Below are 121,896 nucleotides of genomic sequence, written 5' to 3'. Positions count from 1 at the left end.
GAGTTCCAGCTATCCACTGAGGTCCTCCTGAATGTATCTGGGGACCCATGGCTTGGAGGAGAGTATGTTTGGCAGTAAGTTCTTATATTTGTAAGGAGTAGATGAGCCCCACCTCAGCAGAGAGCAGACATTGGCATGGCCCTCGAGGTCCACCTCAGAGGGCGTCTGGGTATCCGGATCAAGGCCAAGGACTGCAAAGACAAAAATTCCAAAACCAGCATTGCCTCCATGTGCTGGCCAATTCTCCTCCTCCAGCTGAGCCTTCTCAGTGTGATGATTTGAATGTTTGTTCCCTCCTACACTCATGTATTAATATTAAAAGAAATTTGGTTGCTGCTGTGGCAGCGTTAGGAGGTGGGACCTTCGGGAGGTGAAAGGACCATGAGGACTCTGTCCTTCTGGGTGAGATTAATGCGATTAGAAGAGGGCGAGTTTGGCTTCCTTTTTCCTATTTGCCCTCTGCCTTCTGCCACATGAGGACACAATGTTCCTCTCCTCTGGAGGATGCAGCAAGAAGACCCGCACCAGATGCTGGCACCTGATCTTGGACTTTCCATTCTCCAGAACTGTGAGAAAAAAATGTTTTGTTCTTTACAAATTATCCAGGCTCAGGAATTCTGTCATAGCAGCACAAAACAGACTAAGACACCCAGGGATTAGCATTGAGCCTCGGACCATGCAGGAAATAAGGAGGCGGTGTCTGGGGGCTGTGGTGCAGCAGGCGGGGGACAACCAAGAGACTTCCCAGCCTTGTTGGAAAGTGGATCTGGAGTGATGGACTAAAAGAGGCAGAACTGAGGCCTGGGCTGGAGGACCTGAGAGTGAAACTGGGCCTGCACTGGGGAGGGAGGAGGACCTGAAGCTGCAATGGGAAGCCCTGTGTGGCTGAATCCTAGGACCATGAGGAGAGGCAACATTAGCAACTAGGTCTCTGGCCTCTGCTTTTGGAATCACTTTTGGATTCACTTTTGGACGAGTGGTGCATGAACTCATCCAGACTGATGTGTGACAGGCATCCAGCCTTACCCCTAAAGTATGGAGACTGTAGTGGGTCTGTTGCTGAGAGAGGAACTCCCAGAAACTCTGGGAGAGTCACAGACCTAGAGAAGCGTATGGCTCAAACCTCTTGAGCAAGAAAAGCAGTGTTCACTGCCAGGCACGGTGATGAATGCTTCTGTTTTTTGTCTCATTAAGCACTTGCAACTGTGCCCCCTTTTTTAAAAAAAGGATAACTGAGACACAAGTTGGGAAGTAACCTGCCAAACGTCACCAGCTATTCAGTAGCAAAGCAGGGACTTAAGGCCAGGCTCGCAAGGCTCCTAGTGCTACCGGTAATTGGTAAGACTCAAGGGTTTAAAGAGGCCTCCAAAGAAGGGTAGTAAACTGTGATTGGCCCTAAACTTTATAGTTCTTTGAATTTTTCACAGGTAAAAGGACAGAAGGCCAAGAAGAGCCTTCTGGGTCAGTGGCTTCTGGGAATATTGTGTGGTCAAGCAGGAAGTCTGGGGGAGATGGAATGAGACTTCAGGGTCCACTCTTACCAACTGTTCATTTAGCCTCCATGCAAGGATTTCCTGGTGATGTGAGTGGGGGTTATTCCCTCTGTGTGTCTTGGAGCAGCCATGCTGCTCATGTTTGTGAAATGATGACCAGCGCAGAATCTTGATGTTAGGCACTATGAAGAAACATTAGACATGGGGTCCATCTTTAAGGGAGAATCTTACCCTGGTGATATAGTTTGGATATTTGTCCCATCTAAATCTAATCTTGGGCTGGGTGCAGTGGCTCACGCTTGTAATTCCAGCACTTTGGGAGGCCAAGGCGGGCGGATCACCTGAGGTCATGAGTTCAAGACCAGCCTGGCCAACACAGTGAAACCTCGTCTCTACTAAAAATACAAACATTAGCCAGGCATGGTGGCATGCTCCTGTAGTCCCAGCTACTGGGGAGGCTGAGGCAGGAGAATCACTTGAACCAGGGAGGTGGAGGTTACAGTAAGCTGAGATCACGCCACTGCACTCCAGCCTGGGTGACAGAGCGAGACTCCATCTCAAAATAAATAAATAAATAAATAAATAAATAAATAAATAAATAAATAAAATAAATCTAATGTTGAAATCTGATCCCCAATGTTGGAGGTAGGGCCTGGTGGGAAGTGTCTGGGTCATGTGGGTAGATCCTTTATGAATGACTTGGTGCTAGTCTCGTGGAAGTGAGTGAGTTCTTACTCTTTGTTCTCATGAGAACTGGTGGTGGAAAAGAGCCTGGCACCTCCCACCTCTCTCTCTTCCTCTGTCTTGCACACATTGGCTCTCCTTTGTCTTCTGCCATGAGTGGAAACTTCCTGAGGCCCTCATCAAAAGCAGGTGGTGGTGCCATGTTTCTTGTACAGCCTGTGAAACTGAGAAACAAACAAACCTCTTTTCTTCATAAATTACCCAGCCTCAGGTATTGCTTTATAGCAACACAAACAAACTAAGACATGGCAATGGCGTGGATTGCTTGCAGGGTACCTTGGCTGATGCAGAAAGAAAAAGTCTCTCTAGAGACTCACTGTCAGTGACTCACGGAGCAGAAAGCTGGCCTCAGAGCCTGGACAGAGGGTAGCTGTCGCTGCTTAACTGCTGTTCAGCTCAAGCATATGGCTCTCTGTGGGACCAGCACTGAAGGCTGGGGGATAAGTGAGGCAGGTCTTGTCACACCTTCAGGGTATCTGGATTCACCAAAGTGGCTCTGGTCGGGACCAATGAATAGAGGTGTGTTCCTTAAGATAAAAAGATTCTGGCTTCCTGTTTTCAGGCAATGTCAACGATTGAATTCCCTCTACATTGACCACCCTTGCTGAAGTTGTCTTAATTGACCTAGCAGCCAACTGACCTCATATTCTGGCACAGGCTCTGACTCCTTTTGCAATAGCCTATCTGCCCTGCTCTGATAGTACAAAGAGACCCCCCATCCCAGCCCTCTGGGGCCTCATTAGGGGCTTAGGGGGCAGGTGTGGGTCAGGCGAGCATTCCTGGAGAACACAGTCCTCAGTGGTTCAGGATATGAGCATAGCTCAGAGAGCTGTTAGCATTATCAGCCTGGCCTGGGAGAGGGGGACGCGCACAGGGTGGTGCACAGGGCCCGCAGGGAATTTACAGCGGCGTCCGCGGCGATGGGCTCTCAGTGCCTTGGAAGACCGGTAGAAGCAGGTTCTGTCTCTCCCGGCCTGGCAGGCAGAGGGCCGCGGCGCAGGGCAAAGCTCCAGTGCGCAGGCTCGCGGGCGCAGGTGGGATTGGATAGCGACGAAGGCCGGCAGGGTCGGCGTGGACCCAATTGGCGAGGCTACTGGGGTTGCAGCGGGGCAGTTGGGGCGGCCCCGCAGGCCCAGGTGAGGAAAGGTGGCTGGGGGCCAGGAGGGCAGGGGGCGTGAGGGAGTCCGCCGCGCCGGGCTGTGGGAGGGCGGGCGTGAGGAAGGAAGATGCCGTTGACGTGCAGGGGGCCCAAGGCGTGGGTTGTGGCCCTGGCCCGGGAGACTGCCCGGGTGGGCCTGAGCTGTGAGGTAGTGTCGCTGCAGCCCGAGGGCAGGACCCGATTCTGGCCATGTGATGCCAGCTGCACTGTGACGCGTGTTGGGGCGCTTATGCGTGACGGGACTGGGACAGGAACCCTGTGGCTCTGTGGTAGGGGAAGGCCACCAACTCCCTGAGGAGCAGCCGTGTGGTATTATGATTGGTAAGAAGCCATCATCAGGCGCTAAGACAGCCCAGAACTTCCCAATGACTCAAGAGCCGGTGGAGGTCGAGGGACCTAGAAAGAAAGAACATGAATTCATCAATCCATTCAGCAGCTATTTTGAACGCCTCTTGTGTGCCAGACGCTGCTCTAGAAGCTCAGAATATCAATGAACGCGATAGCCAAGGCCACCATATGCCAAGGCCCTCATATGCTAGCCTTGACTCAAGGAAAACTGTAGGATGGGGTAGGTTTCATTTTTGAAAGTTGTGGAATCAGTACTTATGTTTTGAATGTGTTAGGTTTGAGATGCCTAGTAGGTTTTTCCCAATAGAAGACATAAGCATAGCTGGGAACAATTTTGCAGAGGACTCTAACCACCTACCACCTACAGGTGCCATGAACGTTTAGCACATTTGATTTTTCACATTACCTATTCACCTTCTCTCCATTTATCAGTTACCTGGTAGTTTTTTTTAGTATGGTGAAATATACACACATAAATTATCTAGTAAATATTTGGGTTGAGATATCAAATGTACTTTTTAGAAATTTAAATCTGAAGTCCTGGAGGATGTCGGGCTAGAGTTAACCTTTGGAATCGGCATCATATACTGTACATAGTATTTAAAATACATGGGACTGGTGAAGACATCTAGTTTAATAGTGTACACAAAGAAGAGAGAGGCGAAGCCAAAAAAGGGAGGGAGGTAGTGGTCAACCACGTTAAATGTTACTGTATAAGATGACTTTGGTAATTAGGAGGATTTTAATCATTTTGACAAGAACAACTTTAATGGCGAAGAGGGGCCTTAAGTTTGGGTAGAGTTTTTTTTTCCAGATAGAAGAAAGCAGAATGTTTATATGGCAATGTGATTAAACTCGTAGAAAGGAAAAACTGCTGCAGATGAAAGAGGGGAACATTGTAAAGGGTGGTTGTTGAATACCTGAGAAAGGAGGAGACCCTAAGCAGGTGAGTAGTTGGTTTTGAAATGAGCAGGGACACTTACTCTGTTGTAACTAGAGGGGAAGCTGAGATAACAGGTGCAGATACAGTGGGTGGTGGGAAAAGAGTCTATTGGTACAGGCATCCATCAGCTGAGAGGGAGGGCAGCAGGGGAGAGGAAAGGTGTGGGAACTTGGAGGAGAGATATGTGACAGAGTCCTAGAGAGGGTGAAAGTGAACGTACTAGAGAAATAGAATTGGATTCCCAGGCAGTGCTCAGGGCCCATTTGAGATGTGTAGTCATGCATTTAAAGTGATACAAACCAGTGTGGTTGTATCGTGTTCAACTTTGGAAGGGTGTTGTGAGGATTAAAGAAGGTAATGCATGAAAAACATTTAATAGAGTGTCAGGCATTTAATGAATGTTAACGCTTTTTATTTGAGCCCTCATTTTGTTTTTCTTTTCTGTTTATACATATGTGACTGAGGAGGGCTGGCAATTACCACCCGACAGGCTGTTCTGGGGCATGTTCTCCCATCACAGAGAACTGCAGTTTGCAGCTACTCAGAAGTCTGGTTCCTGTTGTGTTTACATGTACACAGCCTGATAATTGAAGGTGTTTGCTTTTTAGAGCCATTGTCCTGGACTGTTTGGGCTGGGGTTTGTCACAGTGACAGTCCTTAAGTTTTTGTGAAAATCTTTTATGACTGCATTTCATATTGGATCTGATGTACTAGTAATCTATAGAATCTACAAATCTAACATTGGCAGGAAAATTTTCAGTTTAATAGATTTTCATTTCTCCCTGACCACTTGAGCTGTTTTAAAATACAAATAATAATAATGGCTGACAGAAAGCTCTTAAAAGTGCCAAGCACTTTTCTAATCACGTCACATGCCTAATCTTGTTTAATCGTCACCTCAACTCTACAAGGCAGGTACAATTATTATCCTGATTTTTCAGATGCAAAAATAGGCTCCAAGAGGTTAAGTAATTTGCCCAAGGTACCCATACCCTGACCTCCAGTTTCTACTGCAGACAGTAACTTTTTTTTTTAAAACTGCTTGGCCATCACTCATCTGCATTGCAGTGGACTCCAAAGATGTTGGACTCCAAAGCCAGATTGCCTGGTTTCAGAAAACTGCCACTTAGTAGCTATGGGACTTTGGGTAAATAATCTAACTTCTGTGTGCCTTTGTTTCTTTTTTGACAAAATGGAAATAATAATAGTACCTGCCTGATAGGGCTATTATCATTGCAATTGAGAATCACATGAGTTAATATATTTAATATGCCTAATATAGTGCCTGGTTGTTTAAATGCTACTATTATCACCTGCCTGGTAGTACCACCATGGTGCTGTATATACTGATTGGTTTGATCTATCAAAGTAAGATTCCAAATGTCCTGTTATTGTCTAAGCAGAGTTTTAAAATTGCAGCCCACTATATTATTCCCACCTCAGGGATCACTCCTGTTTCCTCTGAGTTTATCTTTCTGAGGGAAACAAATAGATAACGGTTTGCTTCTAGGAGCAGACAACAACTCAGATTTCATTCAGACTCATTTGACCAATAGAGTTCATTTCATTAATCCTGGCGTTACATACCACTTAGCAAAGGGGAATAAGGCTTGGGGAGTAATGTGATTCCATGTTGCTTTTCCCAGATCAGCAGCCCATTTAGAGGAATTTGGTTAGAAATACCAATGGGCTACATAGCCAGTATTTGGCACAGCATAGGGTAGGTGATGTGGGTCAGTGAGCTGGACATAAAAGTGTTCTGAAAAGATCTGTAAAGTCTTTGGAGTTACTGATTAAAAGTAACTGGCAGGCTTGGCATTTGAGACCACTGAAAGTTTTAAATGATCTTTGCGGATATATAACACGTAGAGTAAATGTATGATACAAAGCAGTGGTTCTCAGTGCGTTTGCATCAGAATCACCAGTGGGGAGCTTTATGAAGATTTGCACAATGACAGGCTCCACTTCCACAGATTCTGAATCAGTAAGTCTCGGTAGGGTTCTGGAATCAATCAACTTTTTTAAGAGCTCCCCAAGTGACTGTGATGTGCAGTTAGCATGGGATATCGTTAGTACAAATCAGTGCTTTTAAGCCCTGACTGTGTTTTACAATTACCTTTCTATCAGCTTTTTAAAAAAATACTGATGTTCTGGAGCCGCCCCAGGGATTCTGATTTAATTTGGCCTGGTGAGGTCTGGACATTCGTGTGTTTCTTTAAAAAAATTTCTCAGGTGATTCTAATGTACAGCTAGGTTTGAGAATCACTGGCATGGTCAGCTAGATTTCCCGCCATAGTTTATTTACTCTTGAAAATTTAAACATAGCTTCAGGCAGCATCTTACCACCAGGAAACTGGAAAAATGAGCATTTCTGAATTTCCCTAATGTAAATGTTCAATAAAATAATCAGGTAAAAATGAAAAATGTGAATTGTTGATAGAATTAGCATTTCTTACCCTAAGCTATGAAGATTTGATCAAGTTTCCCCTGGGGATGAGAATTTACATTTCCTGAGGCTTTATATAGAATCTCAATATTTCAGCAACTCTGGGAGGTATATATAATTCCCATTTTGTAGATGAGAATTTTGAGGCTAAGGGAGGTTAAGTAGCTTGCACACTCAGTTGTGTACAGTTCCAAGGTCTAGGTTCCATTTTCTCAGTGATTTTCAACTTTGAGTGCACACTGGGATCACCTGGGGAACTTTAAAATTACCAGTGCTTGGCTGGGTGTGGTGGCTCACGCCTACTGTAGTCCCAGCACTTTGGGAGGCTGAGGCAGGCAGATCACGAGGTCAAGAGATCAAGACGATCCTGGCCAGCATGGTGAAACCCCATCTCTACTAAAAATACAAAAATTAGCTGGGTGTGGTGGCATGCACCTGTAGTTCCAGCTACTTGGGAGGCTGAGGCAGGAGAATCACTGGAATCTGGGAGGTGGGGGTTGTAGTGAGCCAAGATGGCGCCACTGCACTCCAGCCTGGCAACAGAGTGAGACTCTGTTTAAAAAAAAAAAAAAAAAAAAGACTAGTGCTGGTGTTCCATTCTCAGAGATTCAGATTTTGTTGGTCTGGTGTGGCCTGGAATTGGGATTTTGCAAAGCTTTCCAGCTAGTTCTAATGTGCAGCTGAAATTGGGAATCATGCATTACACCATGCAGCTTCCTGGTGGTCTAAATTAATTTTCTCTTACGCCCCTCTGTAGACTGCTGTGACTGGGTTCCTTGCCTTCATACGTTCACTTATAGATATCTTAGTGTCTTTTCTTTCCACTCCTTCCTCACTTTTAATAAATATGTAAAGATTGCCAGACACTGTTCTTGGTGCCAGAATGACACAGTGATGACAGGACAGACCAAGTTGCCAGCCTCACAGTACTTATATTGGGGGAGATAGACAATAAACATGTGAGAAGATACATATGGACTTACATAGGTAAGCAAACTTTAAGGTAATAAAAAGTGCTTTTGGGAAAAATAAAGCAGGATGATGAGTAGAGATCCCAGCAGCAATGCATGAGATTCCATTTGCTCCACATCCTCACCAGAATCACTTTGTATTGGATTGTGTGTGTGTGCTTGATTTTCGCGTTTCTAAGAGGTATGTAGCAGTATTTCGTTATGGTTTTCCTTTGCATTTTTGTGTTGGCCAGTTGTATTAATCATCTTTTCATATATTTATTTGCCATCTATGTTTCTTCTTTGGTGAAGTATCTGTTCACATCTTTTGACTGTTTAAAATTGGGTCGTCCTCTTTTTGAGTTATAAGGGTCTATGTATTTAGGATATAAGTCCTTCCTCAGATGTGTGTTTTGCAAATATCTTCTCCCAGACTGGGACTTGACTTTGCATTTTCTTAATGCTGTTTTCTGAAGAGCAGAAGCTTTTTGATTTTTTTGAAGTCAAGTTATCAATTATTTCTTTTGTGGCTTGTGCTTAGTGTCTTAAGAAATCTTTGTGTAATCCAGTGTCACAAAAGTTTTCCCCGAAGCTTTCATCCAGAAGTTTTAAAGGTTTAGAGTTTGCATTTAGGTCTGTCATCTATTTTGAGTTGATTTTTGTACGTAATAGGAGTATGGGGTGAAGTTCATAATTCTGTATGTGGATGTCTCATTTTGCCAACACACTTGTTGAAAGCACTATCTTATCCCCATTATATTATCTTGGCACCTTTCCCCTCCTAAATCAATTGTTGCTATGTGTGAATTATTCCTAATCTCTCTGTTCTTTCCTGCTGAGGTATATGTCTATTCTTATACCAGCACCACATTGGATCCTAGTCAGTGAAATAAAGGTCCTAGTCAGTGAAATAAAGGAAGGAAAAGATATAAATGTACACAGATTAAAAAGGAAGAAATAAAATTATCTTTATTTGCAGACAACATGATTGTTTATGTAGGAGCCCGAGGAATCTACAAAAAAGCAACTAGAAATAACATGACTTTGGCAAAGACACAGGATGTGAGGCCAATATACAAAAATCAATTGTATTTAGCACTGGCAATGAACAATTGGAAATTAAAACTTAAAAATACAATAGTATCAAAAACATGAAGAACTGAGGGATAAATCTAATGATGTTCTGTAATATTTGAATACTAAAAACTATAAAACATTGAAGAGAGAAAGAAAACCAAATAAATGGAGAAATAAATCTATTCTACTTGATAATATTTTGTTAAGGGTTTTTTTGTATATATATTCATGAGAGATATTGGTGTATAAAGATACTGGTCTGTAATATTCTTGATTTTGGTATCAAGGTTAATGGTGGTCTCATAAATTAGTTTCGAGTGTTCTCTTTTCTGTTTTCTGGAACATTTTGTATAGGATTGTTATTCTTCCTTAAAGGTTTGGTAGAGTTCAACAGAGAGGTATCTGGGCCTAGAGTTTCCCTGTGTTAGTTTTATACCATGGACTCAAGTTTTTAAAACTATATATGGCTATTCAGATTTTATATGCTACTCAGTTCTTTTTGAGTGAACTTTAGTACTTTGTGTCTTTCAAGGAATTAGTTCTTTTCATCTGTGTTATCAACTTTGGCATACAGTTGTTTGCAATACTTTCTTATTATTCTTTTAATGGCACTAACATTAGGATCTGTAGTGAAGTCCTCTTTTTCACTTAATTTCTGATTTTGGTTATTTGTGTATCTCATCTTCTCTGCCTCCCTCCTTCTCTCCCTCCTTTATCTCTTCCTCTCCCTCTTTCCTTCCCACCCCTTCCTTTCTTTCAATAGTCAATTCTAGAGCTGCACTGTTCAATAGTTATCCCTAGTCACATCTGTCTATTTAAATGTAAATTAATTTCAATAAAATTACATTAAAAATTGAGTTCCTCAGTCACACTGGCCACATTTTAAGTGATCAGTAGTCACAAGTTGCTTCCACATTGGAGGGTGCTGCTATATAGAATGTTTTCATCATTATAGAAAGTTCTACTGGACATTGAGGGTCTAGAGGTTAGTAGTTTTTTAAAAAATCTTTTCACGGACCTCTTTTGGGTTTCATTGATTTTTCTCTGTTATTTTTTTATTTTCCATTTCATTGATTTTTTTTTCTCTTTATTATTGCCCTCTTTTTGCTTGCCTTGGATTTAATTTCTTTTTTAATTTCTTAAGGTAGGAACTTAGATTACTCATTTGAGGCCTCTATTGTTTCCCAATATAAATATTTAATGCTATAAATTTCTCTGTCAGCACTGTTTTAGCTGCATCCACTAATTTTGATGTTGTATTTTTACCTTCATTCAATTCAGAATATTGTATAATTTCCTTTGTCACTTCTTTGAATTGGGGTTATTTAGAAATATATTGTTTAATTTCCAAATATTTGAGAATTTTAAAGATTTATTTCTGTTGATTTCTATTTTAATTCCATTTTTAAAAGCATATTTTGTATTTCAGTTTAATGTTTTGTGGTTTGTTTTTAGGCCCAGAATATGGACTATCCTTGTGAATGTTCCATGTCCACTTTAATACGGGTATTTTGTTGTTGGTTGGGATGCCCTATAAAAGTTAGGTCAAATTGCTTCATGGTGTTGTTCAGATTTTCTGTGTCCTTATTATCTGTCTACTTGTCTCCAATGTTGTTGTAGATTTTTCTGTTTTTTTTTTCATTTCAGTTTTTATCACTTTGGAAGCTATGTTGTTGGATACACACACATTTAGAATTCCTATGTATTATGTAATGCCCCTTTTTATTTCTGGAAATGTTTATCATTTATTAAAGTCTATGTCGTTGATGTTAATATGGCCATTCTACCTTTCTTTTGATTAATGTTTACGTGGGTTATCTTTTTTCCATTTTTTTTAGTTTATCAATGTCTTCATATGTAAGGTGGGTTTCTTGTAGACAGTATATAATTGGATCTCACTTTTTTAATCCAGTCAGACAATCCCTGACTTTTAATTTGGATGGCCAGACCATTTACAATTAATATAATTATTGATATGATTAGATCTTAATCTATCATCTTGCCAGGTTTGCACTTGCCTTACCTGCTCTTTAATCTATTCCCTTCTTTTCCCATACCCTTTTGGCTTAAATGAGGCTTTCTTTAATTACTCAATTTTTTACTCCATTTTATCTCCACTCTGCCCTTATGTTGCTTCTGCTTTTTCTCCTCCATGCTTCTTCTCCTTCTTTTTATTCTTTTTCTTAGTGGTTACTCTAGACTATGTAAGTTTGTCACAGTCTACCTTCAAATAATATATCATTTCACATATAGTATAATATATATACCATACAACAGTACGCTTCCATTATTTCCCACCCATACTTTGTGTTATGATTGCCATACATTTTACGTCTACATATCTTATAAACTCTACCATATAATTGTCATTATTTTTGCTTTAGACAGTTATCTTTTAAAATTCTTGTTCTCTTTGCTCTTAAAAATCTTATTTTATAGACTACTTTTAGAACAGTTTTAGATTTATAAAAAAATTGAGTATATAGTACAGAAAGTTACCCTATACCCCCTCAGCCCCACGGTTTTCCCTGTTATTAATATGTTGCATTTGTTTGGTACATTTGTTATAGTTAGTAAGCCAATATCTATAGATTAGTATTAACTGAAGTCTCTAGTTTACATTAAGGTTCACTAGTTATATTGTACATTTCTATGGGTTTTGACAAATATATGTCATGTATCCACAATTATAGTATCATACTAAATAGTTTCATTGCCCTAAAAGTCTTCTGTGCTTCATCTATTCATTATTTCAGCTCAATCCCTGAACTCCTGCTAACCACTGATCTTTTTGCTGTCTCAAAAGCTTTTTTCCTACAGTGTCATATAGTTGGAATTATATAGTATGCAGCCTTTCAAATTGGCTTCTTTTCTTCAGAAACATTGATTTAAGCTTTCTCCACATCTCATCATAGCTTGATAGCTTATTGTTTATCATTATATAGATAGATATTCCTTGAAAGGGCCATATGTGCAAAATAACCTCCAAATACAGAAGGAGCCAAGAAATCAAAGAATGAGGCAGGCATATCTAGTTTATTGGCAGAGGGTGATTTTTAGGGGGAACTTATGGACAGAAATGTGTTCTTGGGCAGAAATGTGTTCTTGTAAGACAGGTAGATGTTCACACCATTAGTCCCCAGACTCAGGGCTTATATACCATAGGGAAAGAGTATATACATGCTCCATAGACAATTAAAGACAACCTTCCAGAGCAGAGGGTGCTGGGGGCAGGGTTCGGGGATAAAGCTCCCCAGAGTTTCTATGTTTTGTGTTCGGCTACCAGGGCAGGTAGGGAAATGCCATCAGGTGGCAGCAGGGTTAGGCAGGTCTGGTTTCAGACTCTCCTTGGGCAGGGCTTGCTGAGGCCACTGGGGGGACTGGGGGTTGGTTCTCCAGCCAATGGGGTTATGTTCGATAGGGGACCTTGGCCACCTCTACTGTATTATATAGTTTGCCAGGGAAGTCAGGGATAGCCAGTAGCAAGAGGCCTGACTCATCTCCCATGCAGTTGGCAAGCCCACATATCCTGCAATGCCCCGCCCAGACCTTGCCCCTGCTCTGTTGGTGGCATTTCTTGTACTCCTGCACTTGCTTGTATCTGCAACAGCTCCTGCTCCTTCCTCAGACTCCACTCCAGAAAATTTGTGCCCAGTCAAAATCACTACCAATTTCATCTAGGAGCTTTCTTCACCCCACAACACTTCCGCAGTTCTGCTAGTTGTCTTCCTCAAGGGCCCCAGTGAGATATAGTCAGGGATGGCTTCCCTGTGCTTGAGCTGGAGACTGGGAGTGCATACAAGGCACTTCCTGCTGCTACTTCATATTTTGTGTGACTCTCTAAATCCTTTCCATCTCTAGGTAAGGTTAAATTCTCTTGTGATCTGGATTTTCAGATTCCCAGTAGGGATGTGTGTTTGGAGGTTGGTTTTCTCCCTCTTACACTTTGGGAACTCACAGTTTTTCTCCTGTTTCACAGAATTTGCAGTGGCTTGCCTATTTTGCCAAATTTTTAGATGAGGTTGTTTGTTTTCTCATTGTTGAGCTTTAAGAGTTCTTTGTTTATTTTTTATTAGAAATTTTCTATCAGATATGTGCTTTCTCAAACATTTTCTCCTGGTCTGTAGCTTGTCTTTGTAGTCTCTTAACAGTGTATTTTGCAGAAAAGAAGTTTTTAATTTTAATAAAGTCCAACTTATCAACTTTGTTTCCTGGATTATCCTTTTGGTGTTGTATTTAAAATCTCATTGCCAAAACCAAGGTCACATAGATTTTCTCTTTTATTATTGTTGTGTGGTTGAATTTTATACCCCAAGAGAATATTTTGAAGTCCTAACCCCAGATACCTGTGAGCCCAACCTTACTTAGAAATAGGATCTTTGCAGATGTTAAACAAGTTAAGCTGCGGTCCTAATGCAATGACTGGTATCCCTGTAAAACAAGGGAAATTTGGACACAGACAGAGGGAGAAATTCATGTAACAGCAGAGGCTGAAATTGGAGTGGGATGTCTATAACCAGGGAACATCAAGGATTACTGAAACCACCAAAAGTTAGGAAGAGACAAGGAAACATCCTTCCCTGGGGCCTAAGAGAGGGCATGGCCTTGCTGCCACCCTCAGACTTCTGCCCCCAGTACTGTGAGAGAATACATTTCTGCGTTTTTAAGCCATCCAATTTGCGGCACTTTATTATGGCACCCATAGGAAATGAATACATATTTTGATACTAGGAAATCTTTTTCTGTTGGAATAAGTACCTAAAAATCATGGAAGTGGCTTTGGAATTGTGTATAGACTGGAATAATTTTTAGGTGCATAATATAAAAAGCCTAGACTGCTTTGAAAAGACTATTGATAGAAATACAGATATTAAAGGTGATTCTGGTGAAGGCTCAGTAGAGAGGGGAATTTTAGAAAAAGCATCTCTCATAGATTCTTTGCATCTTAGAGAATACATATATTGTCATGAACAGAATGTTACTAGAAATGTGAACTTTAAAGGTGCTTCTTGTGAGGCCTTAAAAAGGAAGTGGTGAATATATTATCAGACACTGGAGGAAAAGTGATCCTTATTACAGAGTGGCAGAAATTTGGCTGAACTGTGTTTTACCTGTGGGTGGAAAGCAGAACTTGTAGGCAATGAGCTGAGGAGATTTCTAAGTGGGAAAGATGGGGCCATGGTTTCTCCTTGCTGCTTATAGTGAAATGCAAAAGGAAAGAGATAACTTGAGGAAGGAATTGTTAAGCAAAGGAACCAGCACTTGATGGGTCTGAAAGTTCTCAGCCAATCCAGGAAACATACTCCCGAAACAGGACTAAGGGTGTGGCTGAACAACCATTCACTAAAAAGATTACATGTGTGACTCATGGATCCAGACAGCCCTCTCAGGCCCTGGAAACCTAATGAAAATTTCCCTGCCATGTTTTGGACTTGTTTGAGACCTGTGACCCATTTTTTCCTTCCAGTTTCTCCCTTTTGGAAGGGGACTGTCTGTCCTATGCCTGTTGTATTTTGGAAGCAGATAACTTGTTTTGTGGATTTCAGTGTCTATAGGAGAGAAATTTTGCCTCAGGATGGACCATACCCAGGATCTCACACATACTTGATTTAGATGATTTAGGAGATGAGATTTGGGACATTACAGTTGATATTTAGAGGCAATTTTGACTTAGAGTTGATGCTGTAATGGGTCGAGGCTCCTGGAGATGTTGAAATGGGATGAATGTATTTTGCACACAGTAAGGATGTGACTTTTGGGGGATTGGAGAGAAGACTGTTGTGGTTTAAACTGTGTGAGACAGTTGAATCGTGCTGTCCAAGGATTTCTGGCAATCACCAAAAGACAGGAAGAGACAAGGAAGTATACTCCCCTAGAGCCTTCAGATAGAGTGCAGCCCTGCTGACACCTTGATTTAAGGCTTCTAATTTCCAGATTTGTTTTCCCTTCTTTTAAGCCACCCAATTTGTGGTACCGTGTTACAGCAGCCCTTGGGCACCAATACAGTTATCTTCTAGAATTTTGAGAGTAAAAACTCTCAAAATTGTGTTTTACATTTAGGTCTGTGATTCATTTTGAGTTTTTTTTTTTGTGAAAGGTGTAAGGTCTGTTCCATTATCATTTGTTGAAAAAGAATATTCTTTCTTCGTTGAATTTTCTTTGATTCTTTACTAAAGATCAGTTGACTACATTTGTGTGGATATATTTATATGGATATTCTATTCTGTTCCACTGATCTATTTGTCTATTCTTTCAACAGTACCTTGTGGTCTTGATTATTGTAGCTTTATAGTAAGTCTTGAAATCTTGTATTATCTGTCTTCCAACTTTGTTCTTCTTTAGTATTTTGATGATTATTTTGGGTTTTCTGCCTTTTCATATAGACTTCAGAATGAATTTGTTGATATCCATGAAACAATTTGCTGGTATTTTTGTTGGAATTACATTGGCTTTATAAACCATATTGGGAAGAATTGAGGTCTTAAAAATATTGAGTGTTTCTATCCATGAACATGAAATATCTCTCCATTTGTTTAGATATTTGCTTTCCTTTGTCAAAGTTTGGTAGAGTTTCTCATATAGATCCTGTATATATTTTGTTATATTTATACCTATATATTTCAGTTTTGGGGAGCAGCTAATGTAAATGATACTGTGTTTTAAATTTCTGATTCCAATTGTTAATTGCTGGTTTATAGAAAAGGAATTGACTTTTGCATATTAACTTTGTATTCTGCAGCCTTGCTATAATTGCTTATTAAGTTCCAGGAGCTTTTATTTATTGATTTATTTCGAGATGGAGTCTCGCTCTGTTGCCCAGGCTGGAGTGCGGTGGTGCGATCTCAGGTCACAGCAACCTCTGCCTCCCGGGTTCAAGAGAATCTCCTGCCTCAGCCTCTCGAGTAGCTGAGATTACAGGCGCACAGCACCATGCCCAGCTAATTTTTTGTAGTTTTAGTAGAGATAGCGCTTCACCATCTTGGTCAGGCTGGTCTCAAACTCCTGACCTCAAGTGATCTGCATGCCTCAGCCTCCCAAGGTGCTGGGATTACAGGTGTGAGCCACTGCGCCCAGCTAAGTTCCAGGTCTTCGGTGTTTTAAGGAGAAAGTTTATGGACTTAAATAATTTTGTATCTGCAAAAGATCCATATTGCCCATAACCCTTTTCTAAATCTTTTGTTTTATAGATTAAGTGGCTAATTGTTTTTGTTTATTCTTTGAGATATTTTATATAGACATTCATGTCATCTGAGAAGTAAGGCAGTTTTATTTTTTCCTTTCCAACTGTATGCCTTTTCTTATTGAATTAGTCAGAAGTTGTATATGATGTTGAATAGGAGTGGTGAAAAAGAACATCCTTGCCTTGTTACCTATCTTAGAGGAAAGCCTGTAGTTTCTTCCTGTAGATTTTTTTTGTAGATATTTTTTATCAAGTTGAGAAAGTTTGCCTCTAGTCCTAGTTTTCCAAGAATTTTTTTTTAAATCAAGGATGGAATTTGGATTTTGTCAAATGCTTTTTTGCATCTATTGATATGATTATATGAATTGTCAAGAATCAGTGAGTACTTTGCCAGATGTCCATTAAACTATGAGCTCCTTGGAGGCAGAAGTTATTGCATCATCCCTGGATCCACATCTCTGATACAGTGACTAGCACATTGTAGACACTCAAAGCCTGCTGAATTGATTTAGTGTTTTACTTTTCACAGTCAAGAGATCACACACCTGAAAGACATATTTGTGACATATTCAGTAAGTGGAAGGTGTGGTTGCCAGGCAACCATACCCCAGCCTGGGTTGTTTGGTGACTGGATAAGGTATGGGGCTGGTGGTCTCCGAACCATCCTAATCACTTTCTTAGAACTACCTGATTGAGGCTAAGGGCATGCCACTTTCTGTTTATTTTTCTGTTTGTCCTTTTCTTCTGTTTGTTCTTGAATTAGTCACTGTGCAACTTTAGCCACTCACTTCTAAGTAGCATAGAGTCCCCCAAAACATGAGTACCATTTGCTATTCTTTAGGAACAGCTTTATTACCAGAAGTGGGTGGCTCAGGCATCCCTGCCTTATCACAGGGAAGTATTTTCCACCTATTACTTCATATCTGACTGTGAGGACCACAAAGGAGTGAGAAGGTGGGGAAGGTGAGCTAAGAGAGGGAAGAATTTCAAATGAGGAGAACTTGCTGCTGCTGCTGCTGCTGCTTCCTCTTTTTTTTTTTTCCAGGCTGCAGAAACTCAGGGTTCAAACCATTAAATGATGAGAAAGCTAGAAGGTTGGTTTTCTCTTCTCATTATTAACTTATCACGGAGAAGATGTCTACAGAGGATAGAGGAGCAGGAACATGCCTTTTCTTTTTTCTCTGTTCGTGGCAGGGCTTCTAAAAGGAGCCTGACTATAGCTCTCAGTTCAGACAAGAATATTATAACCATCACTAATGGTCTTCAGTGTTTTAAGGAGAAAGTTTATGGACTTAAAAAATTTTGTACCTTCTAAAGATCCATATTGCCCATAGCCCTTTTCTAAATCTTTTATAGATTAAGTGACTAAAGATTAAGGACAAGGTTGGCCTTTAGGCATATGTGGGCCTATGGATATAATCTGAGTAAGTCAGGAAGTTCTCTCTCTGACTTCATTTTCTTAGTGCAGATGCCTTCCTTGTCCTTTAGGTGGCATATTGTTTTTTCTGGAATCCGTTGCGAAACTGTTCTTATCTACTTAATGGGAACTCATTTGAAGTCTGAGTCTTGAGGGAATAGGCAGAACAGGCATGTTGGAAGGAAAGTATGAGTCTCAGGTGAGTCTCAGGTGGGAGGGACAACTGTGTATTATAATTTTACTTGGAGTTTTCTCTGGTTTGATGATCTTTTATTGAGCTGTAATTTTAGTCCTTACTTACATAAGCCCATTGACTGCACATTATGAGACATTAGTCTGGAATTCCTCTTTTCATGATAGCAGAACAAGTTAAATTTTGTTGGACATATATATTTTTATATTAAGAACATATTAGCTTGTTACTTTAAAAAAAATGTAGTGCAAATATGGTCAGATGTAGGTAAGCCTTGTATGCAAAATTATTTGCAGTTAAAAATATTGCAACATTACACAGTTTGTTTTTCCTTCTTTTGCAGAAATGGCTGTTCTGTGATTACCCTGGGATGATGTTCAGGTAATGCTGTATAGTTTTTTCTCTCCTAGGAAGTGGAAGGCAGGAACTTAGAAAGTGAGATATAACTAAGAAGGGTCTGTTAATGAGGATGACAACGTATTCTCCCATGCTAGCCTTTGTCAGAGCTCTCTAAGACTACTCCCAGGTTCAGTGATTGGATAGAAGGATTCATAGGGTTCAGCAGGTAGTCACATTCATGGCTAAGATATGGTAGACTGAAAAGGTACAAAGCAAAATCAACAAAGGGAAATCAGATACAAGCTCCCCAGAATATTCTCCTTGTGGAGTCACATAGGATGCATTAACTTTCTGAATAACAAGGTATGGAAACTTGTGTGAAGTGTTGTCTATCAGGGAAGCTTATCTGAGCTTAAGAGTTTAGGGTCTTTTATCAAGGGTTAGTCATGAGCACAGACTGTCAGTGCGACTGATAGCAGTCACTGAAATTCCAGATACCTAGAAGCAAAGCAGATGTTTTAGGAGAAATGAGCTACTTTTCTCATTTAGAAAAAATTTTATATTAATGTAGACACTGATTTTACCAGCCAAGTTCTCAGACACCAGCCAAGGGCCAGGCTTGTATGCAGGCATTCCTAAGGAGACTCATCTTGGACCTGGTAGGTGAAGTCATGAATTTTTGTCTGCACACATATGTAATGTGTATACATTCCTGACTTACATGATCTCAGTTATGGAAATGGTTCAGCTGCACCCAGTAAATAAGTAGTTCTTTGGAGTATGGAAGCCAAGGTCCACGAATGAAACCGTGCCCCAAAGAGTTAACCAGTGGCAAAGAGAAATTCTTGAATTTATAGGATTGGTTGATAAAAATAAAAAACAAAAACAACTTTCTGAAACACTGAAATTCTCTCTGCTTTTAAGATAACAAAACTGGCTGAAATCAGTTGGAACCAATACAGCAAACTAGAGTCTACACAGAATGAGCTTGCTGATGCCACAGCCCAAATTTCCACTGCGTTTCGTACTAACTCCCCCTGAATTTACATATGTGACCCATGAGATAACATGAAGAGATACTGCACTTGCCCAAAGCCTTTTCAGACCCCCCTTTCCTTCTGCCAATCTCCTACTATCCCCAAATTATCTCTCTAAACATTTTCTAACCAAAATACTGCCTTAAAAACAGTACAGGAAGACAGATTTGAGCTAGACTCCTGTCTCCTTGTTGGTTGACCTACAAAAAAGTCTTTTCTCAAAAACCCAGTGCCGTAGTGTTGGCTTCTAACACATTGAACAGTGAACTCTTTTGCTTGGTAACAGTGATTGGAGGTACAAGAATTGTGTCTTTTGAAATAAAGCACCCTCTTGTAATTACTGATACACTTCCAAAAGAGAGGGAGAGGAATGTAGGCAGGAGGGAAGAAAAGAAGTTTAAACAGACAGATGGACAAACAGATGGACCTGAGCTTCAGGAGGTTGGAGGGAATATGCCAAAGCAATTTATATCGTGAATGAAACAAGCAGTAGAAGGTTGTTTGCCTTGCACCTTAATAGCAGAGGCATCCAGGTAACAGAGTCATTTCGGAAAGATGTCTTAAGTCATTCATTACATTTACTTGAACCATTCTAATAATTGATAAAGTATTTGCTCAGAATATAGCTCGTGGCAACTGTATCATCAGTCCCTGGGTTTCAAGGGTGAAGCATTGTTGACATAGGGTTCCAGTGCCTTTGAAACCTTAAGTCTTCCATTGTTCCAATGGATGCTCACAGTAATCCTTAATGAGCTTGCTGCTAACACAGATGGTGACAGTTTGTTCTCATGTCTATGATGGGTGGGTAGCAACTATTTTTTAATGTTTAAACTTGCATTAATAATGATATTATCTTTATACAAGTGTTTCTATATTTTATTTTAATTGAAGTACATAATCTTTTTGTGGCTTTTTAAAAATCAACCTTATTGAGGTATAATTATGTATAAAGCTTTTAACCTTGCAAGTAAAGACGGTTTTATTTCTTCCTTCCCAATATGAATTCTTTTATTTTATTTTTCTTGTTTTGCCTGATTGCATTGGGCAGAACTGTCAGTGGCTCTGGAGGTAGCACTTTAGCACTTCACTTCTCCCTGCTTCCCTCTGAGCCCCCAGACCTCACACTCACATACTACAGGGAATGATTGATTAAGAAACCATGGAATGACATTTCTTAATGGTTATGTTTATAATCAGAAAAAGCAATAACACCATTCCTTATAAAAAACTAAGAACCATTATTAAAAGGCATAAAACATGCCAAATAATTACTAGTAGTCTAAGAGCTTGTACTGAGAATTTAGTCACAGGAAATACAGATTTCAGAGGAAGGAACTCTTATCCCTGGGGTGCCTACAGGTTGAGACTTCTTTCATTCCCTTCTCTTCAGGCTAGTATAGGTCTCAGGGAGTAGTGTGTGATAGAACTTTCACAAGAATTAGAAGTAACCCCAGCCCTGGTGCTGAGCATGTCATTTTACATTGTGTATTTTGGCATCTTGCACCCAACCCAAAGTCCACTGTGAAGAAATAATCTTTGTTAGCACCTGCTTCAGTTTTGAGAAAGTTTGAGATAGACTGAAAATAGTGTCCCAGCTGAGAATTTGAGAATATGTACAGTATTCAGTGACTCTCCAATTATGTCACCCTGCCACCTGAGGAAAGGTGTTTTGCTTTTGTTTCCTGAGCAAACCAAACACTTGTAGTTTTTCTTTTTTTTATGATTAGATGGGATCACTTTGTTTCATATTGGAGCTTTTGTTCCTCTATCCTCAGTGCTCTATCACAGAATAAGTAATACTTTTTTAAGGATTTCCCTTTTATCAGGGCTAATTCTCTATTTTCTGTACTATTGCACCTTCCCCAGGAGTTGGAGAGAAACCTTTATCTTACGGACCTGACCACTGGTCCCTCAATATCTTTCACAATCTTTCCCTCAGGGACCGAGTGCCTATCACTCAAGTGATATCTTTGTGACTTCTCAGAGTTCTTAATGTGGACATGCAGATTAGTTACCTGGTGATACGTACACATTCTTTATGGAGTTAACTAGTTAGTACCTCAAACATTTCTTGCCATGTCTCCAATGTGTTAGTCTAGTGGCTGGAGATTCAAAAGTGAAAATGTTACAGTTTCTGTCCTCAAGATGCTTATGGTCCAACCCGAGGAGATGAGTCCAGAAATCATTATAAAACATGGAGCTTACAGGGGAAGCGCTTGCAGGGGCTTACTTAGCCAAGCTTGAGGGGAGGTGGGAAATATGGTAAAAGCTTGCACTATATTTTCTGAAAAGTTTTCTTCTGCAAATGAAGATTTTTTTTTGTCATATTGTTTACTTTTCTAGGCTACCTAAAATTTCAGCACACGTGTGTTGATGTTGACTTGTATGATCTTATTACTGATTTACTACAGTAGCTGCAACTCAAAATTGAATTAAATGTTAATCACTTTAATATTGCTTTGTTTTGCCTATTTTAAGATATACTAGAAAACATGCCAGGAAAGGGAAATTTATCCAGTTTAATTCTTGTGTTTCTGTAGGGTTATCTGTGACTCACTGCACTGTTGTTTATTAAAATACTAGGATTAGGCATGCAGATGATCAAAGCTGTTCTGATGGAAGGTTTGAACAACTGACTGTTGGTATGGTTTGATATGAATTTTAGTCTATTCATCTGTGCACTAGAGAGGTCTTACTAATATGTGTGTGTATTTATATAAAGAGGATAAGTCATTGGGGTAAAGGACCATTCACATATTTATTTGTGGAATGCAAGGTATAGCATGTTTAAACCCTAGTATTTGAATTAGTAAGAGTGTCTCCAGTTATCAAGGGGTGTCTTGAAATTACTTGATAAAATTTGAAACAAAATTTATTTTGTCTTTAATTAAAATTGACTATTTTGTGTCTTTTCAATAACATAGTTGGTAGGCAGAAGCTTAGGTGTCATTCTCAGAGGTTCTTAGTTAATTCTGAGGTCCTTAAGATCTCATGTCTGCTTCCAGGGAAGGCTCCTCACTGAAATCTATTACCTCACTACCAGTCATGAGACCACTGCCGTCCTTTTGTTTTTGTTTTTAATTGAGACAGAGTCTTGCTCTGTTGTGAAGGCTGGAGTACAGTGGCACAATCATAGCTTATTGCAGCCTCCATCTCGCAGGCTCAAGTGATCCTCTTGAGTATCTACTGCTTAGCCACCCAAGTAGCTGGGACTACAGGTGAGTGCCACCACACCTGGCTATCTTTTTCTTTTTTTTAATTTTTGGTAGAGATGAGGTCTCACTGGGTTGCTCAGGCTGGCCTCAAACTCTTGAGCTCAAGTGATCTTCCCACTTCGGCCTCCCAAAGTGCTGGGATTATGGGTGTGAGCCACTGTGCCTAGCCCTCCTCCTATTTAAAAAAGATATTCTTCCCCTTGTCAAAGTAGAGTTTTTTAAAAATTAAAAATGTGACTCATACAAATTTGAAATGAAACTAGGTTAAACATTTTACTCAGTGTATTAATTAGTGAAGAAACCAGGAAGATGGCAAAAGTAGTTCAAAGAACAGTTTGAGGATCTAGGTTTTTCACTGGCGTTTTGAACCAATGTTAGAGTAAGAATGCTAGATTAGATTAAGAAAACCTGTTTAATGCCAGACAGAAATAAATTATAATCTTTAGTGTTACCTTATCAGACAGAAATTATTTGTATCACTGCTGGACAAAAATCTATAGGTTACCTTGTAATTGCATTAAGTCTAGGACTTTTAATCAGTAGTAAACAATGAACTGAATAAATTAGTACAATTTCCCCACATAAGTAATCTTTGGGATGGCCTGTCATTCTTTTATGACATTGAAGTGACATTCCACTTATCTTTTTGCCTTACTTTCACATTTTAATTTAATTTAATTTTTTTTTGCCACAGGGTCTGGCTCTGTTACCCAGGCTGGACTGCAGTGGCATGATCTTGGCTCACTGTATCCTCCTCCCAGGCTCAAGCCATTCTCCTACCTCAGCTTTTCAAGTAGCTGGGACCACAGGTGTGTGCCACCACGCCCATCTAATTTTTGTAGAGACAGGGTTTCACCCAATTGCCCCAGCTGGTCTCAAATTCCTGAGCTCAAGCGATCCTCCTGCCTCGGCCTCCCAAAGTGCTAGGATTATAGGCATGAGCCACCACATCTAGCCTTAAATAATTTTTTAACACCTATATCTCAAAGTTTTTAAAATAAATCTGTTTCACACATTAACTTTAGATTCAGATTATAATAATACCATTTTATTTGCAGATAGTTAATGGAAAGGTCTTCGGACAAAAAGTCTCCTTGGTTTTAACCAATGGGAGCAATGTAACATGGCCTTACAGGCCCCTTATGGCAAGAGTTAGAAAAGAAAAGATATTTATTCTGTGTGAGAACTTTTTATAGATTGAATGAACAAGAACTTCTTGAAGACGGGCTCTGTAATTAATTATTATTTATTCAATACTGAATTCTCAGCACCTAATTTAGCCTAGGTGTGGCATTTAAATAATTGAGTTTCCATTGAGTGACATTGATTGAATTTGTGTGTGTGTGTGTCTGTGTGTGTTTATATAAAGAGATCCATCATTGGAGTGGAGGGGCCATTCACATATTTATTTGTGGAATGCAAGGTATAGCATATTTAAGCTCTGGTATTTGAATAAATAAGCATATCTCCAGTTCTCAAGGAATATCCTGACATTATTTGATAAAATTTCAAATGAAATTTATTTTGTCTTTAATTAAAATTGCACTGTTTTAAATATTTTGAATTGATGAGTAATAATATGTCAAAGCTGTGACAGCTCCAGTTGTCTAACAGAAAAATCTTTGGCTTTGTGTGTTTTACCAGGTGAAGAAAAATTGTTTGCTGGCCCCCAGGATACTAATTAGACCTTTGGCCTGACTCACAGGACACTAAGGCTCCTTTTCTGAAGAAGCCTTTTACCAGTCTCATTTAGGGGATGGGAACAACATGTCTTCACCTAGGGACTTTAGAGCAGAGTCTGGTAGGTGCATCATCTACTTTTGTGGGTATGGGATCAGGAGGAGCTACAGCAGTGCCTCTCAGACTGTAGATTTGCATAGAGACCACCAGTGGATTATTATCCTGCATATTCTGATCCCCTGGGTCTTGGTGGGGTGGGGTAGGGGGGCAAGACTCTGCATTTCTAGTAAGCCATCACACTTAGAGTAACAACAATTAAACTCTAGTGTTTTACTTTACCCTTTTCAAATGGCATTTTTTTTTCCTGATTATAAATGTAATATAGGTTTATTGTGAAGAATTTGGGAAGTACAAAAAAGCACCAAAACACAAAGAAAACAAGAAGACAATAAAAACAACCTGTAATCTGCCACAAAGCTGTTTGTTTCCATAATTTTGTTAGATGTGAGCTCAGGGCATATACATTTCTAAGGTTTTTGATACATCTACTAATGCAGTGTTTTAGTTAAATGTCAGCTGTCTCCCAGCTGACCCATATTGCCATTGTCTTGCTTAAAACATTAGTAGCTTGCCATCATTTTTCAGTATGTCTTTTATGCCTTTTCTCATTCCTTCCACCTTCAGCCCAGCTTCTATTCCCTCTTCTACCCGCCCTCCTTGTCATTATTATTGCTCCCTCCCTAGAAGTGTTTTTCCAATCCTTATCGGGTATAATTGACAAAAATTGTGTATATGTAAGGTGTGCAACTTGATGTTTTGATTTGTCTATATACTGTGAAATTATTACCACAATTAAGCTAATATATCCACCACCTCACAGTTACCATTTTCTTTCTTTGTGTGTGTATTACAAACATAAGATCTACCCTCTTAGCAAATGTCATTACAATACAGTATTGTATGTATTATGCTATACATCAGATCTTCAGAACATATTCATCTTGTGTAACTGATACTTGATACCATCTGACCAACAACTCCCCATTTCCTCCTTCCCCTATCCCCTGGCAACCACCATTCTGCTATCTGCTTTTGTGAGCCTGGATTTCATCTGTAAGTCAGATTATGCAATATTTGTGTAAGGTGAGGGATAGGAGTCTAAGTTTATTCTGCATAGGAATATGCAGTTTTTTCCAGGACCATTTATAGAAGATACTATCTTGTCCCCAATATATGTTCTTCGTGCCTTGTCATAAAACAGTTGGCTATAAACACATGGAATTATTTCTGGGTTCTCTATTCTATTCCACTGGTATATGTGTCTGTTTTCATGCCAGTATCATGATTTTGTGGTTACTATAGATTTGTAGTATATTTTGAAGTCAGGTAGTGTAATACCCCAAGATTTGTTCTTGTTTTTTTTGTTGTTGTTTGTTTGTTTTTATTTTGTTTTTGTTTTTCTTGGCTCAGAATTGCTTTGGCTATTTGGAGTATTTTTTGTACTTCCATATGAATTTTAGGATTTTAAAATTTCTCTGAAGAATGTCATTGGTATTTTGATAGGAATTGCATTGAGCTCTCAGATTCTTTGGTTATATTGTCATTTTAAAAATATTTATTCTTTCATTCCATGAACATGGGATGTCTTTCCATTGGTTTGTGTCGTCTTCAATTTGTTTCATCAATTTTTTATAGTTTTTATTGTAGAGATCTTTAATCTCTGGTTAAATTTATTCCTAGGTATTTTTTTTTGTAGTTATTGTAAATGAGATTGCTTACTTGATTTCTTTTTCAGGTAGTTATTGTTGTATAGAAATGCTACTGATTTTTGCATGTTGATTTTGTATCCTGCAACTTTACTTAATTTGTTTATCAGTTCTAAGAGTTTTTTGGTGGATTCTTCAGGTTTTTGCATTTGTAAGAGCATGTCATCTGCAAACAGGGACAAATTTGACTTCCTCCTTTTCAATTTGGATGCCTTTTATTTGTTTCTCTTGCCTAATTGCTCTGGCAAGGACTTCCTATATGGTATAATTTGGATGTTTATCTCTTCTAATCATTTTGAAAGGTAATCCCCAACCTGGTGGGAGATGTTGGATCATAGGGGCAGATCCTTCGTGAATGGCTTGGTGTTATCCCCCTGGTGATGAGTGAGTGCTCGCTCAGCTCATGTGAGATCTGGTTGTTCAAAGGAGTCTGGAACCTCCCCTTCTCTCTTGCTTTGTCTCTCACCATGTGATATGCTGGCTCCTCATTCACTTTTTGCCATGACTATAAGCCTCCTGAGGTTAGATACTAGAAGCAGATACCAGCACCATGCTTCCTGTACAGCCTGCAGAACCACAAGCCAGAACAAACCTCTTTTCTTTATAAATTACCCAGCCTTAGACATTCCTATATAGTGATGCTAACAGACTAACACACAGTATTATGGGTTTTTAAAAAAAAATTTAAAAAATAACATCTGCCTGATTCCCTCACTGATTAATGAATATAATAAAGTAACATGTTCATTTATATATCTGTATGAGAGCCGTGATTTTCTTTTTCTGAAAACTATCCTTTAACAGTTGCAAACTTTTATGAAAAAGCTAATTTTAATGCTAAATCAGTTATGTTAGAATATGGGAAAACATGGAAAGCTACCCAAACTTTTTTGTAGACTATTTTTTTCCAACTTTTATTTTAGGCTTGGGGGTACATAGGAAGGTTTGTTACATGGGCAAATTGCTTGTTGCTGTGGTTTGGTGAACAAATGATTTCATCACCCGGGTAGTGATTCACTTAAGATAATGGCCTCCAGCTGCATCCATGTTGCAGCAAAGGACATGATTTCATTCTGTTTTGTTGTTGTTGTTGTTGTTGTTGTTGTTGTTTGTTTGAGACAGAGTCTCACTCTGTCAGCCAGATTGGAGTGCAGTGGCGTGATCTCGGCTCACTGCAACCTCCATCTCCCAGGCTCAAGCAATTCTTCTACTTCAGCCTCCCGAGTAGCTGGGATTACAGGCGTGTGCCACCATGCCCAGCTAATTTTTGTATTTTTAGTAGAGACAGGGTTTCATCATGTTGGCCAGGCTGGTCTCAAACTCCTGACCTCAGGTAATTCATCTGCCTTGGCCTCCCAAACTGCTGGGATTACAGGCATGAGCCACTGCACCTGGCCATGATTTCATTCTTTTTATGGTTGTGTAATATTCCATGGTGTTTTTGTACCACATTTTCTTTATCCATTCCACTGTTGACAGGCATGTAGGTTGATTCCATGTCTTTGCTATTGTGAAAAGTTCTGTGATGAACATAATGTGCATATGTCTTTATGATGGAACAATTTATATCCCTTCATATACCCAGTAATGTGATTACTGAATCAAATGGTAGTTCTGTTTTAAGTTCTTTGAGAAATCTCCAAACTGCTTTCCACAGTGGTTGAACTTACATTCCCATCAGCAGTGTATAAGTGTTCCCTTTTCTCTGTGACCTCACAAACAATTTTGTTTTTTTTTATTTTTTTTTTTTTACTTTTTAATGATAGCCATTCTGGCTTGTGTAAGATGGTATCTTATTGTGGTTTTGATTTGCATTTCTCTGATGATTAGTGATATTGAGCATTTTTTCATGCTTCTTGGCTATGTGTACGTCTCTTTTGAAAAGTGTCTGTTTATGTCCTTTGCCCGTTTTTTAATGGGGTTGTTTGATTCTTGCTTGTTCATTTATAAGTTCATTATAAGTTCTGGATATTAGACCTTGTGTTCTGCCAGGTTTTGGTATCAGAACGATGCTGGCCTTATGGAATGACTTAGGGAGGAGTCTCTCTTCCTAATTATTTGGAATAGTTTCAGTAGGATTGGTACCACCTCTTGTTTATACATCTGGTAGAATTTGACTGTGAATCCTTCTGGCCTGGGCTCTTTCTGATTGGTAGGTTTTTTTAAATTACTGATTTAGTTCCTGATTTAGTATCTATTCCATAGCCTAGAAATCATTGAGTAATTTTGAGTTTCTTGTCTCATTATTTAAGAAACATTTTGTAAGGCTGTAGCTGCCATAGACAGTGATTCTTCTGATGGCTCTGGGCAAAGCAAATTGAAAACCTTTTGGAAATAACTCACCATTCTAGATGCCATTAAGAACATTTGTGATTTACAGGAGGAGGTCAAAATGTCAACATTAACGGGAGTTTTGGAGAAATTGATTTTAACCCTCATGGATGACTTTGAGGGATTTAAGACTTCAGTGCAGGAAGTACTATCCTAAGTTTTAGGCATCCGCTGGGGGTCTTGGAACTAGGCATTCCCTGTGAGTAAGCGGGAACTGCTTTACCATTTCACATATAGTTGTAGGAACATAAGATACTTCCATTTCCTCCCATTTGCCTTTCATGCTATTATTGATACTAATTTTATTGTGAGTGTTGCATACCCTACAATAGGTTATTATTTTGCCTTAAAATTGAGTTGTCTTTTAAAGAAATTAGAACATGTGAAAGAGTATGTTTTATGTGCTCATGTATTTTCCAGTTTTGCCACTCTTCATTCCTTTGGATAGGTCTACATTTTCATATTTTATCCTTTTCCTTCTGCCTGAAAAACTTCCTTTAACTTTTTGTTGTTGTTTAGTGCAGGCTGGATATTATCTTAGTTTTTATTGGTCTACAGAAGTCTTATTTTTTGAAGTATATATTTTCAGGGTATAGAATTCTATATTGACATTCTATAAGAATTCTATATTCTTTCAATACTTTAAAATGTCTCACCATTATCTTCTAGCATGCATGATTTCTGATGAGAAATCCATCACTCTTATCTTGGTTTTTCTATAGTTAATGTGTCTGTTTTCTCTGGCATTTTTTCTTTTCAGTAATTTGAATATGACATACGTGAATGTGATTTTTCTATAAGCTCATATATTACACTTGTATTTTATTGACCTTCTTTGGTCTGTTGGTTTATAGTTTTCATCTAGTTTGGTAACATTTCAGCTATTATTTCTTCATATTTGTTTTGGCATTCCAGTTACAGGAATTTTAGTTCACTTGATGTTGTCCCAGTTTGCTGAGCCTGTTCAGTCTCTTTTTTTCGCTACTGTGCACTTCATTTTGGATATACTCTTGCTGTATGTTGACAGACACTGATTGTTTTCCTTCTCTTCTGCCTTATCTGCTGTTAATTTCTTTTAGTTCATACATTGTCTCTAGAACTTTCAGTAGGTCTTATTTTTACATGATTTATATCTCTTTTTATTGTATCATGTTTTTCTTTATTTCCTTGAGCACCTTTTAAAAACTTATAATAGTTAAAAGTTCTTTTTTCTGAATTTTATCATCTGTCATTTCTAAGTACATTTCTGTTGATTGATTGATTTGGCTATGGGTTATACTTTTCTATTCCTTTGCATACCTGTTAATTGTTTACTACACATTGTGAATTATATGATTTTGGTGCTGGATTTTTTCTTTTTCTTTTCTTTTTTTTTTTTTTTTCTTAGAGTCTCACTCTGTCTCGCAGGCTGGAGTGCGGTGGTGCGATCTTGGCTCACTGCAACCTTCCGCCTCCTGGGTTCAAGTGATTCTCCTGCCTCAGCCTCCTGAGTAGCTGGGATTGCAGGTGCGCGCCACCACGCCCAGCTAATTTTTGCATTTTTAGTAGAGATCGGGTTTCACCATGTTTGTCAGGTTGATCTTGAACTCCTGACCTCGTGATCCACCTGCCTTGGCCTCCCAAAGTGCTGGGATTACAGGCGTGAGCCACCACACCCGGCCTTGATTTCTCTTTAAAGAATGTTGTGTTTTTCTGCCTTGTAGTTATGTTACTTGAAGTTTAACCTGATCCTGTCTGAGGCTTGCTCTTCACCTTTTTTATAGGTGGCCCTAAGGAGCTTCTGTTCCAAGGATAGTTTTACTACTAAGAGGTATCTCTTCTGTGCCCTATCCTCAATGCCCCCTGTATTACAGGGTCTCCTCATTCTGGCTTATATGAACTGTTCCTAGGAGTTGTGTGGCTTGCTACTTTCCGGTGGTCCTTCCTGAGTGTCAGAGATTGTCCTCTTTCATATAAGCATATCCATATTCTGCAAAGGACATGAGAGGGTTTCTTTGCAGCTACTTAGACTTCTCTTGTTCTGTATAGCTCCCTCCTCCCTGGTGCTCTGCCCTACAAATTCTGGCTGCCTCAAGCCTCTCCTAACTTTCATCTTTTTCTTCTCAACTTGGAGAAGAATCATTGGACTCTTTGATTCCTTTCCTGAGCTATAGCCTGCAAACTCCTGGAGGCCATAATCTGGGGCAACCAGAAGGCTCACCCCCTTCTCTCTGGGATCACAGTCTGTTGTTTAAGGTCTGAAAATTATTGTTTTATATATTTTGTCCTATTTTCTGGTTGGTTGTGGTTAAGTCCTATTACAGTAAATCTCTCATAAGCATAAATGAAAGTCAATTGTAGGTTGTTTTACTTTTCATTTTTTGTTTGTCAGGTGAGGCTGGACTTTTTAAAAATACATTATTGGCCTGTAAGTTGCCTTCTATGAGTTGCCTGTTTATAATTCTTATAGACTTTTTTTCTGTTAATTTTTTTTTCTAGCACTTGAAGCTCCTTCCTAGGTTTGCAGAATTTCAAAACCGTTTGCATGAGAGATTTTTGTTCATTGAAAGTCTGATAAAATCCCATCTGGAAATCTGTTTGGGCCCAGATGCTTTTTCCTCTTGGGAGTGATATTTTTGATTATTGGTTTGGCTTTTTAAATGGTTATTACACTATTTAGGCTTTCTATATCTTCTGGAGTAAATTTTCATAACTTATAATTCTCTTATAAAAGTTTCCATTTCATCAGATTTCCCTAAAGTTTCTCATAGTATTTGCTTATTACGTTTAAAAATGAGAATTGCATCTGTAGCTGTGCCCTTTCTCATTTTCACACTTGATCTTAGCCAAAAGGCCGAGAAGTGATCCTTTTTCATTTTTAATATTATTTGTGCACTTACTCTCCATTGATTTGTAGTGAAAGAGGGTTGTGTATTTTTAAGTTTTTTTTTTTTCAAAGAACTAGTTTATTGGATTTTGCTGATTATTCTTTAGGCTTATTTTCTGTTATTATATTTTTCTTTATGATTTTCTCCTTTGTAGTTTCTCTGGGTTTCCTCGGTTTTTCTTTGTCTTCTATGATTGAATACAAAACTCGTTTATATCAGCTTTTTTTCTGCCTTTTTTATAAACACATTTAAACCTATACATTTTCCCTCTATCTAAATACTCATTTAGCTACTTCACATTAGTTTTGATATGCCATCCCTTCATTGATATTTCTTAATGTTTTAATTTATAAAATTAATTCATGTGTTATAAAGGTTCATAATTTCTATTAGATTTCCTTTTTAACACACATTCAGGAACACACTTTTTCATTTCCATAGTACTTGTCTACTATATTTTTATTGATTTTGTAATATGCCGTGCCACAGAATTTCTAAATTATAATATTTAAGGCTCCCATGGTATGAGAAACAGGACTCTGAGTGCTTAATACTGAGATCAGAGAAAATTTTCTCTCTTGGCTTCTTATCTGAAAGAGTCTGTGCAGTAAAATTAACACAGTAAATTAGGAATAATCATATAAGAAACCCAGAGTTTCCTTGGGATGATTCATATTACATTATTCAACAAAGCCAAAAACAATTTTCTATGTAATTTAACATATTGCTAACTTATGAATTATAAATAACACAAGAAGTTAAAGTGTGACTTTTGTAACACAGTATTCTTTATTCAAGAAATAGACTCTGAAACACAGAAGACTGTATTCTGTAGATCCCAATGCATAGATTCTGCAGGTTGTAAATATCTAGGATTTACTTGAGAGTACTTTCTTGAATAATATGGCAATGAGGAACAAGGGAACTGCTCAAAAGTCAACTCCCTGAGGATAATCCTAGAAGAAGGATCAGCTTTGCTATGTTGATTTTTTCAAAGCAGTGGGGAAAGAGATGATTACCATAGGAGATAAAGATGGGGTGTTTGGAAAACAGGAAAAGTAGATGAAAATTCCTCTCGTGTAGCTTGTTTTTTCTCATTAAGGCTCCATTTTTCCTTCTGTGTAGTGTTTTCTATTTGATCAGTTTTTCCCCCCGCCTTTGTTCAGCAAAAGATTATGAGGGAAATGACTCTGAAGCAGAAGACTTGAATTTCAGGGAGACTGTGCCTTCATCAAGTCAGAAAAACACACCTAGATCAAAGGTAAGACTAAAAGGAGAGGGATCTCTACTAATTTTGGCTAATACCTAAATTGCTGACTGTGGTCTCTGGGAAATGGGTATCTATTTGGTTCTCACCAAAATGATTTCTTAATTCTTTGTCACTGTAGTGTTGACAATGACCAAAATGGGGATTTGAAAGAGTGGAACTTTTTGCAAAGTTTCTAATGAATTGCATTTTCTAATGCTACTCTGGAAATTTTACAGGCACTAGTTTTGTGTTACTAATGAAGATACAAAATAAATGTCACATGAAGTATGAAGCACCTTTAGATGTATTGATTGTGGACTTTTTCATTGTTTGAGACAGCATGATTGCGTGTCTCCGAACTGTGGAAAGTAGAGGGCTGTGACAAGTCTGTGACAAAACCTCTTACTTCAACACATTACCCCATTTGTGGAGATAGTGCTAGGGTTAGAGCACAAAAAAAGGAAAATGCATTTTAGTCTGGTGGGTGCTTTGCATTTTTTTTCTCTTACCTAGTCAACTGGAGCTTTGGAACTGCCATGATGATGCTGGCCTTGTGCTCATTTCCTGTAAGTTACAGGAGTAATACAGATAAAGTCAGTACATAGACCTAAAACTGCTTCTACCACTTCCCCCGTTCAATTGCCACCTCCACCTCAGGTGGGCAGGAGTGCAACTTTTAAGAATAGCATTGTAACTTGGTTATTATCTCCTGTCCATTCTCTGCTGTACTTAAGTTGGCCACATCAAGGCTACCATCACATCTTTGGCTGGGAATCTCTGGCTGTTAGTGCCGTGTTGGGCTCTCCACTCACTCTTGATTCTTTTCTCTGATCAGAATAGTTTTCTCTTTGAAGCAGAGACGATTTGAAAGGGAGCACCTTCACAGAATGGCCCAAGTATATCCTTTATATGGTCTTATGGTCTTATTTGACTTCTTCTAGAACTGAGCACATTTTGTGATTTTGTTTATGTTTTTACTTTGGGTTTTTTTTTTTGTTTTTTTTTTGCTAAGTTATAGCTTGGCCTATTTAGGATCAATTCTGATATGCTTTAAAGTTTCCTTTCAGAAAAAAGGATCTTAGAACATTCCTGGATGGTTTTTAGAGTGTTGGGAAAATTACCTGATTTTATTAGAACTTGCTTTTCTTATATTTCATGAAACAATTTGATACTGTAGCCATTTTTATGTCCTTTCAGATATAATGCTGTCCCCTAGAAATTGTCTAGACTCATAGACTTGAAGTTGGTTAGATTTGGAGCATAAATAATTTATTTTTGAGACAGGCTAATTTATTTTTTGGATTTTTGGTAGAGACAGGGTTTTACCATGTTGGCCAGGCTGGTCTTGAGCTCCTGGCCTCAAGTGATCCCCCGTCTTGGCCTCCCAAAGTGCTGGGATTATAGGCATAAGCCACTACGCCTGGCCTGTTAAAGACATTTTTATGCCAGCACTCATTTTAGAGGTGAAAGCTGAAGCAATTTGTCTATGATCATATAACTCTTGAATCACAGACTAGAAACCAGGCTCCTATCTGTGTTAGTGTTTTCACTTTGTCCTCATAAATCCTTGCTGCATGGAGTACAGAAAAGCTAACTTAGGCTCCTCAGAAAACATTTTCTAACATTTAAAAAATTTGATATTAATTTGATTCTGTGAGCAATCTCCAAAAGTCCTGCCATCTTGATAATTTATCATATCTCTCCTTGTTAGTTCTTGGTATTGTTAGCAAAGTCACATTTCACTCAATCAGACATATGTTAGTCAGCCTTAAATTTGAATTGCAGCCATCTGGAACAGTTTGCTTCTTTAAAAAATAAATATAATCAATTTGATTTTGAACCATGACTTGAAACATGTCTCAGGTTTAAATTGTGTTAGGACTTCCAGATGTCACTTTTTCTAAGTAAATGAATTATATTCAAATGACTTTTAAGCATGTCTCATAGGACGGAAGTGGGATCATGTTGTGTAATAGCATGTGTCCCACTTCTTTTCCTCCATCCCACTGGAGCCACACTTTCTACATTTCAATTTTAATTATCCTGAAATTAATTTTTAGGGATTTACCAATCAGTGCTGATTTCAAAACTAGTCCAACTCTGTGAAGCTCACTTCATTTCATGTATTGTAGCTACATAGTTTAATGAGAAGGAATCTTAGGTGGACGTTTTCCTGTGATTTTAAAGTAAAAATTAAATATACACCAAGCAAACACTAACAAACTCATTAGTCAAAGAAGAAATCATAATGGAAGTTTAAAGTATTTAGAATGGAATGTACACAAAAATACTAGATGTAAAAACATGTGGTTTGTGGATTGAGCAGTGTGTAGCAAATAAAAGGTCTAATCTATGACATTACATTTACAATTGTGCCACTTAAAGTGTTTAGGAGTAAATCTAAGAAAAGGTATACATTGTCTTTATTGAGAATATTTTATAATGTTTTTTGCTGGATAGCTATATCATATTAGTGGATAATGATACTTACTATATAAATATATCACTTATTTCCAATTTAAATTAAAAAATTCATATTACTTAATTTCAATAATAGTCCTAAAGTTATTTCTGTGTGTGAATGAGATTTGATCAGCTGATTCAAAAGATGTTCTCGAGAAAATAGAAGGCCAAGTATGGCAAGACAGTATTAGACAAGGAAGGAAGGAAAGATGTATATGGTGGCTGGGGCACTGGCACTGCGAGTTATCAAGACTGAAGTCTCTCCAGTGCTAAATTGGGCAGTGGAATGTGGAGAAATACTTAGAATTAGTAGATTAGATGGTGCAAGTACTAAAGTAAAGATAGATATAGTGGCAGGAATTTTATATTCACAGTAAACAAAACATGGTAAACACTTATAAGAAAATTTCTTCTGGGCTGAAGTAATAAATCTATTTTTTCTCAAATGAAGCTTTTTAAAAATTTAGTTTTGAAAAATCACTTGAGCAATTCAATATAAATAACTTCTCTTTACATAGTACTCTACACTGTTTTGACAGATTGGAAAATATTTAATAGGGAGATATACAATTAAGTGATTTTCTAGGAGCAGACATTATACTCTGTGATTGTGGTTATAATTCCATTATTGCAAATCTTTTTGCTCTTCTTAAGTAGCTATCGAAATCACATTTCTTTTAAACCATATTTTTCTAAAACCAGGGCTATAATTTCTTTCCTTTCTTATGTCTGTAGGTTTTTGAAAATAAAGTTAACTCAGAGAAGGTAAAACTTTGTCTTCGGAATTTCCCACATAATGATTATGAGGATGTTTTTGAAGAGCCTTCAGAAAGGTATAACTAATATGCTTATTTAGTGAGTTTTCTGTTTATGCTACTTATATTCATAGCTAGCCCTCTGCATGGAGACAGTGAATAATGGCCCTCAAATGTTTAATTTTTCAAGATATAGCTTTTTATAAACTTGATTTAGCTTTCTTAGGAATATGTTTATGATCTCTTAAATATGGTAATTAACATAAGATAAAAGTATTCTTGAAGGATTCGATTTCTCTATCTTCTCAATAGTTACATGGCGTCAAAGCTTTTGCAAATATGCTTGGAGCTTTTGAAGTGGTCAGTGTACTTGAGGTAGCATGAAGCTCACGGTACAGCACTAAATTTTATTAGAAATGTAATCTATTTTCAGAAAGAAAATTATATGGTATAAACAATAGGATTGTTAGTATGGTGAATTTCTGATAGTATATATTTTAAAAATTTAAAGTACCTGAAGAACAGTAAATTTCCATTACGAAAACAAAGAAACATGTTTTCATGCTTACAAAATGTTCAAATTTAGGTGTTATAAGCAAAAGCATCAAATGAGGAAACATTTTGTTAAGCCATATTTTCTTAGAGGTTTATCAGTAATATTAGCTACCCTCGCTGGAATAGCACTGTATAAGAATATGTATATTCTTTATATTATGTGTTTTTGTATGTGTATTGTATGAAATTTATATGTACAACTTTCAGAAGTGCATTAAACAAATAATAGTAATTCCAAAGACATTTTGAGATTCTATGATATGCTAAGCACTGTACACAAATACAAACTACTATATATTTTTTGCTCTTTAGTTCACAGTTTAATTAGGGAAACAGACATATAAAAGACAAATTGATGTACAATGTAGTAAATATTATTTTAGAGTAAAAATCCAAAGATTGTGGGTACAGAAGATTGACTATGCATGACGGAGGTTTCCCACAAGCTTCTTTGAAGAAAAGATATTTTGGTTGAATTTAGGATTTAATTAAATAGAAACCTAGCAGGTGAAAAAGAGAAGAACATTTCAGGCAAGAAGAAGAAGTTTGAGCGAGGGTAAGGAGTTGTGAAAATATCTTACTAATGGGGAGAAATATTAGGTGCCAAGAGTCGTAGGGTGTGTGTGAGGTGGAATGCCAGGAAGCTGGAGAAGTTGAGAGGTGGAGCCCAAAATACAGCGTGGGCTGGAGTGGGAAGTAATGCCATATATGTGGAGCTGAGTATACATTTTATTCAGTCTGTTAAAATGAAAAGGATGCACATGGAGGGTCTTTTTTTTTTTTATTCATGCAACTATCTATTTATCCAACTAGAAGGAGGAATGCTGGTGGCAAGGTGAGGATAGCTGGAAGTGGCAGTCAGTGGAGATTAATTAAATGTTTACAGTAATCCAAGAAAAAAATGAGAAGGAGAAAAGAGTAAGGAACCCGAAATTCCTTACAGAAGTAAAAGAAAAAGGCATTTATTTTGCTAAGGTTAAAGCATACAGTGCATGTAGGAAATCAGTGGAGATGGTGATGAAAAAGTAGACAGAGGCCACCTGGCCATTATCCTAAACTTAGGTGTCTGATAAGGGGCCTTGATTTATCCTGATATTGGTGGGCAGGTGTAATTAAGTTTGTATTTTAGGAAGAATTTTCTCTAAACATTGAAGATTAGATGCAGAAGTCAAATTAGGAGGATTTTGCTAGGTAGGGTTGCAAATGAAAGTGCAGCAAGAGCCAAGTTAATAGTATTAGCAAGTCAGTTGAGTATGGAGATGTTGCAAAGGAAACAGAAAGTGGGTATGGGCTAGTATTTGAAAAATCTGTTAACAATTAGTAGCTAGACAGAGTTTAAAGCATTTCCTATTTTTAAGATACAGAAAATTGAGTATTCTTATGACATGAAAGAATTTGTACATAGGGAGAGATTCATGATATGTTAAACAAAATAAGTTATAGAAAAGTACCTTAGAGGAGGCAGAAGGAATCAGGTTAGAACACAGAAGGATGAATTTTGAACAGGCAGAAAGCAAGGAATAAGAAAGACATTGATCCATCTAAGTAAATGTTTTAAAAGATAAGAAATTGAAAGAATTTCTATTTTCTGGCTTGCATTTTCTAGAAGAAGTTACATTTGTACTAAGTCAGAGAGAGTATTAAGATAAGGACTATAACAAGATGGTGGCTTGGAATTAGCTGCCATGGAAGAGTGGTACAGGAAGCCAACCAGGGACATGCTGGTGTTTTCCAAACGGCTCTCTGCCGATATTAGAAAGCCCAGTGACCTGAGTACTTCCCTCCCACAGCCTAGGTAAAGGAGGGGAGAAGGTAAATAAGCGGATGGATCTGAGGCGACTAGTTTGCAAGGTAAAAGTAGTGGGAGGAGATGGAGTTTGTGGTCAGACATTGGGATTTGGGAATTATCTCACAAGTGGACCAGTTTCAGGTGATGACAATGGGAGTGGGTGGCTGAATTGAAATGGAAGTGAATGTCAAATAATCAATAAAGATGATTAGAAAGTATTTCTCAAATGTATATATTCTTTGAAACCATGGGCAAATATATACATTTCTTTTCTAGTGGCAGTGATCCCAGCGTGTGGACAGCCAGAGGCCCCTTCAGAAGAGACAGGTGGAGCAGTGAGGATGAGGAGCCTGCAGGGCCCTCACAGGCTCTCTCCCCTCTACTTTCTGGTATGACATCATCCTATTTGTAGTAGCAAGTTGAGGCTCTATTTTAGAGATATGCACAAAGATATTTCTAATACAAATGAAGGAAAGAGCTAGGGAAAACTTCAAAAAATAGGAAAATATGGTTTTCTAGGATTTTCTTTTAAAAATAAAAAAATGCAATTAAAAAAAAGCTCCACACCCCATATTCAAAATGGCTAATTTCTATCCTTTCTTCAAGTATTTTAAAGTATTAAATATGTCAGTTTAGTAAAATCCATTTTTTTAAAGCTAGGTATTTTATAGATTTGAAAAATAACAACCTGCTTCCTTATTTCCTTTTTAAAAATTTGTTGCACAATATATGCTTTGTAAGTAAAATAATAACACTTTTGGATTACAAATTATCACATGTTTATAGTGGGAAAAAAGAAAATAACAAATATGTATAATAAATTATAACACTGAAGAATATTTCAGAACTTTTTGTGTATACGTATTTACATGTATATATAATATAAACATAATTAGAACTATGAATATATACTTAACATATATGTGTATGTGTGTATATATATATATATATATATAAAATTTGTGCTTGTAAACTTGGGGGATCACAGGCACACCTCAAAAACCTTGGAGTTGGAGAGGATCTTAGAGGTGATCCATAACCAACATCCCATCAAATGTTGGAAACATCTTCTCTAATGACTTTATTTGAAAAATATCAAACCCAATTAAGAAAATATTGCATTATGCAATTATTAAAATGCAGATCTCATACAAAAATAGTTTATAAGAATATGCTTTTATAAAATGAGGCATAATTTTTAATTAATTAAAACATGCTTAATTAAACTGAGGCATACAGTAAAATTCACCCTTTTAGCATACGTTTCTATGAGGTTTGACCAAGGTTTACCACCACAATCAAGGTATAGTACATTTCTATCTCCCCCCAAATTTCTCTTGTATTTTTTTGTACTTAACCCTTAACCCTACCACCAGTGCCTCGCAACCAGTAATCTATTTTCATTCTCTTTACTTTTGTCTTTTTCAAGGTATTATATAAATGGAATAATAAATATGTAGCATTTTGAGTCCAATTTCTTTCACTTAGCATAATTCTTTTGATATTCATCTGTGTCATTGCATTTATCAGTATTTAATTTCTTTTTTATTGAATAGTATTCCATTCACCAGTTGAAGGACACTGGGTTGTTTCCAGATTTTGGCAATTATGGATAAAAGTACTACAGATATTCACAAACTTTGTGTAAACATAAGTTTCCATTACTTTAAGGTAAATATCTAGGAGTGGGATTGCTGGGTCATAAATGTATAACAGACAAACTGTATTCCAAAGAAGCTGTACTAACGTTATTGGTTGCTTTTTACTTTTTTTTCTCCTACTCTTTTTACTCTTTGTATTTCAGTTAGGTAATTTCTGTCAACCTGTCTTCAAGTTTACTGATTCCTTTCTTGGTTGTGTCGAGTCTACTAATGAACCCATTGAAGGCTTACAGTGTTTTTTATGTACGACATTTCCATTTGACACTTTCTTACAGATTCCGTCTCTGTTGTTAATGGGTTTTGTTTGCATTTTTCATAGAGCTTAACATGTTAATGATAGTTATTTAAAATTCCCTGTTGGATAACTCTGACAGATGGGTTGTTGCTGATATTTTTTTCTGTGATTGCTTTGCTTTTTGACACTGGCTTCTGTTGTTGCAGCTGCTGCAGCTTCATTATGTGTCTTTATATCTGATTGAGTGTTGGTACTGGGTGTAGAAAAAAAGAGACTAAAGTAAATATAATTTATGCCTAGAAATAGTCATTCCTATTCCTCTGGTAGGCCATTTACGACATGAGCTGGGTTTCGGTTTTGTGTTGCTCTCATTACCTATAGTGAACCATTGGCTTAGAATTCCTTAGGATTTAGCTTGTGCGCAGGGTGGCAGCTGGGGTGCTAAGGAGTTTTTATTTTTGGCCTCTTCCTGTTTTGTCCTCAGCTTTAGGCCTTCCTTGTGTGCCTGTGCTTTAGAAGGGCTCTCTCTCCTTCTCCTGCCCATCTTCCAGTAGTAGACTGGTGCTTGCTTGCCTGGGGAGGGAGGGCCAAGTCATTCTTTGTTGTCCTATTCCATTCTCAGCCTTGGGCAGGTCCTCTGTCCCTGGCCCTCAGTGACAGGCTTGGTCAGTGATACTACCCCTTCTCATGGCATCCAGATTCTGCCTGACACCTTTGGCAAGTCTACAGTGGAGAAGGTTTCCTCCCCTTCACTTAGAGTAGTGGTAGGAGTTTTGTAATAATAATGGCATCAAATCCTGGGCTTAGGACTGTTTTCTGCACCTTCTCTAGGAATAGATGGGTTTTGTTTGCTCTGTTCCCAACTGCAGTGGATCTACACTTATACACAGCAGGCATTGCTGCTCCTCCTCCTGCAGTGTAAGGCTTTTGTTCTGGGAGAAATAGGTATAAGTGGGGCTTTACGCATTTTCGACCATGACAGTAGCTCCCCTCCTCCAAGCCTACCCTTCTGAGGGAATGGTTCTTTCCGTTTCCTGCTCTGCTCTCAGTCTTTCTTATGAGCACCTGTTGGAGGTCTGTGAATTTGAGTCTGTGAATGTGTGCAGGTTCTTTTTGTGTCTGTGGCTTTATGCTGTTCTGTACTGTCACACTGGCCCACATCCAGCTATCAGCAGTGCATTACATTTTATGTCTGAATACTTCTTTCCCACTTGTATAGTGCCTGGTATCTCTTTCTCCCTTGAACTACCACAGGGAGCCAGTGTTCATGTCCTGTCACTCCTTAGGAGAGTCTGTCTTTCCTTAGATTTCAGACTACTTGGTTGCCCTGCAACCTCAGCTCTCTGATGGGTTCAATAAAATTTTGATTTAGTGTTTTTTTTTTCAACTTGTGTATATTGTTAGGGTATGAGTGATGCTCATACTAGCTTTCTGTATTTAGGCAGAAGTGGAATTTTGAATATAAATATATTTTTAAAATAAAAATAAGAACACATTCCTTTGCAAACAGGTAATACCACGTCTTAGCTGTTAGAGTAAGGCCAGTTCCTAGAGAAAAGTAGATAGACACTGCTTTTTTCTTTCTTAGTACCCTCCTTTTCGGTTTCAGTTTAGGACTATGGTTAGGCTCCTCTTAGGGTCTGTTACTGAGGTCTATGCTCACAAAGGATTAATGCCTAGAAAATATAAAAAACTGCATATTAGTAAGTAAAAGATAAACAAATAGAAAAATGGGCAAAACACATTAACAAACATTTCACAGAAGAGAAAATCTGAAAAAGTGGTCCAACCTAATTTTGAATCAGGGAAGTGAAAATTAAATCATAGTGAAATAATAATTTACACTGACTAGATGGTTTCCATTTTTAAAAATGTGATAATAGTTGATATTGGTGAGTATGTGGCTTGATGGAAACCATTTTGGAAAATAATTTGGTATTTTTTTAGTGTGCACATGCCGTATGTCCTAGCAATTCCCTTCCTGGTTATTTAGCTTAGAGAAACTCTTTCCCTTTTGTACCAGAAGACATATGCAAGAATGTCCATACTAGGCTTGTTTGTAATAGACTTCAACTGTAAACAACTCAGATATCTGTCAACACCAGCACATATGAATTAGATATTGTATTTTGTTTAATGTGAAGATGAATAAACCCAGATGCAGTCTTAGCAAAAAAGTCAAGATTTAAAACAAAATAATGTAATCTATATAAATTTGTGAAATATGCAAAACAGCATAAAGGGTAAACAAAACAAACAAAAGGAATGATAGTACAATTCAGAATAGTGATTATTCCCTGAGGGAGGAGGACAAGGAATGAGGTCTGGGAAGGGGACACAGGAGCATCAGGGGCTAATGTTCTGTTTTAAATTGGGTATGTATTGTTCTTTTTCTTAAAGATATTTTACTTAACTATTATTTTATACCTATTTAACATTTAATAAAATATTTTAAAAGCCAAAATTTTAAAAAATTATAAAGTTAATGTATGCTAATATTTTAATGAAAATCAATATAGAATGATACAGAGAAAAAATTAATAATTTCCTCCCATCATCTTGAATCCTGATTCAGAAGCAACCAATATAATAGTTTATCTAAGAATACACAAAGATATAAAAACAGATTTTCTGTTTAAAGTTTAAATAAAAATTGATGTGTGCTCTACAACTCTACAATTACTCTGCAACCGTAGTTTTTAAAATTTAAACTATATTATTACATAGGTTAAGACATATTCTAACATAGGATTAATAGTTGTCTAATATTTCATTGTATGGAAATACCATAATATATTCACCCATTCTCCAACTGACTTTTTCTGCAATATATATATTTACACGTATTTCCTAAGTACTGGTACTTTGATTTTGGTTAGATTCCCTAAGGTAAGATAGTTAAGTCAAAGTTTATGTTTGTTTTATATTTTAATGGACAATACCAGATTCCTTTCCAAAAGCTTAGCCACCATGCCCGGCTAATTTTTGTATTTTTAGTAGAGTCTGGGTTTCGCCATGTTGGCCAGGCTGGTCTCGAACTCCTGACATTGTGATCCACGCCCCGCTTGGCCTCCCAAAGTGCTGGGATTACAGGCGTGAGCCACCATGCCCAGCCAGGATCGGCCCAGGATCAAGTATCTTAATATATGTTTATTAACTTCTTCTTGGATTTGCATATTTATAAACTTTGTTCATTGTTTTTCTTTTCTTATTAATTTGTAGGAACTCTTCACATGTTGGAAATCTTAACATGTTGTCTGTCTGACAAATGTGCTATAAATTGTAACCCTCAATTCTATACCTTAAGAAGGGAGACTTTCATGAACATTCTTAATTTCTAAAATGTTTAAAAAGGTCTTCTTTACAGGAAAAACATACAAATATTCTCCTAAATTTTCTTCAGAATTTTTATTCATTTATTTTGCTTAGATCATGAATCTATCTGCAGTTTATTGCTAAATATTATAGGAGTATAGAAAACTATATTTTCTTTCATATGACTGGACAGTTATACCAGCACTATTGACTAAGTAAACCACATTTCCCAAATGAATTTATATATACTTTTATCACATACTAAGTTTCCAAAAGTGTTTGATCCTTTTGTATTCTCTAAATTTTTTTACTAATTGACTTGTTTGTTCCTGTGGACGTATATTATTCTGTTTTGATTCTACTCATTCTAAATATATCTGGAAAGGAAAAATCCTCCCTCTAATTTTTTAAAAAATACATTTTTGTAGCTATTTGGGCAAGTTTTTGCTACGTCAGTGATTTTAAATTATTTTGTTCATTCCTGCGTAAACTTGTTTGAAATTTAGATAGAATGACATGCCAGTTATATTCATTTAGGTAGGATTGGCACTGTTGTGATTTTAAGTTCTTCCCTCCACATATAGAATGAGGGGAGTCAGGAGATCATCCACGGTGCATCTGAGCACAGTATAGCTGCTGCCCCGTGTTCACCTTCCAGATTTGACATGAGAACCTCGCTTGTGCCCTGTTTTAGCTGGAAACATTCAGGGAACAGAATTCTGGGAAAAGTGGTCCAGCCTAGCCCTGTCAACATATTTTAAAGCTATCACAGTCCACCCTGTATCAGCCTGGCACCTATATACACCGTTTTAGTTACTTAATATCCAAATAAAGACAACCTTATGCTTGCATCTACAGTGATAAAACTAATCTGTGTACAACTGTACAACTGAAAACATTCTCTCCCCTTCTCCAAAAGTGCCTCTTTTTTGTCTTGAGTGATATTCTTTCTTTTCCAACTGATTCACATTCCCTTTAATATTTTTAAAAGAAAACAAAAATATATATATATAATATGCATATCAATAAAGAAAAGAATTCACAATATTTAATCCCTGTTTATGCAGCTGGTCACGTGGTTGTATCTGGTTTTGATCACTGCCGTCTTACACCTGTGTGGTATTCTCTTTCAGCTCAGCAAACATCCCATTTGGTTGTGGTTCCTTGTCTGATAGGGTGACCCAAACATTCATTCCTCAAGATCTAAGTCATTAGTAGTTCTGCCTAGATTGGGTGGTTGTAGTTTTCCGTTTACTTAATCACCTTGACACACCCTAGAGGATCACCTGCATTGCAAGCATATTCCTCCTTACTCCATTGGATAGCAGCAGCCCAGTTTCCCCTTAATACTTAGAATCCAGCACAGTAGGCAGTGTAGTAATCCCCCTTTCCCTGATGATTCAGTAGCATATGAGGAGCCCAAAATGGCCTGGTGGCATTCTCAAATTCCAGTTCAACGGATTTGTTGTTGTTTCTCCTGATGGAAGCATTCCTCACTCTGTTTAGGTCTGCATTGATTTCTTTCATCAGTGTTTGTTTTGCAGTCTTAACATATAGATTGTATATATGTTTTGTTAGATTTATATCTACTATTTCATATGTTTTGGTGCTATTGTAAATGAGACTTATGAAAAATATTTTAACTTCTATTGTTCATTAATAGTAGATAGAAATATGATTGATTTTTGTGTATTACCAATGTGTCCTTCAACCTTCCTAAATGCTCATTAATTCTAGGGCCTTTTAAATATATTTTTTGGAACTTTTTTATGTAGATACTCATGTTGGTGAATAAACACAGTTTTATTTTTCTACCTTTCCAATGTATATGCCTTTCATTTCTTTTCTTTCTTCTTTTTTTTTTTTTTTGACTTATTGACTTATTGCATTAGCTAGGACCTTTGGTTCAATGTTGAAAGAGAGTGGACATCCTTTCCAGATTCTCCATTTTAGGGAGAAAGCATTCTGTTTTTCATCATAAAGTATAATGTTAGCTGTAGTATTTTTGTGAATGCCATTTATCAGATTAAGGGAGCCTTCCTCTTATTCTAGTTTCCCGGAGTTATTATGAATGGACTCTTACTTTTGTTAAATGCTTTTTCTGCATCTACTGAGATGATCATATAGTTTTTCTTTTTTTTGCCTGTTGATATATCATGAGTTACTTTGGTTGATTTCCAAATACCTTACCTGCTTTGCATTCCTGGGATAAGCCCAACTTTGTCATGGTGTAATATTGTTTTTATGTTTTACGATTTGATTTGCTAGTATTTTCCTGAAGACTTTTTTTGTGTTTATGTTCGTGACAGATATTGATCTGTAATTTTCTTTTTTGTGTGATATCTATTACTGGTTTTAGTATCAGAGTAATGCTTCCCTTATAAAATTATTTGGGAAGGGTTTTCTCCTCTTCAATATTCTGGAAAAGTTTGTATAAAATTGATAGTATTGCTTCCTTAAATGTTTGCTAAAATTCACCAGTGAGGCCAACTGGACCTAGAATTTGTGAAGTTTCTAAATACATATTTGTGTTGGTTTTTAGTTTTGTTTTTTTTTTTTGGTGAGGGGGGCTTTTATAACAAAATATCCAAGAATGGATCTTACGGTTCTGTGGGCTATCAGTCCAACACCAAGATGTCAGCAAAGTTGATTTCTTCTGAAGCCTCTCTCCTTGACTTGCAGATGGTCGTCTTTCCTGTGTCTTCACATGGTCTTCCCACTGTGTATATCTGTGTCTTAATCTCTTCTTATAAGGATACCAGTTATATTACATTAAGGGCTATTCTAATGACTTCATTTTAACTTAATCACCTCTTTATAGACCCTATCTCCAAATACGGCCACATTTAGAGTTACTGGGAGTTAGGACTTAGTACATATGTATTTTTTGGGGGGTGACACAATTCAGCCCATAACAATATTCAATTTATTTAATTGATATAGGACTATTTAGGTGTCTCTCTTTTTTTTAATGAGTTTTGGCAGTTTGTATTTTTCAGTGAATTTGTCCCATTCATGTAAATTGTCTAACTTATGGGACTAGAGTTGTTTGTAATATTCCCTCATTAACTTTTTAATGTCTTATCTTAATTGATCACCTCTCTTTTTTTTCATTTCATAAAATGTGTCCTTGTTCTGTGTTTCTTGATCAGTTTGGCTAGAGACTGTATCAATTCTATTGACATTTTCCAAGAACTAGCTTTTAGTTTCCCTTACTTTCTCATTGTTTTCAATTTCATTGATTTCTGCTCTTTATTATTTCCTTTTTCCTTCTTGCTTTGGATTTTATTTTATCTTTTCTTAATTTATTAAGGTGGAAACTTAGATTATTGATATATTTCTTTTTCATAAATACAACTGGCCCTCCATATCTGTAGATTCTGCATCTACAAATTCAACCAACTATGGATCAAAGATATTTTAGAACAAAGATAACAATACAACAACAAAAAATTACAAATTTTAAAAATATAGTATAACAACTATTTACATGGCATTTATGTTGTATTAGGTATTATAAGTAATCTAGACATGATTTAAAGTATTTGAGAGAGAGGATGTGCTTAGATTGTATGCAAATACTATGCTATTTTGTGTAAAGGACTTGAGCATCTGAGGATTTTGGTATCCGTGGGAGGTCCTGGAACCAATCCCTTGCAAATACAGAGGGACAACAGTAGTACAAGCATTTAATACAACAAATCTTCCTATAAGTACTGCTTTAGTTGCATCCCACACATTTTGAGCTTTTTTTATTTTCATTCAATTTATAATGTTTTCCCATTCTAAGCAGCAAAAGGTGGAACAATTTAAACAACAATCTAATGTAGCAGTGGATTATAGTATGAAGTATAAAATCATCATCCATGAGTTCATACTGATATAAATAAATGATTAAATATGTTAATAAATGGGGAAGAAGAGACAAATCTCCCATGCAGAAGAATTCCTGATAAATTATGTTGATATTCAATTTTAAAGGAAGTGGATCATAATTTCCCACCTCTTAAGTGTGGGTTGCACATATTGACTTTCTTTCAAAGAGTACGGTATGGCCAGAGGAGTACAAAGAATAACTGCATAGTAGAGAAACCTAATAAACACTACTGCAGCCATGTGATCAAGGTCACCATCAACTGTCATACATCATGTTAATAGAATATACCCTTGATACTATGGATAAATATGGCATTCTACCTCTGTGATCTTATTCCTGAAAACCCATAACCCCAGTCTTAATCATGAGAAAAAAATTAGACAAATTTCAATAGTAAGGCATTGAAGAATACACCTGGCCAGTACTCTTCAAACCTAACAAGGTCATCAAAAACAAGGAAAATCTGAGAAGCCATCATAGCCAAAAGTTGCCCAAGGAGACTTGACAACTAAATGTAATGTTTTATCCTAGATGGGCTCCTGAAACAGTAAAAAGATATTAAGGAAATCTAAGAAAACCAAAATACAGTATGGACTTTAGTTAAAAAAAATATATCAATATTGGTTCAATACTAATGAATATACCATCCAAATGTAAAACATTAATAAGAAGTGAAACTTTGGCAGGGGATATATGGGAATTCTAAGTGCTCATTTTTTTTCATATAAAACTTTGCTTAAAAATACAATCTTTTGTTAAATACAAATTTAACAAAATGTCTTCCTATTTCTCTTGTGACTTCCCCTTTGATCTGTGGGTTACTTAGAGGTATTTTCTCCAAATTATTTTTATGGTTGTAAACCTTATGTAACATAAAATTTACTATCTTAACCATTTTAAGTGTATATTTCAGTATTATTAATTATATTTTTTAAAATTTGTTTGTACCTTTGGAATCATTGCCAGATCCAATGTCTTGAAGTTATTGCCATGATTTCTTGTAAGAGTTTTATAGTTTTAGCTTTTACATTTAGGTAATGGATCCATTTTGAGTTAATTTTTGTATATGGCATTAGGTAAAGATCCAATTTTATTATTTTGCATGTGGATATCCAGCTTCCCAGCACCGTTTGTTGTAAAGACTGTGTTTTTCCCATTAAATGGCCTTGACAATTTTTTTTGAAAATCATTGGGTTTTATTTCTGGACTCTTTCTTCTATTCCTTTGGCCTATATGTCTGTCTATGCCCGTACCAGACTGTTTTGATTACTGTAGTATTGTAGTAAGTTTTGAAATCAAGAAGCGTGAGTCTTTTTTTCCCCATATTTTTCAGGATTGTTTTAGCTATTTGTGGTCCTTCGAAATCCCTATGAATTTTAGGACGAGTTTGTCTATTTCTGCAGAAGGAGTCATTGGGATTTTGATAAGGATTGCATTGAATATGTAGATCATTTTGGGTAGTACTGATATCTTAATGATATTAAATCTCCCAAACCATGAACATGAGATATATTTGTTTAATTCTTTTTTCAGCAATGTTTTGTAGGTCTCTTTATACAAATCTTTCCCTTCCCCTTCTTGGCTAAGTTAATTTCAAAGTATTTCATTTCTTTTTATATGTTACTGTAAATGAAATTGTTTTCTTAATTTCATTTTCAGATTGTTCATGTGAGTATATATAAATGCAACTGACTTTTGTGTGTGACTTTGTATCCTGCTACTTTACTGAATTTTTTTAACTCTGTGTGTGTGTGTGTGTGTATGTGTGTGTGTAAAATCCAGTAATCTTTAGGATTTTCTACATAAATATCATATCATTTGCAAACAGAGATGTTTACTTTTTGCTTTCCCCAATTTGGATGGCTTTTATTTCTTTTTTTTTCCTAATTTCTCTGACTAGGACTTCCAATACTATGTCAAATAGAAGTGGCAAAAGTGGCATCCATGCCTTGTTTCTGATCTTAGGGGAAAAGCTTTTACTCTTTCAACATTGAGTATGTTTGCTGTGGGTTTTCCATATATAACTTTTATTATGTTTAGGTATCTTTCTTATGTTCCTAGTTTGTTGAATTTTTTTCTCCAAAAAAATAGGCCAGGCATGGTGGCTCATGCCTGTAATCTCAGCACTTTGGGAGGCCAAGGCAGGCAGATCACCTGAGGTTGGGGAGTTCACGACCACCCTAGGCAACATGTCTCTACTAAAGAAAAAGTACAAAAATTAGCCAGACGTGGTAGCAGGTGCCTGTAATCTCAGCTACTTGGGAGGCTGAGGCAGAGCAGGAGAGTCACTTGAACCCAGGAGGCAGAGGTTGCAGTAAGCTGGGATCACACCATTGTACTTCAACCTGCGCAACAGTGAAACTCTGTCTCAAAGAAAAAAAAAAAGAATATATTCTTGAAAGGATGTTGAATTTTGTCAAATACTCTTTCTGCATCAACTGAGATAAGCATGCCTTTTTTTCTGTTAGCATATTGTATTACCTTGATTTTTATATGTTAAGTCATCTTTGCATTCTGGTAATAAATCCCACATAGTCATGGTGTATGATCTTTTTAATATGCCGCTAAATATTTGCTTTGCTACTATTTTGTTGAGGATTTTTACACCAATGTTTAAGATGGATATTGGCCTTTAATTTTCTTTTCATGTAGGATAATTGTCTGTCTTTGATATTGGGATAATGCTAGCCTCATAGAATAAGTTAGGGAGTGTTCCCTACTCTTTAATCTTTTTAAACAGTTTGAGAAGTATTGGTGTTAGTTCTCCTTTAAATGTTTGGTAGAATTTACCAGTGAAGCCATTGGATCCAGGGCTTACTTTTTTGGGATAGTTTTGATAACTTATTCAATCACCTTACTAGTTATAGGTCTGTTCAGATTTTCTATTTCTTTATGGTTTGGTTTTGGTAAGTTTTGTGTTTCTATAAATTTGTCTATTTCATTGAGGTTATCCAGTTTTTTTTGCATACAATTGCTCATAGTACTCCCTTATAATCTTTTTTATTTCTTTAGAATTGGTAGTAATGTCCTCATTTTTATTTCTGATTTTAGTAATTTGAGTCTTTTTTCATCTTAGTTTATCTAATTAAAGGTTCATCACATTATTTTGTTGATATTTTTGAAGAACTTGCTTTTGGTTTTATTGATTTTTCTCTTTTTTATATTTTATATTTTGATCTCTGCTCTAATCTTTACTATTTCCCTCCTTTTGTTAGCTTTAGGTTTAGTTTGTTCTTCTTTTTGTAAATCCTTATGTTGTAAAGCTAGTTTGTTTATTAGAGGCCTTGTTTTTTTCATGTAAGTATTTATAGCTATAAATTTCCCCCTTAACCCTGCTTTTGCTGTGTCCCATAGTTTTGATATGCTGTGTTATGTTTTCACTCATTTCTAAATGTTTCTAATTTCCCTTGTAATTTCTTCTTTGATCCATTGGTGTTTTAAAATTATGTTGTTTAATTTTCACAAATTTGTAAGTTTATCAGTTTTTCTTATGTTTGATTTCTAACTTTATCTCTTGTATTTGGAGAAGATACTTTTTGTGATATCAGTCGTTTAAAATTGACTGATACTTAGTTTATAGCCTAACACATGCAAAATATTCCATGTGTTCTTGGATATGTGGTCTGTTGTTGCACAGAGGATTCTGTATGTATCTGTTAGATACACTTCGTTTATTATATTGTTCAAGTCCTCCCTTTTCTTTCTTCTGTCTGATTGTTCTATCCACTAATGAAAATGGGATATTGAAGTCTTCAATTATTATTGTAAAACTGTTTCTCTCTTCATTTCTGCCAATTTTTGCTTTGTGTATTTTGATTGTTACTAGGTGTGTAAATGTTTATCACTGTTACATGCTCTTGCTGTATTGAACCTTTTATGATATATAATGTCCTTTTTTGTCATTTTTAACTTTTTAAAATTAAAATCGATTTTATCTGATATTAATATAGCTATTCATGCTCTGTTTTTGTTCCCGTTTGCATGGAATATTACTTTTAACCTATTCGTGTCTTTGGATCTAAAGTGAGTCCTCTGTAGACAGTGTATAGTTGGATCATGTTTTTATTTTTTAATCCATTCTGCCAATCTTTCTTTCAATTGGAGAGTTTAATTCATTTACATCTAAAGTAATTACTGATAAGGAGAGACTTCTGTTATTTTGCTATTTTAAAAAAGTATTTCTTGTAGCTTTTTTGTTCCTTATTATTATTTTTTTTTTTTGCCTTACTGTCTCCTTTTGTATTTAGTTGCCTTTTGTCATGAAATATTTAAATTCTTTAAAAATTTCCTTTATGTATTTTTAAGCTATTTTCTTTGGGGTTACCGTGGGCATTATATTTAACATCCTAAACTTATCACTCTAATTTGAATTTATGCCAGCCTAATTCAGTAAAATACAAAAAAATCTGTGCTCCTTTAACAGTTTTGACTCCATCTTTTTCATTTGTTATCACAAAATTACATTTTTATATATTATGTGTTCCAAAACATAAAATAATGTTTTTATTGCTTTAGTTTCTTATGTAGAAAATGAAATGTGGATTTACAATCTAAAGTTATGATAATTTTTTTATTTTTAGACTAATAAATTTAGGAAAAATTTCTCTCTTAAATCATGTAGAAAAGAAAAAGTGAAGTTACACATTATTGTTACAAGAATACTAGCTTTTATAATTAGTTATGTATTTACTTTACTGAAATCTTAATTTCTTTATGTTGATTTTTCCTTTGATTACATTAAAGTTGTCACTCAATTGTCTTCTGGCTTATATTGTTTTTGATGAGCCTTTGGATCTGAGGCTTGGTGTCTTTCATTCATTTTGGAAAAAATTCTCAGTTATTATCTTTTCAAATATTTCTTCTACCCAATTCTCCTTTTCTTCTATTTTGGGATTCCATTTACAGGTATAATATATTAGTCTGTTTGATACTGGCTTGTAGTTCTTGGATGGTCTCCTCTTCTCTGTGTCTGCCCCTCATCTACCTTTTTTCTCTATGTTCTAATTTGGATAATTCCTCTTGATCTATTTTGTAATTCATGAATTCTTTCCTTGCCTCTGTAAAATCTACTGATGAGCTTATCAATAACATGCTTAATTTCTTACAATATTTTTTTACTTTAAGCATTTCCACTTTATTCTTTTTATGGCTTCCATCTCTCCATTGAAATTCTCCATTTGTTCATGTATGTTGTTTACTTTTCCCACTGCCTTTTCACACATTGATTATCACTATTTTAAATTCATCACTTGGCAGTTTTAACGTATGTTATATCTCTGTCTGGCTCTGTTGATTGTTTTGTCTCTTGGCAACTTTTTTCTCTTTTTCTTACTTCTGTGTGTACTCGATAATTTTTTGGTCGAAAACTGGATATTGTATAGTCTGGAGATAGAAGTAAAAATGTCTTATCCGTGGTTTCACTCTTCATAGTTTCAGTTACCTGCAGTCAACCACAGACTAAAAATGTTAAGTAGACAATTCCAGATATAAACAATAAGTTTTAAATTGCACGCTGTTCTGAGTAGTGTGATGAAACCTCACACTGTCCTGCTCTGTCCTGCCTGGGAGTGAATCATTGCTTTGTCCAGCATATTCATGCCCTATATGCTACCTGCCTATTAGTCAACTAGTAGTCATCTTGGTTATCAGATCTACTGTTTTGGCCTCAGAGTGCTTGTGTTCAAGTAACCCTTATTTTACTTAGTAATGGCCCCAAAGAGTAGTGATGCTAGCAATTTGGATATGCCAAAGGGAAGCTGTAAAGTGCTTTCTTTACATGAAAAGGTGAAAGTTCTTGACTTAATAAGGAAAGAAAAAAATCATATGCTAAAGTTGCTTAGACCTATGGTAAGAATGAATCTTCTATCCACGTTTTGCTGTTGCACATCAGAGTGCCAAAGTTATGGCCACATTGCATGATACGTGCTTACTTAAGATGGAAAAGGCATTAAAATTGTGGGTGGAAGACATGAACAAAAATATGCTTCAGTTGGTGATGATCAGGCTCAGTACTATCCAGAGTTTCAGGCATCCACTGGGGGTCTTGGAACATATCCCCTGCAGATAAGGAGGAGCTATTGTAGTAATTCTTACCTAAGTTCTAGACACTGAGGTAAATAGGGATGGATATGACTCTTTTGTTGGTAGGCGTTCAGTGTGCGGAGTTGCATCAGTTTACTCAGTAATGCAGCAGGGCTTGGGTTTGATGTTGCTATGGTTACCCTTAGTGCACCACCAGCTTCAAATTCGTCCAGTGTTACCTTACATGTAGAGGATTTGCCTCAGTGTTTACTCCACCCTCTGCTTTAGCTCTTCCCATTGTACATGCACCTCGGAGAAGGTCTTCTCCATGATCTTGTCTAATTCCCAGCAGTAGAGAGCTCTTACTTAGGATTACCTTGCTGGCCAACCTGGTTGGGGGTGACATTCTCTGATGTCCTTGTTCAGCCTCAGTCTTAGGAAGGCCTCAGGTGATACCTCCTTTGTTATTTTGTCCATTCTGCAGGGGTAGGGAATATCTTATGGCCTGGTCCGGGATGCCCTTCTCTCTTCCCTACCCCCAAAGTTAATGAGTCTTCATTTGTGCCTTGAGGATGACAGAGTTTCATGCCTTTTCCCAGCTTTGTATGCTTTTGGTCCATTAGGGAAATAGGGAAAAGCATTCTGGGCATGCTTTGTGCCATTCCCGTGGATGCTGTTTTTCCCCTTCCCAAGCGTGCCCCATGAAAGAGGATTTCTCAAGTTCCTCACCCTGTCTGCAGCTTTTCTCCTGAGCCTCTGATGAGGTCCTCACATGCATTATCTTTTCACTGTTTGTTTTTTAAACCTTTCTTGTCTTCATTAATGTATGTATACATGCCTTTGTCCTATGGCAATAAGTCGATTTTCAACTGTCTGCTTTGTTTCTTGCAGAATTCGATTTAATTATAAATTATTGCTATAATTATGTACTTTTGAATTTTACTTTTATTTTCTTAGGCTTATAAACTATTTTTTTTTACCTAATTCTATTGTTTTCTTATCTCCTTGTGAACTCTTATTTAAAATAATTTATTTTCTTTTTCTTTCAACATGTTGCATACACAGTTCATTTTCCTTTTTAAGCCTATCTTCCATTTTAGAATAGATTTTAAAAATTATTCTGCATGCTATATTATATTATGTATTTTTTTCTGTGTTTCACGTTTTATTCCATTTTGTTATGAACATGTATAGCTTTTTCTATCTCTTCGGTTTTGTTGATTGAGCAGGAACGAATTCTTCCTGATTTCCATTTTTATTTGGATCTCATTATCTTCCCTTGTAAACTATATTTTGGAGGGCTGCATTTTTTATTTTGCCTGAGGACAATAATAAGTGTGCTGAAGGGGTAGGGGCCAAGGAGCAGGATACTCAAAGGGCATGGTGTGGCTGAAATGTTAAGCAGATAGCACGGATGCCCTTACTCAATATCAGTCACACCCTTCTCCTAGTTTACCTTCCTGTATGGCCCAGGCAGAAACATGAAAAATTACATTTTCAAGACTTCCTGGTAGCTTATTTGGGCTTTGCCAATCATATGCACTTAGCCAAGATGTAAATGTGTAGAGAGGCATCCATTTTATTGCTATGCATCATAGCATGCTTGGCGTTCCTGGTCCTCATTATAGGTAAGGTGATGTGTTACTAGAGCCAACAGTTGTGGTAGTGACTTTCTCATTTCTCCATTGTTGTTCAAGTGGTGTCATCCAGGAGCCAGTGGCTAGAAAAAATGGTCTCCAACTTTCTCAGTTTCCTAATTGTGGCAAAGACAGAACTTTTCTTGGCAGACCATTATGCAGTGTTGTTCTTGGATCATAATGAGAGAGGCATCTGCTCTTCAAGCCCATGCAATGGTGATACAAGCACCAAATAGCTAGATCAAATCCCTTTCTGTAAACTGGCTGAAATGATTCCCATGATCCACAGCTGAAACCACACCTTTATACTTTGACTGGAATTCTTGGATCAGGCTACAAGAAAAAGAGACCAAATTCAGAATGATGTTAATGATAAAGGTATATATTTTCTACCATAATGGAAGTCCAGAGATAGGAAGGATTCCAGGTTCAATATGATCAGTTGCTAATGTCATCAAGAACATAGGTTCTTTATGTTTTTCACATTTGCTATACTCCTTCCTTTTATGGCCATAAGAGGGCAGACTATGATAATTAGGTCCTTATGCTTCTTTGTTTATGTCTGTACAGAGGGATGAGGGTAGAAGAGAGGTTTGCTTCTCTTTTTTACAAGACCAGCCTATTTCTATGGTTGGCGCAAATCACCTACCTATTTCTGAATTGTTCACTGGAAGGATCTTACTGTGGAATGATCACAAATGGCTTTAACTAACCAGAGGGGTAGAATCAGTGTTGAGGAGTCAACCCCAGTGTTTGTTACAGTCATTCTACATTTTCATTTTTTTTCTCTCTTCATTCTCCCAGCTTTTGTACTAGCAAAGGTGGAACACAATGGGAAGGTCTAAGGGTTTTTCTGTTGGGGATCAAAGATGATCAAAATGGCTTCTACTCTTGTGGGAATTTTATCTCCCCTTCTAGCCTGCTCAGACCTCCTCTCATACTAAGGTTAGGGATATTTGTGAGAAATTTTAGGATTACTGTGCCTGTCTATCCCAACCAAGAGCCCTCACTTCCAACCCTACAAGAGCCTCTGGATATAGTGGAGTACCAAGGTAAGATGTGCTTCCCAGGAATGTGCAGATTCTTAGAAATTTCCACCTCTTTCTTTTGCTGTGTTGTTTTATATATATCTTTTTGCTGGTATTAACTTGATTATTCACATTATTTGGCTTTGCAAAAAGATTATGAGAACTTGTTTTACTTGAACATCTTACCTCAAAATTTTGAAGCTTTTAAAATATTCTTTTACTGTTGACTTCTAGATCTATTGCATTTTGGCCAGTGGACTTGATGTATAAAATTTCAGATATTTGGAACCTTGACTGTCAACATGACCTAAAAGATGATAATTAAAAATAAAAAGATTGTATATGTGCTATTAAATATTAATAGAATGTTCTCCCCAATTATTAGTTACAAGTGTCCCTATGTATCCATTATTCAGTCTTATTAATTATATTGCATAGATCCTCTCCATCCTTGGTGTGTGTGCACGTGTGTGTGTTCATGTTCAATCTGTTTCAGAGTAATGAAACAGGACGTGAACTCTCCACATCCCCACATCTCAGACTCTAGGAACTTCCAAACACTTGGTCCCAGGGAGGGCAAAAGTTCTCTCTTTTTCCTAATCCAAGCCTTGTACGTTCTTGCCTTGGCATAACTGTCAATCCATATACCCAATTCACATTATAAAACTGAACACTTCTCAATCCACAGCATCCGTTATGTTTATAGCACTCCAAGGACAGTGGATTTTGTATAATTTCAAGGTATAAATAGCCATGATTTTTCGAAAGGAAGCCTCTTTCAAAGTAGTAGACTCTTCACCCGTGGAAAAATAAACTTCTGTTTACCCTTAAATGGCTGTGCCTTTAAGAGAAACAGAAACAAAAATAAAATCTCCCTTCACATATATACCAGTAACTTACATATGTGAATTTTTCTCTTCCTTAGATACACACAAAATTGTTTCTGAAGGAGAACTAGATCAGTTGGCTCAGATTCAGCCATTAATATTCAATTTTCATGAGCAGACAGCCATCAAGGATTGTTTGAAAATGCTTGAGAAAAAAACAGCAGCATATGATATCATGCAGGAATTTATGGTAAATATTTTCTTAATAAAGTCTATATGTGATTTCTTTTTTTATATCATTGCCAGAGGGTTTCTTTTCTTTTCTTTCTTTATTTGGTTTTAGTACATTGTTTTTACTTTTAAATATTATATATATTTTAAAGTAATAGATGTACATGGTTAAAAGAAAAAAAGCCAAATAGCATAGAAGGATATAAAATATAAAGTCTCTCTCTTTCTTTCAAGACTTTCTAGGGCCCCTTTACACTATTCATTTTGTCATTTTGTCATGCAAACTTTTAAAAAAATTTGTTGGAATGCACTTTACATCCTTAAATTTGTTTTCCTCCTAGATACAATTTCCAAATATATTATCAGCATGTATAGCAGTATCTCATTTTTTTAAGTGTTGCATGGTAATTATATGGATAAGTACCTTAATTTAATATTTAATTTCTGAAATTAAGGTACTTATCCATATAATTAACTACCATGGAACACTTGGACATTTAGGTTGTTCTAGTCTTTGCTATTATGAACAGCAATCATCTCTCTTCAAATACTGTATGCATATATTTAAATATTTTTAGAACAAATTCCTAGAAAGACAATATTAATATTTTGGGCTATCAATTATTTGGATCTTTTCTCATCTCTTAAATGACAAATTATTTCTTATTGATTATTTAATTGGTATTTATTTGAGAACAAAAGAATATCTTTCCATATGTTTTTAAGCCTTTTATATTTTCAGTGAACTGCTAGTTTCAATTCTTTGCCCCATTTTCTATTTTTTGTTTTCTTATTGGTTACTAACTCTTTTTTTTTTTTTTTTGAGACGAGTCTTGCTCTTGTCCCCCAGGCTGGGGTGCAATGGTGCGATCTTGGCTCACTACAACCTCCGCCTCCTGGGTTCAAGCAATTCTCCTGCCTCAGCCTCCTGAGTAGCTGGAATTACAGGCGCCTGCCACCACACCTGGCTAATTTTTGTATTTTTAGTAGAGACAAGGTTTCACCATGTTGGCCAGGCTGGTCTTGGACTCCTGACCTAAGGTGATCTGCCCACCTCGGCCTCCCAAAGTGCTGGGATTACAGGCGTGAGCCACCGCGCCTGGCCGATTACTAACTCTTTAAGGAAAAAAATTATGCCTTTGTGTGTCTTACACGTAGTATTTTTTCTGCTGCTGTTTGTGTTACACACAGGTGCACATGCACGTGCACACATGCCTATTTACCATGAAGAAATAGCTGACTTTTAGTGGTCAAATATGGCAGTCTTTTCTTTGGGGGCTTCTGGGTTTGGGGCTTTATGTGCTCTTTAGGAATGCTTCTTTTACTCTAGGATTGTAATAATTCATGTTTTTTTCTAGTACGTTTATGATTTTTTAAGCATTTAAATCTTTGATGCAGCTAGAATTTAATTTGGTATAAGATGTTTGAGAGGGACTCAGCATTATATAGCTATCCAGTTGTCCCAAGACTGTCCTGGAACTTCTCTTGAGTGGTGTAAAATGCCACTTTTATCATATACTAGAGCCTTACATATATTTTAATTTATTCTTGGACTTTTTCTACTGATTTTCTTATTCCTTTATTGGTATTGTTCTGTTCATTAGCATAGCTTCATATTATCTTTTAACATCTAATGAGACTCATCTGCCATCATTATTCATTCATAAATGAATTTTTTCTCATTCTTCCTACAGATATTTTTCCAGATTTATTTTAGAATTGATTTTCAGAAAGACTTGATCATTTGATTGTACTACTTAAAAGCTTCACAGGCTCCTTGTTCCTCATGGTAGTGGTTGCTAGGTTGGCTACACAAGAGTTACCCCAGAGCTTTGAAAATGTATAGATTCTCAGGCTTTCTCCACAAATATGCTAATAAAGTATGACTAGCTACCTCCTAATTTCATTTATATATGAAACAAGATCATTTATAGTTTTAGTCTGTTGTTGGACTAGATCATGTGCTCTGTGCTTTTATTACCATATTAGTCACAATTTCCCAAAGAGACACGTATGCCTCCATTATTTCCACCCCTTCACCTTCTCTCCTCTTTCCTTCTAAGTACACACTGTTTTTCATATGCTAACTTTCAATGACTCACTAAGGCCCAGTTCAAGGGCTATTTCCCCTTGAGGAGCTTTTCGTCTTGACTTTTAGGTGCAATCTAGTGCTGTCATTTATACTAGTGTCTCCGTACTTTGGTCACGTGGTATTTGATTATGTGTCCTCTAACTACTGTGTTCACTCCTTAAGGATGAGGCCATTATCCAATTCATCTCTGTATTCCAGTATCTGAAACAGGGCCAGGTACCTACTAAATGCTTAATAAGTGTTTGTTGAATTCACACTTGATAAAGAAATTTTTTGAAAGGAAGGATTCTTAGCATCCTAACTATAATTTCTTCAAAGGGGAAGGATAAATTGTGAGACTGTTTGTATATATTTTGTGTTTATATGTTTTTGTTGTTGTTATTTTGTTATTTTTATTTATAAAATGATAGATCTGTGGGTAGGTTCTGAGAAGTGAATAGCCTGTATTTCCTTTTTTTTTTGAAAGAAGAACAAAATGAAGTTCAAGTGGAAAGTATCTCCAGAAAGTTTAACATTTTCTTATTAACCAACTCATTGATTGGCATGTGAAACTTGAGATATTTTATATAGCACTTTTTAAATGGGGATCTAGCTTCACTTATCATACAACACATTAAATAGCAGGTCATGTCATATAGGGGTTTAAGGATCATGAGCATTAAACAAAGGTATATTTTTTTCTTTTTTATTGGTTATAGTAAACACACTATTTATTTATTTATTTATTTATTTTTAACCTTGTAAAGGCTTTAGAACTTAAGAATCTGCCTGGTGAGTTCAACTCTGGGAATCAACCAAGCAACAGAGAAAAAAACAGATACCGAGATATTCTTCCATGTAAGCTAAAAATGGTTTTGATTATTTTCCTGTTTACATTTAGAAAAAGTGCAAAGGGCACTGTATGGCTTTTTGTATGAGACATTTTGGCCTGTGACCATGATAAAGAGTTCTGGTACATAGCACTGGGTGATCTGGGCATATTCTAAGATATGTGCAAGATATGAGAGTCAGGTCCTCTGTTTTCTGGTACATCCTTCAGCCACTGTCACAGGGTCCTTTACAGCAGTCCTTCAGCCTTGTTCTCATATATTGCTGCTTCTCAGAGCATGAGCCTTCCAAAACATAAAATCCAATAATCTGAGTCATACACCACTTTTAGTACCCGAAGCCTTAACCACCTTCTCTGGCTATTTTGTTTAGACACACGAAAAAAGAGCTATTTGCATCCTTCGTCCTGGACAATAAAGCTATTAATCCGCTCTCCAACAGGAGGCTGCCTTTTCATTGCCTCCACATTGTCTCCAATGTTAATTGCCTTAACATTGCTTCCCTGTGTTGATTGGGAGGGTACTGGCACCTTCTGTCCTCCCCACTCAGTTACTCTTAGGAGTTACCCATCTCAGGCCATTCAAAGAGCAGAATCAAAACACAACAATGTAATTTTAATCTTAGGCAGGGTATCTTATTCCATAACTCATATTCCTTTCAAAGTCAAAGTTTTTCAAAACTAAATTTACTATTTTACTTCCTCCAACTTGACCCTCTTCTTATATTCTATATCTTATGTAATCACCAAGTTCAAACCAGAAAACAGGGAGTCAGTTGATTCTACCTCCATAATACCTCCGGGGTCCTCCCCCATCCCTAAGTTCCCACTGCTGCTGACTTAGACTGAGCCCATTTTACCTCTCAGCTGGTTACTGTCTTCTTTCTGCTTCCCTTTCTGATCATTCACAAAAGCTACTGAGATTTTCTTAAAATTCAAGTCAGAACATGTAGCTCTTATTTTAAAGCTCTTTCTTGGCTCTTTGTTACTATCATGGCACAGTTGTTTAACATGGCATATGAATTTCACCTGTTTGCCTCTCTAGCCTTAGCTCTCCCACAAAACTTCTTTTGGTATCTAGAATTCATAATTCTTGTTTTTTGTTTGTTGGTTTTTATGCCTCTTAACCTGCAGTTCTTGAAAGAACTACTGATCCCTTCTTTGCTGAGGCAGTTCCTGCTGTCTTTCTTTTTTCTTTTTTTTTTTTTTTTGAGACGGAGTCCCTCTTTGTCGCCCAGGCTGGAGTGCAGTGGCGCAGTCTCGGCTCACTGCAAGCTCCGCCTCCTGGGTTCACGCCATTCTCCTGCCTCAGCCTCCCGAGTAGCTGGGACTACAGGCGCCCACCACCGTGACCGGCTAATTTTTTGTATTTTTAGTAGAGACGGGGTTTCACCGTGGTCTCGATCTCCTGACCTCATGATCCGCCCGCCTCGGCCTCCAAAAGTGCTGGGATTACAGGCGTGAGCCACCGCGCCCAGCCCTGCTGTTTTTCTTAACCAGCTCCAATAGACTTTTCTTATTTTCCTCAAAGCTAGGTTTGGTGTTTTTCCAGTAGTCTCATAGCATCTTGTAACCACTCTCCCCTTCTACCAAACCATATTTTAATTATTTTTCACTTTTGTTTCTCCTACTAGACTTGAGATAGTTATTATAAAAACCAGAGTGGAACACAGTGACTACTGTCACTAGATAAATACCTTCATAGTTGGTTTATTAAAATTGAAACTAACTTTATGATTATAAAAAACAAATACATTTCCAACATGGTTAAAATAATCTATTCTGTTATCTTCTGTGGGGAGAGTGTGGAGAAGTGCATTGATGAATACTTCTGAAATCAGAGTAATGAACCATGATTAGACATTTTAATAAATAATGCTAATAATTTGTTGCTTCTCCAAAATGTCAAAGGTCCAAATTTTATAATTTCTATTCCTGCATGTGCAGTTTTCCCTCAAGGAGACTAAAAGCAAACATGCCTTAAAAATTAGCCTCTTGGGATTGTAAGAAGCTCATTTTACAATAGAGGGTACATATAATATTTGATCTGACTTGAAGTTTTTATTCTGGATATCGAAAGAGTTACAACTAAGAAATTCAAAGATAATAAAAATAATGTTAAATCATTAAAGTAAGGGAAGTTATGTTAAACTTTTGGCTTTTCATAAAAGAAAAGAAACTATAGTTCAACCATATTCTATTTAAAGGCCCATTGGTACATCTACCTCATAACACAGTGTAATCTAATCTGAAACTCAGCCAACTTAAGTGGCCATCATAGAAAGCTCTTTGGTTTTTTTAATCACACATTTCTTGGCTTTATAGAAAAGGTTCCTGAAGACTCATATCAAGAAAGCTAAAGAAGTAATTTATTTGTCGTCTTCAAATGCTGAGAACACTAAATAGATGAATTCACACACCTTTGAACACTGCAAATATAGGGAGCCTTCACTTTGCATGGCCCCAATATGCTCAAATATCAGTTACTGTGTTTAGCTAAATAACACCAGTCCCACAACAATACAATTCACATTTTAGTTACCACAATATATTCACTGCAAGTAATTGCCTAAAGTAGTAAGCATCTTTGCTAGCACTTTAGTCCACAAGTCCCTATGTAAATAACAGATGTGCATCATGACCAATGACTAATAAATGTTACTTCTTTTGAAATATGTCAGTGATAGGTAACTGTGAGCCTCTTATTCAGTTCACACACAGCAAAGCATGTGATTGTGTTGTCTCCTTGTCTCTCAATGGTAAACCCCTATGACCTTTTACCAAAATATATAATCAAGAGAGAGATTTGGCTGAGAGAGATGAAACTGCAATAAAGAAACAAAAAGTGATAATGTTGGAAATGAAATTTGAATGGAGTTATAGAAGAACTAGCTGACCAGGGACATGCTGACACTGCTACTGCTCAAAAGACTCTAGAGCTGCAGGCTAAAGCACCTGTGGAAGGGGAACTTACCGACATGAATGACTTTGGGAGGCCGAGGCGGGCAGATCACGAGGTCAGCAGATCGAGACCATCCTGGCTAACACAGTGAAACCCTGTCTCTACTAAAAATACAAAAAAATTAGCTGGGCATGGTGGCAGGTGCCTGTAGTCCCAGCTACTCAGGAGGCTGAGGCAGGAGAATGGCGTGAACCCAGGAGACAGAGCTTGCAGTGAGCTGAGCTGAGATAGCACCATTGCACTCCAGCCCGGGCGACAGAACGAGACTCCGTTTCAACAACAACAACAACAAAAAAAAAAAAAAAAAAAAAAAAAAAAAAAGATCCTTTTGCGTGGTTTCAACTTGCGTGGTCATATTTATGGCCCTGTACCATCATGCCAAGCAAGAGTGGCCTTTATTATGTAGTATAGGAATTTTTAGGTATAAAGACAATATCTTCCATTTCTTTACCATTTCACAACTTACAAAGCATTTTGAAGGCTAATAAAAGAGCGAGTCACACAAGTTCTCCAACTCCTGGCCGAATACTTTTTCTGTTACTTGTCTATCAGGGACCTACTCAGAACTAATAAAGGTAGTGACTTAGGTTTCTGTTAGCTTCTCACTTTTCAGAGCATGTTTACATATTTCTCATTGAGTGTTCTGTACGATCATGTGAGAAGAACAGAGAAGATGATAATATCTAAATTTAATGCAAGACAATAAGGAAGGGATAATCTTTCAACAAATCATCTGGACAGTTGCATATTCATGTACCAAAAATGAACTTTGATTCTTACCTCACAACTTATATAAAAATTAACTCAAAATAGATTATAGACCTATCATTAGAATTAAAAACATAAAACTTCTGAAAGAAACCATAGGAGAAAACGTTACTGCCCTTAGGTTTGGCAAATTTTTCCTAAATAGGACACAAAACCCTCAAATTGTAAAAGAAAAAAATAACTTGGACTTCATCAAATTTAAAAAAAAACCCTGCTCTTCAAGGCATATTATTATAAAACCAAAAAGGAAAGCAACAGGCTAGAAGAAAAATACATGCAAAACATTTATCTCACAAAAACTTATATTTATAATCTATAATTACTACAAATCAAGAAGAGGACAAATAACCCAACACTAAATGAGCAAAAAATTAGAGCAGACACTTCTCAAGGAAGATACAAGGTTGGCAAATAAATGCATGAAATGATATTTACCATTATAAATCATTAGGAAAATGCAAATTAAAACCATAATGAGATACCATTTTACATTCACTGCAATGAAATGGAGTTTGTTTCTAATAAAGTTAGACATATACCTACCATATGATTTAGCAGTTCTATTCATATGTTTTACCTAAGAGAAATTAAAGCATATGTCTGCATAAAGACTTATATATTAATGTTCATATCAGCTTTACTTATAATAGCCAAAAACTGGAAACAGTGCAAATGTCCATCAACGGGAGAGTGAATAAACAAATTGTGGTATGTCTACATAATAGAATTCAACTAGGCAATAAAAAATGACTAACAATGCATTGAACAACATGTGTGAATCTTAAAATAATTTTACTCAGTGAAATAAGCCAGTCAGAAGAGTATATACTGTATGTTATGAACCAAATTAAATTCTCCCAAAATTCATATGTTGAAGTTCCAACCCTTTGTACCTCAGAATGTGACCAGATTTGGAGATAGGGCCTTTAAAGTGGTAATTAATATAAAATGAGGCTCTTAGAGTGTGCCCAATCCAATCCATCGGGTGTCCTTATATAAAGAAGAAATTGGAACACACAAGAGACGTCAGGGATCCGAAGACACAGAGAAAAGTCCATGTGAAGACACAGCAAGAAGGCAGCCATTGGCAGGCCAAGGAGAGAGGCCTCAGGAAAAACCAAGCCTGCTGCCACCTTGATGTTTGTCTTAGTTTGTTTGTGTTCCTATAAAGGAATAATTTATAAAGGAAAGGGATTTATTTAGCTCATAGTTCTGCAGACTGGAAGGTTCAAGAGTGGGCATCTGGTAAGAGCTACAGGCTGCTTCCACTCATGGTGGAAAGTGAAGTAAAACCAGCATATGCAGAGATCACATGGTGAGAGAGGAAGCAGGAGAGAAATGGGGAGGTACCAGGCTCTTGCAGAACGAATAGAGTGAGAGCTCACTCATGCCATTAATCTATTAATGAGGGATCTGCCCTTGTGACTCAAACACCTCCCATTAGGCTCCACTTCCAACATTGGGAATCAAGTTTCAACATGAGGTTTAGAAGGGCCAAACATCTAAATCATAGCATTTTGCCCCTGGCCCTTTAAAACTTATGTTCTTACCACATTGCAAAATACAATTATTCCTTCCCAATAGTCCCTAAAAGTCAACTTGTTTCAGCACCAACTTAAAAGTTCAAAGTCACATCTGAGACTCAAAGTAAGTTCTTTCCAGTTGTAAGCCGGTAAAATCAAAAAAGAGGTTATTTACCTCCAAGGTACAATGGTGGTACAGGCATTGGGTAAACATTTCCATTCCAAAAAGGAAAAATTGGTCAAAAGAAAGGGATAATAGGCCCCATGCAAGTCCAAAACACAGCAGGGCATACATTAAATCTTAAAGCTCCAAAATAATCTCCTTTGACTCCATCTCCTGCATATTGGTCACAGTGGTGTGTGGGGTGGGCTCCCAAGGCCTTGAGTAGCCCTTCCCCCCATAGCTTTGCTGGGCGTAGACCACTGGCTGCTTCCATGGGTTGTAATAATGCTGCAGCTTTTTCAGGCTGAGGTGGAATGCTGTGGATAGTTCTGTTATTGTGGGGTTCCAGCACCTTTGTGGCTCCACTAAGAGTTGGCCCGGTGGGGACTCTAAAGAAACTCCAACCCAATATTTCCACTAAAGATTGCCTTGGTAGGGGCTATCTGTGGTGGCTCCACCCCTGCAATAGGCATCTGCCTGCTCTCCCAGGCTTTTTGATATATTATCTGAAATTTAGGTTAAAGCTGCCAAGCCTCCATGTCCCTTGCATTCTGGATGCCTGCAGACTTAACACCACATGAATGCCACGAAGGCTTACCACTTGGCCCCTCAGGAGCAGTGGCCCAAACCCTACCTGGGGCCATTTGACCCATTGCTGGAGCCAGAGCGGCCAGGATGTGGGGAGCAGCATCCTGAGGTGGCCAAGGGTAGTGGTGCTCCAGGTCTGTCCTCAAAAGGCCTTGGGGCCTATTAGGGAAGGGGTGACCCCAAATATTTCTGAAGTGCCTTTGGGCACTTTTTTCAGACACTCCTTCATATTCTTGTCTTTTTCTGAGCCTTCCACACACTTCCAGCCTCCGCTCATCGCCCAGTTCCAAAACTGCTTCCACATTTTCAGGTATCTTTATAGCAACACCCCAATTCTCAGTACCAATTCTCTTAGTCCATTTTGTATTGCTATAAAGGAATACTTGAGGCTGGTTAATTTATAAATAAAAGAGGTTAAGCTCCCAGTTCTGCTGTCTGGAAGGTTCAAGATTGGGCCTTTAGTGAGGGCCTCAGGCTGCTTCCACTCATGGTAGAAGGTGAAGTGGAATCAGGATGCGCAGAGATTACATGGTGAAAGAGGACACAAGAGGGAGAGAGAGAGGTGCCTGGTCCTTTTTAATAATCAGTTTTTGCAGCAGTGAATAGAGTGAGAACTCAGTCAACCCCGAGGAAGGGCATCAATCTATTCATGAATGATTTGTCTCCATGACTCAGAACCTCCCATTAGGCCCCACTTCCAATGTTGGGGATCAGTTTTCAACATAAGGTTTGGAGAGGACAAACATCTAAACCATAACAATACTGGACTTCCAGCCTCCAGAATGTGAAAATAAATTTCAAACCTAGAAAACTAATATACTGTATGCTTCCACATATGTAAAATGTCAGAAAATTTAAACTAATTTGTATTGACAGAACTTATCAGTGGTTGCCTTGGGGAAAGATGAGAGCAAGAAGGATAGATTATAAAGAGGCATGGGGATAGTTTTGCACTGATGGAGATGTTTAATTATCTTTATTGTGGTGGTGGTCTCATGGGTGCACATGTATGACAGTTATACCTCCATAAACTTAAAAAGATGGTTTGTGAGTGCAAAAGTTATATTACACTTTAAAAAAATTTTTCATACACTTCAGCATTATAATGTAGATAGATGGGAAAACAAGCTCTTTCAGGCAGAGATTTAACAAGCTTCTTTCTGTACTTCTTGAGGTTGCTGTATGTTTGTCTCTGTTACTACCACCCACTAATAGTAATAGTAGTAGTAGTAACACTAATATGTTTATTACTATTGCTTATTACTAATTTAAGTCTGTTATAGGTAGTAATATTTAATCCCCACAACAGCCTACCTCTGAGGTGTCAGTATGTTAGTGTCCTTGTTTTACAGAAAGGCTAAAAGAGATTAAGTAATTTTCTCACATTCACACTGCAAATAGCAGAGACAGCTGGGATTCAAACCCAGGCCTAACCACCACTGTATTTATTGTCCATTTTTTTTTTTCTATTTCAAGAAACCTTTTTTTTTTCTCCTTTTGAGATGGAGTCTTGCTGTTGCCCAGGCTGGAGTGCAGCGGCACAGTCTCAGCTCACCTCAACCTCTGCCTCCTGGGTTCAAGCGATTTTCCTGCCTCGGCCTCCCGAGTAGCTGGGATTACAGGCATGTGCCACCACACCCGGCTAATTTTGTATTTTTAGTAGAGATAGGTTTTCTCCATGTTGGTCAGGCTGGTCTCGAACTCCTGACCTCAGGTGATCTGCCCACCTCGGCCTCCCAAAGTGCTGGGATTACATGTGGGAGCCACTGCACCCAGCTGTTTTGTTTCTCTAAGAATCAGAGTCTACTCGGGGGTCAGGGACCCACTTTAGGAGGCAGTCTGTCCGTTCTCAGATCTCTGGCTGCGTGCTGGGAGAACCACTACTCTCTTCAAAGCTGTCAGTCAGACAGGGGCATTTAAGTCTGCAGAGGTTCCTGCTGAATTTTTGTTTGTCTGTGCCCTGCCCCCAGAGGTGGAGCCTACAGAGGCAGGCAGGCCTCCTTGGGCTGTGGTGGGCTCCACCCAGTTCGAGCTTCCTGGCTGCTTTGTTTACCTAAGCAAGTCTGGGCAATGGCGGGCGCCCCTCCCCCAGCCTCACTGCCGCATTTCAGTTTGATCTCAGACTGCTGTGCTAGCAATCAGCGAGACTCCGTGGGCATAGGACCCTCCGAGCCAGGTGCGGGACACAATCTCCTGGTGTGCCGTTTTCCAGGCCCATTGGAAAAGCGCAGTATTAGGGTGGGACTGACCCGATTTTCCAGGCGCCGTCTGTTACCCCTTTCTTTGACTAGGAAAGGGAACTCCCTGACCCCTTGCGCTTCCCGAGTGAGGCAAATGCCTCGCCCTGCTTCGGCTCATGCACAGTGCGCTGCACCGACTGTCCTGCACCCACTGTTTGGCACTCCCTAGTGAGATGAACCCAGTACCTCAGGCACCCCCCCAGTAGGGACAGACTGACACCTCACTCGGCCAGGTACTCCTCTGAGACAAAACTTCCAGAGGAACTATCAGACAGCTGAATTTGTTGTCTCACGAAAATCCGCTGTTCTGCAGCCACCGCTGCTGACACCCGGCCAAGCAGGGTCTGGAGTGGACCTCTAGTAAACTCCAACAGACCTGCAGCTGAGGGGCCTGTCTGGTAGAAGGAAAACTAACAAACAGAAAGGACATCCACACCAAAAACCCATCTGTACATCACCATCATCAAAGACCAAAAGTAGATAAAACCACAAAGATGGGGAAAAAACAGAGCAGAAAAACTGGAAACTCTAAAAAGCAGAGCACCTCTCCTCCTCCAAAGGAATGCAGTTCCTCACCAGCAACAGAACAAAGCTGGACGGAGAATGACTTTGACAAGTTGAGAGAAGAAGGCTTCAGATGATCAAACTACGCCGAGATACGGGAGGAAATTCAAAACAATAGGAAAGAAGTTAAAAACTTTGAAAAAAAATTAGACAAATGGATAACTAGAATAACCAATGGAGAGAAGGGCTTAAAGGAGCTGATGGAGCTGAAAGCCAAGTATCGAGAACTACGCGAAGATTGCAGAAGCCTCGGTAGCCGATGCGATCAACTGGAAGAAAGGGTAACAGTGATGGAAGATGAAATGAATGAAATGAAGCGAGAAGGGAAGTTTAGGGAAAAAAGAATAAAAAGAAACGAACAAAGCCTCCAAGAAATTTGGGACTATGTGAAAAGACCAAACCTACGTCTGATTGGTGTACCTGAAAATGACGAGGAGAATGGAACCAAGTTGGAAAACACTCTGCAAGATATTATCCAGGAGAACTTCCCCAATCTAGCAAGGCAGGCCAACATTCAAATTCAGGAAATACAGAGCATGCCACAAAGATACTCCTTGAGAAGAGCAACTCCAAGACACATAATTGTCAGATTCACCAAAGTTGAAATGAAGGAAAAAATGTTAAGGGCAGCCAGAGAGAAAGGTTGGGTTACCCGCAAAGGGAAGCCCATCAGACTAACAGCTGATCTCTCGGCAGAAACTCTACAAGCCAGAAGAGAGTGGGGGCCGATATTCAACATTCTTAAAGAAAAGAATTTTCAACCCAGAATTTCATATCCAGCCAAACTAAGTTTCATAAGTGAAGGAGAAATAAAATACTTTACAGACAAGCAAATGCTGAGTGATTTTGTCACCACCAGGCCTGCCCTAAAAGAGCTCCTGAAGGAAGCCCTAAACATGGAAAGGAACAACTGGTACCAGCCACTGCAAAAACATGCCAAATTGTAAAGACCATCGAGGCTACGAAGAAACTGCATCAACTAACGAGCAAAATAACCAACTAACATCATAATGACAGGATCAAATTCACACATAACAATATTAACTTAAAATGTAAATGGGCTAAATGCTCCAATTAAAAGACACAGACTGGCAAACTGGATAAGGAGTCAAGACCCATCAGTGTGCTGTATTCAGGAAACCCATCTCACGTGCAGAGACACACATAGACTCAAAATAAAGGGATGGAGGAAGATCTATCAAGCAAATGGAAAACAAAAAAAGGCAGGGGTTGCAATCCTAGTCTCTGATAAAATAGACTTTAAACCAACAAAGATCAGAAGAGACAAAGAAGGCCTTTACATAATGGTAAAGGGATCAACTCAACAAGAAGAGCTAACTATCCTAAATATATATGCACCCAACACAGGAGCACCCAGATTCATAAAGCAAGTCCTGAGTGGCCTACAAAGGGACTTAAACTCCCACAAAATAATAATGGGAGATTTTAACACCCCACTATCAACATTAGACAGATCAACAAGACAGAAAGTTAACAAGGATATACAGGAATTGAACTCAGCTCAGCACAAAGTGGACCTAATAGACATCTACAGAACTCTCCACCCCAAATCAACAGAATATACATTTTTTTCAGCACCACACCACACCTATTCCAAAATTGACCACATAGTTGGAAGTAAAGCTCTCCTCAGCAAATGTAAAAGAACAGAAATTATAACAAACTGTCTCTCAGACCACAGTGCAATCAAACTAGAACTCAGGATTAAGAAACTCACTCAAAACCGCTCAACTACATGGAAACTGAACAACCTGCTCCTGAATGACTACTGGGTACATAACGAAATGAAGGCAGAAATAAAGATGTTCTTTGAAACCAACGAGGACAAAGACACAACATACCAGAATCTCTGGGACACATTCAAAGCAGTGTGTAGAGGGAAATTTATAGCACTAAATGCCCACAAGAGAAAGCAGGAAAGATCCCAAATTGACACCCTAACATCACAATTAAAAGAACTAAAAAAGCAAGAGCAAACACATTCAAAAGCTAGCAGAAGGCTAGAAATAACTAAAATCAGAGCAGAACTGAAGGACATAGAGACACAAAAAACCCTTCAAAAAATTAATGAATCCAGGAGCTGGCTTTTTGAAAAGATCAACAAAATTGATAGACCACTAGCAAGACTAATAAAGAAGAAAAGAGAGAAGAATCAAATAGATGCAATAAAAAATGAAAAAGGGGATATCACCACCAATCCCACAGAAATACAATCTACCATCAGAGAATACTACAAACACCTCTATGCAAATAAACTAGAAAATCTAGAAGAAATGGATAAATTCCTCAACAAATACACCCTCCCAAGACTAAACCAGGAAGAAGTTGAATCTCTGAATAGACCAAAAATAGGCTCTGAAATTGTGGCAATAATCAATAGCTTACCAACCAAAAAGAGTCCAGGACCTGATGGATTCACAGCCGAATTCTACCAGAGCTACAAGGAGGAACTGGTACCATTCCTTCTGAAACTATTCCAATCGATAGAAAAAGAGAGAATCCTCCCTAACACATTTTATGAGGCCAGCATCATCCTGATACCAAAGCCTGGCAGAGACATAACCAAAAAAGAGAATTTCAGACCAATATCCTTGATGAACATTGATGTAAAAACCCTCAATAAAATACTGGCAAACCGAATCCAGCAGCACATCAAAAAGCTTATACACCATGATCAAGTGGGCTTCATCCCTGGAATGCAAGGCTGGTTCAACATACGCAAATCAATAAATGTAATCCAGCATATAAACAGAACCAAAGACAAAAGCCACATGATTATCTCAATAGATGCAGAAAAGGCCTTTGACAAAATTCAACAACCCTTCATGCTAAAAACTCTCAATAAATTAGATATTGATGGGACGTATCTCAAAATAATAAGAGCTATCTATGACCAACCCACAGCCAATATCATACTGAATGGGCAAAAACTGGAAGCATTCCTTTTGAAAACTGGCACAAGACAGGGATGCCCTCTCTCACCGCTCCTATTCAACATAGTGCTGGAAATTCTGGCCAGGGCAATCAGGCAGGAGAAGGAAATAAAGGGTATTCAATTAGGAAAAGAGGAAGTCAAATTGTCCCTGTTTGCAGATGACATGATTGTATATCTAGAAAACCCCATCTTCTCAGCGCAAAATCTCCTTAAGCTGATTAGCAACTTCAGCAAAGTCTCAGGATACAAAATCAATGTACAAAAATCATAAGCATTCTTGTACACCAATCACAGACAAACAGAGAGCCAAATCATGAGTGAACTCCCATTCACAATTGCTTCAAAGAGAAGCAAATACCTAGGAATCCAACTTACAAGGGATGTGAAGGACCTCTTCAAGGAGAACTACAAACCACTGCTCAATGAAATAAAAGAGGATACAAACAAATGGAAGAACATTCCATGCTCATGGGTTGGAAGAATCAATATCGTGAAAATGGCCATACTGCCCAAGGTAATTTATAGATTCAATGCCATCCCCATCAAGCTACCAATGACTTTCTTCACAGAATTGGAAAAAACTACTTCAAAGTTCATATGGAACCAAAAAAGAGCCCGCATCACCAAGTCAATCCTAAGTCAAAAGAACAAAGCTGGAGGCATCACGCTACCTGACTTCAAACTATACTACAAGGCTACAGTAACCAAAACAGCATGGTACTGGTACCACAACAGAGACATAGATCAATGGAACAGAACAGAGCCCTCAGAAATAATGCCGCATATCTACAACTATCTGATCTTTGACAAACCTGACAAAAACAAGCAATGGGGAAAGGATTCCCTATTTAATAAATGGTGCTGGGAAAACTGGCTAGCCATATGTAGAAAGCTGAAACTGGATCCCTTCCTTACACTTTATACAAAAATTCATTCAAGATGGATTAAAGACTTAAATGTTAGACCTAAAACCATTAAAATCCTACAAGAAAACCTAGGCAATACCATTCAGGACATAGGCATGGGCAAGGACTTCATGTCTAAAACACCAAAAGCAATGGCAACAAAAGCCAAAATTGACAAATGGGATCTAATTAAACTAAAGAGCTTCTGCACAGCAAAAGAAACTACCATCAGAGTGAACAGGCAACCTACAGAATGGGAGAAAATTTTTGCAACCTACTCATCTGACAAAGGGCTAATATCCAGAATCTACAATGAACTCAAACAAATTTACAAGAAAAAAACAAACGACCCCATCAAAAAGTGGGCAAAGGACGTGAACAGACACTTCTCAAAAGAAGACATTTATGCAGCCAAAAAACACATGAAAAAATGCTCATCATCACTGGCCATCAGAGAAATGCAAATCAAAACTACAATGAGATACCATCTCACACCAGTTAGAATGGCCATCATTAAAAAGTCAGGAAACAACAGGTGCTGGAGAGAATGTGGAGAAATAGGAACACTTTTACACTGTTAGTGGGACTGTAAACTAGTTCAACCATTGTGGAAGTCCGTGTGGCGATTCCTCAGGGATCTAGAACTAGAAATACCATTTGACCCAGCCATCCCATTACTGGGTATATACCCAAAGGACTATAAATCATGCTGCTATAAAGACACATGCACACGTATGTTTATTGTGGCACTATTCACAATAGCAAAGTGTTGGAACCAACCCAAATGTGCAACAACGATAGACTGGATTAAGAAAATGTGGCACATATACACCATGGAATACTATGCAGCCATAAAAAATGATGAGTTCATGTCCTTTGTAGGGACATGGATGAAACTGGAAAACATCATTCTCAGTAAACTGTCGCAAGGACAAAAAACCAAACACCACATGTTCTCACTCATAGGTGGGAATTGAACAATGAGAACTCATGGACACCGGAAGGGGAACATCACACTCCGGGGACTGTTGTGGGGTTGGGGGTGGGGGGAGGGACAGTATTAGGAGATATACCTAATGCTAAATGACGAGTTAATGGGTGCAGCAAAACAAGATGGCACATGGATGCATATGTAACAAACCTGCACATTGTGCACATGTACCCTAAAACCTAAAGTATAATAATAATAAAAAAATTAACTAGATGGAGAATAAGATCTAAATATAAGAACAAAACTATAAATTTCTAGAAAAAAACACCTGAAAATATATCACCAAAGCATGATCCATAATAGGAAAATTGTATTGGTAGACCATTTTGTTTATTCCCCAGCTGATAGACATTTGGATTATTTCTAGTTTTTACAATTATAAATAATGCTGCTGTGAAAAAAAAAAAAAACAGAATCAGAGTCTACTTGGAGTGCAGTAGCACAATCATAGCTCACTGAAACCTCAAACTCCTGAGCTCAAGCAATCCTCCCACCTCAGCTTCCCAAGTAGCTGGGACTATGGGGATGGGCATGTGCCACCATACCCAGCTAATTTTTTATTCATTTATTTTTTTTTAGAAACAAGGACTCTCGCTTTTGCTTAGGCTGGTCTCAAACTCTTGGCTTCAAGTGATCTTTCTGCCTCACCCTCCCAAGTAGCTGAAATGCCTGGCTCTTGTCATTCTTCTTATAGATATGAAACTATGTTTTGTAGTATTTGTTGCTATTACTTCATTTTCTTTCTCTTTTCCCTTAATTTGAAATCACTGTTCTGATGAATTAATGGTTTGATTGGAGATGGCTATAAGTAGTTGATGCAGTCTCAAACTCTACCTTTATCTTTCTTTTTTTTTTTTATCCTGATAAATGAATATCCTTGTTGGTTTTAGGAATCTTGGGTTTTAGTTCTTTTTTTTCTCGTTTTTTTCCCCTAAGTGTTACTTCACTGTCCTCTTCCTTCCAGTGTTTTAGATGAGAACTGTAATGGCCATCTGACTCCTTTTCTTCATGAGAAATATGTTCTTTTATTTCAAAATCTTTAACTATTTTCCTGGAATTAAATAATGTTACCAGGTGTGCTTCATTTCCATCATTCTTACCTAGACAAATAAACCCTTTAATTGATCTTCCTTTAGCTGTAATTTCTACCCTTCAGTCTACTCTCGTTTTTTTTTTTTTTTAGTTTCTGTGCATTTTAGGGTTGCCTCTTGGTTCTATCTTGTAAAACCTTTTCTCTTGTTACTTCTTCTACCTCTGTTGTTTTGCATGTACTTTCTCTATCTCTCTCTCTCATTTTTCTTCTTTCACTTGGTCTTATAGGAAACTAATTTAAGTTTTTAAAAAACTTTCTTCCTTCAAATCATCTACTAAAATTTTTAGCTTGCTTAATGGTTAATTTCATGTGTCAACTAGGCTAGGCTATGATACTCAGCTATTTGGTCAAATATTAGTCTACATGTTGGTGTGAAGGTATTTTTTAAAGATGTAATTAACATTTAGATTAGCAGACTTTGAGTAAAGCTGATTAGCCTCCATAATGAGAGTGGGCCTCATTCAGTCAGTTGAAGTCATTAAGAAAAAAAGGCTCAAATTTCCAGAGGAAGAAGGAATTCTACCTCCAGACTGCCTTTTCACTCAAGACTACAATGTCAACTTTTCCCTGGGTTTCTAACCTGCTGGCCTGCCCTGCAGGTATTGACTTGCCAGTCCCCACAATCATGAGTCAGTTCTTTAAAATAAATCTTTCTCAGTGTATATATACAGCCCACTGATTCTATTTATCTAGAGAATCTAGAGTAACAGAATTTGGTACTGAGAGCAATTCTAGAGGAACAGAATTTTAAGGATGAGTTTTATGAATTACTTCCCTAATCTGATAAGATCTAAAGGCATTAATGACTTTTCAGTAGTGAATAGAGTATTAATATTTCATAGTGTAATGTGACAGTAGAGATATGCAAAGTATTGCCATTAGGTAATCCTATTCAGACACTTAGAAGAAGCAAGGTTTTGGGTGTCCGTATTTGATACCTTAGAACATTTGTGAGTTCTCATGAGAACAATGAGATTGGCTAGTTACTCCTAATGTAGAGAAGGAAAGGATGATCTTAGGGATTAAATTTCCCAGCTCAAGTGCCGCATAAATAACCCAAAAGTTTCTCTTTCTGTTGTTATATATTTTATAATAACAAAACTGAGTTTATTGAAAACTAAACCCAAAATCTCATCCTGAAAATGGCTGAATTACAGTGCAGATTGAATCCCCACCCTTTTAGGGTGTCTGCTGTTAAAATGAGGGCATTGACTGAGAAGGAATGGGATCTTGAAAATTGGAGTGGAGACATATGTGAAGAGCCTTATAAAGCTGGGTGTATCGAACCCCTTGACCCTGGTGAGTCTTCCTTGCCAGTAAAAGCAGCCATGCCACCCCCATCTGAGGAGATTAATGCTACTTTACCTGAGGAAACTTTTATTACCTCCCCTGAGTTTGTTGCCTTGCAAGACATTGCTGATTCTTCTCAAGACCCACAGCCACCATCCTTCATTGCTTCTAGACCTATTACTAGACTCAAGTCCCAGCAGGCCCTTAAAGGTAAGGTACAAAGTGTGACCCATGGGGAGGTATGTTACACTACAAAAGATCTACATGATTTTTCCAATTTATACTGACAGAAATCTGGAAAATATTTGTGGGGAGGGATTTTAAGGATGTGGGACAATGGTGGAAAGAACTTAGTGTTTGTTCAGGCTGAATTTATTGAAATGGGACCACAAAGAAGAGATTCTGGACTTAATATGTGGCTTAGGGAGTTAGAGCTCTTACAGTTTATTTTGTTGGTTGTATTAAATGGACCAAAAGGTAGCCCAGTCTAAATGAATATAAAATGCCAGAACTGCCTCGATATACTATATATTGTGAAGGAAGGGATCCAAAGGATTAGGGAGATTGGAACATTAGATTGGGTTTATCATTTAAGACCTGCCCACCCACCCCAGGAGGTCCAGAGGATATACTTTTCTCTTAACTGTGAGAAATATATTTATGAGGCGAGTCCCAGCATCCTTGAAGAATACTGTGATTGTTCTTCTCTGTAGCTCAGATATTGCAGTGGAAATTGCTGCCACTGAGTTGGGAAACCTGAATGCAGTGGGTATAACTGGATCCCAGAGAGATAAGGGCCAGGTGGTGGCACTTGATAGCCAAAGGCAAGGTGAGTGTGGTATGGTAATAGACAGCAGAGTCAAAGCAGCAATCAGAACAGTCTGACTTGTAGAGACCAGTGGTGTTGATTAGTTGATCATGGTGTTCCTAGAAGTGAACTAGATGGGACATCTACTAAATTCTTCCTTGATATGTGTAAGCAGAAGAGTTCTAGGTCAAGTGAGCAAAATTCTAACCTGAACCATAGGAACAGAGAATCACAACCAGTCAATAACTTCCCAGACTTGAGCCAGTTTACACACAGAGAACACCTTGAATCAAAGGGAGGACCCTGGCACACTGCCAAAAATGTATACTGTTAATCTTTCAGCCTTCCCTAAAGGGACCTATAGCCTTTTGCCAGGGTGACTGTACATTTGGAAAAAGAAAATAGACCTTTCAGAAACTGCTGGACACTGGATCTGAATTGACACCAATTCCAGGAGACCCAAAACATCACTGCAGTCTACAAATCAAAACAGGGGCTTATGGAGGTCAGATATTCAATGGAGCTTTAGTTCAAGTTCATTTCACAGTGGACTCAGTAGGTCCCTAAAACCATCTTGTGATTATTTTCCAAGCCCTGGAATGAATAATTGGAATAAATATACTCAGCAACTAGTAGAATCCCCACATTGCTTCTCTGACCTGTGGAGTGAGGAATATTATGGCAGGAAAGGGCAAATGGAAGCCAGTAGAACTGATTCTACCTAGGAAAATAGTAAAAAAGCAAAAGCAATACTACATTCCTGAAGAGATTGCTGATATTAATGCCTCCATCAAGGACTTTAAGGATGAAGTGATGTTGATATCTATCACATCCCATTCAACTCACCTATTTGGCCTACACAAAAAAGAAATGGAATTTGGAGAATGACAGTGGATTATTGTAAGCTTCCTCAGATGGTGACTCTAGTTGCAGCTGCTATACCAGATATAGTTTCATTGCCTTAGAAAATCAGCACATCACTTCATACCTGCTATGTAGCTATTGATCTGGGAAATGCTTTTTTCCCTATACCTATTAATCAAGAACACCAAAAGTAGTTTACTTTCAGCTGGCAGGGCCAGCAATACACCCTCACTGTCCTACCTCGGGGTGTATTAACTCTTCAGCCCTATGTTGTAATTAGTTCTCAGGGATCTCAATCGCTTTTCCCTTCCACAGGATATTAAGAGGTTTATTACATTGATGACATTGTGCTGATTGGACCTAGTGAACAAGAAGTAGCAAATGCTTTAGTCTTATTTGTCTGTCAGAGGGTAGGAGATATATCCAACAAAAATTCAGTGGCCTTCTACTTCAGTGAAATTTCTAGAGGTCCAGTGGTGTGGGACATGTTGAGATAATCATAAGGCGAAGGATAAATTGTATCTGGCTCTTCCTACAAGCAAAAAAGAGGCACGATGGCTAGTGAACCTAGGCGTTTTGGAGGAAACATTCCTTATTTGGATGTGCTACTCTGGTCCATTTACTAAGTGATGTGAAAAACTGCTAGTTTTGAGTGGGGCCCAAAACAAGAAAAGGCTCTGAAACAGGTTCAGTCTGCCATGCAAGCCTCTCTGCCACGTGGGCTGTATGATCTAGCAGATCCAATGGTGCTTGAAGTGTCATTGGCAGATAAGGGTGCTGTTTGGACCTTTGGCAGACCCCTTTAGATGAGTCACAGTTCAGGCACATAGGATTTTAGAGCAAATTCTTGCCACCCTCTGTGGACTCTTTTTGAGAAACAGCTTTTGGCCTACTACTGGGCCTTAGTAGAGACTGCTTCATAGAGAACTAAGTAGACAATGCTTAACTATGGGCCACCAAGCCATAAAGTTGGGCATACACAGCAGCACTCCACTATCAAATGAAAGTGGTAAATACAACATTGGGCTTCAGCAGATCCTGAAGGCACAAATAAGTTACACGAAGAAGCTGCCCAAATGCTCACTGTTCCTACCCCTGCTACATTACCTGCTCTCTTCAGCCTGCACCTATTGCCTCATGAGGAGTTGCCTGTGATCAGCTGACAGAAGAAAAGACTTGGACCTGGTCTACAGAAGGTTCTGCGTGATATAAAGGTACCACGCAGAAGAGGACAGCTACAGCACTACAGCCCCTTTTTTGAGACATCTCTGAAGGACAGTGGTGAAGAGAAGTACTCCCAGTGGGTAAAACACTGGGTAGGGCACTTGGTGGTTTTTTTTGTTTGTTTGTTTGTTTTTTTGCTTGGAGAAATGGCCAGAGGTATAAATGTGTACTGATTCATGGGCTATGTTTAATGGCTTAGCCGGATGGTCAGGGACTTTGAAGGAATATGATTGGAAAAATTGGTAACAATAAGGTGTGGGGAAGAGGCATGTGAATAGACCTTGCTAGATAGGCACAAACACAAAGATATTTGTATCCCATGTGAATGCTCACCAACGGTTGATCTCAGCAGAGGAAGACTTTAATAATCAAGTGAATAGAGTGACTTGCTTTATGAATATCAGCTAGACTATTCCCCCAGCCACCCCTGTCATTGTGTCATTGCCCATAGGTCTCATGAACAAAGTGGCCATAGTGGCAGGGATGGAGGTTATGTATGAGCTCAGCAACATGGACTTCCACTCACCAAGGCTGACCTGGCTACAGCTACTACTGAGTGTCCAATCTGCCAGCAACAGAGACCAACACTGAGTACCTAATGGGCACTATTCCATGGGATGATCAGCCAGCTAGCTGATGGCAGGTTGATTACATTGAGACCACTTCCATAATGGAAGTAGCAGTGCTTTTTTCTTACTAGAATAGACAGTAACTCTGGGTATGGATTTGCCTTCCCTGCACACAGTGCTCCCACCAATTTACCATCTGTGGACCTACAGAATGCCTTATCCACCATCATGGTATTCCATACAGCATTGCTGTAATCAAGGAACTCACTTTGTGGCAAATACCTTGTGGCAATGGCCTCACTGCCACTATGTTACCATATTCCTTATGCTCTCAAAGCAGCTGGCTTGATAGAATGGATGAATGGCCTTTTGAAGACTCAATTACAGTGAAAGCTAGGTGGCAGTACCTTACAGGGCTGGGGTAATGTTCTTCAGGAGATTATATATGCCCCATGTCAGCATCTAATATATGATGCTGTTTCTACCACAGCCAGGATTCAAGAATCAAGGGGTGGAAATGGGAGTGGCACCAGTTGCCTTTACCCCTAGTCATCCATTAGCATAATTTTTGCTTCTTGTTCCTGTGGCCTTATGCTCTGCTGGTCTAGGGGTCTTAGTGGCTCTCTTCATTAATGTTGTCTGACACTTAGGCCTTTCTGTCTGCAAACTTGAGTCTTCCTTGATAGACAACAGAGCATGGAATTATTTTTGGACCAGAGTCTAGATTTACCTAGTCTGTGGAGTCTAGAAGATTGCTGCATAATATGGAACAAGTTACTTTGTACAGATTCTTGATTTGAAAAGTATGAATATAATAGCACCTCCCTCAAAGGTTTGTTTTGGAGTTCACAAGGTGATACAGGTAGCATATCATGCTGCTTGAACCTGGTATGCATGTTTCACTGCATTCTGTTAGTACTTTTGCTTCTGTTAGGGAGCTTTCCTATGATCACTTGAATTATTTCTTTTCTGCAGTGAATTCCACAGTTTGTTTCTGAAATTCCTTTTTTATATTCCCCTTGTATGTGCTGCGTCTTTTAGCATTTTAATCATTATTGTAGGTTTTTTTAATCTTTTTTTTCTGAGTTTTGGGAAAATTTTTTAAGCCGGTTTTCTAAACATAAATTTGTTTTTCTGTTCAATTCCTGCTTTAGGAGTTTGAGTTGAATGATTGTGACTTTTGTATGAAATCAAGCTTTTATTGTTTTAGATTATTTAATTTTCACGTATTTAATCTCGTTTCAAAATTTAAAAAATGCTTTTTTTACTCTGAAGTAATTTATACGGTTTAGATACTGTAATAACTACTGCTAACATTACGATGAACACTTGCCATGCTTATTACTATTATATGACATATATCATCATATATCTACATAAATATGATGAAAGATCTCCCTACAAAGCCATTGTTATCGCTTTTATAATTTAGTAATATAACATATTTGTTAGTAAACATAGATATAAAGTATTGTTTTAAATAATTAATGCTCTCTTGAATTTTATTTAATATACAAATAGGAGTTTTTAAGGTGTTATCACCTTTTATAGAAAGGAGAATATTTGTTGTGATTTTTTAGAATGGGCTCCCTTTTTGAAATACTTGGGTATCTTTATATATCTAGCAATTTTTTTTGTTTTTTTGAGATAGAGTCTCACTCATTCTGCCACCCAGGCTGGAGTACAGTGGCACAGTCTCAGATCACTGCAGCCTCCGCCTCCCTGGTTCAAGTGATTCTCCTGCCTCAGCCTCCTGAGTAGCTGGGATTATAGGTGTGAGCCACCGCGCCTGGCTGTTATTTCTGTTCATTCATATTTACAAGGGAAAGTTTCTGTGTGCTATGTTAAAATTTGAGAAGAGTTCTGCCAGATATTATATAAATGCCTGTTCAGGTCTTGTCAGCATATTTACTAGATAAGTGGTCCATGTGATTCTGAGTAGTAAGGAGAGGTTATTGGTGAGAGAGCTGCATAGCAGAGAAGGGCCTCCTTTGCAGTGTGTGTTTCTGCTCTCAATGTGGGGATGGTGGTGGAACCAGAGCTTCAGATGTCTGTGTCAGGTGAAGAAGGAACTCCTGGAGCAGTGAAGCTTAGTAGGCCAAATAGCTTGTTTTCCCTCTTGTGTTTGTTATAACAGTCCATGTTAGATGAGTCCCATATTACTTGGAGCAAATCCTCTTGGTAGCATCCTTTTGCCACAATATCTTTGCTTTGAATAACATGTCCCATCACCAGATGAAGGCTGAGAATGGACATAAAATATAGCTGTCTGGTTTGGGGACACTGGTGGAATTCCATTAATCCTAGAATTTGTCTGCAGTCAACTATCAGATTTTTTTTCCCCTGGCCCCTGCTGCGCTGGGTTTGCAGGTTTCAGATTTACAGGAGAATATCATTCATTTACTCCCACAAAGAGTTTCTCCTCTGTTGTGTTCAGTCGCAAACTAGAGGATACTTCCCTTGACTTAATCTTGCCCATGCCACTTCCAGCAGAAATTTCCAAAAGTACCTGGATGCTAATGATATCATTCTGTATTTATTAAAAACTGATCTGGAAAATAAACATCACATAATTGTATATTTCTTAGGTCATGCCAATAGTTTTCAGGGAGGAAATAATTTAAACTCGTGGATTCAACCCTTTTGAAAAGAAACTCCTAGGCCATCTTCTGTATTGGTCAAAGAGATATATGGATTTACGTGTGTGAAATCCTTTCGTGAAGTCTGGGTGTGATGTATCTCCAACCTTTATCTACCAGATGTTTCTGTTTCTGTAATAGATGATTCAACACGCGTTCCTCTTGGAAAAAGCAAGGACTACATCAATGCTAGTTATATTAGAATAGTCAATTGTGGAGAAGAGTATTTTTATATCGCTACTCAAGGACCACTGCTGAGCACCATAGATGACTTTTGGCAAATGGTGTTGGAAAATAATTCTAATGTTATTGCCATGATAACCAGAGAGATAGAAGGTGGAATTATCAAATGCTACCATTACTGGCCCATTTCTCCGAAGAAGCCGTTGGAATTGAAACACTTCCGTGTATTCCTGGAGAACTACCAGATACTTCAATATTTCATCATTCGAATGTTTCAAGTTGTGGAGAAGTCCGTAAGTTTTTAAACATCAGTATTAGATATATGTTTCACCACATAAGCAGATGTCTTAGAACTAGAAGTTAGGAGTAGGATGGAAAATAGATCGATGATACTTCTTAAGTAACTTTTTACTTGTCCCTGGTACCAGAAGCCACCACCACTTCTACTTCTCCTTAACCAGATTCTGTGGGGAAGAAAAAATTGGAAAAGAGAGGTGGGGCAGGGAGAGTGACTGTTGAAGTTGTCTGATTCTGGGTTATACCTGCCTCTGCCAAGTGTGGCAGATACGTATTGAGTCCTTAAGGTATGGTAATCACTGGGCCAGGCACTATCAGTACTTACCGAGTAGTGGAGAGGTTGGTACACTCACTGATAGATACCTAACTTACCGTGTTCAATGATAATGTTGAGATCTGTCTTGGGCACTTTGGGGCTCAGAAGGTAAATACTTAGCTTTACTTGGGGTTTTGAGACAGGTTTACTGGAGGAGGTGGCATTTGTTTTGAGAATTATGCAAATGAGAAAGATGGAGGGAGAAAGTAGATGATCAAAATATAAAATAGCATAAGGTGTGTGTAGAGACAAATATAAGTAGTTAAGTGTTTCTGAAATGTAAAAGTTCAGTGCCAGGGAGTAATAAAAGATGAGATGAGGTTATCAAAAGTAAACAGGGCCCAGCTAGAATGTGAAATGTCTTAAATTTCAGCTAAGTAGCATGAACTTTATTATGAAGATAACTGGGAGACATTGAAGACTTTTAGTAAGTGACATGATCAACTACGGCTGTTGGCATGGGGGTAGAAAGCACAGACGCAAGTGTTTTGCAGATAAAATTGGGAGACTTATACGTCACTTATGACTTATGATTTATAAGTAACAGAGGAGGGGTTGAAAATATGTTCAATACAGTAACCACATGTGGATATTTAAGTTTAAATTTAAGTTATTTAAATTTATGTAAAATAACCAAATTGAGTTCCTCACCTGCAGTAGCCACATTTCTAGGGCTTATTAGTCACATGTTGATAGTGGCTACTATATTGCCACTATTTAAGACATTTGCTTCAGTATAGAAAGTTCTGTTGAGAAGCATTGGTCTAGAATAATTCATGGATTTCTTGGTCTAATAGAAAACAGAAAAGGAATGGTCTATAGGAGAAAGCAATGAGTTAGATTGCTCTAGTGGATTCAGTTGGCAGGTAGGTGATACATGTGTTAACAGGAGTGAAGGGAATAGGAGTTGAACAGGAAACTTGTAGAGAATGGTGAGTTTTGGAGTCATCACCAAAGAAGTTGATTGGAGCACAATCACCAGGAAAAGGGTTGCTGAGTGATGCTGAGGTTTGACCCATACATTTGCAGTAGCAACAAAATATGTGATTATGTATTTTTTTCTAGCAGTATAACATTGAGATCCCTGAATACAGGCTATGGGACTGATCCAGAGAGAGAGATTAATTTTAAGGAGTTGGTTCAAGTGATTGTGGAGGGTTGGCAAATCTGCAGGGTGGGAAAGTAGGCTGAAGACCCAGAGAAGAATTGCAGTTTGAGTCCAAAAGCAATCTGCTGGTAGAATTCCTTCTTGCTCATGGGAGGTTAGTTTTTGTTCTCTTAAGGCCTTCAGCTGATTAGATGAAACCAACCCACTTTATGGAGAATAACCTGCTTTACTCAAATTCTACCAATTTAAATGTTAATCTCACCTAAAAAATACCTTCACAGAGACACAAAATAATATTTGGCCTAGTATCTGGATACCAGGGCTCAACTAAGTTGACACATAAAATTAACTATCACAAATTTCAGTCAACACTGTGGATTAGAATAGAGCTCTGAGCACTAGCATCTTTATTGAGGAAGCTTAGGAAAAAGAGGTGCATTTGGGAGAAGCAGAGGAGAAGTGAGAAACTCATTTTGAGTTCTTCCATTAGGGTCCCATGTGTGGTAAAATAAGGGCCCCACACTGAGGAAAGGGTCATGATCCCTTTGGATGAGATATAGGTAAATTCAAAGTGCTTTATCTGACAATGCTGGTAAGAGTTTCATGACTCCACTTCAAGGGGGCTCAGCACAATAGTGGGACCCACAATCTACTCTCATGGTCATTGACTACCCTATCTTCATCGCTGGAAGAGATTGGTGCCTCTCTTGTCAGACACCTATATGTCTTAATTAAATTTCATATGTCATTTCTAAACTAAGATACATTGCCTTTTGGTCTTATTCCTAACATGACACAGTCCATCTCTCACTCTAAGCATTTTGAAATCTTGGTTTTCCTGCAGCCTCATGGTACAGAAGAATGATGTTAGATTAGAATTCAAGACACCTACATTACAGTTCTAGCTCCAAACGTGTGAACCTTCTGACCTAGCATACATCTCTCGTCCCCCTCATCCTTAAATTTTCATCTGTAAAATGGAGATAAAATGGTGCCTACCTCACATGGTTGATGTGAAGATTAAAGGAGAGAATTCATGTGAAGCCCCTAGCATAGGACCTGCCACACAGCAAGTGCTTAATTTTTGTTACCTGTTAATACTGGTATTTTTATTGTTGTTACTGTGCTCTCCTTTGTAAAATGGAGAAAACCTCTCTTCCTAGCAACTTCCAGAATTCTTATAAACATCAAAAAGAGGTTTGAGTACTTTTTGAAAGTTCTATATAATACCAAGGTAATACCATATAGCCATTATTATTATCATTTGAATATTAGAAGTTGGTGTGAGGTCTCTAATATAAGAAATCAATAAATATCTTTCTCGCTCTGTTTCTTTCTCTAACAGACGGGAACTAGTCATTCTGTAAAACAGTTGCAGTTCACCAAGTGGCCAGACCATGGCACTCCTGCCTCAGCAGATAGCTTCATAAAATATATTCGTTATGCAAGGAAGAGCCACCTTACAGGACCCATGGTTGTTCACTGCAGTGCCGGCATAGGCCGGACAGGGGTGTTCCTATGTGTGGATGTCGTGTTCTGTGCCATCGTAAAGAACTGTTCAGTAAGTGTGTGAATCAAGCAGATAAACTGATGCTGTTGGTAAACACACTACATTTAACAGCCTGATCGTTTGGAAGACTAATATTTGGTCTTCAAAAGCAACCTAGTAAATTAAAAGCATATGAGCTTTGGATACCTGATTCTCACTGAACTTGCTGCAGGTTCCTGGGGGTGTTTGTGAGGATTAAAGTATGTAATGTAAATAATGGCTTAGGACAGTGTCAGGAACATAATAGATACACAGAAAATGTGAGTTCCATTTCCTTTTCCTTCCCTGTATCTTACACAGGGTGTTTAGACTCTTACTAGAGAATGTTGATGGAATGTGCCATTTTTAATGAATATAAGTGACAAGCACACATAAGAATGTGAGAAAAAAATGTATACTTCTGAGTTAATGAGGGGTCCCTGTTTGACTGCCTGTTTTGCCACATACTTTAGATTTTGGTGACTTTGGGTAAATTGCTCATCCTCCCTCAAATCTAGTTTTCTCATTTGCAAAATAAATATAATAATATAATTGTTTGAGTCAATAATTCACAGTCCTTTACTTTTCTTTTTAATTTGGAACCAGCTAAGAGATAGACACAGGAATCAGATGTGATGATTACAATATTTCCTTTATGATTATTTTTATTCTCAAGTTTTATTTGTTAAAATGATTCCATCTGTGTTGTTTTTCCTTTTATTTTTAGTTGGCATGTAATAATTGTACATATTTGTGGGGTACAGAGAGTGATATTTAGGTACCTGTATATAATGTGTAGTGATCAGATCAAGGTAGGTAACATATCCATCACCTCAAGCATTTATCATTTCTTTGTGTTGTGAACATCAAAAATCTTCTCTCCTAGCTCTTTAAATATATACAATAAATTATAGTTAACCATATTTGCCCTACAGTGGTGCAGAACACCAGAGCTCATTCCTCCTATCTAGCTGTAATTTTATATTTGTTAGCCAACCTTTCCTCATCATCTTTAATACCCACAGTTCTACTCTCGGCTTCCATGAGCTCGATTTTTTAGCTTTCATATATAAATGAGAACATGCAGTATTTATCTTTCTGTGCCTGCCTTGTTTTGCTTAATACAATGTTCTCCAGACGTGTCCATATTGCTGTGAATGACAGGATGTCACTCATTTTATGGCTGCATAGTATTCCATTTTTCAATTCATTAGCATAGGATTATTTCCATTTGTTTCTGTCCTCTTTGTTTCTTTCATCAGTGTTTTATAGTTTTCCTCATAGAGGTCTTAAACTTTTTTGGTTAAATTTATCCTAGGTGTTTTTTTTAAAGCTATTGTAAATAAGATCACCTTCTTTATTTCCTTTCAGCTAGTTTGTTATTGACGTCTAGAAATATCACTGATTTTTGTATGTCGACTTTGTATCCTGCAACTGTACTGAATTAGTTTATTGGTTCTTAGAGTGTTTTGGTAGAGTCATTAGTTTTGGGGTATATATATATATATATATGAATATATAGTCATGTTACATGCAAGGAAGGACAATTTAATTTCCCTTTTACCAATTTGGATGCCCCTTATTTCTTTCTCTTGACTAATGGCAATGGCTAGGACATCCAACATCATACTGAATAAGAATTGTAAAAGTGGGCATTCTTGACTTGTTTTCCAGTTCTTAGAAGAAAGGCTTTGAGCTTTTCTCCATTCAGTATGATCTTAGCTGTGTGTTTGTCATATATCATCTTTATTGTGTTTAGATATGTTCCTTCTATGCCTCATTTGTTGAGAGTTTTTTTTTTATCGTGAAAGTATGTTGAATTTTATCAAATGCTTCTTCCACATCTATTAAGATTCTCCTATGGTTTTTGTCATTCATTCTGTTGATGTGATGTATCACATTTATTGATTTGCGTATGTCAAGTTATACTTGCATTCTGGGGATAAATCTCACTTGGTCATAGTGCATTATCTTTTTGATGTGTTGTTACATTTGTTTTGCCAGTACTTTGTTGAGGATTTTTTTTTTTGCATCTATGTTCATCAGGGATATTGGCTTGAACTTTTTTTTCATTGTGTCTCTGTCAGATTTTGGTATCAAGATGATAATGGCTTCATAGAATGAGTTAGGGAGGAGTCCCTCCTCCTTGAATTTTTTGGAATGGTTTCAGTAGGATTGGTACCAGTTCTTCTTTGTACATGTGGTAGAATTTAGCTGTGAATCCGTCTGGTCCAGGGCTTTTTTTGGTTGGTAGGATTTTTATTACTTATTCACTTTTGGAATTCATTATTGGTCTGTTCAGGTTTTCTTGAACAGTAATTTCTTCCTGGTTCAATCTTGGGAGTTTTCAGGAATTTACTCATTTCTTCTAGATTTTCTAATTTTCGTGTGCATAGATATTTATAATAATCTCTGAGGATCTTTTATATTTCTGTGGGATTAGTTGTAATGTCATCTTTGTCATTTCTGATTGGGCTTAGATTTTCTTTTTTTGTTGTTTAGCTAGCAGTCTATCAATTTTGTTTATTCTTTCAAAAAACAGATCAGGCGCAGTGGCTGACGCCTGTGATCCCAGCACTTTGGGAGGCCGAGGTGGGTGGATCACCTGAGGTCAGGAGTTCGAGACCAACCTGACCAATATGGCGAAACCCCATCTCTACTAAAAGTACAAAAATTAGGTGTGGTGGCATGCACCTGCAGTCCCAGCTACTTGGGAAGCTGAGACAGGAGAATTGCTTGAACCCAAGAGGTAGAGGTTGCAGTGAGCTGAGATTGGGTCACTGCACTCCAGCCTGGGAGACAGAGCGAGACTCCATCTCAAAAAAAAAAAAATTGTTTTGTTGATCTTTTGTATGCATTTTTCCATTTTAATTTCATTCAGTGCTGCTCTGATTTTGGTTATTTGTTTTCTTCTGCTAGTTTGGGATTGATTTGTTCTTTTTTTCTAGTTTCTCTAGGTGTGACATCAGGTTGTTCATTTAAGATCTTCCTAACTTCTTTGATGCAGACATTTAGCACTATAAACTATACTCTTAGCACTGCTTTAGCTGCATCCCAAAGATTTTGATTTGTTTTGTCTCTGTTTTCATTAATTTCAAAGAATTTTTTTGATTTCTGAATTCATTTGTTTACCTAAAAGTCATTTAGGAGCAAGTTGTTTAATTTTCAAGTAATTGTGTAGTTTTGTGCACTATATTTTCCAATATGTTTTCCAAATTGTTTACTCTTTCTCTTTCAGAAATGCCAGTGAGTCATAGGTTTGATCTCTTTACATAATCTCTTATTTCTTGGAGGTTTTGTTCATTTTCAATTTTTTTTTTTTTTTGAGACAGAGTCTTGCTCTGTCACCCAGGCTGGAGTGCAGTGGCGTGATCTCAGCTCACTACATCCTCCACCTCTCAGGTTCAAGCAATTTTCATGCCTCAGCCTCCTGTGTAACTGAGAGTACAGGCGCATGCCACCATGCCTCACTAGTTTTTGTATTTTTAGTAGAGTTGGGGTTTCACCATGTTGGCCAGGCAGATCTCGAACTCCTGGCCCCAAGTGATCCTCCCACCTCAGCCTCCCAAAGTGCTGGGATCATAGGCATGAGCCACCACCCCCAGCCCGAAATTCTTTTTTCTTTATTTTTGTCTGACTGAATTGATTTGAAGGACCAATCTTTGACCTCTGAGTTTCTTTCCTCATCTTGGTCTATTCTGTTGTTAATGCTTCCAACTGTATTATGAAATTTCTATAGTGAATTTTTCAATTCCAGAAGGTCAGTTTGTTTGTTTCTTAAAATGGCTTTGTCAACTTTTTAACTCTTGGATCATTTCACCGAATTCCTTGGATTGGTTTCAGCTGTCTCCTGAATCTCATTAAGCTTCCTTACTACCCAGATTCTGAGTTCTATGTTTGTCATTTCAGTCATCTCCATTTAGTTAAGAACAATTTCTGGTGAGCTAGTATAATTATTTGGAGATAAGGAGGCACTGACTTTTTGAATTGCCAAAGTTCTTGCATTAAATCTTTCTCTTCTGAGGGGGCAGGTGTTCTTTTATCTTGTTGAATTTACTGTCATTTCGATGATGCTTTTTGTTTTTATATTCTTTATATCCCTTGAGGGTTTGACTGTAGCGTAAGCTGAGTATAGTCAGTTGGCTTTATTTCTGGGTGCTTTCAGAGGGCCAACGCTCTGTATGGGATATTTATTAATACTTGTGGCTAGATTCTGGCACTGGATTTCACAGGCAGTGTATACTGGAAGAGTTTTGGGTGTTTAATTTAGGCTTCAATCCAGTAGATGGTGCTTGAGAGTAATGGCCAGCAAATAGACTCTTAGTCACATCTTTACTGGAGAGCTGACATCTTTACTGTATTGAATCTTCCAATCCATGAACATGGTAAGTATCTCTATTTATTTAGGTCTTCTTTGAATTCTTTCATCAGCATTTTGTCATTTTCAGTGTATAGATCTTGTATATGTTTTGTTAAATTTACCCTATTCATTTTCTTTGGAGCAATTGTAAATGGTATTGTGTTTGTACTTTCAGTTTCCACATATTCATTGCTAGTATGTAGAAATTTAATTGATTTTCATTTGTTGATCTTGTACCCTGTGATCTTGTTGAACTTACTTATTAGCTTTTAGAGGTTTTGTAGGTTTTTTTTTTTTTTTAGATTCTTTGGTATGTTCTACATAGACAGTCATGCCATGTGCATATAGATTTGTCTCTTCCTTTTTGGTCTGTATACATCTTACTTATTTTCTGGTCTTATTGCTGTACTAAAATGTCAAGTGCTATGTTGAATAAGAGTGGTGAGAGCAGGCATTGTTGCCATCACTGATCTCAGAGGGAAAGCAAACTAAAATTTTATGTTTTGTGAAAGACCCAATGAAGAGGATTAAAAAAAAAAAAAAACAAGCTAGAGAGTAACTATATGCAGGGCACATATCCAACAAAGGCCTTGGATCTAGAATTTATAAGGAACCCTCAAAAATCAATAGTTAAAAAATGAAAAACAGAAATGGGTAAAAGACATGAACAGACAGTTCACCAAAGAGAATATACAGATGACAAGTATGTGAAAAGACGCTCAGCTTCATTAGCCCTTGGGGGAATGCTAATTAAAACCAGGATGGAGTAGCATTATACACTTATCAGAAAGGCTTATGTAAAAATAGTGACAGCACCCCATGCTGATGAAGATTTGGAGAAATGCTGGTGAGGATTTGGAGAATTACGTGAAGATTTGGAGAAACTGTATTGCTCATACATTACCCATATGTATGAGACATTGGGAATGTAGACTGGTACCAGCCACTGCGGAAAACAATTGAGCAGTTTCTTGGGAAAAAAAAAAAAAAGACCTAGCTAAACTAAAGTTGACATATAACCCAGAAATAGCACTCTTGGGGCATTTATCCCAGATTAATCAAAATTTATGTTCATACAGAAACCTATATGTAAATGTTCATAGCAGATTATATTCACAATAGTCAAAAACCAGAACAACCCAGATGTCCTTCAACAAATTGATGGTTAAATAAAGTGGCCCATATCCACATCATGGGATATTATTTAGCAATAAAAGGAAGCAAACTATTGTTACACCAACAACTTGGATGGATCTCCAAGTTATTCCGGGTGGGAAAAAACTCAATCACAAAAGGTTAGCTATTGTGAGATTTTATTCATATAGTGAATTTTGCTATTTCTTCTTGAAATAGCAAAAGCATAGAGAAGGAGAACAGATTACTATTTGCCAAGGGTTAGAGACTGGGGTGGGTGAGTGTGACTCTATACGCATAGCAGGAGGAAGTCTTGTGGTGGAACAGCTCTGTATCTGAACTGTGGTTATAGTTACATGGATCTTCACATATGATACAATTGCATGGAGCTGTGTGCGTGCACACATGCACACATACACACACACACACTCACTAACAGTTGCATGTAAAACTGGTGAAATCTGAATTAAGCTTTGTGGATTGTCCCAATGTCAGTTTCCTGGTTTTGATATTATATCTGGTTAAACAAGATGACACCATCTGGGAAACTGGGTGAAAGATACACAGGGCCACCCTGTACAACTTCCTGCATATCTATATTATAAAATAAAATGTTTTTTATGGCAGACATGGTGGCTGATGCCTATAATCCCAGCACCTTAGGAGGCCAAGGCTGAGGATCACTTTAGGCCAGGAGTTTGGAACCAGCCTGGGCAACATAGTGACACCCCATCTCTACAAAAATAAAAGTAAAAAAGTTAGCTGGGCATGGTGGCACGCACCTATAGTTCTTGCTACTCAGGAGGTTGAGGAGGGAGGACTGTAGTTTGAGATTGCAGTGAAATATGATGACACCACTGTACTCCAGCAGCCGAGACAACAGAGCAAGACCCCGTCTCTAAAAAACAAAAAGTTTTTTAAAAGGGTTAATTAAAAATTTTAATTATAAAAATGATAAGCTATGAAAATAAAGGAATGCTTATTGTTTTCTATGTTTATATGCTTTGGCGTTACAGTTGACAAAATTTACATGTGTCCACAATGTCTTGCTGAAACGACTCATACTCAGCTTGTCCCACATGTGACTCTCCAGGCAAGTTCAGCAACACCTGAGCTGGTCTATATCCTGTTCAGCTGAGCACACTTCTCAGTGCTGTGCCAGTATCAAATTGCCATAAGAGTTTCTGAGCACTTACTCCCAGTTTCTTGACTCATTGTGGACCAGCAACAGACCTTTGTAGGCCTGCACCAACTCAATGACCACACCCAGCTGTACTGGTGTCCACACGCAGTCTGGAATCTAGTGTTGGGTCAACTGTTGCTCCGGGACTCTGTGTGAGTTGACAGGGATCTTCATATAAGAAACAGATATGCTATTGTTGGGGCCAGAGAAAGTCTTCTGTGCCTTTCCAGAATTACAGTGCTGCTTTAAGTTCTGCCTTTGGATAACAAACAGGGACACACAAGGGCAAATTTATTACTTATTTTGGAGAGCATTTCTTATTATGAATGATTGCTTCCTACTTTCTCCTGAAAACCTATTAAAATAGTCTCCCTTATCCATTGGGCTAAGTTAAAAATAGTATATTTTCTTGTGAGTGAAAATGAGATCTTTCTGATTAAATCTTGACATCTCTTTTAGTCTTTTTGGCAATCTGTGAATTTGTGTTTTTCCCCCTATGTGGATCATACAAAATTACTGTCATCTTATTACAGTTCAACATCATGGATATAGTGGCCCAAATGAGAGAACAACGTTCTGGCATGGTTCAAACGAAGGTAAGTTTTCACCTATAAGAATAATGAATATAAAGATTAACATTGCATAACACTTTACCACTTATAAAGCTCTTTTATTGGCATAATCTCATTGAATTCCTACTGTTTGTGGTAGACATTAGTTTTGCTCTGGTGCTCTGGTATTCCTGACCAAGTACTTCAAATTCAGAGCAATAAAGCCTGCTCCATGGGGTCACTCAGATAGAAGGGGAGGAGCCAAGCCTGAAGTCGAGGTCTCCTCGTGTCCAAACACATGCCTCGTCCATAATGCCGTGCTATTTAAGTAACATCTAAAGTTATTTTTAAAACATTTCTGGATAGCAGTTTGAGATATTTACTTGCCACTAAACTGTCAAGGTTATTGGGATGTCATAAAAAGACATCATTTACGTCACAGATTTGTTAGTAGCCATTGGGAGAGTAGATTAATAGAATATGGATAATGATAAAATAAAAACAGTTATGTTAAGCCTTAAGGTAACTAGTTCTAGGCCAAGAGCTATATTTTGATCATTTATCTTCCTCATAGTTTTAAAAATGTATTCGCATAAAGTTCTTAAGTGTTTATAGTTAAATGTTTGCTCTTTTTAGGAACTTTCCAGTGTGGCTGAAAATTACAAATGTGTTTTCTGAAAGTGGATTCTGATATTCAATTACTTAACGTTCTGTTGTTTTTTATATATATGTATATAGGAGCAGTATCACTTTTGTTACGATATTGTGCTTGAAGTTCTTCGGAAACTTCTGACTTTGGATTAAGAAAGACTTCTGTTGCCTCTCACAAGTGGCTTTGCGCCTCCTCATAAAGAACATATTCGCACTGTGCTGAAGGGCTTTGCTATGCATACAGTCTGCTTTCTTGGTTTATCAATTTATTTTCTTTCTAAAAGCTCCCTGAAGGGCAACATCATTTGGCTTGGGGTGAACAGTGTTTACTCATTGATCTTGCTAGACAATATCAAAATACCTTCCCACATTTTCCAGTGAAACAGATGTTACATAAAAAGATTGCAGCTTGGCTATTTGGTTGAAGGGATTACAGAGCCCAATAAAGGATTTAAAATATATTCGTTAAGATTTTATTTGGAAAGGTGGCTGGAGAGAGCTGAGGATTTCCAGGATTTTATAAGTTCTTATTCTGGGAGAACATAAGGCCAATAATCACGACCTCTTCCAGGCATTTTTAAGACAGATACCTATTCATGTTCTTTAGCTAGAGCCTGTACTTCTAGCTGGCATTTGAATAACCCAGTTTAAAAAGAGTCCAGTTAGGGTGGACTAACTTTGGACACAAATTGGCTTCCATTTCCTACATTTTCACACTGCTGCCTTCCTACAGCAGCTAGACCAAGACCTGTTGGTCTGGGAAGTATTTCATGGATAGGGAGAGCTCCTCTCGGTGAACAGTCCAAAACTAAAATAGGTGTTTATATAGAAAGTCCAAGAGGAGATTTTTGCCAGGCCTGAGTTCTTTCCTATCCCACCCTAACACGTAACATATTACTTAGTCTGCTTTGTTGAAAGCAAGTATTACATTTAACTTGCCTCTAACTCTTTGCCCTTTAGCTAACTAATAAAGTTTGATATAGGCATTATTATATAATTCTGAGTCATTCATGGTATCTCTCATGTTTGATGTATTTTTCAAACTAAGATCTATGACAGTTTTTTTTCCAGAGTTCCATTAAATCATTTATTTCCATTACTTTCTCACCTCTGTTGAAACATTTAGAAACTGGATTTGGGAACCAGATTTTGGAAAACCAGATTCATAGTCATGAAAATGGAAACTTCCATATTCTGTTTTTGAAAAGCTGTGGCCATTATTACAGTAATTTTATTGTAGAACTTTGCCTCGTACAATTAATAGTGATATTTTGGACAAGGAGTTCTGGTGACCAGCTATACCTAATTATAAGCCATAAAACAATAGATATGAGGGTTTGTACAGTTTAACTCAGTGGAGATCAGAATATTCTATGTATTGAGAAAATGTTTAATATCAATCTATAAATCTTGAATTTCTAAGAGGCTTATTTTGTTCTTTTGGCTGAATGAGTATATTTGAATTGGTTGAATAATTAATAATTCTCATTGTAAAAATAATTATATGCCAAAAATATATTTGATGTTAAATCAAATAGATGATTCTGTTTACATTGTTCATATGAATAATAATCTGTGTTAATTTCATTTTGATAATTGGCCTTTAATATTTGTATCTCTAATTTCATTTTCTGTCTGTTACTGTAAAATAATAGCTATAATGTATAACAATTTTCTTCAGAAGAATTCTATGCTATTATTAAAATAAAATATTTACTATGTATTGCCTGAAGTATTTTTATTTATCTGGGCCTTGAAATCGTCTTGTAAAGAAAAATTCCACAATGCTTGATGTTAAACATGTCTCTTCTTTAATGTGTGCCTCATATTTTTACAGCTAGACTAATTTTTAGTTTTCCAGGGAAATTAAAGGAGTGAATATGGAAATACTAATTGCATTTGTTTTCACTTCATTCTTGGAAGGTGAATGCCAAAGTGAAAACTTTTGACTGATTGAAATAATTTTATATCAATAATGAATCAATTTCTGCCTGCAATATTAATATGAAATTCTCATTGACACCTTTGTGAGTATATGAATGCTAATTTAAAGGAAGTTTTAAAATATTTAAATATAAGCATATATACATTTATTGACTTTCAATTTTAAATACATATTTTTAAAGTTGTATGTTCTTGAGGCTTACATGTTAGACCAAAGCTTTTCAGAAATAAACATCTTAGATTTTTTTCTTCCATATTAGAGTTAGTAATTTATCTTCCTTTGGACCTTTTACCCCCAATCTCCTTAGAACATTATTGAATTTTCAGCCAAGTTTACCTTTAGCACTCAAAAGTTATTTTAGTGATTTATTTTTATTGAAAAACCTCAAAGGAAAACACCTTTAAAAAGTCTAAAACAAAAAACTTTTATTTCCTACTTAATTTTTTTCTAATTCCTGGGAAGAATTCGTTTTCTTCTATGTTGTCTTGAGGTTCACGTAATTGAACAAGAAGATTCAGAAGGTCTCTATTAAGTAAAAACAAGTCATTGGTATTCAATGGGGGTGATGGATTGCTCACTGGAACACCCATTTGTCTATAGCCTCAATCAAAAACCGGTAATTACTTCATAATTAAACAATTTGAATTAGAAGGGATCTTAAAAGATTGAATACAAACATCATATCTGAAACCTGAACGTGATAAAGAACATTTTTTAGAAACCAACAGCAACATCAAATTTGTAGGTGAAAAAATAGAGCCCCCCCAATTAACAAAACAATACCTCCTGTTAGCACAGTAGCTGAGCATTGCTCCAGAGTTATCTAGCCAATGCAGTAAGACTACGAAAGTGGAATAACTGCTGTAAATATTAGAAAGCTAGAACAAAATGATCTTTTGTTCGTATGTTGTTCACATAGAAATAATAGACTCAACTCAAAAATAGTATTAGCAAACTTATTATGAAGTTAAGATACAAGATAACTATGTAAAAATTAATCTTTCTCTATATCTATTAGTCTGTCTCCTTATCTACAACCAGCAAACTATGGCCCACAGGCCATATCTGACTTCTTGCCTTTTTTTGTAAATAAAGTTTTATGCCCATTTGTTTACATATTGTCTATGGCTGCTTTTATATTATGGCAATGGCTGTGTGAATAGTATCAGCAGAGATCACATGTCTTATAAAGCCTACAATTTTTACCACCTGGCCCTTTAAAAAAAAATTTTGCCAACCCCTGTACTGTATCTTCAACAGGAAAAATATCTCTGAGCAACAGGCATACATAAAATGTATATTTTATAAAATATGTGAAATACTTAAGATTAAACTTAACAAGAACATGCCCAGATGATGCTTACATTTTAAATGAACAGTAAATGTATGAAAAGAGCTAAGATACTTTTGAGAAAGAAAAATTAACTGGAGGAAAGGGAAAAGGTTTGCCTTAGCAATAGTCAAAGTATTGTCTAAAGTCACAGTAATTAAAACACTCTGATTCTGGCACATGGATATATAGATAGATAAATGGAACAAAATAGAGTTGAGCATTACAGACTCATTTATATTTGTGAATTTACTATATGCTAAGGATAGCATTTCAAATACAGAGCTTCAAATACATGAAACAAAAATGGATAAGATCAGACTGGAAAAATATGCAAATCCATAATTAGAGTTTGAGGTTTCAGCATTTGTCTCTAAGTAATTGATAGAACAAGTAAACAGAAAATAAGACGTAAAAGATTTGAATAACCCTGCCAACCTGCTTGACCTAACTGATACTTATAGAACACTAAACTACAGCAGAATACACATTCTTTTCAAGTGGACATAGAACATTCACCAAAAGAGACTATATTTTGGGTCATTAGTCTCACTATATTTCAGAGGAATGTAACTATATAAAGTATGCTTATGGAATTAACTAGAAATCAATAATGTGAAGATATTTTTAAAATTCCAAAATATTTGGAAATTAAACAGCATACTTCTAAATAACTTATGAGTCAGAGAAAAAATTAGAAGTTACAAAATATTTGGAACTGAACGAAAATAAAAACGCAACAAAACTTTTGAGATTCATTGACAAAACTTGGGGAGAAAGTCATGCACTTGTTTGGTTCATGCTGAATTCGTTATACCTATGCAAGTGTCTCTACAAGTTTCATGTTAAAAAAGATTTCTGAGCTGAAAACTCAGATCTGGAGGAATGCTTGCCTTGAAAGTGATGTTTGAGGGCATGGGAATGGATGAGCTCCACAAAGAAAGTGAGATGGAGGCCAAGGGCAGAGCACTGGGGAACTTCAACATTCACTTTGACCCTGATTGCCCTCCAGGGGCTGGCCTAAGAACTTTCTCTTCCATGAAGCCTTCTAACACTCATCTATCCCTCTGCTGATTCCTTCAGCAATGCTTCTCAAACTGTGGTGAAGGACCAGTTTTATTTACCAACTGATAGACCTGAACACAGCCTAAAGATCCAACAGATATTTACTAGAAGGTGTGGTGGGGCTAAGCTGAGGATGGCGTCGAAACTGGATGGGCATTGCTCACTTTCAAAGTGAAAAGTGCGAGGAGCACATGGTAGGGCCTGAAGGGGTTAGAGCAATATAGCTCTTATTTGCTCTAAAAGGTGACCAGCCAAGGCTCCTTTCCAGAACAGAGTCACACTGAGGAGTAACCTTAAAATCAAAATTGAGGAGAGAATGGGCTGAAGAAAAGAGAAGGTCCTATAAAAGTGATTGAGGAGAATAGGGCCAGAAAACCTCAGAAAGCAAGCTCAGTGAACTTATAAGAGCTGTCTGTCCAAGTCAAGTTTAGTTCAGGAAAACCAAATTCACATGGAAACAAGCACTAGAAAATATTATGATAAAATCCTGTACAAGTTACCGTAAGAAAAAAAAAAAGACTGAGGAGCTGAATAGCATCCCTTACAAACAATGAAGGTACACCGGAAAGATACACTCAAAACACAGTTCTCAAGGGCGAGCAGCTTGGGAAGTCACAGAAAACGATATCCTACTATTTCAAAATGAGCTTAAAGACAATAGGAAAATTGCATAAAACAGGATGGAACAACAAAAATCAGAAGTAGAAAAATGTAAAGCAGTATGAAAATCAAGAAAGAGTTAGCAACAAAAATTAGAAATAAAATCTAAAAACTAGAAGGAACACAAAAAATTGATAACTGATGCTTTACAATAAATAGAAAGCTTAAGAGGAATAATTTCAAAACAAAATGGAGAAAGAAAACAGGATTTAAGAGCATAACGAGAATCAATGATAGGTAAAGAAGACTAGTAGATAGATAATAGAAAGTTTAAAGAAGAAAAACCAAAGCAAGGGTTCAGAACAATTTCACTAATTCAAGAAATATTTAGAATAATAATGAAAGAAAATATTCCTGAAATAATTGTTTTTAAAATTATATGTTGAAATATCATAGTACGTACCTGAAACCATCAAATTAGTATGACCAATACCAAGGTTTAATAAATTTCTAAGTAAAATTGCTGCAGTTTGAAGAAAGAAAATGGGGGGGGGATTTATGCAAAAGAATATGAGGAAAAGAAAATTAGATGATTATGAGATTTTTAAGAGTAATGCTTTAATACAAGAGAAGATGGAATAATATAGTTAAGATGTCTAAGGAAAGATTTTTATGAGCCAAATATGTTATGTCTAGAAAAACTGACACAGGGTGAAAATTGAAATCAACATGCAAGAGCTCAGAAAATATTGCTCCCAAGAGCCATTCCTCAATAGATGCAGAAAAAAAAATCTAATCAAATTTGATATCCATTCTATATTTTAAAAATAAAAAATTTTAGTAAACTTGGAATAGAAGGGAATTACCTTAATCTGCTAGGGCATAGCTACAGCAAACTTACAACAGAAGCACATTTTATGGTAAAACACTGTTTCTCTCCTACAAGTCAAGTACTGTCTTGGACTGGCCTGAAGAATGGATTGGAATGCAACTGGGGAAACCGAGTCCACCACACAGCCAGGCTTGGAGATAATAACCCCAGGGAAACAACTAAACATCCCTTTATGCAAAAGAACCTATCTTCCTCACTAGTAACAGTGCCAGAATTCTTTTTCAGATATGGAGGGGGAGCAGATTTGGTTAATTATACTCCATAGAGCACCTTTAAAATTCTGTCAAGCCTTTCTCCTCAGGATCACCACTGAGATGTTAGTGATCAGAACCATCTCTCTTACAAATCAGATGTGTAGAAGGCACTTCACAGTCCAAACTGAAATGTATATTTTCACAGTATTTCATTCTCCAAGCATATACATCTCCAGCAGGGCACAAGACTCTACAGTTGCTGAAGGGCTTATTTACCAGTAATTCTGGCTGCATGAAGCAGAAAGTGAGGTAAACATTAAAGCGAATAGCAACAAAGGACTGAATCAAAGAGGCTGGCTTTCCAAGAGCCTGAGCTTTACTGTATGGCCTTACAAAACTAAATGGTGCCTGGGTCCTTTCGGTACTTCCCGAGCTGCTTGCCGTTGAGAACTGGGGCATGCTGGGGCCTCACCAGGATGTCTGGGCTGGCATACCTATGGGGTCGACTTATTTCTATGAGAGTTCTTATGGCCTCTAGGGAAGACAATGACTGGGCCTCTGGCACCAACTGCCACCCCCAGAGCTAGGTGGCATGCCACTTGCTATGACATTAGAGCACAGTGGCCATTTCTGACTTCTCAGGTCACATATTGTGTGGGAGAATCATCCAGGCATAAAGAGACTGCCAAGGCTCTGGACAGAGCCAAAGACCGTGAATAAGGGGTTTGTAATTATGTTAGGGAGGCCAAGTGTTGAGAAGGGTTGCTCATATTTTTGTCTGGATTTAGACCTTCAGGGAAAGTATGTAAAGTTGAGGCTGGGTAACTGGCATGACAAAGCCAAAGCATTATGAGTATGATAAGAACAGATAGCCTGGGGATATCCTGTTGTTGGGGGGGCTCCTCAGGGGTTTCCATGAAAAGAAAAGAGCCCTCCCTCAGCTCTTCGCTGTAATGATGAGAGCACAGGAAGCTGTTGCTTTGAGGCTGGGACAGGAGCCATACCTGCAGCCAGGAGGGTGTTCTGCCAGGGGAATCAGAGTTTGAGGAGTCCAGAGACCCCCAGAGCAGCTGCCTCAAGGGGGTGAGGAGGAACTTCAGAGCGCCGCACAACACTTGGAGATGGGCTGGGGGCTCCTAAATCAGTGCTGGGGGAGGCACCTCTGGGTTTGGAGGCTGCGGTTTTGCTCTAGCCTGGCTCTACTGGGACTATTGGTTCAGGAAAGTCACAGAAGTAGCCCTTCTCATGCTCATGTGCACTCTGGTTGCCCACACCCAGATACATGGACATTCGTGCAGGTGTGTATCTCCTTGCAGTATGCCACTTGCCCTGTGACATACTTGCCCTTTGACACACCCGTATAATAAGTAGGACAGGCAGGAACATGGTCATATTCCAATTGTTGACAAAAACAAACACTATAAAATATTTGAAGAGATTTAAGCATATTAGCACCTGAAGAGCCTGGAGAAGAACTTACATGGATAAAATGGCATCACTTCAGCTTCTGGTTATGAAATTAGGAATATAAGGATAAGGAGGGGTGAATTAAATATCCAAAGAGCATAATGTAGTGACAAATTTGTTTTGTCTCTTTAGCTAGTATATAGAAATTTCATTATGCATAACTTGGCTGATGACAGTTCATCCTCCAAAAGGTTTTCCAAGATGGGCTCACAAGTTCCACTGTCCTTGATTTCTGGCATTCTTTCAATTAATTGAAGTTCTTTGGGCTCTGTATAAAATTTATGTGTCATTTTTTTCTCACTTGGAGGGCTTGTAGACATTGTTTCACTTACTTTCTCTTAACAGTCAATGTTGTTATGGAGGAATCTATTGTATTGGAAACATAATTCTTATACACAGGGGAGTGAGCACATTTTATTGTTTCATTTAACTGTTTAATGACTAGCCAGCTGGAAGGCAAAAGAGCTGGGTTGGAGGGCATTAAGAAACAAGAATTGTTTTCCCCAAGCACCGTTGTCAACTCATTTATCTTTTATTTTTGAAAGTTTTAAATTGTATTACGTAAAAGTGAAGAAAATAGGCATATATTCCACTAGAGTTTGTCATTAATATAAAGTCTTTCATTGACATGCTAAGTCATTTCTTTCTTTTTTAAAAAATTTCAACTTTTATTTTAGATTCAGGGGATACATGTGCAGATTTGTTACATGGGTATATTACGTGATGCTGAGGTTTGGCATGTGACTGATCCTACCACCCAGGTAATCAGCATAGTACTCAATAGGTAATTTTTGAATTCTTTCCTCCCTCCCTCTCTCTCCACTGTAGGAGTCCCCAATGTTTATTGTTTCCATCTTTATGTCCATGAGTACCCAATATTTAGCTCCCACTTATAAGTGAGAACATGCAGTATTTGTTTTTTTTTTTTTGTTCCTGCATTAATTCATTTAGGATAATGGCATCCAGCTGCATCCATGTTGCTGCAAAGGACATGATTTCGTTCTCTTTATATGGCTGTGTAGTATTCCCTGGTGTATATGTACCGCATTTTCTTTATCCAATCTACCACTGATGGGAACCCAGGTTGATTCCATGTCTTCACTATTGTAAATTGTCCTGAGATGCACATACAAGTGCATGTGTCTTTTTGATAGAATAATTTATTTTTCTTTGGATATATACCCAGTAATGGGATTGCTGGGTTAAATGGTAGCTCTGTTTTAAGTTCTTTGAGAAATATCCAAACTGCTTTCTCCAGTAGCTGAACTACTTACACTCCCACCAATAATGTATGAGCATTCCCTGTTCTCCACAGCCTCATCAGCATCTGTTGTTTTTTGACTTTTTAATAATAGCCATTCTGATTGGTGTGAGATGGTATCTCATTGTGGTTGCATTTCTCTGATGATTAGTCATGTGGAGCATTTTCTCATATGTTTGTTGGTTGCATGTGTGTCTTGTTTTGGGAAGTGACTGTTCATGCCCAAACCCATTAACTTCTCTTCAACATAGTCCTGGAAGTCCTAGCCAGAGCAATCAGGCAAGAAAAAGAGATAATACGATTCTAAACAAACAAACAGAAAAAACCCTAAAGACCCCACCAGAAGGCTCCTAGAAATGGTAAACAACTTCTGTAAAGTTTCATCAGACAAAATCAATGTACAAAAATCAGTAGCATTTCCATACACCAATAATGTTCAATCTGAGAGTCAAATCAAGAAAAAAATCCTATTGACAACAGCCACAAAAAATATCTAAGAATACATCTAACCAAGGAGGTGAAAGATCTCTATAAGGAGAATTAATTACACGCTGAAAGAAATCACAGATGATGCAAACAAATGGAAGAACATTTCATGCTCATAATTGGAAGAATCAATATCATTAAAATGGCCAACTCACTTTTAAACTCTTCTTGTTATCTTTTTTTGAGGGCCTCTCTCCTTTAGCTCTTCCTGTGTGGAAGCCGTAGTTTTCATCTACTGCGTATTCTTGAGCTGCCTGTTGCTTTCTTTTCTACTATCTTCGAATGGCTTCCTTGATTGTTCTTTCCCTCTTTGGAAGCCACTTTTCCTCCTCTCTGCCAGCTGTTGTTGACAGCTGGTGTTGAATCAGGGCAGAGGGCAACTCGGATTTTGCTCTGTTGTCTTCAAATCCATCCTCACCAACACTGTCCTGTAGGGGCAGGGGATGTCTCTGCTCCTCAGTTTCCAGCAGTACATAGTTTCTAAGGAGTGAATGAATGCAAATACCTGACTTTCACTGTGTAATCTCCTAGCATTTGGGTGAAGTAGGCCACCATAATGTCCTTTTGCTTTTAGAGAAACTGAGTGCCACCACAGGACCAAGAATAAGTAGCATAAGTATTGTCACAGAGAACCCTCAGGAGCTTTCCTTTTTCATGGAATGAGAAGAGACACATTTGAGTTTTCATTCTGCAGTGCCAACTAGGATGATTACATAGATCACATTTGACAGATAGAACAGCACCTCTGGCTCATTCTCTCCCAGGCCATTTTTTGAGAGAGGCAAGATTGTCATGATGAATGCACAGTGGTGATGGGGGTCACATTTTAACTCATGCTGCTGTCCAAGGTGTTTGGGAAATCTGTCAAGCTAATCCTCCTGAATTTTGGAATTCCTGTTTTGCTTAGAAGCTTCTGCTAATAACAGATAGACTCAAGACTTACTGGTTAAAAATGAAATAAGTCATAGTATATGTCAGCTGTGTCTAGGATTCAGCCCTCTATGTGTATAGTTGCTCAAAGATTTTAAAGCCCCCTGCCCTGACTGTCTCAGGGAGCTGGAGAAGCTGCCAATGATGATCAAAGGTGACATGAGACTCAGGCCCTGCTGACCCTGGTAGCAGGCCAGGGACAGTTCACTCACCGAGCACAATCTCAACCAAGGAAACAAAGGGACAAAGGGAGGACAAAAAGAAATAGACAGTCTTTGAATCAAAACAGTGACTCAGCTGTGCAAGGCTCCCTTCACAATACTGTGGCTGGGCTAAGACACTTTTTTCCTCTTTGGCCTGACTTGATTTTATGTTGGCCTTGCACCACCCTGCACACAGGGTCCTCTGCGGGGTGCAGTTCATGTGCATGTTCTGCCCATGATGGGAAATGGGATTGTGGGCATTTCTTTAAGTAGAAGTGGCTGTCTGTCCTTTCCCAGATACCAGTAAGAATCTGAAACCCATTCGGTATAATGTCTTTCCTAGGCCAGAATCATTCTGCTCCATCTGGAACACACGCTATTCTTGTGTTCCAGGCTGTGAGAACAAGCCTCAACCCTGCAGGGCTGCTGGGAAGGCAAGGTGTGGGTACCCAGATGGGTCCTGGTTGCTGAGATCAACTTTCACTTGTTTCTTTCTCGAGGGAAAGACACTGGGGAGACCAGCACCAGGCTGGGCTTAGAACAGCCACATCTCCTCTCAGAACTGTTATTCTCCAATAATTCATGTAGAACTTCCTCTTACCAGCACCCTCGCAAAAATAATCCAACCCCCCTTGAAAAAAAAGATTAAAAAGGAAAGAAAACAGACCGCTGTTTTACAAGCTGATTGTTGGGTTGATACTTTCAATACCTACGTCTGATATTAACCTTGGTTCAAACGTATTTCAATCTTTGCCATATTCATTTTGTATTATCAATATCTAAGGTATTTTCTAGTCCCCAGAAACTTTGTTAAATGAGTGAATAAATAAATATTATGCAAGGTGGTAGCATAGTGAGCTCATCCTGACTCTGAATATTAGCTACATGCCTGTTCCATGCACAACTTGGGCTTGGAGACAACTCCAGCATGCTGGAAACCACGAACCCACAAAGGAGGCAGCTCCACCCGGAATGCCTCAACAGCCCTGGCCCTGCAGCGCCCCGGACAGGCGCCCCTCTCACAGAGCCCAGCATGCGGCTCATGCCCAGAGATTATAAATCAAATCCCTGGAATGCCTTCAGATGGGATCACACCACAGCTGGAGGAATTTTCTTTTTTCCCCCAAACTTAGCACGTCATAAAACATAGCCATTTGGGGAATGAGAACGGCCAGGAGGTGTTTTCGCCTTGGAAGCTCTATTCTGGGAAGTCCAGGAGGGTGTGGTCAGGACTGTGATACAGTCACACTGCCCAGGCAGCTTGGCCAGCAAGCACCTGGAGGGCCTCGCTCCACATTCTAGACTCCCCCTGGACCGATGGGCTGGCTGCTGTGGCCCAGGGCTAGCCCGAACTAGCAGAAAAAGGTCTTGGCTCCCTCTACAGGGCCACCTCAGATTTGTGACATGCAGGCTTACTGTAAGCGAGTGTAGGTCTGTCCTGGATTCCACTAATCCCCACATCCATTTCTGAGTCTGTCAGCACCTGTACCTGGCCCAGGTAGGTATAATGCACCTCTGGTCCATGATGCCATAGGTGTCCAATACCTGCTTCCTGGCCTCAGTGAGCAGAATCCCTACCAGGTCCCTGTCCTGGGTCAGGGCAGGCAGTAGATGATCTCCATTGATTCCTCCCTTCCCTATGCAGGAGCACTGCTCTACTTTCAAGAAGTGGAGTCTTTTCCTGCCCCTTGAATTGGGGGCAAACCTTTGACACTCCCTGACCAATAAAATGTAGACAAAGTGATGATTTTTAGCCAGTCCTGATTCTGGCCCTTAAGAGGACCAGCAGCTTCTGCTACCCTGGGGAAGCCACCATCATGCTCTAAAGAAGCTAGGGCTAGACTAATGCCAAGAGGCCAGGTGAAGAGAAGCCACACGGATGAGCACCAGGTGTGAAACAGTGATGATATCTGCCCAAGCAGGTTGCTGGCAAGATTGCGTGAGTCCACACGGACAGAGTGCTTAGCATGAGCCAGGCAGGCACTAGCAGTTGAGCCAGTATTCACTTCCTTCCCCACAGTTCTCTTGCCCTTCTGACTCTAGAGAAGCCATCTTTTATTCTGGCAGCCCAAGGGCCAAGAGGACAAACTTGAGTGAGTAACACTTTGCTGTTCTTCCAGCATGCTGAAGGAGAACACAGTGTTTGTTTAGTGCTGATACACCACTTCAAATCTAGGCTGACTTGTAAAGCACACATTACATTTAAGAATTGCCTTCTGGCCCTTTCTGGAAGGCTTCCTCAGAGATCCCAGTGGGCAGTACACCCATGTTACAAATGTGATGGTGACAACCTACAATGCCTAAGATTTGTCCAAAGCAGCCAAGTGAAACCCAGAATGGGTCTATATATGGACGCATTCACAGCCTGTCAAGAAGAAATTGCACTGGACAGTTGTTAAAAATGGCAAGAAAGGTTTTTGCAGTAGGGGAGAGAGGCAAGTATAGAACTGAGTTCAACTCTGCATACAGCAAAGACAGCTGAGGATTTATAGCCAAGGTGCAGGGGTATAGTCAGGTGTCAGTGGGTGGAAAATCACTGAGAGGAGCCTAATTAGATATCAAGGGTTGGGGGAGTCTCCATAAACTGAGTTCAACAGGCCAAGGCCTAGTCAAGAAGCGAGCTCAAAGGAGACTGACTAAAGTCTGGCAAGGAAGGAGTCCTTGTCAAGCCACACCTTCTATTTATTATCAGATTAAAATTCTCCAATATGTGTAATACAAATTCTACTTCCATCCATGCATCCTTCCACCCATCCATCCATCCATTTCACTTACTTTCTAGTTTAATTTTCCTTTCTTCATTTAGTGAATATTTCTATTTATGTCCTAAGTAAAAGGAGCAGCCTAATAAGAAATCTCTCCTATCATCTATCTATCTATCATCTATATAATCTATCATCTATATCTATCATCTATAATCTACCCGTTATCTCTCTATTATCTATCTATTGATCTAGCTACTATCTATCCATCATCTATCATCTATATCATCTATCATGTATCTGTCATCTTTCTAGCCTAGCATATACACATGCATGTCCAACTTCACACATATGTACATATGTGTTTATTATATTTATGTCTGTATATATGGTGATATATACATTAGGTGATGTATGTGAGAGAGAGAGATTTGTGGTTGAAGCAGGCAATGTGAGAAAGGCACAGAGGTGAGAAGCAGTGTGGTGCATTCAGGGGACTGAAAGCTGATTAGCTTGACTGGAGCCAAGGGCAAGGGGATGGGCTGGCTTAGTTTATGTCCCTTGGGGGACCAAAGAGAAGGAGCAGATGGGACATATTAGCTTCACCAGGCAAAGGTCACCTTAATTGGAGGTTTAGGATCGTCAGTGACATAGGTGATAGTCCAGCCTAAGTGACCTGCAGTCTGTGGGAGGAGCCACCTGCTTAAGCATGGCCCTACAGTCTCCCGAATGCACCTTTCTTAGACATTTATGTTTTTCGAGACCACCAGTCCCATGAGTCTCAGAAAAAAGACGGCAAGTACATAAATTACAAAAAAAAAAAAAAAAGGTTTTCAAATGCCCTAGGGAGAATCGCTTCATCACAGGCTCCTCAGCATCTAAGCTGTTAGAAGTTTTGCAGTGCAGCAAACCCCAGGAAGAGCACATGCCCTGTAACCTACTATGGGAAGCACTAGGCTAAGACAGCGTGTTTCCTAGAGGCTTCCGCTCCCATTTACCATGCTGCCAGGGAGTAAGGCACTGGCACGTCGGCAAGCATGCCTTACTCTGGAGGTGAGCAGCATCATTCATTCTGAGAGTGTCTACACCTCTCTCTGCCCCAGAGGAGCTGCTTAGGAAGCGCACACTGATAGGAGAGGTGGACATGGCGGAAGGCAGGCTGGGGCGCTGGGAGGGAGTGTAAACTGCTGCCGGGACTCAGGCAGGGAGAGAGGCCTAAGCTGAGTTTCCAGGAAACGGCCTTGTAGCGGGGCCATGAGAGAGCTGGGTCTTTGACAGGTGGAGGGGGGGGGCGTTCCAGGTGAAGGAGAAAACAGGAGTCACTGCAGCACCAGGCAGGAGGTGGGATCCAGTCCAGCAGGCGAAGGACACAAACTTAGACTTGAGGCATTAGATGTGTCAAGTCATCAGTATAAGTCGGGGCGGGGGTGGGGGGCGGCAGGCAAAGCCCTGGCTCCCAATCTCTCCCTTTCCACACGCACCTGGTGGGTGCACGTGCACATGGGTGGCTCTGGCTCACTCAGGCAGTCATTCTTACCTGGGGGAGGGAGTGGGAAGGGAGCACGGACTTAACTCTGGGGGTGGGAAGGGAGCATGGACTTTATGAAAAAGCCTCTTGGGTGACTCTGATAGTCCCTATATTAGCCATCCCTTTTATTTTCTGTATTCTGCTGCTCTGACAGTTTGGGGCCTTGCTGCCCCTCCCAGGGCTGCTAATTCCTAAGGACAGTGAATAAGTCACCCAAGCGCGTGCTTTTCAGACACAGACCAACCAGTCCAGAGCTTACACCCTGAGTGACCCCCTCCAGGGGACTCTCACTCATGATCACTACTCACCTGCCCTAATCACCCAGGGCCAGGTGCCAGACACCTGGGCAGCCCCTGTGCCCCAGAGCCCTCTCCTATTATTCAAATTAGCTCATCTTAGGCCTGTTTACCTTGCCTTGCCTGTTGCTTTTCACAGAAACCTCAATAAAGGCTCTTGCCCACAGACTCCCACTCTCCTTGCCCCCTGACCAAACCCAGTGCTTCCCTGTTGGGCTCTGACTGGGGCACCATGCCTCCTGTTTCTAGGCACCTGTGTGGAGGCCTCTTCCTTCATGACAGTCATTTTAATCCCTGCGTGTCTTACCACACCCGATTAAAACAAATCCCAAATATCCTTATGGCAAGCCTGGGGCTAGGGTGATCAGGACAGTCCACTTGATGCCTGTTGACCTGCGTAATTATTAATGACACCTCCTTCACTTTCAAAGGTGTCCCAGTTCAAAATGCTTCAGGACATTGGTATGGGCAAAGATTGTTCCTAGGTAATACCTTAAAAGTGGAGGAAACCCAAGCAAAAATGGACAAATGGGATCACATCAAGCTAAAAAAATTCTACACAGCAAAGGAAACAATTAACAAAGCAAAGAGACAACCAACCTACAGAATGAGAGAAAATATTTGCAAAATATCCATCTGACAAGAGATTAATAACCAGAATAGGTAAGGAACTCAAACCACTCAGTAGCAAATAATAATAATAATAATAATAATCCAATGAGAAAAATATCTGAATAGACATTTCTCAAAAGAAGACATACAAATGGCCAACAGATATATGAAAAAAATGCTAAATGTCACTAATCATCAGAGAAATGCAAATCAAAATAATGCAATATCATCTTGCCACGGTTAAAATGGCTGTTATCAAGAAGACAAAAAATAGCATGCTGGCAAAGATGTGAACAAAGGGGAACATTCTTACACTGTTGGTAGGAATGTAAATTACTACAGTCATTATGGAAAACAGCATGGCAGTTCCTCAAAAAACTAAAAATAGTACTGTATGACCCAGCCATTCCACGGCTGGGTATCTACCCAAAATAAAAGAAATTGGTATGTCAAACAGATATCTGCACTCCCACATTTATTGCAGCACTATTCACAATAGCCAAGATATGAAATCAACCTATGTCTATCAATGGATGCATGAAGAAACTGCCATGCATATAAACAATGGAATATTGTTCATCCTTTGAAAAGAAGGAAATCCTGCCATTTGCAAAAAAAAGGATAAGCCTAGAAGACATACTAAGTAAAATAAGCCAGTCACAGAAGGACAAATACTGCATGATGTCACTTATATAAGGCATCTAAGTCAAACTCATAAAAACAGTAGAATGGTAGCTGCTAGGGTCTGGCAGGGGGAAGAAATGGGGAATTGTTTTTCAAGGTATAAAGTTTCTGTTATGCAAGATGAGTAAGTTCTGGAGATCTGCTGTACAGCATAGTACCTATGGTTAACAATATAGCATTGTGCATTTTAAAATACATTAAGAGGACAGAGTTCATGTTAAGTGTTCTTACAAAAAAACCGTAACTTACAAAAGTACACAAATTTTTGGAGGTGATGAATATGTTTAGTTCCTTAGTTGTGGTGGTGGTGTGTGCATATGTCCAAACTCATCAAGAGGTATACATTAAATGTGTGCAATTTTCTGTACATCAATTCTATTTCAATACAGCTAAAAAATAAAAATTTAAGAAGTTAGAAGACAGAAAACTGGAAGAAGTCAGAAGACAGAAAAATGGAAGGAGGTCAGGAAGGAATCAGGAAGCTGAGAGATTTACAGTCCCGAGGGAAATGTTTGTTTCAAAAAGAGGAAGGGTATTTCTCAGAAAAAGACACACTGGGGGAAGATAAGACACATTCTGAGGAGAAGGGGAGAGAAGGTGAGAATGTCATTATAGGATGAAATTCTCAATAAATTATAAAGTGAATTCATCTGGTATGAGTTTGGGACGTGGGGGTGGGTTTGTGGACTGGGGAAAAAGAAGGAGATTGGGAACAGCTGTTGGGACGCTAGCAAGGGATGAAGAGCTGGGCTGTGCAGCAGCCTGAGGGGCTGGTGGAGGTTGCCTGGCTTGTCAAGGAGCCAAGGCACACAGTTGCACAGCTTCCCTTCCATGTCGCACTGGCCAGGAGATAGAGGAAGGCAGGTGGTGGCTTATCCATGGTTGGTTCCTGACAAGGCAGCCATAGAAAGGGGGACTTTGCAGGGGTTTGGTCTGTGTGTGAGGATATAGCTGAAAATGGTTTCAGGAGGGACTTGCAGGATAAAAGAATGGGGTGTTCTTTATGGAAATAAAAAGCAAGTGAACCAGGCCTGGGGAGAAGTGGAAGGGGAGGAAGATCATGGCCAATGACGGCAATGTCAGAGGGCTTGGCCTGGGAGCTGGTTTGATTTTTGAGGGATGAAGAAACCCAAGATGAGGATGTTTCTGTGTGTGGCTGAGAAGAGTGGAGTCAGAGGCCACCAGAGAGGGCCTGGGAGCAGGGTTTCAGCAGAGTCAGAGCATGGAGGTTGCTGTCCTCTCCCATCCTGGAGACAATGGCAGGGGGCAGAGTGAAGAGGGTGTCGAGGGTCTGGGCCCCCATCCTCTGAGAAGATGGAACTTTGTGGGGGTGTGCTGTCAGGGAGTGGCATTATTTTCCAGTGATGTGGTGAACACGCCACCATGGAGTGGACACAGATAATGTGGTGGGGTTGTAGCACAGATAAGATGATTAGTAAGGAAATGGAGAGTCAAAACCACGTTTCTTCTTGATAAGTAAATATATAACCTTGCAATTATCATACAGTTTTTTTTTTTAACAATCTGTTGCATATCTAGGCCAGTGCTTCTTTCTGAAGGAGATAACTTTAGTGGTGACAGAAAACAAAGATCATTGTCCTTAAAAACCTGGAAAGTAATTGCAGAGACATAAAGTAACTAGGAACCCTCTAGGTTTGCATTCAAAGCCTTCCATTCTATGCTGAGGGCTCTGGGCCTCAGGCTTCTCATTTCAAAGACGGACATGGGAACTCCTGTGTTGTCTACCTTCTAGAGTGTGGCCAAGAACTGGGGTGAGAAGAGGAGGCGAAGGGGCATCAGGCACACTCAGCCCCACCTGCACAGCAGTGTGAGCGTGTGCTGTAAGAGTGTGGCTGGGTTTCAGAGAAGGTAAGAGATGGGAAAGGCTGGGGTTACACAGGGAGAAGATTGAATAAACTGTGTGAAGAGTCTTGGGCTGGTTCTTTAGGAGGAAAGTCTGGTATGAACAGAGAACTATTATTGTCCTAGAAATGAGGAAATTGGGAGAACACAGATCATCAGAGTCCACCTAATTAAGGCTGGGCTTAGTCACCCTAACAGGAAATCTGGGAGCCTGATCATTGGAGGCATCCCCTGGACTCAGAAACTCAGCCAGTCCAGACTGGGAAGGCTCTGCCAGGCCATGGAGGCCTAGCTAGTGCACGCTCAGGCTTTCCACTGTGGGCCCACACTCAGCCCTCAGCTATGGGTGGAAACACTACTCCCAAGGGCTGGCCCAGGGGCCTTGGCCAAGGCTGTAGACCCACGCTGCAGCCACGGCTTGAAGATCTACACATCACCCCATTTACAAGGTCTGCAATGAAAAAAAGAAGGACATTTTTGGAGAAGGAAGAGTCTGGAAACAAAAAGAACAGGGTCGTATTAATTTTGTTATTCCTATGTAACAAATTACAAAGTTAGCAACTTAAAACAACTCATTTATCTCACAGTTCTGTAGGTCAGAGGTCCCGGTGGGCTCAACTGGGTTGTCTGCCCAGAATCCCACAACTGAAATTGAGTTGTTGGTAGGACTGCATTCTTTACTGGACAATTTGGGGCAAAAAATTGTTTCTAAGCTCATTCCGGTTGTGGGCAGAATTCATGTCCTTGTGGTTATTGGACTGAAGTCCTCACTTCCTTGCTGGCTGATATCTGAGGACCACCCAAGCTCCTAGAGGCTCCTCTCAGGGTGTGGCCCCATGGCACCTCTGTCTCAGGAGAGGAGAACCTCCCTAGTGTACAAGCCCCCTTAAGCATTAAAGCTCTCTGACTACCTCATCTCCCACTACCAGAAAAAAATGTTCTACTCTTAAAGGTCTCCTGTGATTAGGTTAGACCCAGGCAGAAAATATCTCCTTAAGGCCAACTGACTGACTAGCAACCTTCATAACATTTGCAAAGTCCTTGCACCAAATAAGTAACATAATCTTGAGAGTGATAGATTTTCATAATCACGTTTACTCACTCAAGGAATATTACAAAAAAGACAAGAGTCATTAGGGGTCATCTAAGAATTCTACCCCTGCCGCAGGGCTAGAGATGAAATGCAGCGAGGACAGCCCTGAAAGGAATTTCCTGGTGGGGGCTGTCCCTGGGGGGAAGGGGAATTCAGTTTGAGGGTCTTTTCAAGGCCTCTGTTCCTCCCCTAACAAGCTCTTCAGACGAATACAGTGAGAATCAGGGAGGCAGCCATGGTTGGGAATCAAAACGACCATGGACTTGGAGATCATCTGAACTGTGTTCGTCACTTCTTGCTGTATCAGTTACTTAAAATTACCCTGAAACCTAGTGGTTTAAAAAAACACATTTATTTAGCTCATGACATTGTAGTGTGGGGTCAGGCTTCATGGGGATGGCTCCCCATGGCATCGCCTGGGCAACTCAAAGTGGGGTGGAGGGTCCGCTTTCAAGAAGGCACACTGCATGTCTGTCAGCAGGGGACCAAGCCACGTTCTTCTCCTTGGGCCACTTGGGCACCCTCAGAGAAGGGTGATTGGGTTCCAAGATAACCCAGGTTTCTTACAGCCTGAGCCCAGAAACTGGCCCAGCATCATGTCCACAGTGTTTCCTCGGCCAAGCAGCCACAGAGCCTAGGCTCAAAGAGAGGGCATAAACCCCACCCCTCAGTGGAAGGAAAGTCAAGGGATTCTGGGGCCATGTTTAAGACTGCCACCCTTGCTGTGTGATCTTGCCAAAAACTCTGAGCCTTAGAGTCTGACTTTCCTCATCTAGAAAGTAGGAAGAACATCTTATCAGGGTTGCTGTTAGGGTGGCTCATGAGAGAAGCCTGGTTTTAGAGCTTCAAAGGTGGAGGGGTCTCAGAGGTGAGGTCTTTGTACTTTCCCAAAGCAGGGGGCTGCTATGCCTGACGGGAGGGAAAGCAGGAGAAGACGAGCTTGGCCAGCCTCCCCTGGGAGACAGCAGCTCTGAAACTCCTCCCAGGGCCCACCCCGGAGAGTCAGGGTCCTGGGGTCCATGCCATGGGACTGCAGATGGAGCTCACTGGGCTAGCCTGGGCAGCAGCCAGAGTTGTTGGGGTGGGAGGCTGCCTCCTGCCCCTTAGGAAGATGGAAGGAGTGTTAGGAGGTGCCTGGAGTGAGGCTAGGGAATCAGGAGCTGGCTAGGCGTGTCTCCCATAGATGTGGGTGGTGGCTAGGTGCCTCTTCCTGGACTCACCATGCCAAAGGCTGGGTGTCAGCTTTCCATCGGGGCTGTCAGCCCTGGCCTATGGAGCACTCGCAGATTGTCTGAGTGCAGGTGCCCTGGCCCGTCCTGGAGAACGGCCTGTTCCCACCAGGGAGGTCAGAGATTAACGAGCTTCTGTGGCTGGGAGTGATAGCCACACTCCAGCCCAGCATGGATGGAGCAAGCCCGAGCTGATGCCATCAGATCTGCTCTCCAGCCCTGCTGCTGGCGACCTCCTTCTCCAGCTGCCGTGGCTGGCAAGGGGGTGCTGTTTGTCAGCTCTCAGCTGTGGGACAGAGCCTGACTTAGGGTTTTTCATCACACCAGGCTGGGTGAGCAGGATTCAAGCCTGCCTCTGAGTGTGGACAGGAAAAAGGGGACTTTTGTTGAGTCTTTCTTTGGTCCCAAGCACCGTGTTAAGCAAGCATGACCTGTGACCCAATCCCTACTTTATAGCAGGGAGTGTGGGGCTCAGAAGGGGACAGTAAGGTCCATTGAGTTAGTTCTTTCTGGCGGTGTCACAAACTGCCCTCCCTTTGGTGGCTTCCAACAATAGTTATCCTCGTACGGTTCCTATGGGGCAGGGATTGGGGTGGCTTCGCTGGGTCTTCTGCCTCAGGGCGTCCCACAGGCTCCCTTCATGCAGAGGCTCTGCTTCCAAGCACACTTAGGCAGTTGCTGGCAGATCACTTGGGGACTGTTGGCTGAGGGCAGGCTCAGTTCTCTGCTGCGTGGTCCTCTCCAGGCCACAGCCTGGCCACCGGCTTTCCCTGAAACAGGCAAGTGAGCAGGCAGGAGGCACCCAGGGCAGAACCTGAGGATTTTTTTTGTAACCTAATCTTGGAAGTGGTGGCCGATGACTTCTGCCTTGTTCTGTTCATTAGAAACAAGGCATCAGGAGCAGCCTGCAGTCCAGGCAGGGGTTCCGCAGGAGCACACCCAGGACCTCTGGTCCAGAGCAGGTATTTAACCACACTCTGAGCGCCTGTTGGTGCCGCGAACCCCACTCACCACAAACGCACTCACACCACACACACCACACATTACACACCACACACCACACATTACACACACCACCATGTACAGCACACCACACACACACCACACACACCACACACTCCACACACCCCACACCACACACTCCACCAACACACCACACACTCCAAACAACACACCACATGCACCACACACATCACACACCAAACATTACACACACCACGCATGCACAGCACACCACACACATACACCACACACACCACACACTCCACACCCACCACACACACCACATGCATGCCACACACATGCATACCACACACCACACACACCACACCACATATTTGCCACACACACCACACATTACACCCACCACACCCACCACACACATGCACACAACACACACATATGTCACACACACCACACACATGCACACCACACACTACCCACAGTCCGCATACACACATCATACCACACACACCACACATTACACACACCACACATGCACGGCACACCACATATATGACACACATCTCACCACACATCACACATACCATGTACACATACACACCATGCCATACACACCATGCACACTTCACACTCCACACACTCCACACACCACACACACACTCCACACCACAAACACCACATACACCACATATTACACACACCACGCATGCACACCACACCACACACACCGCACATATACCACAAACACACACCATGCATTCACTCCACAAGTACCCCACACTCCACACACACACACCACACACACTATACCACACACACTATACCACACACATCACACACACCACACACGCTACACACCACACACACACATCACACCATACATCACCACACACACCACATATACACACACAACCACACACACATTTGTGCACACACAAACCACACAGTCACACACACACACCGTTGCTGGGAGGAGAAGGAGGAGGAGGACAGCATAGGTCAGACAATGGCTGCTGAGAATGCAGCTTCTGCTGTCACTTGGAAAATCATCTCGGGACCCTAAATAGAATTATGAGCCAAGTTGATTCCATTTCAAATAAAACCTAGTTCAAGAAGGAAGTTAAAGGATCCAGAAAAACTCTCTTTTATAATGGAATAATGTGTGGAGCTTGTAGGAACCAGGCTGGCCAGCTGCACAGCCTGGGGCTTGCAGTCTTGTGTTCTGGGTGGGCGTGGGCATGCTCTTAACCTTTCAGTGCGACGGTGACACCTCCCTCACGGCTTGGAGCCTGGCACGCACTATCATGCCCTTAGCGAATGTGACCTCACCCCCTTTCCATTTCAGACTACCTGGCTGTCCTCACACAATCCTCAAATTAGCTTTTCGAAAGAGGAAGGATGCATGGTTTTATGGCTGCTGATGCTCACCTCCAAGATAGGATCCAAGGGGTAGGAAGCTAGGAGACATCTGTGTGCGGGTGAAGGTGTGGGTAGGAGCCTGAGGTGTGTTCACGGCTCTGTGCGTGTGTATGTATGTGTGTGTGTGTGAGGACAATCAATACCCTGAGTCATGGCACTATGCATGCCCACTAGGTGGCGCTGCCCACCTGCACAGCAATCAGGACCCTGCCAGAGGCAGGTTCTGGGAAGCAGGTTCCCCTGACTCCCCACCCACACGCTCAGCTGCTGAACCTGTGTCTCCTCCTCTGTTCTGGGTCAGAAGTTCACGGCTAACAGATGAGCCCCAGCTGGAAACCTCTGCCATCAGACCCACATCCTATTTGGGCATGGACTTAATATTATGCCTGACTCCCACTTCCCAGCGCTGTACTTGTTAATTTCCGGGAGGAAAGGAAGGCTTCATCTGCTCCATGCCAAGCACTTGACACACATTATTGCTTTGGATCTTCACAACCACCTGTCAAGTGACAACACTGAAGCTCAGAGAGGTTAAGCACCTGCCCAGGGTCACACGGCAGGGAGGTGGAGTGAGCCAGGCCTAACTCCACAGCCCCTCACTTCCATAGCCTGCTGCCTGCTCCCTGCTCTCAGAGGCAGTCTGGTGGAGGAGGGTGTGCTGGGCACAGAGCAGGGAACGTGTGAGGGCCTCAGGACCAGAGACAGAAAGAAGACTGAAGCCAGATGAGGTGGGGCTTCTGCAGTCCGGGGCCTTTGCTCCCTCCCCTATGTGGTGCCGCAGGGTAGCTGTAGGGCTTTGCGAGCCCAGACCTGTGTGAGCAGGGGCTCATCTGACCCTGTCCATATGAGGCTGTAGCCTGGTAGCCCACAGATGCACAGTCAGTGGCTGTGACTTTCTTAGAAGCTGGTGCTTGTTGGGTGGCCAGAGCCTCCACCAGGCCCCATCCTCAGCTCTTTACTCATCCTTCCTGGCCCTTGCAGGAATCCAAGTCTGTGGTCCTTGGACAGGATGGACTCTGGGCCCCACCTCCTCTGGGACGACTCCCAGAAGCCTGGGAGAGAGGAGTCCAGGCTGGGTGGAGGCCTGTGAGCTCCAGTCACCCTTAGCTTCCTGAGGAGGGGCACGGAGGTCTGTCTGCCACTCTGGCCCCTCCTAGGGATGACAGCGCCTACAGCTGGATAGGATCAGGTGCCCACAGGTGCTCCTGCACTAAGACGGCAGATTCCCTGCAGGACCATGAGGCAGAGACCCCATCTGCCCTCTGCCTCCCTGCAGGAAATACTACAGAGAGCCAGAGCTATACTATTGCCTGCAAATGTCATGGACCCCCAAGGTCACCTCCGATCACTGTGCCCATCTCCACATGGTTCTGCAGGGCAGCGTGGGTGGTGCATTCACCCAGGGTCCCTGGCCCCATCCAACCTGGTTTAATCCCAGCTCTGCCCCCAGCTATGTGAGCGTAGGGAACTAACCCTCCTCGAGCCTGTTTCATCTTCTGTAAAATAGGGTTCATGAGAGTGACCACTGCCCCTCCCGTGAAGAGGGTGAGGATTTGGCGGAATTGGACCTGCACCCAGCACATACTGGCTCCGGCCTCCCTGACCCCTCACTCCTGGAGCCCAGCCCCTGTGACCCGGGCTCCTCATGGGGTCCAGCTGCCTCCGTCCACACACATGAAGAAGGTCAGGGCCTCCCACTCGCCATTCCCTTCTTGGAGTTCCCAGCGGGACTCTGCCGGAAGCCAGGAGCCCGGCCACTGCCCCTGAGTGCACAACCAGGCCTCACGGCAGTTTCCAGGAGGGGCTGCTGCCCTGGGCCCTTGGGCTCTGGGGGGCGCTCGCCCACAAGGTGTTGGTGAGTGGAGCAAGTGGGGAGTTGGGCTCCTGGGCTATCCAGTGAGCCCTCTGCCCAGCCCTGGGCCTTCCTTCTGGGCACCCCACAGGGACCGGAGTGAGGATGTCAACTTGGATAGGAGGGGTGGGGAGGGGGAGGGCAGAGGGGAGTCCTGCACTGAATGCCCACTGGTGCCAGTGGAAGCTGGGCGCCAGGCAAAGGTCCCATCTCCTCGAAGCTTCACCCCACCAGAGGAGGGGGGTCACTCATAGCCTCTTTCTTTGCAGAGAAGGGAATGGTGGCCACCCAGGGGTCATGGGGCTGGTCAGAAGCTGCCAGCCTGATGCCACACCTGCCAGGTTCTCCCCATCGATTGCGTCAGTGCCCCAACACACTTGTGTTAACATTTTGAGGGTGTTCTGCCAGGGTGGGGCATGCCAGAGCCCTAGGAAGAAGGCAGGAGCCTCCCAGCCTCAGATGGAGCTTCAGATGCAGAGGTATTGGAGGGGGAAGGGAAGCACTTGGGGGGTTTGATGGGGCCCAGTGGGAGAGGCTTGTCACCCTGCACTTCTGGAAGGCTCCACAGTTGGCCAATCAGAAGAGCATGGCACAAGTCTCCACGAGCCAGGCAACCCGGATCCTGAGGCCAATGGGGAAGGCATAACCAGTGCCCACCCCAGCCAGGGCGTGGCAGAGGGGTGCACGGACCTGTGGGCCAGGTGCTTCACAGGGTGGCCTTGCCCAATCCTTGGAGAAGCCTGCTGGTGGGGCTGTCTTAGCCCCAACAAGGAACAGCACAGTGAGAGCGTTACAGATGCTGCCAGGCTTGCACCACCAATATTTCATGGGATTGGCTTTTCTTTCCTGGGAAGCTGTGCCCTGGGGAGAGGGAGAGAGCCAGGGGTGGGAGGTCGGGGACAGGGTTGTACAGGAGACTTCTCCATCACAGCCCCAGCATGCCCTCCCCAGCAGCCATGGCATGGCTAGCCCCAGATCTGTACCTCTTACCCTGACTTCTGAGTTTCAGACACAGGTGTCCTCATGTCCCATGGCTACCCCTGCCCAGGCTCCCATGTCCTCATCTTCAGCGCGTCTGCAATGAAGCTGCCACTCCACACTCTTTCCTGCCCCCCTGCCCTGCATCCACAAGGTCGCTCACAGCACAGACAGAAGCCTGAAGCCCCTGCTCTGCCCACCCAGCCGGCTGGTCACCAAGTTAGTCCTGCTCTTAGGTCTCAGACACATGGCGGCTCCCCTTAACCCACCTGCTTCAGCCCCCCCGCAGTTCCATTCAAGGACTATTTAGTGAGAGCTTTCCCAAGGCCGTACACTGTGATCCCCTGTATGACGCTCCACGTGGACAGCAAAACAGCCTTTCTTCATGGGTGCCACCACCACCTCACTCTCCCTGTCACTTAGAAGATAGGGCAGGGGTGCCCTAACACCACTCTCAGGGCCCCAGCCTGCCTCTGCAGCCCCTCACCCAGCATCCCAGCAGCCTGGTGGCAGTATGGGAGCAGCATGACTCTGGGCAGGGTCTCCTCCTCTGGGTCTAGACACCTTCGGCAGTGGGAGGAGGAGTGGGGCCTGCAGGCTGAGGGTGGTCCCCTCACCCAGGAACCCTAGGGGGTCACTCGGGAGAGAGGAGAGAGAAAATGGATGGAATGTTTATGTCCCCCCAAATTCGTATGCCAAAATCTTCATCCCCAGGGTAATGAGATTAGGATTGGGGCCTTTGGGAGGTGATTTGGCTCATGAAGGTGGAGCCTTCTGGAATGGGCTTAGTGCCTTATAAAAGGGACCCCCAGAATATTTCTTACCCACTTTCTGCCACATAAAAATGCTGAGAAGCCGGTGGTCTCTATCCCAGAGGAGGGCCCTCATCAGAGCTCTCCACACCTGAGTGGGATAAGGCAGGGGTGGGCATCAGAGAACCCAAGCACTTGATTACAGGACTGATGCTTTCAGCCCTGCCCACCTCTGACCTCCAGGAAGGCACAGGGGCTGGAGATTGCGTTCTGTCACATGGCCAGCAATTGAATCTATTATGCCAGTGTAATGAAACCCCAACAAAGCCACTGCAACAGGGGGCTCAGGGAGATTTCTGATGCTGAAACACATGGGTGTGCTGGAAGGGGAGCCCAGAGGGCATGGGCCCTGCCCCAGATCTGGCCCCAAGGACCTCTTCATATGGCCATCTATCTGTAGCCTTTATCATAAACTGTAATAGTAGGGGCAGCTCTTTTCTGAGTTTTGTGAGTTGTTCTAGCAAATTATCAAGGGGCGGTCTGTGGGAGCCCCCAGATGTGTACTCTGCCAGGCAGAAGTGCAGGTGGCCTGGGGCCCCTGAGATTTGAGTCTGGCATCTTGAAGTGGGTGCAGTCTTGCAGGGCAGAGTCCCTAGCTTGTGGGGTCTGTGCTAGCTCCAGGCAGTTGTGCTAGAATTGAATTGAATTGTGGGTCCCCAGTTGGTGTCAGAGAATTGTCACCTACCCCTTCTCTTAGCTCACCTCCTTCCTTCTCCCCTACATGGCAGCATCTCCAGCTACAGATGTGTGGTTCAGATCCCACCCAGAGGCAAGGTGGCTTCCAGATCCTCATGGAAGAAGCAGGAAATTAAAGGGAAGCACACCCCTCTGGGGGTAGGAGGCAGGACCCCCTTGGGGAGAGGGCTAATGCTCAGGCCAGAGAGAAAAGGGCTGTATGGCACCGAGGATCAGCTCTGGGTAACAGCCCCACATCCTCTGCACAGCCCCAGGGGAATAGGCCATGCCTGGGGGATGGGACCCAAAGCGCTGCTGTCTGGGGCTTAGTCAAGTGAGCATTGCCTGGAAACCCGGCTCAAGCCCCCCTTTCTCAATGAGCACATCTGCATTTCAAGCAGTTCACCCTGTGGCGATGGGAAGCCAGGGTGGGGCTGAGATGCCCGGGGCAGACAGAGCTGAAGGGCCCTCCCAGGGGGAAGACAGAGCAGGCAGTGGGCACAGGCCTCAGGGACATCCCTGAACCCCTTCATGAGGCACGCTAAGCTTGGTTCCTCACCCAGCAGAGAGGCCCGCATTGGCCAGGGCTCTGGAGCATCTGTCTTAGATGGCTTGAGCTACAGAAACAAAGAATCACAGACTAGGGGGCTTAACCACAGAAAGCCATTTTCCCACAGTTTCCCATATAGTTCCCACAGGGCTAGAAGTCCAATATCAGGGTGTCGGCAGGGCTGGGTTCTCCTGAGGCCTCTCTCCCTGCCTTGCAGATGTCGCCTTCTGCCATGTCCTCACATGGTCCTCCCTCTGAGTGTCTGTGTCCTCATCTCCTCTTCTTATACAGACACCAGTCATGCTGGATTAGGGCCCATCCTAATGATTTCATTTTAACTCGGTCATGTCTTTAAAGACTCTATCTTCAAATACAGTCACATTCAGAGGTACTGGGGGTTGAGACATCAACATCTGGATTTTTCATAAACACAGTTTAGCCCCAAGAGAGCAGTGGATCTCAAGGAGTCAGGGAGAACTCCCTTTCTGAAGGAGGGTTGGAATTTGCCCTTTCAGCCTGGTGGGCCTGAGGGGGAAAGTGATGTGGCCACAGACCGTCAGCTCCCCTGGATGTCTTGACCACCACGGGGTTTCCTAGTCCAGATACACTGAGGAGCAGGATCACAAGCCCTACCCCAGCGAGTTCCACGGGGCCCAGGCCCTCGGTGGCTGATGCAGTGGACTGTGCTGTTCATCATGGCTGTGCTGGGACCCAGGGGCTTCTTCATGCTGATCACGAATCTGGAAACTCACGGAGTCTCCACAGTTACGGTCTGGCTGGGCAGGCTGGCCTCACCCTCACCCCTTCTCTGCAGCCTCACAGGGCCCTTTCTGGGTCTTTCACACCCAGTGTTCCATTTTCCAAAGCTCCCCACCCATGAGAAGGGACATGCTGTGTGCATTTGAGAGCTTAGATGCTTGCTGGCATCTGTCTGCTGTGCTCAGTGGTGGCCTGGGAACAGGACATGGTAGCAGGAATCAAGGCTATTGGAAAATCACAAAAACATGTGTTTTGATGAGGTGGTAAACTCTCCAGTCTATAAAGAAATCCAAATGATGTAACG

General features: G+C 39.6%; 1 protein-coding gene across 45 annotated transcripts; it reads left to right on the top strand.

Annotated features, from left to right (window-relative positions):
- The first annotated feature begins 3,267 nt into the window (after nt 1-3,267).
- Nucleotides 3,268-94,927, top strand: PTPN20 (protein tyrosine phosphatase non-receptor type 20). 45 transcript variants are annotated; one of them, XM_030797878.1, is made up of 11 exons: nt 3,268-3,373; nt 24,186-24,342; nt 32,352-32,446; nt 35,633-35,730; nt 38,273-38,385; nt 56,696-56,847; nt 59,667-59,757; nt 82,035-82,369; nt 85,143-85,358; nt 92,536-92,598; nt 93,292-94,925. In XM_030797878.1, exons 2-11 carry the CDS (start codon nt 24,309-24,311, stop codon nt 93,355-93,357), a joined length of 1,263 nt encoding a protein of 420 aa, XP_030653738.1. In that variant the 5' UTR covers nt 3,268-3,373; nt 24,186-24,308; the 3' UTR covers nt 93,358-94,925. The 45 variants fall into 45 exon arrangements, with proteins under 45 accessions (XP_030653738.1, XP_030653743.1, XP_030653739.1 ...); XM_030797883.1 differs by lacking the exon at nt 24,186-24,342; XM_030797879.1 differs by lacking the exon at nt 32,352-32,446.
- Nucleotides 94,928-121,896: the final 26,969 nt, after the last annotated feature.

This window comes from Nomascus leucogenys, chromosome 18, assembly GCF_006542625.1.
Source record: "Nomascus leucogenys isolate Asia chromosome 18, Asia_NLE_v1, whole genome shotgun sequence".
Taxonomy (NCBI): Eukaryota; Metazoa; Chordata; class Mammalia; order Primates; family Hylobatidae; genus Nomascus; species Nomascus leucogenys.
The sequence above is the reverse complement of the archived record's forward strand: the minus strand, read 5'-3'. Positions and strand labels throughout refer to the sequence as shown.

What these genes read in the sequence shown, in the direction of transcription:
- PTPN20 (XM_030797878.1), top strand. Translation starts at nt 24,309, where the DNA reads ATGTCTTCACCTAGGGACTTTAGAGCAGAGTCTG. An exon ending in TTTGAAGAGCCTTCAGAAAG is followed by an intron (nt 35,731 to 38,272) that starts GTATAACTAATA and finishes TTTCTTTTCTAG; the next exon opens with TGGCAGTGATCCCAGCGTGT. An exon ending in TCTCTCCCCTCTACTTTCTG is followed by an intron (nt 38,386 to 56,695) that starts GTATGACATCAT and finishes TCTCTTCCTTAG; the next exon opens with ATACACACAAAATTGTTTCT.